The sequence below is a fragment of the Salmo salar genome, chromosome ssa18 (genome assembly GCF_905237065.1).
Source record: "Salmo salar chromosome ssa18, Ssal_v3.1, whole genome shotgun sequence".
Classification (NCBI taxonomy): Eukaryota; Metazoa; Chordata; class Actinopteri; order Salmoniformes; family Salmonidae; genus Salmo; species Salmo salar.
Window position 1 is genome coordinate 12,732,694 of NC_059459.1, and position 144,179 is coordinate 12,876,872.

At 42.9% G+C, this 144,179-nt stretch overlaps 3 protein-coding genes across 3 annotated transcripts in view; 2 read left to right on the plus strand and 1 right to left on the minus strand.

Moving 5' to 3' along the window:
• Positions 1 to 5,389: 5,389 nt before the first annotated feature.
• lrrc73 (leucine rich repeat containing 73) lies at positions 5,390 to 14,749 on the plus strand. Its single transcript, XM_014154090.2, has 6 exons — positions 5,390 to 6,484; positions 6,864 to 7,024; positions 7,517 to 7,639; positions 10,300 to 10,400; positions 13,731 to 13,929; positions 14,325 to 14,749. The coding sequence occupies exons 1-6, from the start codon at positions 6,213 to 6,215 to the stop codon at positions 14,393 to 14,395; spliced, it is 927 nt and encodes a 308-aa protein (XP_014009565.1). The 5' UTR covers positions 5,390 to 6,212; the 3' UTR covers positions 14,396 to 14,749.
• A 2,919-nt stretch (positions 14,750 to 17,668) lies between these two features.
• On the minus strand, positions 17,669 to 102,085 carry tjap1 (tight junction associated protein 1 (peripheral)). Its single transcript, XM_014154086.2, is given in 12 exon segments — positions 17,669 to 23,931; positions 23,934 to 24,249; positions 24,252 to 24,698; positions 32,091 to 32,174; positions 32,427 to 32,534; positions 37,375 to 37,441; positions 41,259 to 41,420; positions 46,227 to 46,255; positions 48,753 to 48,945; positions 62,264 to 62,322; positions 66,541 to 66,673; positions 101,722 to 102,085. Coding segments are annotated over 9 exon segments (2,094 nt in total). The 5' UTR covers positions 48,912 to 48,945; positions 62,264 to 62,322; positions 66,541 to 66,673; positions 101,722 to 102,085; the 3' UTR covers positions 17,669 to 23,209.
• A 40,734-nt stretch (positions 102,086 to 142,819) lies between these two features.
• Positions 142,820 to 144,179, plus strand: part of dlk2 (delta-like 2 homolog (Drosophila)) — a 21,337-nt gene continuing 19,977 nt past the window's right edge. Inside the window, exon 1 of the mRNA XM_014154083.2 lies at positions 142,820 to 143,648. The gene's annotated coding sequence lies outside the window, so the exon portion shown is untranslated. The remainder of the gene's footprint in view (positions 143,649 to 144,179) is intronic.

Sequence of the window (144,179 nt, forward strand, 5' to 3'; positions counted from 1 at the left end):
TTAGTTATCACTTTTACCTTATGGCAAGGTGCTCCATCATGCTGGAAAAGGCATTGTTCGTCACCAAACTGTTCCTGGATGGTTGGGAGAAGTTGCTCTCGGAGGATGTGTTGGTACCATTCTTTATTCATGGCTGTGTTCTTAGGCAAAATTGTGAGTGAGCCCACTCCCTTGGCTGAGAAGCAACCCCACACATGAATGGTCTCAGGATGCTTTACTGTTGGCATGACACAGGACTGATGGTAACGCTCACCTTGTCTTCTCCGGACAAGCTTTTTTCCGGATGCCCCAAACAATCGGAAAGGGGATTCATCAGAGAAAATGACTTTACCCCAGTCCTCAGCAGTCTAATCCCTGTACCTTTTGCAGAATATCAGTCTGTCCCTGATGTTTTTCCTGGAGAGAAGTGGCTTCTTTGCTGCCCTTCTTGACACCAGGCCATCCTCCAAAAGTCTTCGCCTCACTGTGCGTGCAGATGCACTCACACCTGCCTGCTGCCATTCCTGAGCAAGCTCTGTACTGGTGGTGCCCCGATCCCGCAGCCGAATCAACTTTAGGAGACGGTCCTGGCGCTTGCTGGACTTTCTTGGGCTCCCTGAAGCCTTCTTCACAACAATTGAACCGCTCTCCTTGAAGTTCTTGATGATCCGATAAATGGTTGATTTAGGTGTAATCTTACTGGCAGCAATATCCTTGCCTGTGAAGCCCTTTTTGTGCAAAGCAATGATGACGGCACGTGTTTCCTTGCAGGTAACCATGGTTGACAGAGGAAGAACAATGATTCCAAGCACCACCCTCCTTTTGAAGCTTCCAGTCTGTTTTTCGAACTCCATCAGCATGACAGAGTGATCTCCAGCCTTGTCCTCGTCAACACTCACACCTGTGTTAACGAGAGAATCACTGACATGATGTCAGCTGGTCCTTTTGTGGCCGGGCTGAAATGCAGTGGAAATGTTTTTTGGGGATTCAGTTCATTTGCATGGCAAAGAGGGACTTTGCAATTAATCTGATCACTCTTCTAACATTCTGGAGTATATGCAAATTGCCATCATACAAACTGAGGCAGCAGACTTTGTGAAAATGTATATTTGTGTCATTCTCAAAACTTTTGGCCACGACTGTATATAGGGCAGCAGCCTCTAAGGTGCAGGGTGACATAACCGGGTGGAAGCCGGCTAGTGATGGCTATTTAACAGTCTGATGGCCTTGAAATAGAAGCTGTTTTTCAGTCTCTCGGTCCCAGCTTTGATGCACCTGTACTGACCTCGCCTTCCTGATGATAGCGGGGTGTACAGGCTGTGGCTCGAGTGGTTGATGTCCTTGATGATCTTTTTGGCCTTCCTGTGACATCGGGTGCTGTAGGTGTCCTGGAGGGCAGGTAGTTTTCCCCCTCTGGAGAGCCCTATATGATTACATGAGAATCAAAATGTGACCATGGATGCGTTTCTCATTTTAAAGTTGATTGTTAAATTAGTCTGTAAGATAGCCTTAACTTTAGGCTATTTACGTTATTAAAAAAGTAATATTGAACTGTGTTTGGTTGTCAACGCAACCAAATATCAACATTTCAAGGAGATGCATCTTCTGTTTGGATAGTTCCATCTGTGCTGCTGGCTTTAATTCAAGTTTGTCTACAAATTAATTAAAACCAACCAGAAATCTAATTTAAAGAATAGAACTAAATAAAATCAAACTTTAAATGCACTTTAAATAAAGTTTGATTTGATTTAGTCCTATTCTTTAACTTAGATTTTTGGTTGATATGGAGACGTGAATCCAGCATATTAATTATTAATTTAAAAACAAACTGGTATTAAAGCCAGACTAATTCAGTGGCACAGATGGAACTATCCAAGCAGAATATAAATATCCTTAAAATGTTGATATTTGGTTGCGTTGACAACCAAACAATTCAATAAGACTAAATATAATTATATTTGAAATCAACCAGACCTTGAAACCCTAGGCCAGTGGTTCCCAATCTTTTTGTAGTCCCCTACCCCTTCAAACATTCAACCTCCAGCTGCGTACCCCCTCTAGCACCAGGGTCAGCGCACTCTCAAATGTTGTTTTTTTGCCATCATTGTAAGCCTGCCACACACACACTGTACAATACATTTATTAAACATAAGAATGAGGTTGAGTTATCACAACCCGGCTGGTGGGAAGTGACAGAGTTCTTATAGGTCCAGGGCACAAATAATAATAATCAATAATTTTGCTCTTTATTTAGCCATCTTACATATAAAACCTTATTTGTTCATCAAATTGTGAATAACTCACCACCGGTTAATGAGAAGGGTGTGCTTGAAAGGATGGACATAACTCTGCAATGTTGGGTTGTATTGGAGAGAGTCTCAGTCTTAAATCATTTTCCACACAGTCTGCCTGTATTTAGTTTTGATGCAAGTGAGAGCAGAAAATCCACTCTCACATAAGTATGTGGTTGCAAAGGGCATCAGTGTCTTAACAGCACCATTTGCCAAGGCAGGATACTCTGAGCGCAGCCCTATCCAGAAATCTGGAAGAGGCTTCTGATTTAATTACATTTTCACAGAACCGTTTGTTTCGATGAGGCTCTCTTGTTCAGATATCGGTAAGTGGACTGGAGGCAGTCTCTCAATTCATAAAAACATAAAATACTTTGCCCCTTGATAACCAGCGCACTTCTGTATGTTGTAAAAGCGTTACATGGTCGCTGCCCATATCATTGCATAATGCAGAAAATACATGAGAGTTCAGGGGCCTTGCTTTAACAAAGTTAACCATATTCACTGTAGTGTCCAAAACGTCTTTCAAGCTGTCAGGCATTCCCTTGGCAGCAAGAGCCTCTCGGTGGATGCTGCAGTGTACCCAAGTGGCGTCGGGCCATCAGTACAGATACCAACACATCTTGACCACCAAAGTCCATTTGATGTCACAAAGCTGTCCAGTACTTTAAAAATATCTTCTTCTGTTATCCTGGTTTCCAGAAGAGGATGTCTTCCTTAATTGACCCTCCATAAACGTAACGGGCATAGCTGGGCTAGCAACAAATGTAGAATTACTGATGCTAGCATTGGATGTGCTCGTGGAAGCAGAACAACTTGTGTCGTCGACAGGTGCAGGTGTAGTACTGCTGGTAGTAGCAGTGCAACCAGTAGAGCTGGTATGTGTCTCTATGGATGCGGGCCTTACTTTAAAAAAAACTATTTATCCATTTTCAAGCAAACGGAATGAGCAGCAGCTACGTTTGGCTACATACGGACCGTTAGTGGAATTCCGCCGAGAGAGTAACGGTTAATGTGATTGGATGTTAATCATTTGACTAGGCTACCTGTATTTGACATTGTGTTGTTGTTTCGCTGAACACTAGATGGTTTAATTTTATTTTTGGCAGTGAAATGTGGCTACTCAGGCAAGAAAAAAACATCACCCAAATGTATAGCCCCATGGAAAATCTAAATGGACTGTTTGAAAATGTGAATCACATTTTTATTTGGCATACCCCTGGGGATACCCTAGTCTGGGAATAGCCTATGTGTTCTCTATTTTTTTGTTGAATTGAAACAATAGCTATGGATGACTGCAAATGCTTTATACTATAGTCCTAAATAGCTTAATTTAGGATATGTGAATGATAAAGTATGGTCAGATTTCATTTGCTCTGTTAAACCTACACTTTGGAATGACTTTGATAGCAACAGTAAATCTATTTCGTTTTTTAAGTGGAGATCGCTCAACAATCATTCTCACGATAGCACATTGGTAATAGTCAGTGATAAATATAATCGCTAAGCAGGGCTGGGCCTGGCTATAACCTTGCTGCCCAGCCTATTGAATTTTATTCTGATAGTGGAGCTAATGTTGTGTTAAAGGTACAAATTCAACATATTTTATACAAGGTTTGTCTATGTTGAAATTTGGCTACCATGATCACAAAAACCTGTGGTTAAAATTATACCCGCAAAACATGTTGATTACTTTTTTTCAAATCCAATGTATTTTCCACATATTTCACATCACAATTACTGATGGTCAAAGAAGTGGGCAATACTGAGCTGCTTCACAGCAGTAGCCATCTAATTTTAATAAAGGACGTTCTTTAAAAAGAAACACTACCCAGTCCATGTGTTTTGCCGTGCTTTGTCAGTGGAGAAATACAATTCGGTGTTTGACTGTAGAATGTGAGTATAATCCATACTTATGGATCTAAATGTAACCTTGCTGGGTAATGGCAAGGTGAAGCATTTCCAATATTGAACTGAACAATGGAGACTTGGATGCAGCATAGCCATGCCCTCCACTAGTCCTCTCCTTTCACTCTTCGCTCACTAGGGGAACTATGGGATGTGACTGCAGTCTGCAACGAGACATGAGATAGGCACAGTGGAAGCATACTCAGCTGTCACACCCTCAACCTGGGTGACTACCAATGTGCTGGAGGCTATGGTTATTCAGTAATCCATATATATATATGAGTAACAGTCAAAGGGTTGGACACACCAACTCATTCACAGGTTTTTATTTTTACTATTTTCTACATTATAGAATAATAGTGAAGACATCAAAACTATGAAATAACACATATGGAATCATGTAGTAACCAAAAAAGTATATATTTTATATTTGAGATTCTTCAAAGTAGCCACTCTTTGCCTTGATGACAGCTTTGCACACTTTTGGCATTCTCTCAACCAGCTTCATGAAGTAGTCACCTGGCATGCATTTCAATTAACAGGTATGTCTTGTAAAAAGTTAATTAGTGGAATTTCTTTCCTTCTTAATGCTTTTGAGCCAACCAGTTGTGTTGTGACAAAGTTACATTCTTCAAGAATCAATGGCTATATATTAATACATTAAAAGTCCCTTTAATAGATTTAATTTAATTAATTAAATCTGATGTCAACCAGATGTCATCAAACAGGCACCAACTCACATCAACAAAACTCTCAAACATTAATATAGAACAATATCAACAAACTCTCTCCTTGCACGCACACACATACGTGATTCATGTGATACAGATAGCCTAAACATATCTCATAACAATGTCTTACTATCTAATAATTAACAATTTACTATCTCATAATAATGACTTACTATCTCATAACTCTTAGTCAGATTTTACTGTTTAGGTGGCGGGAACGAGCTTCCATAATAGTGTGTTTGACCCAGAGAACAGTGCAATGGAAAGGTTAAGGTTCTCATGCCAGTTTATTCTAGGCCTGTTGATTATGATGCTTTTTAAATCAAAACGTTTTTATAGGGAATAGTTATATAACAGGTCTATCTATTTGGTGATCATGTTACATTATGCACTTACATTAATTTGAGGGGAAAAAATGTAAAGGCCAAGGGCTATCTATCTATGGGTGTGGTATAGACAGGTCAGGTGATGTATTTGGGCAGGGCTAGACCAGCACAGCCCCGGTCAGACCAACGCCAGCACTGCATGTGATCAATAGCAATAACCTACTCTGTACTGAGACCACAGCTATATATATATTCGCCCTCGACTTGCATTTTTTTTTTTCTCAGACCAGCAATATTTCCCGAGGTCTGTAGCCATACATATTCTTTGAGGAGGCTGCACGCGCCCTTGACGACTGAGGAAAACGAGCATTAGTAAAATAATTAGAGAGCAACATGTGACAGTCAGAAAAGGACTGATTGCAAAGATGTTTCTGATGACATTGAGAAGAGGGTGTCCATAGTAACCGATACCTGCTGCAAAAGGGGCAAACAAACGATCGCCTTTGCTTCAGTGCCAAGCTCAAAACATGACTGGAATGCAACCCGTTTGTTCTGCATGAGGACCTGGGAAACTGCACGACATTCGATTGTATTGGAGCCTGGCTAATATGTATCGACGAATGTATCCATTCATGGCCTGTGTAAGAAGAATCGCTAAGGGTTTAGCGAGCTACGTTGTAGCAGGAGGTTATGTCAGCGCTTGAAACGGCGCATGGTGGTTTAGGAACGATTTAACTTCAGAACACCTACCTCGTGTACTCTTTTCCTATGCATAGCCTAATAACACATGCTCAATTAAACCAGCTACAATACAGACAGCCTTGCAAATATCGGATATCGTAAATAGCCTATTGACTTTGAAATGTAATTTAACAGCTTACCGACGTTGGATAATTGTATGCCTATTATGCATGTCCATCTCTGCTGGGCACAAACCTTGAATGTAATGTAGGCCTAGTAGACAAACATTTACCAAAATGCTACCAGGTTCTATTCAAATAACAGGAGAGGCACTGTCGGGAGCTGAGATCAAGGATATTTGTGAAAGCCTGAAAGAGAACAGTGTGAGGCTTTTGTCTATCAGGGGATGTCAGCTTTCAGACCGAGACTTCGGACGGGTGTGTCGCGGAGTGACGGAGTCCCACTCACTGGCGCAACTCAACCTGAACCTCGGTGTGGTCTCCACCATCAACCGAACCAAGCATCTCGCCGATGCACTCAAAACCAACAGATCGATCCAGACCCTTTTGTAAGTAGTAGGTCACAATTAATAAGTTGTCTGTCTGATTGAATGATTGATTGGTCTTAGTGGTTGATAATGATACGGCTGCTGTCTATTCACTCACTGTAATCAGCATGGGTCCCTCAATTTGGGATCCATTAAGAGCCGCTGCGTGTTTTCGCCATGGCATCACATGGGGGACTGGACCCTAATTACCACGAGAATGAGCATGAACTCAAGTCTATGTCAAGTTGATGCTTTATGTAGCTTGAAAGCGGTGCTCTGCATTAGGCTATATGTGTAAACAGGAGTGAATGAATTGGATGGTCTTCACTGGCACTTTTATACTGAATGATATTTTGCATTTTTTCCCTCTTTCTTTCCTCCCATTTCTCATATGCCACAGTCTCCATGGAAGCCCCCTCCTGGATGCAGGATTGGTCACACTTAACACTGCTCTTTCCACTCACCCTTTACTGGTGTCTCTGGACCTGGGGGACTGTATGCTGGGGGACGAGGCACTGCGGCTAATCTGTGGCATGCTGCCTCCAGACGGGGCCAAATCAGGTAGAGCCATGCAACACTGCCCTCACTTTTACTGGAGGTATCGGACTTTGAACCTGCTCGGCCGGCTGAGGGACTGGGCCCTGGAAACAGTAGGCTAGTGTAGAGGTCCTCTCTTGTTAATGTGTGTGTAGGGAAAATGGAAGCAGAGAGTTAAACACAGATTTTAGTATAGAAAATACAGGCCAGACAAATTGCAACTTCTATAGGCTTTATAGAGCATTCATAAAGTTGTTATTAACACTACATAGCTCTGTCACAATTATCTTTTTTCATCCTATATGTAGCATGATATTCGCTCATGAGTGATTTCTGAAGCATCTTTATAGGCCGTATAAAGGGCTTTATGAAGGCATCATGTTTACAATTAGACACATTTGCCATGATAATGGAGAAAACACACACTAGCTAGTCAGAGCCTTTAATATATGGCTATATTCGGCTCTGGCTATAGCTAGTTGGTCATTTGATGGTGATAGACTGCCTGTCCCACAGGTCTTAGGGAGCTGACTCTGAGTGCAAACCCCAGCATCACCACAAAGGGCTGGGCCCGCTTGGCCATCGCTGTAGCCCACAGCTCCCAGCTCCGAGTCCTCAACCTGGACTACAACCCCCTGGGTAAGAACCAATCACGAGGACACAAAACCAATTACTGTACTTTATATCAGTGAATTTCTTTATATGGAATCCGCTTCTATGGAATCAAGTTCTTAACATTTTAAAGGAATATTGCACCTAACCCAAAGTGTTGCCATAAAAATACTTAATCAATATTAACTATTGTGAACTTCAAGTGTTGGAACAACAATGTGTCATCATGCGTAATGGGCCCGTTTCAGAGGTGAAGCACTCTTGAGTTGCCGATGATGTCCATTTTATGGGCCAGTTGCCTCCTGCATTACCCAATAATATTTGTTATCTCCATGACAACCACCTGGCTGCACTAGAGAGAAAGATAAATAGGAAAGGAGGTCATCTGAAGAATATAATGTCCCAAGTTAACTTAAGGTTACATTTTAGAGGGCATAGGCCTACTTGATACACAATTATAGGGCTATGGTCATTTTGGGTTATACAGGGTATAACATTTGGGTTCCATTTCATCCATCTGAATTATGGAGATCAATGACACTCCTAATGACTGGCACATCAAAATCAATCAAGTTTATTTATAAAGCCCTTCTTGCATCAGCTGATGTCAAAGTGCTGTACAGAAACCCAGCTTGAAACCCCAAACAGCAAGCAATGCAGGTGTAGAAGCACGGTGGCTAGGAAATGCTGTAGCAAATTGTAGGGGTAGCCCAGACCAGGACTCAAACCTGGGTTCAGTGACTGTCAGCCCAACACCTTAGCTGTTACGCCAAGAGATCTGAATCCCTTGACGAGGTCACTAGGTGTTGGATTAAGGTGGTTACACTATAGCAAGTCCCTCGTGTGAACTGCCCCTCCAATGGCCTCACGGGCGCTATCCCACTTCTGACACCAATGTAGTGAACACTGTGGGTAGCCCCAACTGGGACTTGTTTGGGCTCCCGAGTGGCACAGCAGTCTAAGGCAGTGCATCTCAGTGCTAGAGGCGTCACTACAGACCCTGGTTTGGTCACGGGCTGTATCACAACCGGCCGTGATCGGGAGTCCCATAGGGCGGCGCACATTTGGCCCAGTGTCGTCCGGGTTAGGGGGGGTTTGGCCGGGGTAGTCTGTCATTGTAAAATAAGATTTATTTTAAGACTTGCCTAGTTAAATAAAGACAATAAATCTAAACCCCTTGAGGTCGCTAGGTGCTGGGTTAAGGTCACAATACTTATACTGTTGAAAAGATGTGCATACGCCTGATGAAGGTGAAAGCCGAAACATATTTATTAGGTACACCCATCTAGTACTAGTACTGGGTCGGACCCCCCTGTAGCCATGAAGGGATGCACCTGGTCAGCAACAATGTTCAGATACGCTTTGGCGTTCAAATGTTGCTCAGTTGGTATCAAGGGACCTAACGTGTGCCAGGAAAACATTCTCCACACCATTGGCCTGTACCGTTGACACCAGGCAGGATGGGTCCATGGACTCATGCTGCTTATGTCAAATCCTGACTCTGCCATCAGCATGACGCAACAGGAACTGGGATTCGTCGGACCAGGCAATGTTTTTCCACTCCTCAATTGTCCAGTGTTGGTGATTGCGTGCCCAGTGAATAGGAGTGGAACCCGGTGTGGTCGTCTGCTGTAATAGCCCATCCGTGACAAGGACCGATGAGTTGTGCGTTCTGAGATGCTGTCAATTTTCTTGACCCTCTTTTCTCCTCAATTTTGTGATATCCAATTGGTAGTTACAGTGTTGTCCCATCGCTGCAACGCCCGTACGTAAATCGGGAGAGGCGAAGGTCGAAAGCCATGCTTCTTCCAAAACACAAACCTCCCAAGCCGCACTGCTTCTTGACACACTGCTCGCTTAACCCGGATGCCAGCCGCACCAATGTGTCGGAGGAAACACCGTACACCTGGCAACTGAAGTCAGCGTGCGGGTGCCCGGCCCGCCACAAGGAGAGCGATGGGGCGAGGACATCCCGGCCGACCAAACCCTCCCCTAACCTGAACGACGCTGAGCCAATTGGGTCTCCCCCGGCTGCGACACAGCCTGGGATTGAACCCGGGTCTGTAGTGACGCCTCTAACACTGCGATGCAGTGCCTTAGACCGCTGCGCCACTCGGGAGGCCTGAGATGCCGTTCTGCACACCGCTGTGTGCCTATTTGTGGACTGCCTGTTAGCTTGCATGATTCTTACCATTCTCATTCGACCTCGCTCATCATTCGACCTCTCTCATCAACAAGCTGTTTTTGTTTGTCGCACCTTTCTCTAAACCCTAGACACGGTCGTGGGTCAAAAATCCAGGAGGCAGGCCATTTCTGAGATACTGGAACCGGCGCGTCTGGCACCCACGATCATACCACGCTAAAAGTTGCTTAGGTCACTCGTTTTGCCCATTCTAACGTTCAATCGTACAGTAACCGGATGCCTGTCTGCCTGCTTTATATAGCAAGCCACGGCCACATGACCTACTTTCTGTAGGAGCGAATCATTTTTATGAACGTGGTGTACCTAATTAACTGTATATCAGCTTTATGCTGTCGGAATAAATGAACTGTTTATGCAAATACTAATGTGTGTGTGGTCCTAATCTGTTGTTCTGAGTCAATGGCACCAATCATCTTTCTGTAATGCTGAAATGACAAACTCACCTTCTGAATTCACTGATGTTTTGGCTGTGTTGGGATTCCAGGGGACCAGATTGCTGGTATGCTAGCAGTGGCTGTGGCGTCCAGCAGAACTCTGGAGGTGTTAGATCTGGAGGGAACAGGACTCACAAACCAGTCAGCACAGGTCTGTAGTGTCACCAACATCATCACTAGAGCATAGTCATCTGCACCACTGAGTGTGTGGAAAAACATTACAAAGAAAGTGAGAAGAAATCTGATGACTACTGAACAAAAATATAAAAGCAACATGTAAAGTATAAGCTCATTTCTCTCAAATGTTGTGCACAAATGTGCTTAGGTCGCTGTTGGTGAGCGCTTCTCCTGCCAAGATAATCCATCCACCTGACAGGTGTGCCATATCAAGAAGCTGATTTAACAGCATGATCATTACATAGGTGCACCTTGTGCTGGGGGCAATAAAAGGCCACTCTAAAATGTGCAGTTTTGTCACACAACGCTACAGATGTCTCAAGTTTTGAGGTAGCGTGCAATTGGCATGCTGACTATAGGAATGTCCACCAGAGCTGTTGCCAGATAATTTAATATTCATTTCTCTACCATAAGCTGCCTCCAATGTCGTTTTAGAGAATTTGGCAGTACGTCCAACCTGCCTCACAACTGTAGACCAGGTGTAATCACGCCAGCCCAGGACCTCCACATCCGGCTTCTTCACCTTCACCTGATTGTCAGAGACCAGCCCCCCGAACAGTTGATGAAACTGATGAGTATTTCTGTCTGTAATAAAGGCCTTTTGTTTGGAAAATCTCATTCTGATTGGCTGGGCCTATGCCGTCCCAGGGCTGCACCCCTGTCCAGGTTGTAAAATCATTAGGGCCTAATGGATTTTTCAATTCATTGATTTCCATATGAACTGTAACTCAGTAAAATTGTTATTTTTGTTCAGCATAGTTTCATTATGATTTAAAGCCGCCACCCCTAAATCAAAACATTTTAGTAATTTAGCAGACACTCTTATCCAGAGTGACTTACAGGAGCAATTAGAGGTCAGTGGCATAATCAAGGGCACATTGACAGATTTTTCAGCTAGTCGGATAGGGGATTTGAACCAGGGACCTTTCGGTTACTGGCCTAACGCTCTCAACCGCTAGGCTACCTGTCGCCTTGTCGTGTGAAAATGTGTATTTCATATCATTGGAAAAGACACCGCATTCACATGGATTTGCACCAAGTGAGCAGTTCGGATTTGTCACTTCAAGCCCAAATATCATACTTTGACTAAAACGATGACTTGACCTAAATCGTTGTGCAACATCATGGGTAAGCTCTGGCCATCATCTTTCAGCTCGAAAAAGTGGATTTCTACTGGTGTGGCCGTTTAACTTCCATGCCTCTTCTCAAAATGTGGTGCCCATTTCCAGCATTACTAATGCCAATCATCAATTGAAAAATAACATTTTATGTTTATTAATGTTATGGAGGTAGCTTTTCACATCCCTTGTGGTTCCATTATATTTGATGACCTTTAATGTGAATGTAACATTGTTCTTTTTCAATCCCACCTATTCTGTAGATTTGTAAATTGATTTTATAGTTATATCCACTAGGTGGGGCTGCTGTATATCAAATCTCCCAATTTAACTGTAATCATAGCAAAGCCCTGTTCCTCTCATGGTCTAATTTCAAAGTCAGTCCGTTTTCTTAGGAGATGAAGGGGCTTTCATGTGCATGCATATGAGTGTGGAACAACAAAGGGTGGGAGTGCTGAACAGAGCCTTGGGCTAGCATACCAAAGTCACTGTCTGGTGGCAACGAGGCCTCCTCAGTCTTTGATCGAGGTAAACTTCATCTAGACAGGCAGCTCCTTCTTAGTCTCCCTCCCACACTCACTGGTATTGACCCATAACCCTGAGTCTAATTTGCTGTGAAGATGTGCTTACCACACTCCGATACTCTTTTCTCACAAAACACGTCGCCAGCTGTGGCCCGGCAAGTGCAAATGAAGTGCTCAAGGCTTATGGACAATTTATCAATTTCAGACTTTCAATTTGTTTTCTAGCTACTATGTCTCTCTCCAGTCTAAAGATGACTGATTTATAGAGACTAGCCTTCACATGCACTTCACACTAAGAAGAAATGTCACTGCTTTTGAGACGAATACTATAAATCTGAAATCTATCTGAGCAAACAAAAATACACGTTTTGACATTGAAGTGATTTGTTACGTGCTCAAGTAATTCAAGAAGAAAAAAAAAAACACAAAATAATCGCAACATGCAACAATTTCAAAGATTTTACTGAGTTAGAGTTCATTTAAGGACATGTAAATAAGTTAATTTGGCCCTAATCTATGGATTTTACATGGGAATGCAGATATTCATCTGTTGGTCACAGATACCTTTAAAGAAAAGGTAGGGAGTGGATCAGAAAACCAGTCAGTATCTGCTGTGACCACCATTTGCCTCATGCAGTGAAACACATCTCCTTCGCATAGTTGATCAGGCTGTGGAATGTTGTCCCACTCTTCTTCAATGGCTGTGTGAAGTTGCTGGATATTCGCGGGAACTGGAACACGCTGTCGTACACGTCGATCCAGAGCATCCCAAACATGCTCAATGGGTGATATGTCTGAGTATGCAGGCCATGGAAGAACTGGGACCTTTTCGACATGGAGCCGTGCATTATCATGCTGAAACATGAGATGGTGACGTCAGATGAATTGCACAACAATGGGCCTCAGGATCTTGTCATGGTATCTCTGTGCATTGAAATTGCCAACGATAAAATGCAATTGTGTTTGTCTGTAGCTTATGGCTGCCAATACCATAACCCCAAAGCCACCATTGGGCACTCTGTTCACAACGTTGACATCAGCAAACCGCTCACCCACACATTTTACATTTAGTCATTTAGCAGACGCTCTTACACGTGGTCTGAGGTTGCAAGCCGGGTTGGACGTACTGCGAAATTCTCTAAAACGACGTTGGAGGCTTATGGTAGAGAAATTAACATTTCAGTTCTCTGGCAACAGCTCTACATTTCTGCAGTCAGCATGCCAATTGCATGCTCCCTCAGCTTGAAACTTCTTTGGCATTGTGTTGTGTGACAACTGCACATTTTAGTGGCCTTTCGTCCCCAGCACAAGGTGCACCTGTGTAATGATCATGCTGTTTAATCCGCTTCTTGATATGCCACATCTGTCAGGTGGATGGATTAACGCTCACTAACAGTGACGTAAACAAATTTGTGCACAATATTTGAGAGAAACAAGCTTTTTGTACGTCCGGAACATTTCTGGGGTCTGTTTCAGCTAAAGAAAATTGTGACAAACACTTTACGTTGCGTTTTTTAAATTTTTGTTCAGTGTAAATGTAAGTTCACAGCCTAGAATAAAAATCCCCACTGGCATGCAGAACTCTACCTACAAAGTCCTCTTATCAACCCCTACTGTAACCTATCAGTGCTCCATGACAGTCTCCCTCCCCTGTGCCCTCAGGTATTCCTGGACATGGTGGAGAACTACCCCACCTGTCTGCGCGTGCTGGTCCTGGCTGAGAACGCCATCAACCCCGAGCTGCAGCAGCAGATCTCAGACCTGCTCTCCGAGGGAGAGGAGGACGACGACAAAGAGAGCGAGGCACGATGCAGCGCTGGCATCCCCACCAGGGAGAAAACCACCTGGGTCCCCCACAGTAGTAAGGGCTGACCTGGCCAACCAAAACACTCTCCTTCCCTGTCCCTTCTTAGTCATCGTCTAGACAGTTCCACTGAGGTGTTCTGTTCTGGAGTCTTGCAGATTCAAAATAAATCATTTTCTATAATAAGCTGCTATAAACCCGAAACGTCGGTATAAGTGATGACCTAAAAGAAATAACCCTACTAACTAACTAACCCATTTGCTGAAGAATGAGGCCTGTTCCTGTTTCCTGAGTGCTTTAGAGTAGACTGGTAGTCAGATCTGTTTGTGCTTTGGCCAACTTGTTCATTGTCTTTCCGTCTAAGGCTAAAGCACCCTACAGATGTGGCGACCAGGCTAGCTGTGGAGTTATAGAAGTCCTAAACCCGTTTCCATTGTCTCTGCCCCTTGCAGACTCCCACCCCCAGAGGGTCCTGCTGACGTCAGGTCTAGGCGAGAGCCTACTAGCTGAGACTGAGATGTGATTCCACAGCCTTCCTACCTTTTTTTTGTTTTTACCCCTTTTCCTTTTGCTAGTCTGCACATAATTGCGTTTAAGATCACCTAGTAGCCTGCAACCAATTACACTTTTTGCATGACCTGTAGCACTTTTACATAACAGAACACATTTTGGAGCAGGCACAAAATCCTTAACCCACACCAAGTGACTTATAGGCAATAGTGAATTATTTATTTTAAACATGCACAGTCTATTTATAGTTCCGATTTTGAAGGTTATGTAACCAATACAAGTCTGTATGCTCTGATATGATAGATCGACTATATATGATTGTTGTGATGGTCTGATGTCAGAATAAATCTGTTTACATCTTCTTAAAGACGTTTGGATTCTCGTGTTTCCTGATTGGAATAGCTTACTTATTAATGCAATTCCTGTATAATACTGTACAATAGCTCACTGAACACGGGTTTCCTTTGATCTTAATGTACTTTTCTCTCCACTAAATGGTATACCAATGCTTCATATGGACATTATTTTGAAATTGTAGTAATAGCCCTAATAACAGGATGTTCCTGGGGTCAGCACTTAAACGTCACATACAAAATGATCTGAATTGAATGTAACGAGCATGTGGTAATTCAGTGTCACACTATGACAATGCAGCAGTGTTGTTTCATCATCCCTGTATACAGTGAGCCCTACCCCCACCACCACCATCCCCCACAACCGCCAGTCAAAGCTGATTACTATGGAGGAAAGACATTATCCCCATCAAATCCCCTTGTTTGAGGCCTTTGTGCCTAAATGAATTTCTAACTGGCCTAGATCTTTTGCAAACCTCCACATCAATACATTTTAAACGCCTCTCTCCAGTGTGCTTAGGGATGTTATGGACAGAGTACTAACCTCAACGTTATCCATATTGTGACATTCTATAGGACATTCTTTCTAACCTCGTCTTAACGCCTCTTTCTTTGTGATGTTGTGGATTGAGGGTACAACAAGCCAACGTTAAAGGCACAAAGTCTTAGATACAAAATCTCTGCATGACATGTCACAGAACGAAAAATAGAGAGCGGGAATTACTTTCAATGCCCATTCCGGACCAGCACATTCTCATGTACTGTAAGCGTAAACCAATCACTCCTACAATTCACATTCAGTTTCGTTGGTAATCAGTTTCCAAGGAGACCATAATCTTATCTCTCACTGATCTGAGTAATCCAGTGAGGCAGGTTTCTGATGTTGGGGTGCATAAATGAAAACAGACATTTACTGTGTTACCCCCTTTCAGTGCTCCATTCCCATAGGACAGCTAAATAATGAGTGGAACCAGGGATGGATATGTGATCAATCTCCCGAGTTGCTAAGTGACAGGGACAACAGAGGCCTGTTTTTCAGTATCTACTCCTGTTACACTTGAACCCCTTGCTGGATATATGCTTTGAGAGCCCAACACCTAGTGGCATGATACAATAGTTTAGGGCATAGTCATTAGTTTCAATGTTGATTAAATGAATGTTAATTATATCCTTGTGATGGCAACTGTAAGTAGGCTACTTACACTTTTCATAAGCAGATTGCTGACCCTGTTGCAGTCATCATTGGATGCCACAGAGGAGAACGGAATGCCCACAGGGAGGCAGGCTGGTTCACTGCTGGACCATGCCAAACGAACGCTGCATTGCTGGCAATGATAACATCTCGTCTGCTATGCAATCCGATGACGTGGAGAATCTCTAATGCCGGCATCTAATTCAATTACCGGTAGGGTTCCTTTTTTTTGTTGAATCGCCGTCCCCTTTCTCAGGCAATGAAGGCATTTCAGCCATGAACATCTAATCTGAGCTGCAACTGGATCTTTCGCTGGAGCTCCAATTTCCTAGGTTTTACTATTGTGAGAACATTGGATGGTGTGATATTGAAAAGGAATTGTGCATACCTCATATACAAGTACTTTCGTTTAGTATTTTTAATGATTGTCAATTTTGTTAAGTGTCCACCAAATGAATACATTAAATCATTCACAAATGTATAACAGGAGGGTAAAGTATTTAGGCTTTTGTTTGTATTCATATCAGTTAATCATTGGAGGGGAAAACTCGAGCTGGACTAACATTTTAAAAGTGATCCTTAACTGCAAGTCCAGGATGAGTCATATCAGTAGGGGGAACCCTTAGGTAAGAGCTACTGTTCTAATCTTCCAAGGTAAATGTGGCTGAATGTTTAAAACGGAGCTGAACTTTCTGGTTTAGCCTCGTTTTTCGGCTCGTTCATTAAGAAATGCAGCTTGTTTGACATCAAATAGCCCATCTCTGGGGCTAGTTAGGGACCAAAAAATTACACAATGTAAATGGGACACTTAATGTTGCACATCTTTTAGTTGTCTCAATAAATACTTAATATTTGTATATGAATTTCTACAATTTATAGTTGGTTTGAGGTTAAGTCGAAGTTCGGGGGGCTATAGGTGGGTTGGTTGTTTAGCAACAAAACCAATGCGTGTGGAACTGTGGGGCAAAACAGACAGGGTTGGCTTGGATGGTTAACATGTAAACGATACTTAGTCTCCAATGTTTATTGAAAACAAAATACATTTGCACAATGAGGACTTGTCTCATGCAGTTGTTGGTTAGCTAGCTAGCAAATGTTAACCATATTAGCATTGACGTGACAAAACACCTCAACTACATGGTAATAAAAACTAGCTTAAACGAGCCACCTACGATTCCCCACATTGCAGCTTCTTTTCATTGTTGCTGGATATCTAGTCACAACACACAGACGTCTGCCCCATTGAAGCGTGAGCATCGTTGTCAGCTAACCAGTCTACGGACATTTTAAAGGATGGTCCCATGTACATTGTGTAATTTACTGATGGTCCCTAACTAGCCCCATAGGGATATCACATGTCAAACCAAATTGACCATGGTCATGACGATAGGGTCGCGAGCAGCTGCACTGCAGCTTGGGGCAGGAATGAAAATCAACCCAACCCAAGGAAAAGTGTTTCAGTACCCTTCATTCATTGAAATCCAATTTTTTCCCCCCTATCTCGCAAATCTCCGTTTTGTACGAGACCAACATCAATTATCGTATTTACACTTTGTAGTCAATTTTGTCACTAGAATGAATGTTTGACTCAGATGCCATATAGGCCGTTTTCAAAACAAGAAGTTACTTTTTAGGGGCAGTCGCTCTTTAACCTCTTAAGGAACAAACCAAGTAAAAATGTTGAGGTAACATTGCTTAACATAAAGATGGCTACATCCCTCGTACATAACCAGACCACAAATTAAGTTTAAAATATTTAATTTGTTTTAAAATATACATCAGTTAAATTCAGAAAAAATGAGTTCAGTTTTAACAGTCTTGTGTATAATTCTGTCCAAGTAATTTTTTTGAGAAAAAAAATAAAATTCACATGATACATAACCATGGAAACATACACTTACATACAAAATCAAAGGAAATCTACAAAGCTATGAATGAACAGACACCGCATCAGGAGTGCGATAATATGCAACCAAAGAACTCAACGAAGCACACTTTTCTTAGTATGAGAAAATAAATGTGATTGCCACTCTTAACTGGTAGACAGGGGTTGGGACCAACAGTTTCCTCGTAATGGAAAACATCAGGTACCAGACTGCAGTGTGTACCCTAGAATCATATTATAGGCATAACAGTATTAATCCCCAATAAGCACACCATATATTTTAAATGGCACCTGCAGCCAAATAAAAGTCCTGAATTAGGCATGTGTATCTGAGAGTATTTAACATGTATTTCATTCATGTCAAAGGGATCATTTGACAACTGAACTCCATAAAAGGAGACATGGTGAATAATAAACAGCAATGGATGCATACATTGATGTGACAAGACAGCATCTTTATTAGTATTCATGAACCATCTCATTGCAATAACACCGCCCTTGGGCAGGGACTGGCTTTGTCACCTGGCAGAAATGAATGCTGAGAGAGAGCACAAATGCAACTCCAAGCTCAGAATGTAGGATTACACTATAAAACCTGCTTCTGTATTCATATGTAGAGCCGGGGTTTTCTAATTGCATAATGTAATACTTTACGCTCCAGTTAGTCAAATATCAATATATCCAATAAACCCTTGGCACTGTGTAAATATTGTATTGGAGACAAGGCTCCTATGAACAACTGACTGGCTGTTTAAGTCATGCTCCGACTAAAACCTACACCTTAAAAAGAACTGTGAACTACCTGTTAACGGTCACCGTCACAGAGGGATTATTCCACCGCATCAGATAAAAAGAGGAGCGACGAAGCTGACATTTTTCAACATTTCAGACTAAATTTGAAAAAGAGCCACATGAGTGGAGCATCCTGGGGAAGGTGACCTTGGATCAAAGAAGCGATGTGTCGGACAGAGATGTGTTCAATTATATTCTTGAAAGAGGATTCATTAAAGTTGCAGGAGACCAGATGTAAAGGCCTATTTATAATGCTGGGTACATTAGAGCCCCGCACATTTTATCCTCCCCCCATTTCGATTTTTGTATTTGCACAAAACCTTGTCTACAGCACATCTGATGAGCCCATTAAATATTAAAAATGTACATTTCCAGTTTCAAGACCATGACAGACTACCATTCCTCCTTTCTCTTTTTGAAGTATTAGAGACCTATTTCTGAGTGTAATAAAACATGAATAATTTAGCCAAGGGTTGTTACAACTATTAATGACGGGCTATTAACAGCACATCTAGACATAATGGAAAGACCAATAAGCAGACTGTAAGCAAAAATAAAATAGCTAAAATTAAAAAAAATGTAAAAAAGTTTAAGGCTATAAATGGGTGGAGTGACGTGAACTGTGTGGATTTGTGAGCCCTCAGTCCCACGTCACACAACAAAATGGAGTTGAATTATTCAGGTTTCAGGAGTGCAACAGAAAGCTTCCAACATATTGGATACAGTATGTGGAGAGCCTTTTATACTGGGATATGGGGACTCATCTCACTCAGGAGGGAATACAGCTCTCAAATATGACCCCAGTACTGGCAGCGGCACAGTACTAAACAGAACAATGTTTCCATTTCCATGATATGTCTTGTACTTCTTGGTCTAAGAACAGAGATTTTAGGGGGGACTGAAACCCACATCTACAGGTACAGGGAGAGGGCAGGTTCAAGAGACATCAAGGAGGAATCTTTTTTTTCAGGTGGTTTCTGTGTTCCAGCATGCACTGCCTGCCAATGGACTTGAAATGATATTACACCGTCATCAGCCCATAGACGGTGGCATGAACATATAATACCAGACGGATTAGAGTCTGACTGACACCACGTGGACACAAAAGCATGTCTGAGGGTTGAGAACACTGCACCAGGCATGCAAATGTATCCTGGATTACTGCCTTATAACGAATGCAACTGCAGAGCTCCCACTGTGAGCGGTCAATCTAGGATCAATAAAACAGCAGGACTGTATCATAGACTTCATAACCACACAATCAAAGAGCTGTTAGAAAGGCCAACAAATATAAAACGTATTTTTTCCGTCAGTAAATCATCCTTATGTACTAAAGCTACATAGTTGAGTGTCTGATGCTGAACAAATGGAATTAAAATGAACACAAATTCAACATGGCTGAATGCAGAACGCTAAGTCAATCGAATATAATGGAACAAATCAAAAATCAAAAACACAAGAAAAAAGTACACACAAGGTCAATCCATAAAAATCACAAAAATAATAATCTCTTGATGAATGAATAAATATTCCCGATCCCTATAAAAGCATGTGGATGAAAAAGTAACTACAGTGAAAATAAACGTTACATACTTCATGCCATTTATCAAATCCAGTTACAAGTATGACATCCTCTGTGAACCCCCACAATGGAGACTGAGTAATACACCAATCAAAATACTTTCCTGGTTAGGATATTGTCAACGGTAGAATTACCCCAAAACTCATCATCAACCAGCTGTCACACCATACAGACCTTTCGCCTTCGATTATTCCTTGTCACTTAGATGTTCTGGACACGTACTGTAGCTGTATGAGATACAAATACGTTACCAACAGAAGTGGTACACAAAGAGAATTGAAGGCATCTTCAAGGAGAATTACTTTCACCCAGAGCCCAATGAATACTTGAAAAACACGTCAACAAAAATGCCTGGAGATGGATGTCTTGGTTCTTCCGAAAAAATGCTGACACCATTTTTCATGCCATATGGGTCTTCCTTTGTAATACCCCATGTACAGTAGAGTTACCAATAGTACTACCGGCCTGTTTGTTTCTTGAAATGAAAATACAGTGATGACAAAAATCCAATGACAGAACAAAAGTGAAATGATCTTCAATTATAGAGCAAATGTTATATCTCCATATCTAGTTATGGAAATAATATTTACACACAACAATGACATAAGTTGCACTCTGAACACAGAGCTTCAGGTTATAGGGGTGTAACGGTTCACCAAACCCAAGGTTTGGTACGTATTGCCGTTTTGGGGTCACGGTTCGGTTTTACAGAGGGGAAATGAAATCAATTGTTGCTTATTTAAGAAGACACAAAGTTTTGGTATTCCTGATTCCATATATGATCATGAGTCATAATACCTGATGAGAGCACAATCAGGAATAACACTTCTGTATTTTCTTAAATGAAAACACACGATTACTCATCAACACTAAAATAAAGTGCAATATGCGTGTGAAATCAACATGTAAACATGGCTCAGACATAGACAGGCCTATGCTATAAGGTTTTCTTACAAAGAGAAAAATATGAACACTTCTGTGACTCTCATAAAGGGGGCCTGTCTGTAGCACGGTACTTGTCATTTGCCACTCGGGGGGTAATGTGATGGGCTGTCACTTAATAAGTAGTGCTCTGTAGCCCTGGAGGTCCATCAATCTGTAGTAAGCGCAACACAGGGTGGATTGGCCAAATCATTGACAACTTCGGTTTTAGCTTGCTTATATAGAGCGGGTACTAACTACCTGTTTGCTGAAATGGGTTACGAAGATCGTAACGTTGCTCGAGCACTTTCACGAGGTGCTGAAACCCCTTAATTTTCTCAACCACCCGAAAATGGGCGCATATCCTCGGCTATAAACATGCCTATCGCTCTTGTAGTTTCTTTGGCCGGTCAGAATCAGCTGTGAAGGGTTTCTTGAATGTAGAGGGGAGACGAAGTTGTTATTTTTTGGGGCGTTTCCGTCTTGCTCCGGTGGTAGGAACACTGGGGTGATGTTGGCATGAATGTATCAACATGTTTGAGATGTTGGCAGCTGCATAGGCTCTTCTCGTTGAGCAGTGGCGACATACTCTCCCTGTCCATCGCTGTTGTAATCTACTAGGAAGCAAACATTTTCCAAAACTGGAGATTTAAACGATGGAGAACCCTCCTGGTTTATCGACCACACCACTCGCCATACAGAACTACTTCCCGGCTGCGCCTCACAAAAGAACGGTTTGAAATGCACAAATTAAGATAAGAATTTTGATTGCAATTTTGAGATATATATATATATATATCTTTTTTTTAATGTATGTATTCATTTGGGTACACAGTGCGGATCGAACCCAGGTCCCCGTACCAACCGGTTCAGTACAAATACGTGTACCGTTACACAACTAGTAGGTTACTATAGCTCAGAGAACACAAATACATTGACTGTTCTAGATTATCATTGTCATATCTCTATAAATAGTTAAGTTAACACCTGTGGCATAAAATGGTCACAAAAATAAAAAGGCCGAAATGTAAATTATTTGAATGAAGAAGTGATTGAAGAAATAATAAAAGTGAACACTTAGGATAATAGAAAGACAAAATAAAATCCCCCCCCCCCAAAAAAAATCTATGAAAACAAAAATACAGTTTTCTAGAAAATACATTTTGGAGTGAGACCTAGAATTTCTGGAATCAAGGGTGACCTTCCTAGTTGTTGTGTGGTGGACCAATTTCAGAGAAGAGAGCCCTTAAGATAGGGGTGCTCAACAGACCTGTGCACACTGCAGGAGCTTCAGAGGGGGATCAGAACAGATCATCTCTAGGCATTGGGGGATTACAAACCCCCTCAGACAGAGAGGGATAGGCACAGAGTCTGTGTGGGTGTCCGGTCCACCATCCACCCCAGACAACAGCATGTACTTGCAAGTGCTCATCCTCTCCCCCATTCATCGATGGAGGAAAAGTTCACATGTTATCAGATGCCTGCATGACATAACATTTCTTTAGGGGGGGGGGAGGAAACAAAAATTCAGGGCAAAAGAGAACAAAGGAGGGAGAAGGCAACGACTCCATCCATATTGTCTGTTTTCAAGTCCTGCATATCAACGATCATCTCAAATTATGAGCTGAATCGTAGCTCCATCTGGGCTGTTCCATGAAAACACACTGGCTGGATGTTTACACACAGGAAATGACACGGTATGGCTATATCCTGGAGTCGCCCTTCTCCTCCGGCAACAGTTTGGAGTGTTTGAGAGACAGAAAAAACTAACCCTCTGTAGGACCCTTTGTTCTGCTACTGGAGGGGTTTGCAGCTCACAGTGGCAAGAGAAGGAACACCATGAACTTTGCCGTTCAACTGGCAGGCAGGCATTGCACATATCTCCAAAAAAAATCAGCTCTTGAATGTGGTTATTAGAGAATGTGCATATTTCCTGACTAAACTCATGAGAGACAGCAGCACGGACAAAGGTAGGACCAACACGTAGGCATGTTGGTCGACTCGAATCATCCTTCCTTGCTGGTAAGATAAAGCGTCCACAGAGCAGAGAAGACTTAGTCTGTCAGACGACATATGAAGTGAGAGGAAAAAGTCCCCTAGTCTCAGTCCAGCAGGTTACCATGCTCCTGTGCCCGGGTCAGGCTGTCTTTGCGGTGCAAGTGGTGGACTCCCATCCTCTTTGGGCTCTTCAGGGGTCGGCCGGGGGTGGAAGTGGAGGAGTTGCCGGGGAGGGGAGGGGCGTTCTCTGTGTAGTCCTCGAGCCCTGCCAGGACCCTGGGTACTATGACAGGGAAGTCCTGGGGCAGGATGTCTCTCTCCTCTGCAGAGCTGCCTACAGACCCCGTCTCCTCCACAAACTCATTCATCTTGGCCTCCGCCAGGCTGGTCTCCACAGTGATGGTTGTTGACACGGTGTCGCCACTGGCGTCGTCTTGGTTGTCCAGGGCCATCAGCAGCTGCTCGCTCTCCTCTGTGGAGAAGTCTGCTCCGTAATGCCCCCTCCTGTTGCGGAGGTCAGCCATGCTGCTGGTGTCAGTGTCCAGGCTGGACTCTCGGCTAGCAGTCCAGCTGCGAGTGGAGGACCCCTCCTCCCCGTCAGAGTAGGCTCCCCGTAGTGCCCCCCTGTGGGATTCCCCGCCCCCTGGCTTGCTGGTCCGGGTCCTCTCCAGGTCCTTGACCGTCTCGCTGCTGAAGGAAGTGCGGTTGACCAGGGTGCCCTCAGAGGATGGTGCCATCTTCTCCACAAACATGCGCTGCCAGTTGGCCAGCAGGTCCTCCTCAGAGCTGCCTGAGCTGGCGAAGGTGCTGGGGGGCTGTGGGGGCTGCTGAAGGGGCTGGACTGACTGGAAATGGGGTCTGCTGTGTCCAGCTGAGTAGGTGTACGGCAGGGGTCACGCTGCCCCCTTCCCCCTGAGGAAGAGGAAGCCCCAGAGCGCCAGCCCCCGTCCGACACAGCGGGGCTGTTGGGCACAGTGCGCTGGCGCTCGTTCTCCTCGTCGTTTTGCACCAGGCTGAGGGAGATGGCCTGGCGCGTTGCGTAGGTGCAGTTGGGCAGGGGGCTGTTCTTGGGGATCTTCACCTTGTCGTCCGAGGAGAACTCGATCACCTTGCGGCCGGGGTAGAGGGGATGGGGCGGAGGGGGGGGGCTGGGTAGGGGTTGAGCTTCTCAAAGGCCCCACCACCCTCCTCTCCTGGCTGGCCATCTGCTGACAGGCTGCTCTGGCTCCGACACATACCGTTCTGCTGGAGGAGCTCTTGTGCCTGGCTGCTTTGGGGTGGGACTCTGCTGCTGTGGCGGGGACCCCCATTCTCTCGACCCCCTCTTCCTGCCTCGGCCTGGGGCCCCGTCATGTCCACATGCACAAACACGTCCTCTGCCTGGGGTCGGCCTGCACTGCTGCTGGACTGGGCAGAGTTGAGCACCAGCGGCTCAGGCTTCTCCAGTACACGGGCAATGACGGATGTGGGCACCACGTCGGCAGGCGTCAGGCTCATGGTGTCGGAGTCCTGGCCCTGGGCCCCCTGGGGACTCTTATCCGGCAGACTGGCCTTCATGTGCTTGTTCACCATGTCCTGCAGCTCATAGGGCAGCTGGAAGACAGAGGAGACACAAACATAAAACGTAACATGTTCCACAGACAGGCAAAAAAGACCAAATCAAAAAGTTGAAGGCTATTTTAAACTAAAGTCCCGTGGTACACTAAAGTACTACATATTACAGACGTAACTTGTATTAAAAAAACATGGTACCAAATAATGAGAACTCCCAACTGCAATATCTCCCAATTCCCTCCATTAAGTGGAACGACTTTAAAAACCTGCATCTCACAAGGGCTGACAAATCTCTCTCGACTTGCGATTTTAAAACTCCCACTAAGAGCTCGCAGTGGGAGTATTTACAACCTCATGTCAAATGCAATAAGCCTTAAAACTTTACCTAATAACCGAGTAGCAAAAACGTAGCACTCATATCGCTCCTATGCAGGGACTTTGTGCTCCGATCCAAATTAGAAAGCGGCACATCTCAGTGGGATACGAGCGGAGTCAGTATTGTCAACAGTTCCAGATTATTTCTAAAAGAGCTGCTATGATCCTGTAGTGGATCGGTCTCCCTGTGTAAAAGCAGTGAGTGACTAACACATGGCAGCCAGGTCAGACACGACACTGGGCTGTCTGATGCCAACATGTGAACGGAAGAGAACACAGGGATCTAGCTGGTGGGTTGCCTTCAGAGAGGACTACAGTGAGGGAAAAAGTATTTGATCCCCTGCTGATTTTGTACGTTTGCCCACTGACAAAGAAATGATCAGTCTATAATTTTAATGGTAGGTTTATTTGAACAGTGAGAGACAGAATAACAACAACAAAAAAATCCAGAAAAACGCATGTCAAAAATGTTATAAATTGATTTGCATTTTAATGAGGGAAATAAGTTTTTGACCCCCTCTCAATCAGAAAGATTTCTGGCTCCCAGGTGTCTTTTATACAGGTAACGAGCTGAGATTAGGAGCACACACTTAAAGGGAGTGCTCCTAATCTCAGTTTGTGACCTGTATAAAAGACACCTGCCCACAGAAGCAAGCAATCAATCAGATTCCAAACTCTCCACCATGGCCAAGACCAAAGAGCTCTCCAAGGATGTCAGGGACAAGATGTGTAGGTCTACACAAGGCTGGAATGGGCTACAAGACCATCGCCAAGCAGCTTGGTGAGAAGGTGACAACAGTTGGTGCGATTATTCGCAAATGGAAGAAACACAAAAGAACTGTCAATCTCCCTCGGCCTGGGGCTCCATGCAAGATCTCACCTCGTGGAGTTGCAATGATCATGAGAACGGTGAGGAATCAGCCCAGAACTACACGGGAGGATCTTGTCAATGATCTCATGGCAGCTGGGACCATAGTCACCAAGAAAACAATTGGTAACACACTACGCCGCGCAGGACTGAAATCCTGCAGCGCCCGCAAGGTCCCCTGGCTCAAGAAAGCACATATACATGCCCGTCTGAAGTTTGCCAATGAACATCTGAATGATTCAGAGGACAACTGGGTGAAAGTGTTGTGGTCAGATGAGACCAAAATGGAGCTCTTTGGCATCAACTCAACTCGCCGTGTTTGGAGGAGGAGGAATGCTGCCTATGACCCCAAGAACACCATCCCCACCGTCAAACATGGAGGTGGAAACATTATGCTTTGGGGGTGTTTTTCTGCTAAGGGGACAGAACAACTTCACCGCATCAAAGGGATGATGGACGGGGCCATGTACCGTCAAATCTTGGGTGAGAACCTCCTTCCCTCAGCCAGGGCATTGAAAATGGGTCGTGGATGGCTATTCCAGCATGACAATGACCCAAAACACACGGCCAAGGCAACAAAGGAGTGGCTCAAGAAGCACATTAAGGTCCTGGAGTGGCCTAGCCAGTCTCCAGACCTTAATCCCATAGAAAATCTGTGGAGGGAGCTGAAGGTTTGAGTTGACAAACGTCAGCCTCGAAATCTTAATGACTTGGAGAAGATCTGCAAAGAGGAGTGGGACAAAATCCCTCCTGAGATGTGTGCAAACCTGGTGGCCAACTACAAGAAACATCTGACCTCTGATTGCCAACAAGGGTTTTGCCACCAAGTACTAAGTCATGTTTTGCAGAGGGGTCAAATACTTATTTCCCTCATTAAAATGCAAATCAATTTATAACATGTGTTTTTCTGGATTTTTTGTTATTCTGTCTCTCACTGTTCAAATAAACCTACCATTAAAATTATAGACTGATCATTTCTTTGTCAGTGGGCAAACGTATAAAATCAGCAGGTGATCAAATATTTTTCCCCTCACTGTATCTCAACCTCAATCAGAGCTGTGAAGGAGACTGTCTCCTGCTGCCTTTCTTCCCTGGCCACCAAGTGTCTCTTTGTCCCCGACTCCCCATTCACAGGAAACGAATAGCAGAAAGAATGAGAAAAAAAATCTCTCACCTCTAATGAGATAACTGAAGGGTGGCAAGAAAGAAAGAGAAAGTGAGTAGAGAGAGTAAAGGAAAAAAAAGGCAGGCATCTAGGGCCCTTCTATCATGGTAATACTGGGTGTGAAGAGGCAGGGCAGAGATATTGATTTGTGGAAAATGGGCAGAGAGAAGAGGTGATTCCACAGCACCCACAGCCTGATGCCCTAACGATCCTGGTGAGCAACGATCGGACAGCCCGCCCTCCTCCCGTTCACTTCCTCTGGTCAGCCGGGCCGGATCAATAAAACAGCACAGGGCTGCCAGGATGACCCCTGAATTTTGTATGACATACCCCTGACCTCTGGACCAATTACGTATAGAGAGCTTACAGGCTGCCTAGAGTCACAGGTCATAACCAATGATGTATATATACACTAGATGACTGACAAGGAGCGCTGTGTTGAAGCCCCTGCGCCTCCATCTTGGCACTCACATTTGTAAAGAAAATATTTTGGAAGGTATAGAAATGCATTTATTAATGTCTACATTTGTTTTTTCCACGTTTATTCTAATTGACACATTAATGCATACTTTCAAATTTTATAGTTTGAGCTAGACATACAAAAAAAGACAGTGCATTTGGAAAGCATTCAGACCCCTCTACTTTTTACATATTTTGTTACGTTACAGCCTTATTCTAAAATGGATGACATTTTTTTTTCCCTCATCAATCCACACACAATTACCCAAAATGACAACGCTAAAAGTTTTGAAGTTGTGAAAAAGTATTTTTTTTAAATACAAAAAAACCCTTAAATGTCACATTTACTTAAGTTTCAGACCCTTTACTCAGTACTTTGTTGGAGATGGGGAGCGTCACTGTACAGGTATTTTCAGTTCTCTCCAGACATGTTCGATCAGGTTAAAGTCCGGGCTCTGGCTGGGCCACTCAAGGACATTCAGAGACTTGTCCCGAAGCCACTCCTGCATTGTCTTGGTTATGTGCTTAGTGTCGTTGTCCTGTTGGAAGGTGAACTTTCGCCCCATTCCGAGGTCCTGGGCGATCTGGTGCAGGTTTTCATTAAGGATCTCTGTACTTTGCTCGGTTTATATTATCCTCAATCCTGACTAGTCTCCCAGTCCCTGCCGCTGAAAAACATCCCCACAGCACGATGCTGGTTTTTGCTCTGACATGCCCTGTCAACTGTGGGACCTTATATAGACAGGTGTGTGCGCCTTTCCAAATCACGTCCAATCAATTGAATTTACCACCAGGTGGACTCCAATCAAGTTGTAGAAACATCAAGGATGATCAATGGAAACAGGATGATCAATGGAAACAGGATACACCTGAGCTCAATTTCAAGTCTAATAGAAAAGGGTCTGAATACTTATGTAAATAAGGTCTGATTTTTTAAATATTTGTAATAAATGTGCACAAAAATTAAAAACCTGTTCTCACTATGTCATTATTGGGTATAGTGTGTAGATTGATGAGGATTTATTTTTTTTAGTTAATCAATTTTCTAATAAGTCTAATATAACAAAATGTGGAAAAAGTCAAAGGGTCTGAATACTTTCCGAATGCACTGTATGTAAAAAAAGATTCTCCTAAAAGTATACTTTTTCGAAAGTTTCTAATGTTAATGTCCCCACTACAACAACAAATACTTAAATACATATACGTTTGTCCTTTAAACATTTAATTGAAATACTGTTGATTTACGTTAATTCTTATGCTGTTCCTTCTGGGGAGCGACAATATTGTCAACTGGTGGCTTCAAAGCCTCATTGGCCAATACATAGCATCAGCAATCCAAGGTTTATATACAGTACCAGTCAAACGTTAGGAAACACCTACTCATTCCAGGGTTTTTCTTTCTACATTGTAGAATAATAGTGAAGACATCAAAACTATGAAATAACACATATGGAATCATATAGTAACCAAAAAAAGTGTTAAACAAATCAAAATATATTTGAAATTCTTCAAAGTAGCCACCCTTTACCTTGATGACAGCTTTGATTTGTTTAACACTTTTTTGGTTACTACATGATTCCATAGTTGATGTCTTCACTATTACATTTACATTTAAGTCATTTAACAGACGCTCTTATCCAGAGCGACTTACAAATTGGTGCATTCACCTTATGATATCCAGTGGAACAACCACTTTACAATAGTACATCTAAATCTTTTAGGGGGGGGGGTTAGAAGGATTACTTTATCCTATCCTAGGTATTCCTTAAAGAGGTGGGGTTTCAGGTGTCTCCGGAAGGTGGTGATTGACTCCGCTGTCCTGGCGTCGTGAGGGAGCTTGTTCCCCCATAGGGGTGCCAGAGCAGCGAACAGTTTTGGCTGGGCTGAGCGGGAACAATGTAGAAAATAGTACAAATAAAGAAAAACCCTTGAATGAGTAGGTGTGTCTAAACTTTTGACTGGTACTGTACGTCATTGGTCATGACGAGCTAACAAGCAGCTACGTATCATGTAATAGCTGTAGCAAAAAGTGTTACATTATTCAGTGAGTTAGAGACCTTTTTAGCACCATTCTTTCCTATAGAACACTGGCTGTATTATTGTAGGCACTGCAGGCAATCACCGTGACGGAAATCTGCACGGGCCCCATTGATGGCCACAGTCATGGTCATTTTACATGCGGTTGTATTAACTGCTTGTGCGCTGAAAATGTTATCAATTAGCATAAACGCATCAATCGAGGGCCAGTTTGAGGCAAAGTGGGCATACTATATATGGCATAATGCCTGGGTAGACAAAGCTGAGCTTTCTCATAGAACAAGTCCATGTGCAGCAGTGTGAATGCCCGGGTAGACAAAAGCTGAGCTTTCTCATAGAACAATTACATGTGCAGCAGTGTGAATTGGTGCTCAGACAGCCAATCCACTCTAGCGAGTAGCCTCAGGACTGGGCTGCTGGGCAACTTCTGCAATGCTGTATAATTGACTTGTTTCCTTAGGCAATCTTCAGAATTCATTAAATCTCCCACAGATGGCTGCTGCCCGCCTGATAAGATGATTTGTATACACAGCTTCGTTTCAGACCACCTCCCAGGGAGCAGCGCATCTGGACACAGGATGACTCAACGCTGTCTGTCTGCCTCTTTCTGCCCTCCTGTCTGTCTGCTTGCCTGTCCATTCTGCAGCATCTTTCCCCAGGAGGAAGCCGTAACCATGGTTATCCATGTTGCCCTTTGGTGTGCTTTTATCTGCTGGTGTCATCCTTCCTCTCCCCCTTTTCTGATTCTCTGCTAATGGATGATGACTGTCAAGGGGATGTTTCCTAACGGTTCATGCTTTGATTTTTCGAAAATGTGTCCTCGTCTTCCAAGGCACTTTACTTGTTTTGTTTTGCGAAAAAAAGCGCTTGCTGCAACAATTAGACTTAGATCTCAGTCGGTGGACCCAGTACAAGAACTACCAAGTTCTGCCCACTAGTTTCTTATCTAAGTCCTAAGTAGCTTAGTTGGTCAGAGCCAAGATATTTGAAATTCCAAGATGCTTCAAATGTATGCACTCATTGTACCTTAAGTTGCATTGGGGGGGGCATCTGCTATGTGGCACCTAAATACACAAAATCAGTCTCGCAAGCTCAGACAAAACGTGGGGGGGAAATTGCTGGCTCACTTGTTGAATGTATAAGGGAAGTCCATACAAGTCCATAGAATCAACAAGTGTTTAAAACAGGCTGCACAATGTGGATGCCTCTGACTACTTGAGCAGTTTAAAGAAGATCATGTGAAATGTGTGTTTAAGTACTAAAGTTGCCTTTGGTATAGAACCACCAGGTAAAGCAAAACGCTCACTCTTTCAATTAACACATGACAAATATAGGAGAGCATAAAATAGTTCCCTCAAAGCACAAATAAGCTGATCATAAAATAAGGGAATAAAATGAGGCGTGCGAACAGATCTGCAGTTTGAGGCAGGTTGTTAGGTTCCCCAGCGGTAATACTGGCTGCCACACATCCTGTAATGAATTACGGCAGGACTGGGAGATATATTTCTGCTCAGATGAATTATACTTCTCCTAAAAATAGCCCTGGCTCCTGGCTGCCTGTCACGGCCCTGCGGCGACAACCTGGCTGGCACATCGGTAGTAATAGTCCTCCGGAGACCAGAGTCTCAGGAATTAAGACAGCACTGTAGATGAATAAACTAACTGAAGGTGTTCCAGCCGGCAGGTAGCCCTGTGTATCAATGGACTGGAGAAAAAACCCTAAAGTCACTAAGCCGCACCTCCAAACATCGTCTCTCATTTAATAAGGGATTGGATTGTTAGAGCACAGGTAGTGTTGGACTATGGCACGAAAAGGGAAGCTGCTCATACTAAATGTATTTATTCAAGAGTCTCAGGGAGTGAAATAGGAATCTAATGGATTGTACACCTGAGAAAAACATTTCATCTAAGAGAAATTCATAGCGCAACACTTTGATTGAGATGGACTTGTTTATGCATACTGACTTCAAGTCCTTTGTTAGCTGATGTGTTGATTACCCAGCAGTCTGTGGTTTAACAGCTCTGATGAAGCCAGTGTTGAACTCAGTGGCTCTTGATTTAGTGGAGAGACAGCACTGATCACATTATGGGCCAGAACCCAGAGGTGAGAACAGCGACTGAGGTGCTTCAAGTTTTCATTGAAGTCAGTGGCAGGTCGAAACTAAGAAATGATTTCTGGTACTGTATATCGTCCACCTCAGAGTTGATTGGTCAACACTCAAAACACACAAAGGCCAGGAGCTGTGATAAAGCGGCCAGGCAAACCTCTGCTTTTTTTTAACCTCTCCCTCTTTCTACTCTCTTTGCTTCTCTCTTTGCCTAGTCCTCTCTGACGCCAGGGTCAGACAAAAGTCACCCAGGCGACCGCTCTCTCCCCCTCTTTCTCTCTTTCGCTCTCCCATGTCCAAGATTGTCACTGCGGAGGGCAAAACACAAAGATCTAACAGTGCCACCATGACAAGCAGAAGGCGTTTTATATATGTATGAGACGTAATCATTCACATCATACGATCAGAGCTGTACTTACATCTGCAAACTTGTGGTTTCTGAAATGGGACTTATTGCACTTCAAAAGCTGCACGGCCAAATTGCAATCTTGCCGATAGCGCTCCTGTCAGGGAGAAGAATAGAACAAGGGGTGAAAGGGTAGGGGTATGGAGAGAGAAAAGGATAAAAAAGACTAAATGTTAGAGGTATACTGGAAACGTCCATTTCTCACAAAGCACTTGGACTTTGATTCTCAGAACGGTGGTTGATCTGTTTCAAGGTCTCAATCTTCCCCCCCCCCACACTGTGGTTCTATACATCTAACTTCATATCTGGTATGAGATAACTCAGAGAGGGACAGTGTGACAACACCCACGTTCAACTCCTCCAGCTTGTCAATGGTGTTCTTGGCGTCCAGGAGTTTGTTGGTGAGCTCCACTATCTCCTGGTCCATGGTCTTCTTGTCCCTCTCCACCTTACGGAGCTGTAGACGGATAATGGTGGTGGGATGCATAACATTAGAAAAGCAGCGTCATGCATCACTGGCGGAGGGATAACTATGTTTAAGTAAGCACACATAGGGATTTCCTCATTGATTACAGCTAATGCCTGTCTCCGCCTCCAAAGGCTGTTGCTATCCACTCAGCGGTGTGTTGAGAGAGAGAGAGAAACCAAAAAAAGTACAGCCGCATAAAATGTCATAAAAACAGATCGATGGCACATTATGAAGTGACAGTGTGAGCTCAAAAAGGTGTCCGAGTCTGTGCCGAGTCACCCTAATAATGCGGTTACTCCCTCTCACGCCATACGTTTGGGGAATACAATAACCTAGAACTGCCGTCTCAAACAGCTGGGCAGGTGACACGCTGTTGTGGCGTTAAGAGAGCCAGTGAATCGCTTCAGTTAACATCCAGCTATGTGAGTAACACTAAAAACAACAGGACCGATAGGTTAGGCAACAATTGATCAAATACTCTGTAGCTTCAGCACTAATATTATCTGATGCATCATTATAAAGCAGGATTTAAGGGATTCTCTAATATAACAAGATGTCTCGGATTTCAGAGGTACCACAGGAATAGCTTGTGGTCCTGATTGGCTATGGTGAGTGTTTTTTAAGTAACCATGACTTAGCCAACAAATTGGGATTGCTACAGTAGGGACTTCACACTATACGTGCAATATTTCTCAAGTGAACAGAAAAAAACAAAAACGCCTTTTCTCTGGGCTTCGGTACGTTCTCTCGCAGAAAGCAATCCCTAAACCCCTGAGCTGGAGAACTTCCAGACCAATTAATAGCGTGTGCGGATCCAGACTCCTCTCTGTGTGTGTGTGTGTGTGTGTGTGTGTGTGTGTTAGCTAGCACAGGCCCAGATCGTTGCATTAATATTTCACCACAGGCTCATTATTTGTTATTTTTTTCATTTAACCTTTATTTAACTAGGCAAGTCAGTTAAGAACAAATTCTTATTTACAATGACCGACAGATTTTTACCTTGTCAGCGCGGGGATTCGATCAAGCACACTTTTAGTTACTGGCCCAACGCTCTAACCACTAGGCTACCTGCCCCCCCCCCATTAGAGCTTCCAGTAAGCCCACTGTGTGAGGTTTGGACCTGCACCGACGCCCTGTGAACAGCTGAGAGGCCCGGACCACGGCTGCTGTTCTGACCATCTGCTAACGCAATATGAACATCATTATTGGTGAACACACCAAGCACAATGTCAGGGGGTCCTCCCTGCATCTTCTATCTGACATTGTCCATTTACTAGCTAGATGTTGACTGAAGCCTGCACGGAAGTGAGCACTGAGCAGCTCTGTCCAGTTGTTTTAGAGGTCGTGATCGATCGCGCAACATGATTGGACAATGAAAATAGCAAGATCCAATCCTCAGAGGGACAGGGTGTAGTCACCACCACTAAATCACACTTGGTAGCAAAGAGGAACCGTCATCCATCTGTCCAGAGAGAGTCAGTGAGAGACATATAGACAGAATGAGACCCAGACTCTCCTGCTCCACTGGCTGCCATGTCAATAATTAACCAATTAGCTTTATATATGCTAAACTGAAGAGGCTTAGGAGGAGAAATACAAAATGCACACAGAAATAAGCCAGCCAGCTCCTCATTGTGATGCAGAGAGACAGTTTGACTGGGCAATGCCACATCCATAAAACACCAGAGCGATCTCTTCTACAGCACTTGTGCTGCAGCGCATAACACGCCTATGGTAAAGGGGATATACAGTCTACGCCGTCCTAATATTGAGTTGCACCACCTTTTGCCCTCAGAACAGCCTCAATTCGTCAGGGCATGGACTCTACAATGTGTCGAAAGCTAATCCACAGGGATGCTGGCCCACGTTGACTCCAATGCTTCCCACAGCTGTGTCAAGTAGGCTGGATGTCCTTTGGGTAGTGGACCATTCTTGATACACTCGGGAAACTGTTGAGCGTGAAAAAAAACACCAGTGTTTCAGTTTGACACACCGGTGTGCCTGGAACCTACTACATTACCCCGTTGACAAGTCTTTCGTCTTGCCCTCTGCACGGCACACATACACAATCCATGTCTCAATTGTCTCAAGGCTTGAAAACCTTCTTTAACCTGTCTCCTCCCCTTCATCTACACTGATTGAAGTGGATTTAACAAGTGACATCGATAAGGGATCACTGACTGACCAGGTGAAAGCTATGTCATGGGAACAGTTCCTCATGAAAACTAAAAGTTTTAAATCACTGGGCACACCCAGAGATTCACATATCGCCCAGCCCCTCCTGCCCAACCCAACCCCCATGCATAGGGGCCATAGCAGAGCTACACAGACAGGATGATCGACTGCGGGACATCTAGAGCAGTTTGCCAGGACAAGACAAGAGGATGGAGCGACTTCCCTAGTTCAGAGGCGACAAGCAGAGCAGTAATGAACATGACAACTGCAATAAATGCTCAGGGGGAGGATGGGAGGGAGGGAGACGGGGAGAGAAATAGAATGATAACGCAACTGCGTAGACCCAGGTTTGACTGATAGCAGCCTGATGATGAGACAGCCCGTCACGATGCAGCAGCATGAGAGAGGGAGAGAATGAGAGAAACAGACAAGAGAGCGAGAGGGGGAAAAAAGAAAAGAAAAGAGAGAGACGGATGGTGAGAACAAAAAGACAACAACGGAACATTTCGGTCTCTTGTTTTGGACGCTTGGCGAGATCTCCCGCGCGTCATCGGCTAATCCGGTTTCTGATCGCGAACTCCTCTAACGCAGCACGTCAGAATAGGGTGAAACAGGCCTGTCATTTAAGCCTCGACTGTTAGACAGTGGTCCATAGGCCTATTCCCAAGTCACACAGTCAACAGAACCGGGACAATTGCGTCAATTTAGGCTTAACACAAAAATAATGGAATCCACAAGGATGAGGAAGGATTTGAGAGCCGTGTGCTAGGGATGGCGGCGAGTACGCGGTAATTCGATTCGAGGTTCGCAATTCGTTTAATAATTGAATAAAAAAATGTACAAAAATGCAACCATTGTGCAGGTTAAATAATAACAAAAATGTCTAACTGTCAAATGCTGTGAAAACGTGTTGTTTTCCGTGGTGCATCAGAACAACCAGTAATTGGAACAATGGATAGCGTACTGCAAACGTTTTGAGTTCAGCCAAGTTCCACGGTAACATGCAAGAAGTCAAAATGATGAGAGTACTCAAACGCAGACATTGTTTTAACTGCCTATCCCTACTGTGCATGTTTTTAAAGGCCACCGTTGACAAGGTGAATGTGGGGTCAGAGCATGTTTTGGGCAGAGTGATCCTCTGGCAACTGCAAAGAGATGACCTCACATCAGGGCCAGACTCACTGTCACACACACACACACAACCTACCTGTCCCAACCACAAAGCTCCAACCGGCCCATCAGTCCTCGATCGTCTGTTTTCCTAAAGCTACATCCTCTACAATGACAATTAATCAGGGCTGGACTGAAGTCAGAATCGGACAGTAGAATGTTTGTAGATAATTCCACAGAACATCTATGGCGTGAATCCAGTCTGGGGAGGGCAAGCCTGTGGGTAATGGGCAGTCAAGGGGGATGGCTTGTAGTTGTGCTCAGATCACTTGCCATGCGGAGAGCTGGCAGTTACACACTACACCAAGCGACATCATTTATTTCCCTGTCAGTGTAAAACAGAGCAGCTTGAACTTTGGTTTTGTCACACAGCTATCACAGAGGGCAGGGGATCATACCACAGCCACCAGCAAAGGATCACAGCAAACTATTTCGACATTAGTCAATCTACATATTTATGGGAAATTAATATTTGGCCAGTGGGAACGTTTGCTTTGACTAAACGTGATTGGATTAGAAAGAATAGAGGTACAGTATGCACACGCATACACATACCACCAACACACACACACACACACACACACACACACACACACACACACACACACACACACACACACACACACACACACACACACACACACGGGCTAATCAAACAATCATCACACATGTGTAAACAGCAGCATACATATAGACAACATAGATGCATACTTTATGTCCTGACACACAATATCTGATTGGTGGTTGTTAGACTGTATGGTTGATGAGTCGTATTATAATCATCCAATAAACGTACAGCATCATACATAGGTTACTATGTTTTAAAAGGGACAGTCTGGGATTTGACATTGTGGGAATATGTAAAAGAGTCTCTTTGCACATATTGGTTGTCATCTAGTGTGGTTCGGGAGCGTGTGTAAGCTCGCGCACACAGACACACGTTTGCCTGGCATGCTGCCCGGGGGAATAGCAGAGCTGTGGACCTTCCCATCTCCCGGAGGGGCTAGCAGAGACATGGGTGATAGAGAGAATTGACTTCAATGAAAGGCCAGATCATTCTGTGCTAATCCCTTGCAGCACTCTGCACCACAGAACCTTCCAAAAGAGACCCTGCGGCATAATTAGCTGGCAGGTGTGGGATAACGGCGTAATGAGAGTGCTCTTTAAAAAAAAAATACACACCGCTGTATGGGAAAGGTTCTTCCCCAATACAGAACAACTCCACTGACCTGGCATGCTGGGAAACTCCTCCGACATAGAAACCTTTGGACGTTGTAGTGTTTGCAAATCTACAATACTTTTGACCAGGGAAAGGTGAAAAGGAAAAGCAGTATTTTGGGAAATGGAGTGCAGGTTAAGTTGTGTGTAAATGTTTCCTTTAAAAAAAAGGTAGTCACCAGAAGTACATTGAATATTTATGTCCAATGAACACCTATAGATAAGTAAAGAGGGCAGGTGGGAGAGTTGAAAGGTGAAAGGTTACCAGGGAATGAAGCTTCTCCTCCAGGTCCTGGTTGGCCCTCTGGGAGGCGGTGTAGCTGTTCTGCAGTCTGTGGAGGACAGAACGTGTCTCAGTTAATAGAACCGTGTCTACAGAGCTGAGCCCCATCCAGATAGAACACGTATTGGAAACCCACAGATGCTATGCTGCAGAGACTGAGACAGAGCCCACTGGTACAGAACGTAGCACTGCAGTAAAAACAACAACTCAACCACTTCATATTTTTGGTCTTTTTTTCAGTGCAATCGCCTCCCATCATAGTTGAGATTACACGGTTGTCTTCTCTTATCTGGTTGTCAAATGAATAATTCAAAATTGCCATATAGACCAGAATTATTTCCACAATGAGGCACCAGAAAACAGACAAATCCTGCAGTAGAAGTATGCATGCAGTTCTCTTGGCAGTCACATCCATGCATATTTAGTTCACTTGATTTCCATTGCTACTCAACAGCAGCGCGGTATGAATCCTCTCAGACTTAATGAAGCCATCAGAGTTTTTGCTCGCTCCGGTTTTCAACAGGTTAGACATTCGGAACAAATTACGAGAGATGGGAGGAAAAGGGAGAGGGGACCGTATTAAACCCATTTCAATAGGACCAATAGCAATTACTTTCCCACTATCCACTGCCTCCTAAATTGGCTAGATAAATTCCTCTAAAAAAAATGAGAGGTTGTGTATTTCATGAAATGCAATTATGGAGAAAATTTTAAAAAGGGCTAAAATGGCAACATGCTGATTTTCTACATAGCTTTGCAGGACATGTTTGAGATGGGCCCTGCAGTCATGTACTGAATAGGTATTGATGTTCCTGTTGCATAGAAATAGCCTCCAACCCCTGATTGTGCACCACCTTCATCATCATCATCATCATCATCTGTCACGCTCACAATGTGTAATGGTGAGCAACAGTAAAGAGGTGTGGTAGTCCGGAAGTTCAGGGCACTAAAGAGCGCCACACCTTAAGCTTTCATTAAGCATGAATCATGATAAACTATGCTCAAGTCAACTCCCTTTGAGACTTTTTAACCAAGAAACAGATGTTAGGGGGAAAATAAATCAGTATTTACAAAAAAAGTCTCATCGCTTCTCGGTCCATAGTTATATTACAAATATTGCCTTTGTATGGTTCAAACCCCATCTCACAGAAAGCCCAGAGGGTATGAATGCAGGACTTGTCCTGAAATCCAATCGAAGTCTAAGCAGCACACAAATGATGCTCACAAAGCACTCTGCCCGTCAGCCTTTCCACTGAGAGCGGATTACAAGGCCAGAGTCCAGCAGCCTGTGATCCTCTCCGTGGTCGTGAGGTCTGCACCAGGGCCAGGCTCTAGCCTACTAGTTTCATTTCCTCTTTCTGCCATGAGCCATACTGGGTGCTCATTTGACCACGCAGACGTGAACGTGTCACAATAACTGTTGTCGCCGGGCCAACTGGCCACGCGATTGATTCATTGATCGAACAATATTGCACATGGACAGGCGCACCGGTGTAACCTCATCTATATTACAACCCTGACGCAATGACACTAAATAGCTATTTCAGTGTCCAGGGTGATACCAGTGTGTATCAATGGGATTCATAGTACAAAACCTCTGGCATTTTAAGACATATTTCCCAAAGGGCTTTCCTTCCCAATAACACCAGCATCTCTCATTGCCCTCTGGACACATCCGTCGCATTCCTCACTAATCAAAAAGGCTTCGCTGCAAATCACCGCCAATGACTTCCACTGTCTTTTTTCCCCCCCAATCAAAAGTGAATAAACACTTGAGCAAAGCTCACCGATTCCCACCGAGACCACAGCGGTACCCATTTACACTTGACATTCAAGTCATTCAGCAGACGCTCTTATCCGGACTTACAGTATTGAGTCCATACGTTTTGTTCACCCTCCCGCTGCATTCCAGGGTTTCAGAGGGTAGACATTGATCTGACTTGGTGCTGATGGACTTCCAAATTGGGGAGAGCAATTACAGTCACCTGATGGCGCCACTAAGAAGTCAGATTGAATAGTCTGGCAGCCGTAAACTAATCAAATGAAGTCCTCAGAAAGTCACATGTGAATGCTGCTAAATGGGTCTGGTAAACTAAATAAACAGCTAAATAAAAAAAATTGTAGACGTAATTACAACCATTGGCTTTTCATTCCCAGAGCCTTTTCGGAGATTGATCTCTGAAAACGTCTGTAACGGTGCTGCCCGGTGATAAATCAGACAGGACGTACGAGTGGAGCACACCAGTTAACTAATGGTAATCCAAATGAACCCTTAACTTTGCTGAGGCTGCATTTGAATGGTGTGATCATCTAGTACGGAAATGCAGATGGACCATCGCATCCCACATAGGCATGTGATTTATTGATGGAAACACTGCATGGATAATTGAAAGTGACTGGTTGCTCAGAGCGAAAAACAGGAAGATGCCTCTTGATTGGAGATAAACTGGGATGATTGCTTTTGAAATGTGACACACACACAACACACACAGGATTTGAACATGAGCAGCCATGTGGTTTCCCCTGGAATCTTGACTTAAACGTGCATTTTCACATTACCGCAACCCAGAACCAAAGCATTCGTAACAGTAAATGAGCAAATCTATGTCTCCACATACATGTGGACAGCGAGATAAAAATGAAAATGGCACATTTATATATAAAGCTATTGGAAATGTATTAGAAAATAATTCAAAAAGCAAGCAACATATTTAACAATTGAAATGCTTAAGAAACAAAATGGCAACCATTATCACCCGACAGCAGATATGGGAAAATGTGTTGCCGCCAAGTCCCATTTACCAGCGTCAGCCCTGTGTCCTCCCTCTGGAAGAGTTTGTTTCCTCGTGTGGTGGTGAGAACCTCATTGATCATTACCATGACACTCCATAATAACATAAGCTTTACAATCTCATTAAAGTGAGAGAGTTTGTCTCATTAAAAAGGTGGATTATGCATACCCCGACCATTACGCGAGTCATTTTTGCCTCTTTTTTTAACCTGCATTTAAACTCAGAAATTAGGAGCAAAAAAATATATTCTCAAATCTATTTTAAATGGGGTTTTTTTTAGGAATCAAAGCGCGCATTTTCCAGGCTTTTCAAGACCGACTTCCGTTAATAAGCTTTTAAAGTTATCGCTAAACTGAACATTTGAAATCTTTATTTAACAAGCTACAAAGTTGTACACAGATGGGACTGGGCCTGCCCTTTTCATCAGAAGTAACTTGATTGACAAGCAGATGTGTAGAGATTGATTTTTAACCAAAAACTGAGAGGCGGGTTTGCAGGTGTATTGCCAGGGAAAGCAGGAGACGCTTTCTCAACATTCAGGCTCTGAGTTCCAACTCAAAAAAGGACTGGTGGTCATGTATTGTAGAGGAAGGCCTGATGCCACTAACGAGGGCTGACAGAGGAAGTGTGATCGGGCGCTGAAGAATCCTATGTTAACATCCTCCCATTGAACAACGCTCTGAAATATAGATAGATACATCATAGATAAAACAGCATAGACTTCCTGGAATCTACATTCTTCTCCATGTGGCAGAAACTTAAAACTCCCCCCACCTCGCTCTCAAATAGACGATCCAACATGCCCAGAGGTTGAAGGAATTAAAGTAACAGCTAGCTGCATAAACAGATGCCTAAGCTCTCATTAATTCAACAGCTTTGATCAGATTCATTAAAAATGGATTGCCGGGGAAGGTATTCATTTCATCTTTCTGTTTCCGAAGAAAGTGAGGTTGGGAGAGGAAGTGAGTTGTGCGGTGTAACGGAATGAAATATTATCCGTGTCGCGAGGTGGCAAGAGTGCTTCCCATAACATTGATAATGGGCTCAGGAAATGAGGGACGTTAAACTCGTCACCTGCGGAACTTGTCTCTCATCTTCTCCAGGTCGTCGCGCGTGCGACCCATCTCCCCCTGCATGTAGTGGCGGCTGGTCTCAAACTCCGTCTCCATGGCCTCCATCTTGTGGGTGGTGTGGGAGAGCCGCCGGCGGAGGTCTTCATTCTGCTGCTGCAGGATCCTGGAGGGGAGAGGGAGTGGTAGAGAGGTGGAGGTGGAGGGGAGGGGGGGCAGTCAGCCCAGGTGCAGTGGAATGGTTCACAGACAGTATTGTATTCACACATAGTGACTAGACTGACAAGACAAACAGAGAGCCATGGGAACTTGCTTCAGCCACAGAACTCACCCAAAATTCAGGGACACAGTTTATTGAAAATAATGTCAATGGGAACAGAGAAAATTCATGATTAACAACTACGATTAACATGTGGGAAAATTGGCATATGTGAAAGAAAGGTCCATGCATATGAGTGAGTGCATATTTATGACAGAAAGTGTGTGTCTTTTCTCTGTGTGTATGAGAGAGAGCGAACACATGGTTGTCCACAGCACTGGTGTGTGTGTGTGTGTGTGTGTGTGTGTGTGTCGGGTGGCTGCCTGCCTTTGTCCTAGTGTGTCTGTGGAGTTTAATGGGAGCAGCTGTTAGGATGCTGGGGGGACGGAGCAGCTGCCATGGGACAGGACACATCTGCCACAACCCACTGTCCACAATCCTGTCACCACACCGTGTGTCACACTATGCAGCATCCAGCCACCCACTCACTGCTGCCTGCACACTGATTAAAACCACTGTTTTCAGGGTCTCTGTCCTACTGGCTCAGACAGGCCACAATACCTCTGGGACCGCTCTGCTGCATGACAGCAGTTAGCAGCAAAAAATATCTCCGAACTACAGTCCACCGACGTATGTTTAAGTAAGACTTCCGGCGGGCTCAGATTAGGTTGTGAGAGCCAGGCAACTGATTGGGCAGACGGGGGACCACAACAGGAGCGTCCAGGTGCGTTACCCTGTCACAGGGTATGATTGGGTGTGACAGGGTGGAATGAAATTAACCCTCGCATCGCTATCTGTTCCCCGTGCTGCGTCTGCAACAGTCAAAATGGGACATTTTCCCCACCTAACAGCTGGCAGACAAAATCTTGAAAAATCGACACGAGCGCCGTCCAAACTTCCAGAGCAACAGGGTAAGTCCTCTTCACTAAGTCGACAGCTCCAGAGGGGAAGGAAGGAAAATGCCCACGTGTATCCTACACACGCAGACACACTTGCCAACCAAAACCAGAGCGGCTCAAGAAAAGAGAACATCAATAATTCATGGTATGTTACGGTTGGTGGGGCGGCAGCCAATGTTTTATTCTATAATTACACACAGGATTTCACTGTTTCTGCATGGTTCTGTTTTGGCTCTTTCAGGGCACGGGTTTGAGTGAAAAAGGCAGAAAATTGGTTTTTGGCACAGTCTGTGGGTGCTACCCTGTAAAAGTTTACTTGAGCTAAGTGTGTGTGCGCATACACACAACACATATGTTTATGTGGATTGTGACATGAGGGACATGAGCTCAGATTCTATTCAGATCACGGAGAGTGGGTGTGTATAAGAAGTCAAGCTTACGCCTTACATTTAAAAAAAGAAAAAAACTGAAGTTAAAACAGCAAAAGGAGCATTATCCACTCTGCTATGCTGTAAATACACGGAAGCAGTGAGGGAAAAATGTACATGAATTATACGGTAGAATACACGCTTTCACAGAACTGCTGCTGCTAACCAACGCACAGTGTGTATAAAAGCAAGGCGTGGCTACCGTCAGATCTAACCTGGATGATTGAGCATTACGGTGCAACAGTAAAGCAAAATGAGCATGTCACAGGATAAAGGCATCTTGCAATTACAGACTAGCCAGAACCTGAGTGCACCGCGGTCAGGGTACTTTTTAGGCTGTTACAAACACCTCTAACAGCCTTGCACATGGAGATGCTCCCCGGGATCCAAACAGGAGGAGGAGGAGGAGGGGTAAATTAAGGTGCAATGGGGAAATAACTGTGAAATAACTGTGATAAGAGGAAATATATATTCCCAAGCTTTCAGAAAGTATTTTGAAAGACGGATTGGGAAACGGTCTTTCAATTCACTTGTAAAACACATCCTTAGAGGTTCAGGGGTTTTACATGTATTATACCAGGGTTTCCAAATTGGTGGCCTGTCCCAAGTTTTCTAACTACCTACATTTTTTTCTTTCTTGTTTTAAATTGTTGGACATAAAAAAAGACTGTAAAAACACCAAAAGTATTCCCACACATAAGAGATATACACCGAGTGTACAAAACATTAAGAACATCTTTCTAATACGGAGTTGCCCTTTTGACCTCGGTATCGAAAGCGATCCACAGGGATGCTGGCCCATGTTGACTCCAACGCTTCCCACAGCTGTGTCAAGTTGGCTGGATGTCCTTTGGGTGGTGAACCATTCTTGATACACATAGGAAACTGTTGAGCGTGAAGAACCCAGCAGCAGTGCAGTTCTTGACACAAACTGGTGCACCTGGCACGTACTACCATACCCTGTTCAAAGACACTTAAATCTTTTGTCTTACCCATTCACCCTCTGAATTGCACACACACACACACACACACACACAATCCATGTCTCAAGGCTTTAAAAAGAAAATCATTCTTTGACCTGTCTCCTCCCCTTCATCTACACTGATTGAAGTTGATTTAACAGGTGACATCAATAAGAGATCATAGCTTTCACCTGGATTCACCTGGTTAGTCAATGTAAAGGGAAAGAGCAGGTGTTCTTAATGTTCTGTACACTCAGTGTATCCAAATGTAAGCAAGGTTTGAAATGACTGTTTTAGTCAAATATTATATCCATTTGGGCTTCGAGCTCAATTTACAGTCTATGAATGATTTGTAATTATGTTCCAGGCCCCTTGACCATCCGTTCAATAAAATAAAAACATTTAAAATCGGCCCGTGGCTGAATCTAGCTTTTCATCCCATTAGACTTTGTCCTTGTGATCTTTGAGAGGTGAGAGAAGCAGGCGTGCGTATCATAGTGAGATGAAGAAGAGCAAAATGCAACTAAAAACGACCGCTTTCCCTAGGACTCCGATGTCTGATTTCCCTGACGGCTTCATTGGCAACAACACGGTCAGTCATCTTATCACTGTGGCCATGACGTCGTGTGACATCTCTGTCTTTCATAGGGGCCATCCCATGGTCGTCACAACCTGACACTGGGTGACGCCTGGAGATAAAGGCTGGAAGGATGCATCTGTGTGTTATGTCTAGTCAGCCATCCATACAGACAGACACGGCATAGGAAGAGAGGTAAACAAAAACAAAAAACATACTGCTAAAATACAACGAGCAAGGGTTGAGCATGTTTGGCTGAGGCCGTTAAACTCAGTGAGGCACGGCAAGGTATAGCGGAGAATGGGAAACCATTTCTGACAAAACAAAACTATTGTGACCTTAGTTCCGATTTTTCGGACCTTTTCCCATTCAGAAGAGTATGGTGGAAACAACGGGAGGAAGATCTGTCTGTCAATCGATGTATTGGTAATCCCATTCATCTGAGAAACAGTCCTCCGCAGCATACGCAGCAGACGAACAGCCAACATTCTATAGAACAGCATGACAAAACCCCTCTACCGCTGGGGAGACAGACTCAGCTCTGGCCTATGTGGAGACTTGGTGCCTTGAGGAACTCTAGGGCAAGAGTGGGTGGTAATGATTAACGGCGGCACTCAGCTCAGGTCCAGTTGTATTCAGTTAGTCAGACACAGAATCATTCAACATCCCACACCAGCACAGGGGCATCTAGGCCAATCAGTGACATTGCTTGTGTGCCACAAAGCAGCTTATCAGCATTTACCACCACAGGGAAGGGGGGGAGGGGGGGGACTCCAACAGCAGCTACGTCAGCGGCAATTCATTAAGCATTGCTGCCTGACGATGCCCATACATGTGGATAGTGGCCTGACTATATTTACCCTTTACATCTCGTTCACTGTAGTGTACCAGAGACGGCGCTGGGCTAGACTTTACTGCGAGAGGCTAAAATCACACATCAAACATGCACTGTCACACACACAGTTGATAGATTTGGTAGTAATTAGCTGACTATAGGGATTCTTTTGGAAGAGGAAGTGGAGCGGAGGAGGACAGCAGGACTGATGGAGGTGAAAGTTTGAGCTGTAATTACAACTAGTGTTCCGTCTCTGTGCTAGTGGTCAATCCTGCACGGCTGGTGGTGCAGAGCTGCTCTCTCATCATTAGCTGTGTGGAGTTTTCACAGCTTGTGTGTGTGTGTGTGTGTGTGTGTGTGTGTGTGTGTGTGGTTACAGCTGGGAGACACCACTGATTACATAGATTCACTTTGAGCCCAGGCTGGGGTGGGAGGAGGAGGTGTGGGTGACGGATGTTGGCGCTAACAGCAACCTGCTCCTCTTCCACTCTCGCCAACCTGCGCAGCACCCTTCCCACCACAGGGCCTTGTCATCCTAGCACCATCTGGGATCAGCCATGTCTCTATGAACCCTCCCTCCTCTCAGTGTTACTGGCGCAGAAGCTGGGCGTCTGAGTGCGGCCTGCCCGGCACCCTCTCCCCAGGAAGTGTCTAGACGGGAGCAGCTGGGGCTCCTGGGCAGGGCTGGCTGTGGCTTGGTGCCAACCTGGCCGTCTCCTATGAGCAGCCCATCTACCCAGTGCCAATCAGGTCGCGCCACCCGGGGCTACAGCTTCCCACACAGTAGACTGAGCTATACAGTACACACTGAGGAGGTGTCAAAACTGGGCTCAAAGTAAGGCAGGCAAATAGACACAGAGACCCATAGCCAAAAAAGTCATGCTGAGATTCACCGTTTTCTGTTTGTTTAAACTGTAAATCAAATTGAGTATTTTCAATCCTGTGGCTGAAGCATTTCTCACAGAAAATACAGCACATATTAGTCAAAGGAGATGATAAAATAATGACTTACTTGATCCTGTCTGCATCTGATAAGGAGTCCTGCAACAACATAAACATCCTATTAGTTTGGCCATTGTAGATATGTTTGCAACAAAACAGACATTTTGCTGGACCGGCAATCATTACTGGCTGTAATTCTTCATTTCTTTTAAAAAAGGCTCTCCATCTACAACCTTGAGGCATTCAGCTAGACAGACAATGAACAGAACTGGGAAACATCGGACATGCACTCCGTGACAACGACACACATCATTTCAAAAACACTCACCAGCGTTCAAGGACTGAACTAAGCAGAAAATTGTACAAAAAAAAGGTTCCGCATTTATATTATCCAATTTTGCACCGCACAGAATTCAGATTCCTTGGTCGTTTTCAGTGTTAGCCACATTTCTGTTGAAGCCAAAGGGTTACAGAGATAAGCAGCCAGGGCAGAATTTGACATGTCTCTCAGTGACACAGGCCGATACGTACACGTCTCATGGAGCTATGAAATCAACTTGACAGCCCCTGTCATTCTGCAAACTAAAAAGAAGCCTTCGGTTTACACAGAAGAGCAGCCTGCGCATCTACCGCACTTAAGTGGCTAGTTATCAGCACCACATTTATGAATATTGTATTCTCATCTCTGTAGAATAATTGCACTGTATTAAATCAAGAATATCTTCACGACATAATGGCCAGTCTCAACAACGGCTATACACCGAGTGCACAAAACACTCATGATCTTTCCACTGACCAGGTGAAAGCTATGATCCCTTATTGATGTCACTTGTTATTAATTCCACTTCTAATCAGTGTAGATGAAGGGGAGGAGACAGGTTAAAAATGGATTCTTTTAAGCCTGGAGAAAACGCAATATTAGGAAGGTGTTCTTAATGTTTTGTACACTCAGCGTAGCGCTATAACAGAATGCAGTGCATTAAAATAAAAATATCTAAAAGTAAAAAAGGATGAACTAACATGACAGCTGCACAACACTGACCTTTTCAGTTTGGATTGGACTCGAAAGCTGGCTAGTGAATACCACTTGATTGTTTGTACAGCACGTTTCTACTCTCGAGCCATCTAGGGAAATGACTTACCTTCAGTTATTGGCGAATGTAATTTCACTTTATAATATGACGAGAGTTGTAGCTAAACAACTCGCATGTTGAATCTGCTCGACACAATACACATATTTGTTGAGAAGGCTTCCAATTATTTTTCTGGAAGGCGTACAACAATGGAGGGGGGGAGGAAGAAAGAACTTCTCCTCACATACCTTGACCTGTGATAAAATAGAAAAAGAGAGGTGTTGTGATACTGTTTCAGAGTGAGGAGGCTGGGGCACGTATTTAGCTGTGGGTTTATCCATAGCGTCCTTGTGCTGTGTTCTGGTGTCCAGCTGAGAGGACTGGTGCCGTTTTTGCTGGTGATGGTCTCTCTGCCAACTCTTGTCCTTGCAATCAGTCTCACTGCAGCGTCGAGAGCTGGAGTCGCCGCCACCCCCCACACGGCTGTAGACGGGCCCCTCAGCTTTGGGCCTCGCTCCCTCCCTAAGGGGGCCTGCCCTACGCTTCTCTGCATTCTGGTTATGGATGTCCTTCGGGGTGGGGTGCCAGGTCTTTGGCCGACCTTTTTCCTTCCTGGAAGGCCTGTCACTGTCCAGCGCCGAGGACCACTCGTCCCACGGCCGGCTCATCGCAGACTTCCTCTCGATTCCTCGCTTCTTCTTCGCTTCAGGAGTCGGGGGAGAATTTTTTGCCTGGTGCTGAGGCTGTTTTCCCTTAACCGGTCTTGTGTCCTCTTGCTGTTTTCCACCCAGTATTTGCATTCTGGCAGGGCTGATGACCCTGGTGGTGACATCATCCAGGAAGTTGGAGAACTTCAATTTATTTTCTAGGAATTGGATCATTCTTTCTGAGGTTGCTGAGCTTTGCGAGGTGGAGGATGGGGTTATATGTCTGGTTGAGGTGGTCTTGGCCAGAGACCTCCTCTGGGGCTTCCGGCCACGGCCTCGGCTCTGGCCCAGCATCTCGGCAGACTTGGACTTCCTGAGGTCTGAGAAGTGGACGCCCAGCTGGTTGGGCTGCTTTAGGATCCCCTTAGGAGGGAGGGCTAGTCTCTGGAAGGAAGTCTGCTGGTGGTGCTGACCTCCTCTGGGAACCAGGATCTCTGCATTGTCCTTGAAGACCAGTGAGCGCTCCAGGCTGCGACTGGACTGGGCTGGAGAGGTAGAGTAGCCACCTCGCTGGGAGTCATCTGAGCAGAGGTCTTCGTCTCCAGAGAGAGCGAGTAGGCCCTCACTGCGGCTCAAGAAACGTCTCATCCCCTGCAAGTCCCTGGCTGCGACGCCTCTATGGCTGAAGATTTGGGGTGGGGGCAGGACGGTAAGATCCAGGCTGGACAGGCTGGAGACGTCCAGCTCACTGTCCGAGAGCAGAGACCAGGAGGAGGAAAATATATTGCGGCCCTCAGGACTAACTGGGCATTTCAGGTAGGGGTCTGTGAACTTTGTTCGCTGAAAATCTGGAGTATGGTTTGGAATGCGAATTACCTGGCAGGGGTCAGGAGGGTTGGGGCCAGCGGTGTTGGCAGGCGCAGACGGCGTGCTCCCACTAAGGTCCTCTAGGAACGAGGGCAAGCTGTTGCGCGACTCGCGGTGCTGAGGCGGAGCCTTGCGGTACGGCTTCCTGGCCGGGGTAGCGCTCGTCATCCTTGGTGCTCAGCGTCTGTCCGGTCGGTTATTCCTGCCAGGAGACAAGCATTAGATGTGGTAGAAGCACCAGCAGCCCTGAGCCGAGCCCTGCCCTGTGCAAAAAGCCAGCTGTAAAGGTCTGTGTCCAGTTCCCCTCCCTTTCTCTCCCTCCCTTCTGACCATGCATACTCTCTCCACTCTCCCTCTCTCCTAAAGCGGCTGCAACAAAAAAGTGGTTTGAATCAATAGGCTTTGATGAGAGCAGTAGCAGTGGGCAGTAAAAGAAACGGCTGCCTGGTGAAAACTGTCTGTAGTGGAGAGTGGAGGGAGGGGTATGGGATGCCACTTCAAATAAACATCAAACACAATTCATGTGTCGTGATGGAGTTTTTTTTATTTTTATATCTGCTCTCAGAATTTTGTCTGCAGAGTATGTGTGTGCATACGTGTATGTGGAATAGAATGAGAGAGGGGAAAATCTGAGCATGCCCTCAAGCCTACAATTGATTACAAGCAGAAGTGTGTTTCCAATAGAGAAACTCTTAAACTACAGTCCACTGACTGGAAGCATTGTGGGCTAAGTTTAGAATGTAAAAACTAGGCACATTCATTAGGAAAAGAAGCCAGACCCCCTACCAAAATCGAAACAATGCACCAAACACACTGATGCTCCGGAAGGCACTTTTAGGAACACAGGGACACCCACACACACTAGTGGCCGTAAATGAGTAAGAAGCTGAACAGGAGAAGAGCCTGTCACTATATCTATTCTGATTGATGACTTGGCTTTTGCTGAGTCACTCTGTAGCCCTGTGGATCCAATTGCCACAGAGAGTGGAGAAACACCAGAGAGCCGTCTATCCTTCCTGCAGCAGAGAGAAGGATACCGTAGTCCTCTCTATATCCATTATACATGTTACTTATGCCCCAGTCAGATACACTCGTTGCACTGTAAATGTGTCCGCATGCTTTCCAGCCGAAACAGTTCTGAAGAGTTTGTGCATATATCATGACATTTCGGTCTTTGGCAAGGTTTTTTTCCCCCGAGGTTATTTGTGCACACATTTTTTAGAGGCAAGCTGAAGTCGGTAGCCAAAGTCTACGCCTCTTCATAAGTGAACATTAGGGATTCTTCAATGAAGTGTTTGTCATTCAATGAGACAAATCATTTTTATACAATTTTTTTCACTTGAGAAACACTGCAGCAAACATCTTAGTTGGATGTAATATTGCGCGACAGATCTCCTTGGCAAAAAACGTGAAAAGTAATGACAGATGAGTTATCTTTGAGGAAGTGTATACTGGCTACGGCATTTTTTTTGACAAACAGTACTATTGCCGCGTTTTTCTAGCGATGGTCTTTTAAGGGAGTATGCGAGCACATACCTGCCAGCCGAACTGAAGTATGCCGACAACTTAAGCCACAGAAATCCTCTTAAGAGGTTCAGATACAATAAACCAGATTGAAGACCAGCACTCAAGATAACCTAAAAACATCCTAAAAACAACACTTCGATACAGCTAAGACCAGAAGTGGCTTCTTCATGGCAGGTTGGGAGAATTTACACAGAAGGTTAGGAAAATTAACATAGCAGGTTAGAAGAATTATGTTAAGGTTTGGAAAAGGGTTTGAAGCGGTGTGTTTTTAGGGAGTCCCATCAGCACTTTGTTATGTATCCCTGAGGAGAACATTCTGAGAAATCTGAATGATTAGGAAAACATTATGGAATAAAAGAAGGTCTAACCACCTCTGGCTTTGTTCAAAGATTCCCAAAACAGTGCATAATTGCACGACTGGATTATGCCCTGGGGGGACCAATGAAAATAAGCCATTGATCAGTCCACCGCTTCCTGGGTCACAGATGCCCCCACCACCACTGTTCTCTCTAATGTCCCACATGAGAAGCACAGGGGTGTTCATCATGTTGCTATTTTTACAGTGTGTGTACCCCGTTGACTGGTTCAATGGGGAAAATAAAGGGAGGGAAAGGCTGGTGCGTCACAGCGGAATTCCAACGAAAGATCGATGACCTTCCCTGTGACATGACAGAAGCTTGTGCAGTGCGGAGGGGTGGGGACACATGGTCAGAACTAGTGTATGCGATGTCAGAGCAGAGTGCCAATCAAATCAAACTATATATGTCACATGCGCCGAATACTGTGAAAAGCTTACTTACAAGCCCTTAACCAACAATGTTAAGAAAAATAAGAGTAAGAGTTTACTAAATAAGGGGGGGGTTCAGGTTAGTCGAGGTAATATGTACATGTTGGTAGGGGTAAAGTGTCTATGCATAGATAATAAACAGCGAGTAACATCAGCGTAATGCAAATAGTCCGGGTGGCCATTTGATTAGGTGTTCAGCAGTCTTATGGCTTGGGGGTAGAAGCTGTTAAGGAGCCTCTTGGACCTAGACTTGGCGCTCTGGTACCGCTTGCAGTGCGGTGACAGAGAGAACAGTCTATGACTAGGGTGTCTGGAGTCTGACCATTTTTAGGGCCTTCCTCTGACAGAGGTATAGATGTCCTTGATGGCAGGAAGCTTGGCCCCAGTGATATACTCGGCCGTACGCACTACCCTCTGTAGCACCTTGCTGTAGAACGTTTTGATGATCTGAGGACCCATGACAAATCTTTTCAGTCCCCTGAGGGGGAATAGGAGTTGTCATGCCCTCTTCACGACTGTCTTGGTGTGCTTGGACCATGATAGTTTGCTGGTGATGTGGACACCAAGGAACTTGAAACTCTCGACCTGCTCCACTACAGCCTCGAAAAGAACGGGGGCCTGTGCGGCCCGTCTTTCTGTAGTCCACAATCATCTCCTTTGTCTTGATCACGTTGAGGGACAGGTTGATGTCTTGGCACCACTCTGCCAGGTCTCAGACCTCCTCCCTATAGGCTGTCTCATCGATGTCGGTGATCAGGCCTGCCACTGTTGTGTCGTCTGCAAACTTAATGATGGTGTTGGAGTCGTGTTTGGCCACACAGTCATGGGTGAACAGTACAGGAGGGGAATACGCACGTACCCCCGAGGGGCCCCCGTGTTGAGGATCAGCGTGGCAGATGTGTTGTTGTCTACCCTTACAACCTGGGGGCGGTCAGTCCAGGATCTAGTTGCAGAGGGAGGTGTTTAGTCCCAGGGTCCTAAGCTTGTTGATGAGCTGAGGGAACTGCTGTGTTGAACGCGGAGCTGTAGTCAATGAAGAGCATTCTCAAGTAGGTATTCCATTTGTCCAGGTGGGAAAAGGCAGTGTGGAGTGCAAGAGAGATTGCGTCATCTGTGGATCTGTTGGGGCGTTATGCTAATTGGAGTGGCTCTAGGGTTTCTGGAATGATGGTGTTGATGTGATCCATGACCAGCCTTTCAAAGCACTTCATGACTACAGACGTGAGTGCTATGGGTCGATGGTCATTTATGCAGGTTACCTTGCTGTTCTTGGGCACAGGGACAATGGTGATCTGCTTGAAACATGTAGGTATTACAGACTTGGGTCAGGGACAGGTTGAAAATGTCAGTGAAGACACTTGCAAGCTAGTCAGTACATGCTCTGAGTACACGTCCTGGTAATCCGTCTTGCTCTGCAGCCTTGTGAATGTCGACCTGTTTTAAAAAAAAGTCTCGCTCGTCTGGAATAGCTGGTGTTCTCATGGATGCTTCAGTATTGCTTGCGTCAAAAAACAACAAAAAAAAGCATTTTATTGGCGGCAGGTAGCCGAGTGGTTAGAGCGTTGGACAAGTATCCGAAAGGTTGCAAGACTGACTTGCCTAGTTAAATAAAGGTAAAAAATAAAATAACAATTTTGCCCATCTGGTAGGCTCGCGTCACTGGCCAGCTCCCGCCTGGGTTTCCCTTTGTAGTCTGTAATAGTTTGCAAGCCCTGCCACATCCAACGAGCATCAGAGCCGGTCCGGTATCAGCAGTAAATCCTTTGTGTCCGACTCCATCCATTCACCCTGTCTTTCCCTATAACCAACTTTGTAAAACAAAATTTGCATATACTGTAGAAAACATTCTCTAGCATTCTATAGCATGTATCAAGTTCACCTAGACATTAAAATATGACCTTTGTCTTTGGAAACTGCAACACCCACTTAACTGATGCTTCTACTATTTACATTTCATAGAAAGAATGACTAGAACGTGCATCCCCATTAGAAGTTCCAAGCCTGTTCTAGTCATTCTATTTCTGTGGTTCATCTATCCTCTATCTAGATTGCGAAGGACTTCACAGTATGGTGGAAAGGGAGGAATTTGGACTTAACACGAGATGTTAAATCGCTGTACTACGTAACGGTTTGACTCATCCTCAAGAACTCTATTTCCTTGCCACACTGAATTTCTCATGCATGGTGTAGTCAGTGACCCAGACCTCCGTTAAACATTAATTCAGTTACAGCAAGAAAGGGAAGAGAAAATAATGTTTTGAGTCTGGAAATCATAAATGTTTTGTGTGTTTCTTCTTCACATTTGAGTGATGAAGCCTAGAGTGATGGCCTACGCTACAAGTCCCCATGTCACGCAAGGCATGGCAACCCCTGCACTGGAAAGGAAGGGTGCATCTACTCAAAACAGGTCTTTGCCACCGGACCTGCTTAACCAACTGCATAAGAATGTGCACCTATTGGCCTGGGGTCAAATAACGTTGGCAGATATAGAAAATGTCAGCCAATTTGTCCCTGGTCACTAAAATAACCAGATCAATGAAACACCACATGGATGTACCGCCTGTATGTATGCACTGCCTATGTTTTACCAATAGGAATCTCTGTCCCCACGTCTCTGTCTCTGCCTGCGTGTGGATTTGTGAAATCGACCTCTTAAGAAAGCCAATTAAGAGTGGATTTCTGTCACTTTACAGCACTGCGGCTCTTTACAGAAATACACTTTACAGCTGTGTGGCAGCTTTTCTCAATAACAGCGCAGTGGAAAATAGCATAGTGATTTTTCGGGACTTGATGTTTGCCTGGGATTTAAGTGGCAGCACGAGAGGGTGGCAAGTTGCGTTCCATCCGTCATGAAAGAATTGGTTTCTACTCTCAGTTCTCAGCCGCACTCACACACAGGGGGGGGGGTCTTTTCAAATGTTCCGGCAGTTAGAAGCATTAGTTTGTGGCATTTTTAAATGTGCAGGCAACAAGTCCCATTTAATGAACTTCCCTAATGGTATCCCTGCCTTGTCCTTTTCTTCATATGTCAGATGTGTCTTAAAGCTTTGCCTGAAAAACAGCATTATTATAACTGACTACGGCCCAGTTATCTTCTAAAAAGGAAGTCAAACGTATTTTATTTATTTCACGAGGTAGGCAAGTTGAGAACAAGTTCTCATTTACAATTGCGACCTGGCCAAGATAAAGCAAAGCAGTTCGACACATACAACACATGGAGTAAAACAAACATACAGTCAATAATACAGTAGAAAATAAGTCTAAATACAATGTGAGCAAATGAGGTGAAATAAGGGAGGTAAAGGCAAAAAAAGGTCATGGTGGCGAAGTAAATACAATATAGCAAATAAAACACTGGAATGGTAGATTTGCAGTGGAAGAAAGTGCAAAGTAGAAATAATGGGGTGCAAAGGAGCAAAATAAATAAATAAATACAGTAGGGGAAGAGGTACAGTGGGGCAAAAAAGTATTTAGTCAGCCACCAATTGTGCAAGTTCTCCCACTTAAAAAGATGAGAGAGGCCTGTAATTTTCATCATAGGTACACGTCAACTATGACAGACAAAATGAGAAAAAGAAATCCAGAAAATCACATTGTAGGATTTTTAATGAATTTATTTGCAAATGATGGTGGAAAATAAGTATTTGGTCACCTACAAACAAGCAAGATTTCTGGCTCTCACAGACCTGTAACTTCTTCTTTAAGAGGTTCCTCTGTCCTCCACTCGTTACCTGTATGAATGGCACCTGTTTGAACTTGTTATCAGTATAAAAGACACCTGTCCACAACCTCAAACAGTCACACTCCAAACTCCACTATGGCCAAGACCAAAGAGCTGTCAAAGGACACCAGAAACAAAATTGTAGACCTGCACCAGGCTGGGAAGACTGAATCTGCAATAGGTAAGCAGCTTGGTTTGAAGAAATCAACTGTGGGAGCAATTATTAGGAAATGGAAGACATACAAGACCACTGATAATCTCCCTCGATCTGGGGCTCCACGCAGGATCTCACCCCGTGGGGTCAAAATGATCACAAGAACGGTGAGCAAAAATCCCAGAACCACACGGGGGGACCTAGTGAATGACCTGCAGAGAGCTGGGACCAAAGTAACAAAGCCTACCATCAGTAACACACTACGCCGCCAGGGACTCAAATCCTGCAGTGCCAGACGTGTCCCCCTGCTTAAGCCAGTACATGTCCAGGCCCGTCTGAAGTTTGCTAGAGAGCATTTGGATGATCCAGAAGAGGATTGGGAGAATGTCATATGGTCAGATGAAACCAAAATATAACTTTTTGGTAAAAACTCAACTCGTCGTGTTTGGAGGACAAAGAATGCCGAGTTGCATCCAAAGAACACCATACCTACTGTGAAGCATGGGGGTGGAAACATCATGCTTTGGGGCTGTTTTTCTGCAAAGGGACGAGGACGACTGATCCGTGTAAAGGAAAGAATGAATGGGGCCATGTATCGTGAGATTTTGAGTGAAAACCTCCTTCCATCAGCAAGGGCATTGAAGATGAAACGTGGCTGGGTCTTTCAGCATGACAATGATCCCAAACACACCGCCCGGGCAACGAAGGAGTGGCTTCGTAAGAAGCATTTCAAGGTCCTGGAGTGGCCTAGCCAGTCTCCAGATCTCAACCCCATAGAAAATCTTTGGAGAGAGTTGAAAGTCCGTGTTGCCCAGCGACAGCCCCAAAACATCACTGCTCTAGAGGAGATCTGCATGGAGGAATGGGCCAAAATACCAGCAACAGTGTGTGAAAACCTTGTGAAGACTTACAGAAAACGTTTGACCTGTGTCATTGCCAACAAAGGGTATATAACAAAGTATTGAGAAACTTTTGTTATTGACCAAATACTTAATTTCCACCATAATTTGCAAATAAATTCATAAAAAAATCCTACAATGTGATTTTCTGGATATTTTTTTCTCATTTTATCTGTCATAGGTACACTTCAACTATGATGAAAATTACAGGCCTCTCTCATCTTTTTAAGTGGGAGAACTTGCACAATTGGTGGCTGACTAAATACTTTTTTGCCCCACTGTAGTTGTTTGGGCTAAATTATAGATGGGCTATGTACAGGTGCAGTAATCTGAGAGCTGCTCTGACAGCTGGTGCTTAAAGCTAGTGAGGGAGATAAGTGTTTCCAGTTTCAGAGATTTTTGTAGTTCGTTCCAGTCATTAGCAGCAGAGAACTGGAAGGAGAGGCGGTCGAAGGAGGAATTGGCTTTGGGGGTGACCAGAGAGATATACCTGCTGGAGCGCGTGCTACAGGTGGGTGCTGCTATGGTGACCAGCGAGCTGAGATAAGGGGGGACTTTACCTAGCAGGGTCTTGTCGCCAAACCCGCTGGCTCCAGGTCATCTACGAATATGAAGCGAGGGCCAGCCAACGAGAGCGTACAGGTCGCAGTGGTGGGTAGTATATGGGGCTTTGGTGACAAAACGGATGGCACTGTGATAGACTGCATCCAATTTATTGAGTAGGATATTGGAGGCTATTTTGTAAATGACATCGCCGAAGTCGAGGTTCGGTAGGATGGTCAGTTTAACAAGGGTATGTTTGGCAGCATGAGTGAAGGATGCTTTGTTGCGAAGTAGGAAGCCAATTCTAGATTTAACTTTGGATTGGAGATGCCCGATGTGAGTCTGGAAGGAGAGTTTACAGTCTAACCAGACACCTAGGTATTTGTAATTATCCACATATTCTAAGTCAGAACCGTCCAGAGTAGTGATGCTGGACAGGCAGGCAGGTGCAGGCAGCGATCAGTTGAAGAGCATGCATTTAGTTTTACTTGTATTTAGGAGCAGTTGGAGGCCACGGAAGGAGAGTTGTATGGCATTGAAGCTCATCTGGAGGGTTGTTAACACAGTGTCCAAAGAAGGGCCAGAAGTATACAGAATGGTGTCGTCTGCGTAGAGGTGGATCAGAGACTCACCAGCAGCAAGAGCGACATCATTGATGTATACAAAAAAAAAAGAGTTGGCCCAAGAATTGAACCATGTGGCACCCCCATAGAGACTGCCAGAGGTCCGGACAACAGGCCCTCCAATTTGACACACTGAACTCTATCAGAGAAGTAGTTGGTGAACCAGGCGAGGCAATCATTTGAGAAACCAAGGCTATTGAGTCTGCCGATGAGGATGTGGTGATTGTCAGAGTCGAAAGCTTTGGCCAGGTCAATGAATACGGCAGCACAGTATTGTTTCTTTCGATGGCGGTTACGATATTGTTTAGGACCTTGAGCGTGGCTGAGGTGCACCCATTACCAGCTCTGAAACCAGATTGCATAGCGGAGAAGGTGCGGTGGGATTCAAAATGGTCGGTAATCTGTTTGTTGACTTGGCTTTCGAAGACCTTGGAAAGGCAGGGTAGGATAGCTACAGGTCTAACAGTTTGGGTCTAGAGTGTCCCCTCCTTTGAAGAACGGGATGACAGCAGCTGCTTTCCAATCTTTGGGAATCTGACAACACGAAAGAGAGGTTGAACAGGCTAGTAATAGGGGTTGCAACAATTTCGGCAGATAATTTTAGAAAGAAAGGGTCCAGATTGTCTAGCCCGGCTGATTTGTAGGGGTCCAGATTTTGCAGCTCTTTCAGAACATCAGCTGACTGGATTTGGGAGAAGGAGAAATGGGGAAGGCTTGGGCGAGTTGCTGTGGGGGGTGCAGTGCTGTTGACCGGGTTAGCCAGGTCGAAAGCATGGCCGGCCGTAGAAAAATGCTTATAGAAATTCTCAATTATAGTGGATTTATCAGTGGTGACAGAGTTTCCTATCCTCAATGCAGTGGGCAGCTGGGAGGAGGTGCTCTTATTCTCCATGGACTTTACAATGTCCCAGAACCTTTTTGAGTTTGTGTTGCAGGAAGCAAATTTCTGCTTGAAAAAGCTAGCCTTCGCTTTTCTAACTGCCTGTGTATATTGGTTTCTAACTTCCCTGAAAAGTTGCATATCACGGGGGCTGTTCGATGCTAATGCAGAACGCCACAGGATGTTTTTGTGTTGGTTAAGGGCAGTCAGGTCTGGAGAGAACCAAGGGTTAGATCTGTTCCTGGTTTTACATTTCTTGAATGGGGCATGCTTATTTAAGATGGTGAGTAAGGCACTTAAAAAAAAATAACCAGGCATCCTCTACTGAAGGGATAGGTCAATATCATTCCAGGATACCCGGGCCAGGTCGATTAGAAAGGCCTGCTCGCTGAAGTGTTTCAGGGAGCGTTTGACAGTGATGAGTGGAGGTCGTTTGACTGCTGACCCATTACGGATGCAGGCAATGAGGCAGTGATCGCTGAGATCTTGGTTGAAAACAGCAGAGGTGTATTTAGAGGGCAAGTTGGTTAGGATGAGATCTATGACGGTGCCCATGTTTACGGCTTTGGGGTGGTACCTGGTAGGTTCATTGATAATTTGTGTGAGATTGAGGGCATCAAGCTTAGATTGTAGGATGGCTGGGGTGTTAAGCATGTCCCAGTTTAGGTCACCTAGCAGCACGATCTCTGAAGATAGATGGGGGGGCAATCAGTTCACATATGGTGTCCAGAGCACAACTGGGGGCAGAGGGTGGTCTATTGCAGGCGGCAACGGTGTAAGACTTGTTTTTAGAGAGGTGGGTTTTTAGAGAGGTGGATTTTTAAAAGTAGAAGTTCAAATTGTTTGGGTACAGACCTGGATAGTAGGACAGAACTCTGCAGGCTCTCTCTGCAGTAGATTGCAACACCGCCCCCTTTGGCCGTTCTATCTTGTCTGAAAATGTTGTAGTTAGGGATCAAAAGAGAGCGCCTGGGGAATAGGAGTGGAGCTAGGCACTGCAGGGCCTGGATTCACCTCTACATCGCCAGAGGAGGAGTAGGTTGAGGGTATGGCTAAAAGCTATGAGAATTGGTCGTCTAGGACGTCCGGAACAGAGAGTAAAAGGAGCAGGTTTCTGGGGGCGATAAAATAGCTTCAAGGTATAATGTACTGACAAAGGTATGGTAGGATGTGAATACAGTGGAGGTAAACCTAGACATTGAGTGATGATGAGAGAGATAGGCTCTAGAAACATCATTGAAACCAGGTGATGTCATCGCATGTGTGGGTGGTGGAACTGAAAGGTTGGATAAGGTATAACAAGCAGGGCTAGAGGCTCTACAGTGAAATAAGCCAATAAACACTAACCAGAACAGCAATGGACAAGGCATATTGACATTAAGGAGAGGCATGCTTAGCAGAGTGATCATAAGGGTCCAGAGAGTAGTGAAGTTGGATGGGGTCACGGCGATTCAGACAGCTAGCCGGGCCATGGGTAGTAAGCTGGCAGAAGATGGACTGTTTTTAGCCACCTTGTGCGTTTCTGTCGGTAGATTAGTGGGGTTCCGTGTGGTAGAGGGGACCAATCCAATTGGCAAAATAGTTAGTGGCCCGAGAAAACTTCAGTCAAGGGATTTTTCTGCCATTGAAATGCTTGGGTGAACCACCTACACTAAGTGTTTTTTCAGGTTGCCCAAGTCCTAAAAGTGTAAAATAAACAAAGCTTTCGGTGTAAACGACTAAAAACAGATAAATTATGTAGGAAAGATAATGGACCTAGATATGGGCGGCAGGTAGCCTAGGTAGAATCCCCGAACCGTCTAGGTGAAAAATCTAGTGATGTGCCCTTGACCAAAGCACTTAACCCTAGTTGCGCCTGTAAATCGCTCTGGATTAGAGCGTCTGTTAAATTTCTAAAATGTTATATATTTTCTTAGAATATAATCTTTGAGAACTAACAATGACCTAAATAAAAGCTAGAGACAGTCAGGGAGAATTTAAAATTCCAAAATCAATTAATTTAACAGTATATTTTTGGTTATTGTGTGTGAGCAAAAGAACACAGCATTAGCAAAACACATAGAATTGCAGGAAATTAGCTTTAAACTGATACATTGTCTCTCAGCTGCATGGCAAAAAGTGTAGAATTTCAGGAAATTAGCTTAACCTCAAATGTGAGAATTTCTGGGGAATTGCAGGAATTTTCTCTACACCACCTTTAAAAAGCAGCTGACCGCACCCCTTGCCACGCCCACCACCTAAGCCCCTTTTTGATTCAGAAAAAAACCCTTTCAGCTCATTAGAAAGATGGAATTACTTGTAGTGACAGCCCTTGCTTGGGACATGAGTGTTGGAATGCCATTTACCTAAAGACAGTGTATTTGAATGAGCCAGGGGGGGGGTCTTTGTAAATGAGGGTGTGAGTTAAATCAGCCTTGGAATGAATGATCAGATGCAATTACAGCACAAAGATCGTCAGGCAGAGGAACCGTGAGTGTATGAAATTACAGCACATCAAATGAAGGGATTCTGATTAGGCAATCTGAGGTTAAGGAGGAAGACATCTCAATATTATAAGGAACATAAATATAAAATGGAACATGCAACAATTTCAAAGATTTAACTGACTTGTTCATAGAAGGAGATCAGTATTAGGCCCTAATCTATGTATTTCACATTGGCGCAGCCAATTAGTTTTCCCCCCACAAAAGACGCCAAACTGCAGTCAGATTAAGACCCTGGTAAGGATGACGAGCACGCAGATAAGCTTCCCTGAGATGGTTTCTTACAGTTTGTGTAGAAATTCTTCAGTTGTGCAAACCCACAGTTTCACCAGCTGTCCAGGTGGCTGGTCTCAGACGATCCAGCAGGTGAAGAAGCCGGATATGAAGGTCCTGGGCTAGCGTGATTACAGGTGGCCTGCAGTTGTGAGGCCGGTTGGATGTACTGCCAAATTCTCTAAAACAACGGTGGAGGTGGCTTATGGTAAAGAAATGAACATTACATTCTCTGGCAACAGCTCTGTTGGACATTCCTGCAGTCAAAATGCCAATTGCACGCTCCCTCAAAACTTGAGACCTCTGTGGCATTGTGTTGTGTGACAAAAATACACATTTTAGAGTGGCCTTTTATTGTCCCCAACACAAGGTGCACCTGTGTAATGATGCTGTTTAATCAGCTTCTTGATATGCCACGCCTGTCAGGTGGATGGATTATCTTGGCAAAGGAGAAATACTCACTACCAGGGATGTAAACAAATTTGTGCACAACATTTTATAGAAATAAGCTTTTTGTGCATATGGAACATTTCTGGGATCTTTGATTTCAGCTCATGAAACATGGGACCAACACTTTACATGTGGCGTTTATATTTTTGCTCAGTATAGATTGCTAGTGGGTACAGCAGTACTTAGAACATAGAGCAAAATTGACTATAACATACTTTAGAATAGCAAAGCCTAGTCAGTGATTTAGCTTTACTTTGTGTACATGACATGAAATCTAACAAGCTATTCTGAGCTGACACTGACATGAAGAATGATATGCTGCAAGAAGGCCTGAAATATCTCTTAATGAAATGGCACAATCCAGTAGCATTACATTTGATACAATTATTACACCACACAATCCCAGTTCCTAAACCTACTTTAAAAAAACAAAACGGCATCATCATTATGGGAAACCGTACAGCTCTTCCACCGCAAAATAATCACACATGAGCAAACATATCCAACGCTTTCTGCAATCAGTAGCATGAAGAACACAGCATCTTCTAGAGCCTTCTGTATGTACTTCACAGGGGATCTGAGTGGAGCTCTGTGGTTCCCCAATGGCGAATGTGCATAAAGATGGCAGAATCTTGAGGGAAACCATTGTTTTAGCACTATCCACCAAGTTTTTAAACTACAGCACGCGATTTGGTTCAATGTGGCAATAAAATTTGCACAATCCAAAATTTGGATCATGTATACTCTGCTAATGACCATAGAAAAAAAAAGTGGAGAGCAATGTACAATACGGCAAACTTAGCAAAAAAAGGAATTTGTGGTAGGCCGCTATTACCAGGTTTTATTTTACCTTTATTTAACTAGGCAAGTCAGTTAAGAACAAATTCTTATTTTCAATGACGGCCTAGGAACATTGGGTTAACTGCCTTGTTCAGAGGCAGAACGACAGATTTTTTTTACCTTGTCAGCTCGGGGATTCGATCTTGCAACCTTTCGGTTTACTAGTCCAGCGCTCTAACCACTAGGCTACCTGCCGCCCCGTCTGGTGACTTATTATACCAGAAACATTTCCCCATGGTAAACCCACACACCTAAACATAGCAATATAACTGTACTGAAACAACCCTAGGTATATCATTATTATAAATAGAAATATGTTCTATGAAAATAACCACCATACCCAAATTCTGAGGTATTCCAGCGATGTCCTCATCCACAGGTTCTTAAGTCACAGGCATTCTGAGGAGATACAAAGGAGCAGGCTGAAATGTAATCAAAAGGGTTCCAGTAAAATAGCTATTAGCTAGTGACTTCATTTTACCCTCCGTGATAGAAAGGATTCAATGCACGTGGTGCTATGCTGGGTTCCCTCCTCCAGAATCGTGACACACCAAGGGGACTCGCTAACCTGAGACAACCCTAAAAACATTATGTGTGGAATCACTACTTTATCATACCCAGTTACCTAATGATGTCCACTGGGATTTGAGTGACATAGCTCACAATGATACCAGATTTCAAAAATAGGTCACTGAAAAAAATTAAAAATAACTTTTTACACACCCAAAACTGTTCCGAGGCACTCTACCTAAAACGTTAAATCAAATATTGAGAGAGAGTTTCATGTTTGAGTGGAAATTCACGTGAGGGTGATTGCACAGCAAGAACACTTCATACAACATTCAGCGCCCCACTTTCAGAATCTTCAATTACCTGGATTTGGTTTCGTAAAACTATTTTTACGAAACAAAGTAGGCATATGTTTAAGCAGAATACTGTAATTTAAACACAGTGGGTGTTTGGTATTCCTGTATCAAAGAACTCTTGAAGGATATGTATATTTTCTAAATAAATTCTCCTTAAATTGGCTAATACAGCTTTCTGGTTTCCAGCTATAACTTTACCACTCTCTCTCTCTCTCTCTCTCTCTCTCTCTCTCTCTGTGTGTTTATCTGCCTTGAGCTGATCACACACAATATTATTCAGTGTAAAAGCGGTCTTTTTTTGGGCTGCTCAGGGCCGTGGATAAGCAACCCTTGCAGGAAGATGTGGCAGAGAATAACAAATGTGAACGCCTGTGCTGTTGTCACCAGCAATGCGTGACAATCAGCTGGTGGTGCCCTGGATTACAAATGCACCAGGGTTTTTTCTGGATCAAAATGGGGCTTAATTGGTGGGTGTGGCATGGGCGTGGCCAATGGTGTGCTAGCCAACTCCTGTTGACAGCAGTGACAACATCTAGCTGTTTTAAAGCTCATATCCTGCAATTCTACACAGATAATCAGTTTTAATAGCAACGTGCATGCCTCGCCCACCAGAGGATCTGTCTTTCAGCCGTCTTCCTGTGTGTTTGAAATGGGCTCGACGGAATACAAAAATGTATTTTGGATCTATAAGAACGCTAAAGCGTCGCTGGGATTTAACGCATCGTCTCGACATCTTACATCACAAAAAAGATAACTACATTTTTTTTATGGGTGTTCATTTTTGTGTGGAATTGAAACAAGTTATAATTTAATAAAAAAGTTGCCATTTTGACAAATTAGACGTGTGGAAATAAAAGCAACTTCTGAAAATGAATACTCGGATTATGGTAATGTGTCTGATCTCGCCAACAATGTCAAGCATGTTTTGATGGGTGTAATCTAGAGTCAAGTGTGTTGATTTCTAATCCAAGGGTATCTTGCGATTGGCAAACATGTTGAATTATGCAAGACAATAACAGTAATTAATAAGGCAATCTAGACAGTGCAGGTGATTGAGTGCAGATAGGGTAGTGTTTAGGGAAGTGTTTAGTGCTTGAAGCCCTGTTCCACCCATTTATGCTAATGTATTTCATATATGCAAATACACTGTGTATTTATACAAATGAGGCACATAGTCTTTATTTTAACAAAAAATATTTTTACCAAACCTGATACAAGAAAATATTGTTACATTTCACAATAAGGTGAACACCTGAATTCCCACTAAAATCTAATTTGTAAAATGGTGTGTGTGCTATAACTCAGTCAATATCTGATGGTTTATAACATTTAAAAAAGTATTGTTATTCATTGTCCAAATGTTGCATTAAAAACATAATTTTGATGACTGTTGCTAATTGTAAAGCTAATTTCCTGATATTCTACAAATCTTGCCATGGCTTATCCTATCGGAGTGATTCACATTGTATAACAAAATCAAAAATGGGGGCCTCCTGTCATGACAAAAACACTCCTGAATGCATAATATTTAGATTCTCCCTGACTGTCTAACTTTTATTTTAATGATTGTTCGTTCTCAAAGATATAAAAAAAATACAAATACATACATTATCTTACACAGAATTTATCCAATCCAGAAAAACGGTCCAAAAAACAAACAAACAGTTACGTGGTCCGCCCAAGACTTTCCCATGCAGAAAAAACCTGCACACACAAGTCCACAAACACGTATGCACATGCACACACTTCAAAAACAGTCTCAGCACTGTTTGACATTTACAAATAATAAAAATCACGACGATTAAAGCCATGGAGAAAATAATGGAACATACTGTTTGCCTCACAGAGGTCACCCAGGGTTTTATAGGGCTCATTTACTATAGAACAAGCCGGTCAACAGTAAGGGAACCAAATCATTTAAAAAATATATATATATATATATATAAATTAGAAATATACCTTTTTAGCCTGTGGCTTACAGCATAAGGGCACAGCTATAGGAAGAGCTTGACCATAGAGCTTTATGGTCGTCATGAATCAATCGTAGAATTTCTATTTTAAGAGCCATCCTTAAGGTGACTCCTGAACAGTGGGTTGGTGTAAGAGTACCCCTTATTGTGATGCGTTTATCTTGCCACTGCCCTGGTAGCACTCTATGCCATAGTTAATAACGGCTGGGATGTTCATGTTGCTCCTAATCTGTGCTCCCCCTGCTGTCATTCTGTGCTAATGTGGCTATTTAGATGCCTCTCTACTCTATGTCCAGCATCCTGCTACCTGGGCTTTGTTTAACTTTCTGTAACAAATGAATTCGCAAAAATTGATTGATTGTACCGCCATTTTTGCCTCATCAACCCAATATAGCAACCAATTAGAGCAGCTGTTGGTGGCGGGCTGTAAACGGGTGGTTTTAGGGGGGAGATGGAGGCACACAGCTGGTGTACTCAAGGTCACCTGAACTGGTCCAATGAAAAAGGAGCTGCATATAAAGTGAACCTAGTGAGAGTTATTTGCAAAAAAAAAAAAAAAATGAACTAATGTTTCCACTGAGGTGATGTGCTCTGTTATTAACAAGCACCTGGACCAGGCGGCGGTGTGCTCTGTTATTAACAAGCACCTGGACCAGGCGGCGGTGTGCTCTGTTATTAACAAGCACCTGGACCAGGCGGCGGTGTGCTCTGTTATTAACAAGCACCTGGACCAGGCGGCGGTGTGCTCTGTTATTAACAAGCACCTGGACCAGGCGGCGGTGTGCTCTGTTATTAACAAGCACCTGGACCAGGCGGCGGTGTGCTCTGTTATTAACAAGCACCTGGACCAGGCGGCGGTGTGCTCTGTTATTAACAAGCACCTGGACCAGGCGGCGGTGTGCTCTGTTATTAACAAGCACCTGGACCAGGCGGCGGTGTGCTCTGTTATTAACAAGCACCTGCACCAGGCGGCGGTGTGCTCTGTTATTAACAAGCACCTGGACCAGGCGGCGGCGTGCTCTGTTATTAACAAGCACCTGTACCAGGCGGCGGTGTGCTCTACAGGGCCATGTTCAGTCTTGTTTGGGGCTAAGCTTGAATCATTTCAACGGCGGTAGAGAAAGCCACGGTTCATATAACTGAGCCCGTGGAAAATAGTCATTATTTTCCAGGGACATTGAGTATGGGCGAGAATAATAACCCGAGTCATTGTTACACTCAGGGCTTTTGATTTGGTGGAACCTAGGTGGCTGGCTCTCCTTCGCCCCGATTATGGACGCATGTATTATGTGTCTGGAGCTACTGTACTAACAACAACACACTAGACATTTACTACAAATATTGTGGCTCTTCTGCCTCATTTACATTTAGTCAACAGAAAACCCATTACATTACCTTCTTGTATCAATGAATAAATAAACATGTTTAAACAGGCTCTATTTCGAGCTTACGAGTGAAAAGCATTCTTCACTGAGGAAACCATTGGAGAATATCCCAAACAGCAGGTCCAGTGTGCCATGCAAAACTTACCTGACAAGCAATTCACAAAACAGTAAGGCCAATGTACAGAAGGGACATGAATGTGTATTTTCACACTATAATAGGAGTGATTTTGTGCATTTTCCATATACAAGAAAAAGGGAAACCAAGGACAGAGAGTAATGGATGAAAAGAATACTTTGTGTGTTGCGTGTCTGTGAGGGGGAAGAGTGAGCAAGCGAAAGAGAGAGAGAAGGCGGTAAAGCAGGATGATAGAGAATGGTGTATGAATAGCCACTCACCTTTAGGAGCATATGCTACGTGTTCCAGACTGATCGCCCTGGGTGTGTCCCCTCTGGCTCCTCTTCCTGCCCCTCCTCCTCCTTGTCCTCCTCCTCGCCTTCTTGGCATGTGAACCTATGGGCTACTGATAACCTGAAACAAAAGAAGGTGGATGGAAAAACACGTCGTGTCAGTACCTCCGAGGTGTCAATCTCCCGACTCCTCGGATATGTAACAAGCCAGACAGAGCTGGGGCTCAGGGGACAGTGTGCGAGGCAAGCCTCATACAGGAGGCTTTCATTCTCTGTCCTTGACATTCACTCCCACACCGTCTGACTGCCTGAATGACTGCTGCCACACATTAGCTCCCTCTAAGCACAGTGATGCTATTGAGGGAAAAATAAGGCCTTGATAATACATTTATGCTTCGATTGAACCGTCGGTCTGGAAGAGAGATCGTAGTCCTTTTCAAACAGAGATCCAGTGTTTCTAATGTGAGCATGATTAAGTGACAACTTAATTACTTTGTTTCCTTGGATGAGCCCTGGGGTTGAGTGCGTGAAGTCATTTGTTCAAAGTAAGGTCACAGGAGCCAAATCGCCCTGTCAAGAGCGTGACTAACACCCCGGGCCCAGCCAAATAGATACAGTAAACCTGACAATCTCTCACCTCCAATTTATTAAGGCTTACCTTAGGATATACTGGGATTTTGAATCCTTCATTTGAATAAAATAAATGAAAAAGAGAGTAGCCGAAGACCCGACACATTTGTTGCCTGGGGACGAGAGCCAGTCAGTCAGTTCACAGCTCGACCCTGGCAAAATCAGGGCTAACTTACTGACTCGTCTCTGCCAATCAGAAAGTCAATGAGACAAAGCTATGAAAGTATTTACAGGGTTAAAATGTGTGCTACTGCGGATTGGACAAGGTTCACAGTACCCCTTGGTTGCTGCGTAGATGAAATACTGTAACCCACAGGTTACCTCAATGACATATTTTACTTCATGCTCAAGTCATGAACAAAAAATGTTTAAGTTTGAAGTCTTAGAAAATAAATGTTCAGCACTGCAGTGGGCCATAGACTACAGCAGGGTTCTCTAACTCTAGGGCTGTGTTTTTAAATGCATTTCTCCATTTTCATTGTTGGACACAAAAGATGGTAAAAACACCAGGAAATCAGCTCAGAGTGATTTTAATTTAATAAATCTGTTCCCAAATATTCCCACACATAAGAGAGACACGTGATCTTATACAAACTGTAAGCAAGGTTTGAAATAATTTTTTGGTGGGGGGGGGTCAAATATTATATCCGTTTAGGCTTCTTGCGGTCAATCTGCAGTCTACAAGTTAATTGTAATTATTTTCTGACCCCCTGACCATCCACTCAAGAAAAAGATTTTCCCCTCATTCTTCCAGAATTATTTACAGACAATACAAAACACGGTTCATCATCGGCCTAAAACATCTTGATTACTGTCCAGTCATATGGTGTGTGCAAAACTGTCAAAGGCCGGCTACTTTGAAGAATCTCAAATATATTTTGATTTGTTCAACACTTTTTTGGTTACTACATGATTCAATGTGTGTTTTTTCATAGTTTTATGTCTTCACTATTATTCAGCAATGTAGAAATTAGTAAAAAATTATAGAAAAACCCTTGAATGAGTAGGTGTGTCTAAACTTTTGACTGGTACTGTAGTTAAGCTGCAGCTAGCCCAGAACAGAGCACATGTCTTGCTCTTCATTATAATCAGAGGGCTAATATTAATACTATGCATGCCAGTCTCTCTTGGATAAGAGTTGAGTAAAGACTGACTGTTATTCTTGTTTTTATAAGAAACAATGTGTTGGAAATTCCAAATTGTTTGCATAGTCAACTTACACACAGCACTGACACACACATGCTTACCCCACACCAGACATGCCACCAGGGGTCTTTTCACAGTCCCCAGTTCCAGAACAAATACAAGGAAACGTGCAGTATTATACAGAACCATGACTGCATGGAACTCTTCCATCTTATATAGCACAAGTGAACCGCAAACCTGGTTTCCAAAAACAAATAAAGCAACCTCAACGCCCCCCATGTGACCTACTTGTTGTGTGAATGGACTGACATGCATGTGGAATTGATAGGCGCGAACACGTTCTTTGTAACGCCTTTTCGTTTCGTGTCCGACCCCGGTAAGACTAGCTGTCACCACTGGCGTGGGGATCCTAATAAATCAAAAACACACCCGAAGCCGGGATATAATTAAAAGCATCAGGTGGAATGTCAGTTAAAATGTCAGCAGCTGTCTTCCGACTGGGAGACACCGCTCTGTTCACAGTAGGCCTACATGGATAAAAAAATCACAGATCATATCGCAAAAGATAGAGGGGAATGAACTGTACTGTGTTATGCATGTGGGGGAGTGACAAGAAAATATGCAAATCCCTTTAAGTATCATCAACAAGACAGCACAAAATGCATTTCAGTCATATTGGATGTGGGCCTAAGTACTGAGCAGGAGGACTGGATCTAGTTTATCCATGCTGCTTTATATGAGACATGAAGAAGAATTGTAAATATCATACATGTGATGGATCAATCTCCATCGAAACGGATCCATTTTGAGAGCTGCCATGGGCCTATTCCTCCTGAATGCACCATATTGCATCACCTAACCCCAGCCCTATAACACATCCCTACCTACAATCGCGCTCTGCCCCATCCTAAACCGTGTGACGTTTAATCCACCCATATTTCCACTCATACGCTTCGTAGAGCACAGGCTCACACAGATGGACAGACCGGCCTGGACGGAGACAGTGGACACACCCCTGAGAGGAGACTGACAGTCTTCCATACTATAGTGACATTAGTTCCTCGGCCAGGGCTCAGGACATGTTTGAGTTATGGGGGCCTGAGGGCTGTGGTGCAGAGGGAGCGTCCGGCTGGGTCTGGGAGCTGTCAGATCAATGTGTGGCAGCCTCCTCACTCTCAGGTCATGGCTTCCTGTCTCCCCAAGGAACATACAGTATGGCACCAGGCAGCAGGCTCCCCACAGGAACCACACAGTGGCAAAGAGCGGAGTCACTGGCTGACTGACTGAACAGCACATTTCTATAGAGCGGCATTCTTAGTACATGCTAGATGAATTGAAGTATTCTTTAATTGTATCTTACCACAATGGAATGTCTCTAAATGACCTTGGATTTCACATTCTGTTCAAAACTACCACGCAATCAACTGTGCGGATAGAAGTGTGATTTTCGAGATTCAAATCAACTTCGAAATCCTGTGTGTCATTTGTAGGAAATGGAAAATAACACGTATAAAAACACAAAACGAGAACAATGAATCAAAACACTGTTTACCGGGGAACAGTTACTAAGAGGCTGACAGGTGTGTTTAATTACTGCCGCGTTGATGCTGGTTGGAGGAAACTAATGCAGTTTGCAGCTTTGAACCATGGTAATTATTTTCCTTTGCCTATTACATTGAAGCTTAAAGGGGCAATCTGCAGTTGAAACGATAACAAAGCACTTCCCCCCCCGTCTCTGTTCTGGTAAAAAGCTGAGGGATGGGCCTGGAGAAATGTAACCACTCTCAGATTCATAGACAGAGCTACGGATGCAAGAATTGACCATCCGTGATATTAACATGATCGTTTTAACCATGTTTTCAGGCTATATAGTGTTTGTTTACATTTGCTTTGTTTACAAAACATTGGAGTAAAACAAGCTTATATTTTGGGTTCTCATGGAGCGTGACAGTTAAACTAAGCTCATGAGGCATTTATAAGTTCTATTCTTCAAGAATCAAATGGGTATTAGGGATGCAAACTTCGGTACATTTTGCTGCCAACTAACTGACCCTCATTAACCGGTCACATTTTTTCCAAACATTAAAATTATGTGAACAACAGAAAATACTTGTATGCATACAAGGAAAGGACATTTTTCATTGAGCTTAATGTAAACGTGCAACAATAGTCAGCCTATCGTATTACAGTCAAAATGCTATAGCCTATTATTGAACATTCAACTCATGTAATGAAGCAACTAAACTAATAAACACACCATTTTCATTTCTCAAAAGGCAATTTGCGGGACACAATTTGCGGGTTCTAAACAGGGCACCTAATGCAAGCGGTGAGAGATGAAAATCTTAGTTAGAAACTTAGAAAGATGGGGAATCTAATAGTAACAACTAGGATGGGTTGCTAATATGACTAGGATTGTGTCTTTGGCTTCTAGACAACAAAATAGAGTTAATATGAAAATCAGTAGAACAGGAGAGAAATGCTGGTTATTGGCATGAGGAAGTCTTGCATTCACGTTTCTATGAATGGATTTTGGCAAGGCTACTTTGAAACAAGGTAATGCCTCATTATTTGAAGTCAAGTAAAACTTTCAGGTTTCAAACAAGTACACTGCCTCAAGCTCCCATTGGAAAGTGGTGGGTGATGCGCCGATAGCCTGACTACTGTTGACTATAGCCTATGCCAGGGGTATCCAACCTTTCCTAGCATGAGAGCAACTTCAAAAGAAATAAAACATGTCGCTAGCTTTCAAATTAGGCTCATTCTCCTCTCTCCCTTGCAACTCTTCCCCGGATCTTTAGTGCACTACTTTCTCTTGTGCACTGTGTTTTCTGTCAATATACCTAGTAAAATAAATGGTTCATAAATAAATAAATAAAGTTTTTCAACAACTATTTATCTAGGCAAGTCAGTTAAGAACAAATTCTTAATTTACAATTACGGTCTACCAAAAGGCCTCCTGCGGGGACAGGGGCTGGATGTAATTAAAAAAATAAAATAAATATAGGACAAAACACACATCACGACAAGAGAGACAACATAACACTACATAAAGAGAGACACAGCATGGTAGCAACACAACAACATGGTAGCAAACATGGCATCAGCACAAAACATGGTACAAACATTACTGGGCACAGACAACAGCACATAGGGCAAGAAGGTAGAGACAACAATACATCACGCAAAGCAGCCACAACTGTCAGTAAGCGTGTCCATGATTGAGTCTTTGAATGAAGAGACGGAGATAAAACTGTCCAGTTTGAGTGTTTTTTTTTGCAGCTCGTTCCAGTCGCTAGCTGCAGCGAACTGAAAAGATGAGCAATCCAGGGATGTGTGTGCTTTGGGGACCTTTAACAGAATGTGACTGCTGTACGTGGAGGATGAGGGCTGCAGTAGATATCTCAGATAGGGGGGAGTGAGGCCTAAAAGGGTTTTATAAATAAGCATCAACCAGTGGGTCTTGAAACGGGTATACAGAGATGACCAGTTTACAGAGAAGTAGAGTGCAGTGATGTGTCCTATAAAGAGCATTGGTGGTGTAACAGTATAGCTTCTGTCCCTCTCCTCACCCCAACCTGGGCTCGAACCAGGGACCTTCTGCACACATCAACAACTGCCTCCCACGAAGCTTCGTTACCCATCGCTCCACAAAAGCAGCGGCCCTTGCAGAGAAAGGGGAACAACTACTTCAAGGTCTGAGAGCGAGTGACGTCTCCGATTGAAACGCTATTAGCGTGCACCCCGCTAACTAGCTAGCCATTTCACACCGGTTACGGTGGCAAATCTGATGGCCAAATGGTAAAGAACATCTAGCCGCTCGAAAGCACCCTTACCTTCCGATCTATAAAATACGCCTCCATAATCTAGCATGGGTAGGATGGTCATCTGAGTCAGGGTTAGTTTGGCAGCTGGGGTGAAAGAGGAGCGATTACGATAGAGGAAACCAAGCCTAAATTTAACCTTAGCCTGCAGCTTAGATATGTGCTGAGAAAAGGACAATCTACCGTCTAGCCATACGCCCAATTACTTGTATGAGGTGACTACCTCAAGCTCTAAACCCTCAGAGGTAGTAATAACACCTGTGGGAGGAGGGGCATTGTTACCAAACCACATTACTTTTGTTTTTGAGGTGTTCAGAACAAGATTAAGGGCAGAGAAAGCTTGTTGGACACTAAGAAATCTTTGTGGAAGAGTGTTTAACACAAAATCCGGGGAGGGGCCAGCTGAATATAAGACCATCTGCATATAAATGGATGAGAGAGATTCCTACTGCATGAGCTTTGTTGTTGATGTAAATTGAGAAGAGCGTGGGGCCTAGGATCGAGCATTGGGGTACTCCCTTGGTGAAAGAACATCTTCTGTCTCAGCTACTGTCTAACATTATACACTGCACTCTGAGGTAGTTAGCAAACCAGGCCAAAGACCCCTTAGAGACACCGATACTCCTTAGCCGGCCTACAAGAACGAAATGGTCTACCGTATCAAAAGTTTTGGCCAAGTCAATAAGAATAGCAGCACAGCATTGCTTAGAATCAAGGGCAAAGGTGACATCATTGAGGACCTTTAAGGTTGCAGTGACACCAGATTGCATACCAGAGAGAATACTATAGACATCAAGAAAGCCAGTCAGTTGATTATTGACAAGTTAACACTTTTGATAAACAGGGCAAAATATAAATAGGCCTATAACAGTTAGGATCAGCTTGATCTCTCCCTTAAAGGACGTACCGTGGCTGCCTTCCAAGCAATGGGAACCTCCCCAGAGAGGAGAGACATGTTAAAAAAGGTCAGAGATGGGCTTGGCGATGATAGGGGCTGCAACATTAAATAAGAAAGGCTCTAATCCATCTGACCCAGATGTTTTTTGGGGGGTAAAGTTTTAGGAGCTGCTTTAGCACCTCGGACTCAGTGACCGCCTGTAGGGAGAAACTTTGTAGCGGGGCAGGGGGAAAATAGGGAGGAGCATCGAGGCTAGTTGCATTAGCATGGGTGGGAGATGAGGAAATGTTGGACGGGCAAAGAGGCATGGCTGAGTCAAATAGGAATCCTGACTTAATGAAGTGGTGATTAAAGAGCTCAGCCATGTGCTTCTTGTCAGTAACAACCAGCTGTGAGGAGGAGGGTTTATTATCCAGATCTTTAACAGTTTTCCAGAACTTCTTGGGGTTAGACCCAGAGAGAGAACTGCTTCTGAAAGAAACTAACTTTGGCCTTCCGGTCTTTTTACTGTTGTTTTATTTCTTTACCTACCCATTGTTCACCTAATACCTTTTTTGCACTATTGGTTAGAGCCCGTAAGTAAGCATTTCACTGTAATACCTGTTGTATTCAGAGCACGTGACAAATAAACTGATTTGATCAAGCTGATTCTATACCAATTTACAGAGGCCAGGTCATGAAGAAGGCTTGCTCATGAACGTTTTTTAGCAAGCGTCTATGACAAATCAGGACAGGTCATTTCACTGAGCAGCCATTATGAACACAGGCTGTAAAACAGTGATCACTAAGGTCATTACAGAAAACACAACTGATCAGGATTATTTGTGAGGATAACATCAAGGAGAGTAGCCTTTTCTGGGTGTTTGGAGTCATACCTTGTGGGATTGGTAATAATCTGAGAAAGATTTAGGAGTCCCAGTTTAGGTCACCTAGCAGGACAAACTCAGACTTAGTGTAAAGAGCCAGGAGAGAGCTTAGGGCATGTAGGGTACAGGCCGGTGCTGATGGAGGACGATGGCACCCAGCAACAGTCAACAAAGAGCTACTTGAAAGTTTAATACTTAAAACCAGCAAATCAAATTGTTTTGGGGACAGACTTGGTGGAGACAACCAATCACTGAAGGTGATTGCTGGTAAAGATTGCCACTCCCCCACCTTTGGAAGATTTGTCTTGCCAAAAAAAGGTTATAACCAGGAAGGTTAACATCCGTATTCAGATCACTCCACCTTAACCACGTCTCAGTAATGAGCAACCCATCTGGATTGGAGCTGTGAACCCACACTTTCAATTGATCCATTTTAGGTAATAAGCTTCTAGTGTTAACGTGCAGAAAACCCAGGCTTTTATGACAGCAGAAATCAGTGAAGCAGATAGTCAGAATTGGGGCTAGCAACTGTAGATGGGCCAGGGTGTACATGGAATTTCCAGATATCATTTTCCCCAAATTATGTTCTCAGTTTTATTTTTCATGATTTTAGATTTATTTTATTAATAAAGAAACAATGAAATGGGATGTTCTGAGTCCATGTCAATGCTTAAATCACATCAACAACAACAAAAAAGTATGTGCCTGGAAGAAAACGTAAACATTTATTTGAGTGTAATTCCCCTTAAATAGCGCATCTAGCATGTGAGGAATGTGCCGGTCTAGCGATGGTTTTGTACTTGTCCTGCTCACTTCATGGCAAAGTTTGTAAATGACAAATAGATACAAATTATATACTTACTCATGATATACTTCTGCCAGGTAAGCCTACTTTGCAGTTGACATTTAATTGAGAAGGTTTTGGGGGAAGTATTTCTGTAAGCCCACAAGATGGTAATCACATCAACTGTCGCGCAACACAAAGACAGACAGGGGCCAATATTGCTGGAAATTAAATTGGCAGATATTGTGTAAGGTTTGGCTTTTTAAGCCAATAGTGGCTAACCAGGGGTGAGATCATGTCGATGTTGTGTTGATTAGATAGTAGCTGGGAGCTTACGGTGTCTGATACTTGTGAGATGTGTTTATGACAGTTTGTTATGACAGGATTTGCCCCAAACATAACACTTTGTATTCAGGACAAAAACGTTGTTTCTTTGCCACTTTTTTTTGCAGTATACATGCAAACGGGATGCATGTTTTGGAATATTTTTATTCTGTACAGCCTTCCTTCCTTTTCACTCTGCCAATTAGTTTCATATTGTGGAGTAACTACAATGTTGTTGATCCATCCTCAGTTTTCTCCCATCACAGCCATTATACTCTGTAACCGTTTTTAAATCACCATTGGCCTCATGGTGAAATCCCTGAGTGGCTCCCTTCCTCTGTGGCAACTGAGTTAGGAAGGGCGCCTGTATCTTTGTAATGACTGGGTACATTGATATACCATCCAAAGTGTAATTAATAACTGCACCCATTTACCAATAGGTGCCCTTCTTCGCGAACCATTTGAAAGCCTCCCTGGCCTTTGTGGTTGAAATTCATTGCTCGACTGACCTTAGGTAGTCATTCGAAAAGTATGTTAAACACCATTACTGCACACAGAGTGAATCCATACAGCTTATGTGACTTGTTCAGTACATTTTTACTCCTGAAAAAAATAAAATGTCCATTTAGGATTGCCGTAAGAAAAGAGTTGAATATTTATGGACTCAAGACATTTCAGCTTTTCATTTGTAAACATTTCTAAAAACATAATTCCACTTTGACATTATGGGGTAGTGTGTAGATCAGTGACACGAACTCTGAATTTATTCCAATTAAAAAAATGTGGTGTGATTACTTTCTGAAGGAGCTGTACATGCGCACCAGTTTAATACCACTAAATTATGAAAATGAACCTATAGACTGATAAGCATGACTGGACAAATATATTTTCGGCAGTTAACATCCCTAACTGGGGTCGCATTAGCTTTCAGAAATCAAAACACATCTGTGTTTTAAACCATTTCACCTGCGTTTTATATTTAAAGTCAACAGTTTCTTGCTTCAATAGAGTGATGAGGCGTGCAACTAAAGTTTTTAAATCACACAAAATACATTAGTACAACACATTCGGCAGAAACTCGTTTTAAATCAGATGACAACAGACAGAAATGCAACGCCATTTGGCTAGCAGCCACACGAGTAAATTAGCTTACAACGAAAAAGCAAGGTGTTGTTTGGCAAAAAGGATGCATGCCCATCATATTTCTAATGTTTATCATAGAAAGTAGCCAGCTTCATTTCCTAATGTTTTGCTTGAAGTTAATATTCGCTACTAATCGGAGAAAAACTACACCTGTGATCCAATGAGGAGCGCAAATATATTTAATCCGAGTGGAGAAGTGCAATTACTTATTACTGTTTATATACATGATTTGGAGCGAAGCCGGACTTAAACCGGGCAGAATTTACAATAAGAAATGTTTACAAAGCACAGCAAGACAATTTTTTCTGCGTTTTATCTTTCCTTCTGAGTAAAACAAAAAGCAGAATCCTGCATGAACGCGACCCCTGCCCTAAAGCGTATTGTATTCATTTATAAATCAACAAAACGGGATGTAGCAGCTGAAGATTGCCCCGTTAACTTTCTCACGTTAAGACTACCATCTATGCCTTAGAATTAAGCTTAGCAACATTTGCAATTATGAAACCTTCATGACCAGGGAACTTTGTATAATGTAGCCTACAAGTAGAAGTGTTTAAACTGTTCTGAAAAAAACAAACAAGGTTCATAGTCAAGTCAATGGCTTAGGCACTAAGTGCCTTAGCAGCTGAAACAATCATTCATCCTAAAAAGATTCAACACTAATGCAGGAAGAGTGTACAAAGAAAACATGTCTTATACAGAATAACAGATCTGTCAATGTACAGTATATTTCTAGCTAGATTTAAAATTAGGCCATTGTCCAAAATTGGATTGAGTTTGCTCAAATACAAACGCTTCACATTTCAATATTCCGCTCAAGAGCCCACTCACTACAGATTGAGCCATCTGATCACATTAATTTGTGAAAATCTTAGCATTTCTACTCCGTTACGGTTAAAGACCAGCAGAATCTTGAACGCTACCACACCAAATGGACAGTTGAACAAGTCTATCAACTCAATGCTTTGTCTGTGAAGCTCAGACACTTGCTCTTTCATCCTGTGAAAATATACTAGTGAATTAGGAAAGTATTCAGACCTTTACTTTTTCCACATTTTGTTACATTACAGCCTTATTCTAAAATCGAATAAATTGTCCCCTCCCTTCAATCTACACACAATACCCCATAATGATAAAGAAAAAACATTTTTAGAAACGTTTGCTAATATAAAAAAATATATATCTTTTTACTGAAATATCACATTTACATACAGTTGAAGTCGGAAATTTACATACACCTTAGCCAAATACATTTAAACTCAGCTTTTCACAATTCCTGACATTTAATCCTTGTAAAAATTCTGTCTTAGGTCAGTTAGGTTCACCACTTTAATAAGAATGTGAAATGGCAGAATAATATCAGCTTTTATTTCTTTCATCACATTCCCAGTGGGTCAGAAGTTTACATACACTCAATTAGTATTTGGTAGCATTGCCTTTAAATTATTTAACTTGGGTCAAACGTTTTGGGTAGCCTTCCACAAGCTTCCCACAATAAGTTGGGTGAATTTTGGCCCATTCCTCCTGACAGAGCTAGTGTAACTGAGTCAGGTTTGTAGGCCTCCTTGCTCGCACACGCTTTTTCAGTTCTGCCCACACATTTTCTGTAGGATTGAGGTCAGGGCTTTGTGATGGCCACTCCAATACCTTGACATTGTTGTCCTTAAGCCATTTTGCCACAACTTTGGAAGTATGCTTGGGGTCATTGTCCATTTGGAAGACCTATTTGTGACCAAGCTTTAACTTCCTGACTGATGTCTTGAGATGTTGCTTCAATATATCCACATAATTTTCCTCCCTCATCATGCCATCTATTTTGTTCATTATGCCATCTATTTTGTGAAGTGCACCAGACCCTCCTGCAGCAAAGCACCCCCACAACATGATGCTGCCACCCCTGTGCTTCAAGGTTGGGATGGTGTTCTTCGGCTTGCAAGCCTCCCCCTTTTTCCTCCAAACATAACGATGGTCATTATGGCCGAACAGTTCTATTTTTCTTTCATCAGACCAGAGGACATTTCTCCAAAAAGTATGATCTTTGTCCCCATGTGCAGTTGCAAACCGTAGTCTCTTTTTTATTGCGGATTTTGAGCAGTGGCTTCTTCTTTGCTGAGCGGCCTTTCAGGTTATGTCGATATAGGACTCGTTTTACTGTGGATATAGATACTTTTGTACCCGTTTCCTCCAGCATCTTCACAAGGTCATTTGCTGTTGTTCAGGAATTGATTTGCACTTTTTGCACCAAAGTACACTCATCTCTAGGAGACAGAACGCATCTCCTTCCTGAGCGGTATGACGCCTGCGTGGTCCCATGGTGTTTATACCTGCGTTCTATTGTTTGTACAGATGAACGTGGTACCTTCAGACGTTTGGAAATTGCTCCCAAGGATGAACCAGACTTGTGGAGGTCTACCATTTTTTTTCTGAGATCTTGTCTGATTTCTTTTGATTTTCCCATGATGTCAAGCAAAGAGGCACTGAGTTGGAAGGTAGGCCTTGAAATACATCCACAGGTACACTTCCAATTGACTCAAATGATGTCTTCTAAAGCCATGACATCATTTTCTGGAATTTTCCACGCTGTTTAAAGGCACAGTCAACTTAGTGTATGTAAACTTATGACCCACTGGAATTGTGATAGTGAATTATAAGTTAAATAATCTGTCTAAACAATTGTTGGAAAAATTACTTGTGTCATGCACAAAGTAGATGTCCTAACCGACTTGCCAAAACTATAGTTGGTTAACATTATGCTGCCAGGTTTACTCCAGACGTGACACTTTGCATTCAGGCCAAAGAATTCAATCTTGGTTTCATCAGATCAGAGAATCTTGTTTACCATGGTCTGAGTCCTTTAGATACCTATTGGCAAACTCCAAGCGGGCTGTCATGTGCCTTTTACTAAGGAACCATAAAGGCCTGATTGTTGGAGTGCTGCAGAGATTGCTTCCCTTCTGGAAGGTTCTCCCATCTCCACAGAGGAACTCTGGAGCTCTGTCAGAGTGACCATCGGGTTCTTGGTCACCTCCCTGACCAAGGCCCTTCTCCCCCGATTGCTCAGTTTGGCCGGGCGGCCAGCTCTAGGAAAAGTCTTGGTGTGTTCTTGGGGACCTTCAATGCTGCAGAAATCTATTGGTACCCTTCCCCAGGATCTGTGCCTCGACACAATCCTGCCTCGGAGCTCTACAGACAATTCCTTCGACCTCATGGTTTGGTTTTGCTCTGACATGCACTGTCAACTGTGGGACCTTATATAGACAGGTGTGTGCCTTTCCAAATCGGGTCCAATCAACTGAATTTACCACAGGTGGATTCCAATCAAGTTGTAGAAACATCTCAAGGATGATCAATGGAAACAGGATGCACCTGAGCTCAATTTCGAGTCTCATAGCAAAGGGTCTGAATACTTATGTTTGCACGGACAGAACTTATTTACATGTCTAAAAAGCAGTTTTAATTCTTAATCCATATTTAAAATCAATTTTAGAATAAGGCTGTAACTTAACAAAATGTGGAAAAAGGGAAGGAATCAATATTTTCCGAATGCATGCGTGTGTGTGTGTGTGTACACACACAAAAGTTGGGCACCCCTTCAAAATTAGTGGACTCGGCTATTTCAGCTACACCAGTTGTTGACCGGTGTGTAAAATCACGCACAGTCATGCAATCTGAAGAGCTCAGTGACCTTCAAGTCAGTTCATCAAATTTCTGCCCTGTTAGAACTACCCCGGTCAACTCTAAGCATGACAGTGCTGTTATTGTGAAGTGGAAATGTCTAGGACCAACAACGGCTCAGCCGCGAAGTGGTAGGCCACACAAGCTCACAGAACGGGACACAGTGCGTAAAAAAAAGGAATAATGGTCTGGGGCTGTTTTTAGTGGTTGGGGCTAGGCCCCTTAATTCCAGTGAAGGGAAATCTTAACGCTACAGCATACAAATTACATTCTAGACAATTCTGTGCTTTGTGGCAAAAGCGTCGGGAAGGCCCTTTCCTGTTGTTTCAGCATGACAATGCCCCCGTGCACAAAGCGAGATACATACAGAAATAGTTTGTCGAGATCGGTGTGGAAGAACTGATTGGCCTGCACAGAACCCTGACCTCAACCTTATCGAACACCTTTGGGATGAATTGGAACGCAGACAGAGTCAGGCTTAGTCGCCCAAAATCAGTGTACGACCTCACTAATGCTCGTGGCTGAATGGAAGCAAGTCCCTGAAGATTGGATGCTGTTATAGTAGCAAACGGGGGACCAACACCATATTAATGCCCATGGTTTAAAAAAATAAATAAAAAATGTATGAGATGCTCGACGAGCAGGTGTCCACATACTTTTAATCATGTACTGTGCCATCCTTTAATCATGGATAAAGATTCATACAAAGTTAGACACTCCATAATTGCTGTAGCCACAAAGCGTGAATCTGATTGTACCATTCCACGGATTCCGGCAGGGGTTCAAGGTATGGTTATCTAACTGGCTCAATGCAGGTTGGCCACAAAGGCCTTGTGATTCATCCCCTCTTGGACAACCTAACGCTTAGTACGTTTCATTCTTTCTGAAAGATAGATTTTTTTTTTTGAAAACGTCTGAAATCCAATCTCTTCAAAACGATCATGTTCTGAAAGAATACCGCTGTTAAACAAATGCTGGCTTTATTGATGTGTCCGGCATAGGTCTGGCTGCCTATGAATCCTGCGGCTCCCTCTACTTTGGTCGGCTGCCGCTGCTTCCATTCCTCATTATTTTTAATGAGAACGTGGAACACACCTGTAGAGCCCAGAAAGCTCTCACACAAATGATCAGCAGCACTTCACCTTGGGATTAACATTTATCACATAACTTCTGAATCAGAGACAGCTAAATTATTCACAATCCTTCCATTAAAGGTCAATGGAGAGTCTGAGACGGAACCCGAAGGCGGACGTCACTACTGACTAAATGTACTTTTTTCTCCTCCCAACCAGATCCAGGGTTTACCAGAGTGCCATTTCCATCCCAATATAGTGCTCAATCTCCAGTGCTCCACAAACGGACAGTCTAAAAAAGGGGTTATAAAGGCACAGCTTGGATTACCAAATAGCGCCCCTTGTGTGCACTTCTGGTGATACCCCGGTATGGTACAGAAACGGTATGACGGTATGAAAATATGGATACCGCCCAATCCGACTGCACTGCAGCCTCACAAACAAGTGACACTCGGTCACAGAGGGCAATTTCCACAAGCAGTGCTTAAGCGCATGAATGGTAATTCAGCTCTCAAGTTTGTGACAGCTAATAAAAGAAGAGAGCAGTCCTAATTAAAATCAGTAACACCCTCTGTTCATCTCTCCTCTGCACCCCTGTCTCCTTTGGGCAAAGACAGAACATTCTAATTGGTCATGGGCAGCACAGGCAAACAGAAAAAGGCTGATAAAACACATACACAAACATCTTGGCACACCAGTTGGTTACGGTCTACTATTCCGATTTAGTTATTCTCCATCTTTGACCTTCGAAATAAATTCTGTTAGTTTACTGAAAGGCTGCCAGTCTATGTCCTGTGTCAGTAGAGTGCTAACCACATGACCTAGGTTGAGAGAGGATAAGACTGCAGGAAGGAAAAAAAGAAATGTCTGGAGACGCCAGCCTGGTGTGCAATCCATCACCCGCCCCGAACGAAGTGCCCCGTCAACGAAATAAATAATATGAAGCACAAATGTCAGTCAATAATGAATAAAAACCTCCGTCCTTGTCATTACCTGTGAGTACTAACACAGTGACACCATGATGTAAAGGGATGGAGAATTTAAAAATAAATATACATGATAAAAAAAAGGGCATTTGAGTATAGCCTAATACCATGGCTGTCACTCCATCTCCTTCACTATGCCAGCCAAATATCCCTTCAGAGCTTGACGGGCACGCAGAGTGGCGTACATTTCCCTAACTTTGTCTGCCTGTCACCAGACACAAAAATATTAGAAATGTCAGGGAGAATCTGCCATTGGTCTTTTACTTGCACACATTTACGCAGACACACACACACATGCTATTATTTCACCACTGACCTAGGACTAATGAAAATACTGTTCACAATCACTTATAGCAGACAGTGTATTGTAATTCAGCTTTTTTTTTTATTAAAAGGAAATCAGCAATGTGCATTCATTTCCACACTGCGGATACAATCCCTGAGCAGAATAGGATGGAGTAAACACAGTATCAACATTACCACTATCCAGTACATGCTAAACAAAGCGCAGTAGCATATGAATTAGAACTAAACGCTTAGGTATCCTTTTCATATCTTTTAACACCTGATTTACTTAACAAAAAGGCACATCTCAATAGGTGGTCCAGGTAAGTCATGACATAGCACAAGTAAGGGGGTGGGCCTTTCCTCTTTTGCTCATCAAGCAAACGGGGAGCCCAATGACATCACAGATTCCCATCAGACCAACTCCTTGAATGCCCTACTCCTTGTAGTTTGCAGTTGTGTCAACAACAAAAACGTCTTTACCCTTTAGTGTGTGTGTACTTTACTGTATTGATACTTTTGATATCGCTTTTCAACAATAAAAGTTCCAAATTGGCTGGAGGATCTCTTTAAAACAATAAACAAAGGCTATCAGAGCCTGGTGAATGTAGTGGTCTGTGAAGAGGGGAAAAAATTAACTCATTATGGCATGGAAGAGTACACATTTATAGGGATATTACAGCAGCAGCAACCAGCCCAGAGGAACCCTGCTGCTGGAATGCTGTGGGGGAGAAGACGAGGCAGCTGTATTACCTCTCAGAAAGGCAGTGGAGGGAAGCCGATCCACCTGCTTAGCTGAGCAATGTTACCCAGAGCCCTCGGAGGACCGATTGTGGCTCTCATCCAGGTGTGACCTCGTGTTTCTCTCTCATTACCCAACACTGAATGAGCAAACACGTACGCACATGAACACACACACAGCCTACCTGCACCGGCTCATGCCAATTATCTGGAAATAGCGTGGAGGCGCGCACACACACACACACACACACACACACACACACACACACACACACACACACACACACACACACACACACACACACACACACACACACACACACACACACACACACAGTACCGTTTTAACTACACACCATACACTAAAAACAGCACACCCACACACTGCCTTCAGCCCAATTAGGCTAGGCCAACAGTATGTTGAGTTCTGTCGCCATTTCTCTCCCACCGTCTCATCTTCTCCTTGAATCATTAGTGGGAACAGGAGAAATGTCAGTGTCTGCTCTGAGCAAGGAGGGTATTTTTCCTCAAGACATTCAACAGATGTTACAACAGCTTGTGATGGAGTCTAAAAGAGACACTCATACTTTGGAAACGAGACATTTGGATTCAGATGAAAAGCGGCTAAAAAAAAAGATCAAGTTAGAGAACAAAGAAGAAGAATGAGAGAAAGTGAGACATGATAAGAGAAACCGATGAGCTGAAAGACTGGTTGAAAAGCTTTAAAAAAAAAAGGATAGAATCAAAAGGAGGAGAAACATAAGTCAGTCTAACGTTTAGGCTATGGCTCAGTGCATGAGAGAGCCAGATGAATCACCTCATTTCCTTAGAGGAAGAAATCAACGGCAGACCACACCCCTGCCATATTCAAATAGGCCTATCAACCAGGGCCAACAAAAAAACTATGCATACCAAATGGGACAAGTGAGAACATGATGGGGAATGGAAGCAGGTAGCCTAGCAGTTAAGAGCGCTGGGCCAGTAACCGAAAGCTCGCTGGTTCGAATTAGGGCTGGGCGATATATCGAAATAATGTTTTAGCGCAATGTTCCAAATGCCTGTATCGGTTTTAATGAGTGTTTGTCGTTTTGGTCTCGTGTGCACCTTCCAACTCGCAAAGACACCAAGCCCCTCCCCCTGCCCCTCACGTCAACAAAAAAAATCTTCTTCCTCTCTGACATGCCGTTCCAACTCACTATTTGCAGTTTGGTCCAACATCGGTCATATGGACACCGAAACATTATTTGACCGTAATAGAGGAGAACTTAACCTTTGTAACGATACCCTTTTTATGTCTCAACTCCCAAAACTTAGAGCAGAGCAGACCTTACTAAGACGGGGGTATCAATGAAAATTTGTGGAAAATCTGTATTTTAGCCATACTTACATGCTAGCCGTCTAGTCGGTGTTTTATAAATGTGCAATGATCATAAAAATACGCATCTATATACAGAATTGGCAACTCGTTCTCATTCGGAGAAATAAGCATCTTATCCAGGAAGGCCACTTGACTTCAACATCTAAACAAAGTGAACAGGCTGTTGTTGTTCAAACAGTTGGAGATGGACAGGAGGGTGTATTCATAACAGTTCAACTGTACTAACTTGTCAGCAAGCAAATAGATCTAAATTGGCTAGACTTTAAATACACTGAGCAAAAACATAAAAACGCAACATGTAAAGTGTTGGTCCCATGTTTCATGAGCTGAAATAAGACTCCAGAAATGTTCCATATGCACAAAAAGGTTATTTCTCTGAGATTTTGTCAACACATTTGTTTACATCCCTGTTAGTGAGCATTTCTCCTTTGCCAAGATAATCAATCCACCTGACAGCTGTGGCATATCAAGAAGCTGATTTAAAAGCATGATCATTACACAGGTGCACCTTGTGCTGGGGACAATAAAAGGCCACTCAGTTTTGCCACACTACACAATTCCACAGATGTCTCAAGTTGAGGGATCATGCAATTGGCATGCTGAATGTTAATTTCTTTACCATAAGCCGCCTCCAACGTCATTTCATAGAATTTGGCAGTACGTCCAACCAGCCTCACAACCGCAGACCACGTGTATGGCAGTTTGCTGATGTTAACGTTGTGAACAGAGTACCCCATGGCGGCAGTGGTATGGGCAGGCATTAGCTACGGACAACGAACGCAATTGTATTTTATTGATGACAATTTCAATGTATAGAGATACCGTGACGAGGTCCTGAGCCCCATTGTCGTGCCATTTATGCGTCGCCATCACGTGTACGACAGTGTGTTCCAGTTCCCGCCAATATCCAGCAACTTCGCACAGCCATTGAAGAGGAGCGGGACAACATTCCACAGCCAGATCAACTCTATGAGAAGGAGATGTGTCGCACTGCATGAGGCAAATAAAGGTCTGACTGGGTTTCTGATCCATGCCCCCATCTTTTTTTTAAGGTGTGTGTGACCAACAGATGCATATCTGTATTCCCAGTCAAGTGAAATCCATAGATTATGGTCTAATGAATTGATTTAAATATTTCTGATTTCCTTTTATGAACCGTAACTGAATAAAATCTTTGAAATGATTGCATCTTGCGTTTATATTTTTGTTCAGTATATAGAGATTAGCTACTCACTATGTGTAACCTTTATTTAACTAGGCAAATCAGTTCAGAACAAATTCTTATTTATGGCCTACCCCAGCCAAAACCGGACAACGCTGGGCCAATTGTGCGCCGCCCTATGGGACTCCCAATAACGGCCGGTTGTGATACTGCCTGGATTCGAACCAGGTACTGTAGTGACACCTCTTGCGCTGAGATGCGGTGCCTTAGACCGCTGCGCCACTTGGGAGCCCCATGTGCTTGAGAGACTGTTTAGTTGTGTGTTAATGTATTAGAATGCCTGCTATGAGAAGTTAGTCATTATCAGTGGATGTGCATGTTTCTGGTTACATTTGTAACAAAAATTACATTTTTCATAGACTTCAAAGCCAGTGATTATTGCAACAACAAAAAAAGCAGGTTAAACTATTTTGATAAAATAATACAATTATTAGTGGGTCTTATGGATGAAGGCTTATATTTAATCCAAAGTATAATTTTACAAGTCCTGAATTTATTCGATTTGTCCCAATGCAGTCTATTGACCTTTTAATAATGCTTAGGCAATTTGTTAATATATATAAAAAAAATTATAGATAACGTGATATGATTTTTAGGCCATAATCGCCAAGCCCTAGTTCGAATCCCAGCACCGACTAGGTGAAAAACCTGTCCATGTGCCCTTGAGCAAGGCACTTAACCCTAATTGCTCCTGTAAGTCGCTCTGGATAAGAGTGTCTGCTAGATGACTAAAATGTTAATGTAAAAATGGGGGAATAATCTGACAAAATGACTTAGGCGTAGACTGCCTTTTGGGGATGTGGAAAAATGGAATAGAACAGATTGAGGGAAAAACATTGAAGGGGCATGAATACTGGGGGCGGAGACCAGAATAAGCATTGTTTACTTTGACACACTGTAGAGTACAAAATACACACTAAAATATAACATTGTCAGACAGCTTGCTGTGCCTGCCAAACCCCTGCTGGTGCAAACCCACGTTTGTTTGGATATTTTAGGTATGTAGGCCTATAAACAGCTCTTTCATAAGGTTATTAATATTATCATCAGGCAATGGAATGTGCATGCAAATGTTTTTCCTCCATCGATCCTTTTTATCCACCTCTGAATCAAAATAAAAACACCCTGTACCATTCAACGCTGATTCAAAATGTGTTTTCATATGTTTTGACAAGACCTGGGATTTCTGGGATTCATCTGTGCCTCTGGTGCAGTTTAGGAGGAGACGAACCAAGAAAGTTAGTGGATGGACTCCAAACGGCATAGAGGCTCTGCTCTTCCAAATAAACTTCCAACATTATTCCACAATCCAAGAGACACTTCCACCCTCTGTCCTGGAATCAGTCAGGAGATGGGACTAATTCACAGCCACTGCAGGGGACAAAAGACTGGAAGAGCAGACAAAGACAGCTACTGGCAGTTTCTCTTACAATTGGCTCATTCATCCCCCCCTCCTCTCTCCTGTAACTATTCCCCAGGTCGTTGCTGTAAATGAGAATGTGTTCTCAGTCAACTTACCTGGTAAAATAACGGTAAAATAACTCAATTCTCTCTGACGCTCTCCCTCTAGCTGAAACTATCCCATGGTGCCATCGGACTGCGGCTCTGGTGAGACATGCCAGTCCAGACTTCCCATACAAAGCCGCCTGTGCAGTACAAGCCCGAGCTCCTTTTATTAGTAGTCCAATATCATAGGCAAACCCCCAGGAGGCATAATGGCTTTACCGCCACTTCATATAGGAAGTAGGGGTCTGAAAATCACTTGGAGGCCACCAAGAAAATTGGACATGGACACTTCTAATCCAGAGCAAAGCACTAAGGCTGTTGCTTTTATTGCTTTGCAGTTGATTTTCCTTTTTATTTTTCTAACCCGGAGTCAAACCCCATGCTTTGCCTGTCACAAGGCACCGTTTCAACAAAACAAGTCACACGCGTACGTAGCTAGGCGACAAAAAGCAAGGGAGTAAACAGTGAACAGTAGAACATTCTGGTTAAATCATAAAGGGTAATAGCTGCCAACTGGCCTAAAAAGGCTGATAAAAATAACATCCTCTAATTGCGGTATTCTTTTTCATTACGAGGCAGGCTCAACAAAAAAACAAACACATGCGGAGTCTTTCATTAAAAGTTCATGTTGGCCAGCTCTCCCTCTATACATAATAAAAGACCAGTTTGCACACACAAAGTGCTCCCACACACTCTAGGGAGCTGGAAATCGTTAAAACCACGTGTGTAGCAGGGAAAACAAAAAGGTGGACCTGGCCAATCATATTCATAAAATATTGAGCTATAAATGAGACAGCCATATTAGTGGTAGCAACTGTGAGGATGTATGTCCTGCTTGTCTGAATAGTACTACCAGAGAACACAGTGCCTGGCAGGATTCAGGGCTGTAGTAGAGGAAGAGATGGACTCAGGAAAAGACTGCACTGTCCCTAGGGAGTGTCAATTCTCATTCTCTCTCTCTGTAAGGCCAACAACTGCTGTAGGCGACTGAATGAAACAGGAGGGGAAGTATATTCACTATGGAAACAGGGACATTCCCTGAAGAGAGAGAGAGAGTGTGTGTCTGTGTGTCTGTACGTCAGTGTACCATTGCTATACACTAGTGAGAGAAAACAGTAATCACTTGAAGTTTCTTTTAGAAGGACTGACCTCTGCTTTAATGCAATGGATCCAGAGGTCAGTACAATGCTGATGTGACCGTTTCAGCCCTAGTGATTCACTGGGCATGCAGGGGTGCCGATAATGTGCAATCAGCGCAAATCACTGAAATCACTCGAGCCTGGCGCAACCTTGGGAGCACTCCTGAAATCTTCAAACAACAGAAGAGGCAAAACTGTGACATTAGAAATGCAGATATGCTGCATGCTTTGGCCATTGTTCAGTAACACCTCTTTGCAAAGCAAGCAACGTTTTTTTCTTTTTTAGATCGTTCAGCCAAAGCATGATTGGTTATATGGGTTTTGCTTCATCATTTATTTTATGAGTCGCTTATAGGTAGTAATAGAGCCAGGCTCAGACCAGGATTAAATTTTTCATCAGTATCTAACTCATTCGCAAGACACATTCCACAAAGGGATGTGTAATGAGTGTGTAAAGTGTATGAATGAATAAATGGCAGAAATAGACTCAACCTTCAGAGGAGAGCTTGAAAAAGGGAATGTTTTAAGAAGAAATACTGTGACCACTTGTTTGCCTGGATGTCAGAACACTACCAGCCCGTGATGCCAAAAGCACGGCACAATAGTAGGGCCCTGTTCACCATATCTGGAACAGTCTGTCCAAAGGTTTGCTGGGAAATCACAGGCAAGGACAGCCACTGGCGCTGACGCAAGAGCGACAGCGTGGGAGGTGGTGTTGAAAACGAGTGAAAAGAGGAAGAGACAGGGCGAGAGTGAGAGCGCCTGGGAAAGGAGTCAAGAATGTCCTGGCATGAGCTCGGAGGACCGTCATGACGAGTGTGACTGCAGATGATCCTCAGCTAAAAAGGACAACGCCAGATCCACTAGAAAATAAGCATCAGACCAAATTACACGAGAGAATCCCTAATGCAAAAAGTTTGTCAAAAACAAGAATGCCATTAAAATTAAGGAGTTAGACAGTATTTCTTCTTCCTGAAGAAAGATAGCAACTTTCCCTTCCACCACAGCCTATGGTAAGGGGTGAATGATAAGCAGTGGAGGAAGTAGGCAAAGAAGCAGCTCTCGTGGCAGCCAGAATGAGAGGCCTGTAGTGCAGGCCAGAGAGGCCTATAGCCTAATGAGCCAGGCCAGTCAGAAGCTCTAATGAGGCTACGCTCCTCATCCTGGTGTTGCCGCCACTACTCCAGTAGCAGCTGGCCACACAGGCAGTCACACCTGGAGAATCCCAGGATGCAGGGAGTTAAGCCCCAGCCAGCAGAGCTGGTAGCAGTGGGAGGCAGGCACAGAGAGGTAGGCTGTTAAGGCGTCTACACACTTGGTTCGGTTTGCTCCTAGCAGAGAAAAAAGGGGCAATAGTACCGTTTTGCCCCTCTTGAGACGCTGTAGCCAGTATACCCTTAGATCCATTCTAACTAAGACAAGAAATCTGTAATTAATTGACGTAATTCGCATGAAAACGAGTCCCCTCCCGTTGAACGACAAACACTCCCTACTGTTGACCAATCACTGTCGAAGGGGTTTGCCTCAAGAAAATAAAAAAATGTGTGTGCACGAACAGCCGAAAAACCCTTGGCGGAGACCAATATGAATAAAATATATGCACTAACTGTTCCGAACTCTTCGGATAGGATGCACACGACGTCTTTAGCCTAGCTAGCTAAGGCCTACGTCCCGTGTGGCTCAGTTGGTAGAGCATGGTGTTTGCAACGCCAGGGTTGTGGGTTCGATTCCCACAGGGGGTCAGTACGGAAGAAAAAAAAGTATGAAATGTATGCATTCACTACTGAAAGTCGCTCTGGATAAGAGCGTCTGCTAAATGACTAAAATGTAAAAAATGTTCAAGACTTTGTGCTGAGGAGTACGGTTTCCTAACCTCTGACTGACTTAGACACAGCCAGCCAGGTCTAACAAGGGAAGGTAAGCAACAGGAATAAGTGAGGGAAGGAAGGTTTGATGGAGTGGGTATGGAGGGAGGGGAGAGGCTTTTGAATGGCTGTGGTTGTATGCCATCGTAGAAATACCACAGCAGGCTGTCATGGGCGACAATTCATTTTAAATACTCACCAAATGTGCAAAACACCTAGATAAATCATTCAATTTGAAAACAAACTGGATATACCGGGATCCATCAGATTAAGAGAGAAAGTGTGTGTGTTGGAGGACACAAAGGGACTGTGCAACTTCTCCCAAGGTTACTTTTCAAACGGTTTAATGTCGTCTTGAGGGATGGGTGTATAGCCTAGATCAGTTATTCAACACTAGTGAGGAGAAATTGACTAAAAAACTATGGCCTCAATTGTTTTACTTTGAGTTAACGGAGTTATAAAACCCTTCAAATAAATAAATAAATAAATAAATAAATAAATATATGCATTAGAGATCGACCGATTATGATTTTTCACCGCCGATACCGATTATTGGAGGACCAGGGGAAAGCCGATACAGATTAAAAGCGGCCGATGTTTTTTTAATTTTTGTAATAATGACAATTACAACAATACTGAATGAACACTTATTTTAACTTAATATAATACATCAATAAAATCAATTTAGCCTCAAATAAATAATGAAACATGTTCAATTTGGTTTAAATAATGCAAAACAAAGTGTTGGAGAAGAAATTAAAAGTGCAATATGTGCCATGTTTAGAAAGCTAATGTTTAAGTTCCTTGCTCAGACCATGGGAACATATGAAAGCTGGAGGTTCCTTTTAACATGAGTCTTCAATATTCCCAGGTAAGAAGTTTTAGGTTGTAGTTATTATAGGACTCTCTCTCTATACGATTTGTATTTCATATACCTTTGACTATTGGATGTTCTTATAGGCACTTTAGTATTGCCAGTGTAACAGTATAGCTTCTGTCCCTCTCCTCGCTCCTACCTGGGCTCGAACCAGGAACACATCGACAACAGCCACCCTCGAAGCAGCGTTACCCATGTAGAGCAAGGGGAACAACTACTCCAAGTCTCAGAGCGAGTGACGTTTGAAACGCTATTAGCGCGCACCCGCTAACTAACTAGCCATTTCACATCAGTTACACCAGCCTAATCTTGGGAGTTGACAGGTTTGAAGGGGTGGGTATAATTTCTGGAACGTTCCAACAGGAATCTGTTCCAAAAAATGTAAAGTAAAAGGTTGCCAACCAACAACGCATACAAAGTAGCAACGCATACAAACCTAGCTAACTAGCTACTGAATAGGCATCAACTCACCACGTAGCTTATTCTTAATGTTTGTCCATAGGCAACCAGAGTGAGGACAGACATTTTTTGGAATAAACGTGATGAGTGAAAAACGCAATGAAATAGACCACTCCCTACCCGGTATCTTATTCGGCCGCTATACAACTTTGTATGCGTTGTTTTTTGGCAACCTTGTTATTTACGAAGTTTTTGGAATAGATTCCTGTTGGAACATTCCACAAATTATACCCACCCGGCTTGAAGTCATAAACAGCTTGAAGCACAGCGAAGAGCTGCTGACAAAACACACAAAGTGCTGTTTGAATGCTTACGAGCCTGCTGCTGCCTACCACCGCTCAGTCAGACTGCTCTATCAAATCATAGACTTAATTATAATAAACACACAGAAATACGAGCCTTAGGTCATTAATATGGTCGAATCCGGAAACTATCATCTCGAAAACATTTTTTTTTTTCCTTTCAGTGAAATACGAAACCGTTCCGTATTTTATCTAACGGGTGACATCCCTAAGTCTAAATATTCCTGTTACATTGCACAACCTTCAATGTTATGTCATAATTACGTAAAATTCTGGCAAATTAGTTTGCAACGAGCCAGGCGGCCCAAACTGTTGCATATACCCTGACTCTGCGTGCAATGAACGCTAGAGATGTGACACAATTTCATGTTAGCAGGCAATATTAACTAAATATACAGGTTTAAAAATATATACTTGTGTATTGATTTTAAAGAAAGGCATTAATGTTTATGGTTAGGTACATCGACAGTGCTTTTTTTGCAAACGCGCTTGTTAAATCAACACCCGTTTGTCGAAGTACGCTGTGATTCAATGAGAAAGTAACAGGCACCGCATCGATTATATGCAACGCAGGACACGTTAGATAAACTAGTAATATGAACCATGTGTAGTTAACTAGTGATTATGTTAAGATTGATAGTTTTTTTTACAAGGTAAGTTTAATGCTAGCTAGCAACTTACCTTGGCTGCTCGCTGCCCTTGGGTAACAGGTAGTCAGCCTGCCATGCAGGCTCCTCGTGGAGTGCAATGTAAGGCAGGTGGTTAGAGCGTTGGACTAGTAGCCGGAAGGTTGCAAAAACGAATCCCCCCTGAACAAGGCAGTTAACCCCCGTTCCTAGGCCGTCATTGAAAGTAAGAATGTGTTCTTAATCTGACTTGCATAGTTAAATAAAGGTGTAAAAAAAATAAAAAAAAATAAGTTGAATAAAAAAATATATATATTTTTGAAAATAAAAATAGGTGGCCAAAAATACCGATTATGGATTGTTATGAAAATGTTAAAAATCGGCCCTAATTAAATCGGCCATTCTGATTAATCGGTCGACCTCTAATAGGCATACGCTTATTAAAAGCTCAGTGGTAGCCAATGTTCAACTGAATTGTTTGGTGTGACCTACCAAGCATGCACCTGACATGTCATGATGATTGGTTTCAATAATGCCTCAAATGTACCCTAATCAATTCACTGTCACTCAGTGTCATTCATCCCCTTTTCAAAACATTTCATTAACACTCTGAGTGTACTTATGTTCAATGATACTAATTAGGTTAGATTACTTTCTAAGAGAGATGGAGTGTGCACGTAACAGTCCACCGCCTCTTCTCTGAAGCAATGACCTTTCACTTAGACATCTGAACAGGTTATAATGAGGAAACAAGTAACTTCATTAACTTCCAATAATCCCTGAGAAGCATTTAAGATGTGAATGAGGTAGGGAGGGAGCTAACAGATAAAATAATTAAGAGCATGGAGAAAACAAAATTGCTGGTTAAGTCAGAGATGGCCAAACATCTAGCGTACAGACTTCTAAAAGCAGTCGCTGTTGCTTTTCAAGTGTATAAAATAAGCTTTGGTGGAGTTCGGTTGCAGATTCAATCATTTAGAGAGACGATTTGTCTTGAACTGCCGGCAAACAAACACTATAGTGCAGGATGTTTATATCCACCTCTGTCTGAGACCAACCGGAAAGTATGTGGCGGGTCACAGATAATTGGATTCGGCCAACTAAACAAACAGAAAGAGTCCTGACAGGATGGCAATGGGAGCATGTGGCTGAAGGGTACATTTGCATAAGAAACGCATGGTGCTGCTTTCTGAAGTGCATTCCACCAAAATGGGGGCACTGAAGGACAGCTCGCGCCACACGGCTACGGGTTTCAGAGAGCAGCCTCCCTTTCACCAGCCCCCTGGTTCTTCCCCCTCCACACACACACACATACAACAGATCAACAATTGTCTGCTGAGCTCCCTGGTAAATGGTAGGGACTGTCCTGTGTTCACGTCACTTCCAAGCGCTAGCAGCAGCTTTCTGAATACTCAGCAGCAGGGATAATGAACAGTCACGCAGTAGCCGAGCTGGCTCGGATTCAGCTCAAATCCACTGCCCCAGACATGCCGCTTCCGCTGTGTCCGGAGGATGATTAATATCTCAGCTACAAATCAGTCAAGTTTTATTACCAGGTCCAACCCATGACGGTGAGTGTCAGGTTTATTGCAAACCCAGCCCCCACAGACTTGTTTTTTTTTTTGCAACAAATTTTCTTCAATAATAAAAAAAAAAAAAGGAGAGGTGGCATCATGGTGAAGAGCACAGGCTCCCGGCTTAGCTCTCCTTATTAACGCACAAGTGCAACAAAGATTTAATTTCCACATATTGGTGAACCATTTTATTTTACAAGCTCAAACATCATCTCTATTCAATCTCACTCTAAGATCCATCAGCAGCCAATACTCGAAAGAGTAATCTTGCCACAAATCCTAACATCTCTTTCCTAATTGACAAAACCCAAAGAGATCTCTATATTACCAAACCACACTCATCCTGATTCAATTTTTTTTTATAAACTCCTTTCTCTCGAAGCTGGATTTATCCCTCTAAACTACCACACCAAGCTCATCATTCCACCACTACACCCACAAACCTCATGGGTGTGGGCCTACCACATGGGCCCCAGAGTGAGGAGAACTTTCTGGGACTGGTGGCAGAGGCTCCCTCTCAGGGGAGACAACAAGTGGTGCTGATAGGCCTAGCTCTTTAGGCTGCTGAAACAGTGGTGTAGTAGAGGTGCCCCTCCTCCTCCTCTCTTCCCTGGAGCAGAAACATAGGACAACAGAAGAGTGCTGTCCACACTGCAGGCCATACAATTTTAACAAGGTCCACCTCTCTCTCTCTCTCTCTCTCTCTCTCTCTCTGCTCGCACTTCTCAAAAAATGAAATCCCGTTAAACATTTAAGGGGATATTTTACCCAAATTACAAAATGACTTTAGTTTAGTTTCCCTAGCACCGTCTCCAAATGCTTACGTTTGAGCATTTGCGGCACAAATCCCATTCAAGTCATGGTACCGATATTTGCATTTTTCGCGCATCATGTTCAAATCATCTATAAATGACATTCAGAATCAATTTGACATACTTTCGGATGATTTGGACAAGATGCACAAAAAATGCTAATATCAGTACCATGATGAATGGGATTTGTGCCACAAACACTAACACATTTGCATTTGGAAACAGTGCCAGGGACAGGGTAAGTAAACCAGTGAATTATTTTGTAATTTGTGTGAACTATCCCTTTAATAAAATGCGTATTGCCTTAGCCTAGTTATCCAGCTGAAATCCCACACTCTCAGCTACATCCGTCAGCACACCACATGGAGTGTGCATTATAGGTCTTCACGGGTCCCAAAAATTTGATCTGGGGCTTTCCCACCCAGACCCGATACACATACATTTATTTATTTTTTTTAAACGTAGAGACCTGTTCCGAACAGACCCGAGGACATATAGACCTGGTCAGATCCAGTGAGGGAAGCAGCAGAAAAGTAATTTAAGCTACATTATTAACCAGAACTGATAAAGCCCGAGAGGAGGGAGAGAAGTGGCGCTCTAGCAGGCGGGGAGGGGCCGTACTTTGAGCGAGTGACACAGGGAGGAGGCAGCAAGAGACAGCAACCAACCAAGACTCGCGCTACTGTAGATTAATAGCTGCCATAGCTAGGGTATTTATCATCAAATATGATTGTAGTACCAGTCTTGACTGCTAGTTAAGCTATCTAATTTTAGCTAACTAGACTGAGGCTGCAGTGCAAGCACTTTCTAATCCTACAAATAACTCTATTCATAATTTTAAGTGGCACCCTGTTGGTTCTTTTAGCTCCGTCATTTTAATTCAATTTTACATTGACTAAGTATCTATTTTTGACCACACACAGGGCAAGGCTCTGACTGTAGCCTATTGCCGCTTTGATGACTCACGATTGGCCAACAACAAGCTACACGCTCCACTCTCGTGAAAAGCAAAAGCAGCAGCATAAATTATGCATTTTCTCTCTCTCTCTCTCTTTATCTACAGCAGCAGTCGCGTTCGGGTCTGTACAGGCCCTTTCTGGACAAGTTAGTTAAAATGTACAGACAATCATATCAGATCCAACCCAGACCCGTGATATTATTTAGAATTCTGGATCCGGATCGGGTCTCGGGTACAAGTGGATCCGTGAAAACATCTAGTGTGCATCCCGTCCATGTTATAACAGCATCAGTAAAATGTTATCAGTGTAGTGGGGAGGCTGGGTTTGCCTTTTCCCAAGCGTCAATTCCAGGGAAATGTAACTCTCATTATGACCCGAGATGTTTCGCAATACAGACAATGGCATTCTGGTTAGACCATAATTCAAGTAACGTTTTCTACAAAAGCCACATTTGTACCACAAGTCAAGAAACACAAGGAGGACAAAAGACAGTGTGGCTACAAACCAGAAGCAGGGAACACATTTGACTGTGTGGAAGTTTCACTACACTATATTTCTGATGAATGATTGGCCAGCAAATACATTGACCACTGGTAGTCTTCTCATAAAAAAACTGGCAGCCCACTGGTGTGTGGGTAAGTATCAATGGAAAAGCACCACTAGACTGCTAGAGCTAGACTACTGCTCTCCCTACAGAGACAAGCATGATGGAATAAATGTACCACCCGAATATTTGAAGGAAAAATACAAAAAGCACTTAAATAGTTCATTTCATGTTCACATAAGAACACAGAGAAAGTGAAAAACTGGGACTAGAGTGAAGCCTAATTAATTACCAGGCTACTTTGGATATGGCTTTGAAACTCCAGGTGGCATTCTGCCTTCTCCCTACAGTTTTCAGCCATTGGCTTTGCCCACGACTACCTCGCGTGAACTACATCCCGAACGCTGTGATTTAACGTTCAGAAACAATAATCAGCGCTTGCGATACAGCTTTCGAAATATATACGGCCCTCATCTTTCATCGGCGAGATAGAATCCTTCAAATATAAAATAGACACTTACTGTAGCGGTTTTGCACAGATCCATACAGCCATGGGTGTCTCCATCCGATGAAACGATACTTCTGCTACCCTTCCCTTTTATTAGTCACGTGCGCCGAATACACTGTAGACCTTACAGTGAAATGCTAACTTACGAGCCCACGACCAACAATACAGTTTAAAAACAAATACGGACAAGAATAAGAGACAAAAGTAACAGGTAATTAAAGAGCAGCAGTAAAACAACAATAGCGAGACTATATACAGGGGGGTACCGGTACAGAGTAAATGTGCGGGGGTCACTGGGTTAGTTGAGGTAGTATGTACATGTAGGTAGAGTTACTGAAGTGGCTATTCATAGATGACAACAGAGAGCGTAGCAGCAGTGTAAAGTGGGGGAGGGGCAATGCAAATAGTCTGGGTAGACATTTGATTAGATGTTCAGGAGTCTTATGGCTTGGGGGTAGAAGCTGTTTAGAAGCCTCTTGGACCAAGACTTGGCGCTCCGGTACTGCTTGCCATGCAGTAGCAGAGAGAACAGTCTATGACTAGGGTGGCTGGAGTCTGACAATTTTTAGGGCCTTCCTCTGACACCACCTAGTATAGAGGTCCTGGATGACAGGAAGCTTGGCCCCAGTGATGTACTGGGCCGTTCGCACTACCCTCTGTAGTGCCTTGCGGTTGGAGGCCGAGCAGTTGCCATACCAGGTAGTGACGCAACCAGTCAGGATGCTCTCGATGGTGCAGCTGTAGAACATTTTGAGGATCTGAGGACCCATGCCAAATCTTTTCAGTCTCCTGAGGGCGACAGGTTTTGTTGTGCCCTCTTCACGACTGTCTTGGTGTGCTTGGACCATATTAGTTTGTTAGTGATGTGGACACCAAGGAACTTGAAGCTCTCAACCTGCTCCACTGCAGCCCCGTCAATGAGAATGGGGGCGTGCTTGCTCCTCTTTTTCCTGTAGTCCGCAATCATCTCCTTTGTCTTGAGCACGTTGAGGGAGAGGTTGTTGTCCTGGCACCACACGGCCAGGTCTCTGACCTCCCTAAAGGCTCTCGTCGTTGATCAGGCCTACCACCGTTGTGTCATCGGCAAATTTAATGATGGTGTTGGAGTCGTGCCTGGCCGTGCAGTCATGAGTGAACAGGGAGTACAGGAGGGGACAGAGCACGCACCCCTGAAGGGCCCCTGTGTTGAGGATCAGCGTGGCAGATGTGTTGTTACCTACCCTTACCACCTGGGAGCGGCCCGTCAGGAAGTCCAGGATCCAGTTGCAGAGGGAGGTGTTTAGTCCCAGGGTCCTTAGCTTATTGATGAGCTTTGAGGGCACTATGGTATTGAACGCTGAGCTGTAGTCAATGAATAGCACTCTCACATAGGTGTTCCTTTTGTCCAGGAGGGAAAAGGCAGTGTGGAGTGCAATAGAGATTGCATCATCTGTGGATCTGTTAGGGCAGTAAACAAATTGGAGTGGGTCTCGGGTTTCTGGGAAAATGGTGTTGATGTGAGCCATGACCAGCCTTTCAAAGCACTTCATGGCTCCAGACGTGAGTGCTACAGGTCGGTAGTCATTTAGGCAGGTTACCTTAGTGATCTTGGGCACAGGCACTATGGTGGTCTGCTTAAAACATGTTGGTATTACAGACTCGGACAAGGTGTTCGGAGCATGCTTGATAGCTAATTAGCACAGCTGGTCGCATCTTGTCTTCTGTAAACAGGCGCTGTAACATGGAGATATGGCCATGGGGGAACACTAATCCTAACAAGGTGTGTATCAATTTAAAACATGTTTTAAATTATTATTATTTCTCAGTGATGAAAGGTCCTTATGCTTCCAAAACCATATGAGTGTTAATGTTCAGACATAGCATCGAGGCTCATAACAAAACTTCACTGTACAGAAGATGTCTTTGTCCAATGACTCTTGTGTAATGTAATGGAACTGAGAGTCATGATCAAGGGCTGTTGGATACTGTCTCCACCACTGGCTAAAACAATGACAATTTCAGAAGTTACTGACCACTGTAAAATGCTTTTTAAACATCAGTTCTAAACATCAGTAATACGATTTGTAATGTACACATTCTAATTACAGGGACTCAAGAGTCCTGTATTGTAATTTTTCGTCATTACATCCCAGAGTCGGGAGTGGATCATTTGCATGCCTACTGCCTTCCTTGGATGTGGTAGCCGTTTCTCAGGCAGCCTCTCCGGAATCGAACCTTGATTCCCCGTTAGCCCTGGTCACCATGGTAGGCACAGAAACTACCATCAAAAGTTGATAGGGCAGACATTCGAATGAGACGCCAGTGCTGCAAAGGATTACCAAAAGCGGGTGGGGAACCCGATAGCAACCCATATGGGTTTTGGGTCTGATAATTGCACATGTCACCGAAGGTCAGCACTTGTTGGCATGTCTTAGCACTAGAACTGCCACAGTTACAAGTAACATTGGAGCGATCAATGGAACCATAACTGATTTAATGAGCCATTCACAGATTCCCTGTACCGACCATGTGTACTTAGATTTGCAGCGATTCATCTTTTTTTGTGAAAAGAATATGGCAGATCCAACCAGGTAGCGCATGAGGGAACAGTCTCTAAAAGAGGCATGGTTGATGAGGGCCCTCCCAGGATGGATCACGTATGCCAATTGGTCAGGAGTGAGACTGATAGACCATCCTCTCAGTGTGTCCTAATACAGAGAATGAGAACCAGGAATGGATGTACTACAGCCAGACCCCAATATCTGTCTGCACCATCACTACAGCCAGGTAAAATAACTAGACCCTCCCCAGATGGCAGAGACAGACCCAGAGGATGCTGAAACAATGTTCACCTGCTGAGAGTGAGAATCCAGGCGTGGGAGAATGAACACATAAAATTTCACTCAGAACCACTTAAAATGCTAAAAATTGCAACAGAATAGAAATAAGTGTCATTTGATGAACAATAAGTTTAAAAAGGTCATTATAGAAGTTTATTAACGGGCTAAGTCCCCTGGAGTGACACCATCTTCATGCAACACTAACAGGCTGACCACACCACTCACGTCGCGTGCGTGTTGCAAAATAAATGTAGAAATCTGTGTTATTCAATTATTGCACCCACACTGCTCACGCGCGTCAGCGAGCATCTGCATTGCCAAGGGCTAAAAAAAATCCTTTCTAAAGTCCTTTCTATTTCTCACACAGATTGCGCTGCAAGTCCTGCCTCTCCCATCTCCTCATTGGTTTATAGAAGCAGGTGCCATCTCCTCATTGGTTATACCCACGTGGGTGATTGAAAGACGAACTGTGTTGCTGATCAGTGTAGTAATACTATGAAAGTTTAGATGCCAATCACCATGTCATTTCAAAGATGAAAAAGGCTGGAAGGAGGAGAGATGACTAGAAATGATTCGGTTGACCGTTTTATGTGTGGATTAATTGTCGGAGTAGAGGACCTTGTGCATTTCAGGTAAAATAACAACTCAATGTTTATATCCCAGGTCAAATTAGCTAGCAACAGCAGCTAGCTAAATAGGCCAAATTAGCTAGCAAGTGCAAGCTAACTAGCTAAATTGCCATAAATGTTTAATGCTTTTCGACCTGTCCCCAAATTAATTTCATTGGTTCAGAGTTTGTTTTGATATTTTAACCTGCGTGTCGTGATTGCGTTTGGTGTAGGTGGACAAAATAAATGTATGGACGATGGCGCACGCGCACAGCCGGTTTGGGTTCCGTGTAAGGGGTAAAAAATCTCTCACTCCGTTGGAAATCTCAGACTGTTGGTCCATTTTGGGCCTTATTGTTAACAGTAAGCCTACCATTTCACCACAACATGTTTTCATTGCTTTTTATACTTTAATCGTACAAATTATTTCCATATATAAATTCAAAAGGCATCACATCACAGGACTAAGAAACAGGCCCCTTTTATGGCAATGGCAAAGAAGTGCAATATTTTGATAAATATTTCTGACATTTAATCAATCAGAAGTATCATGATTAGACTGGGGGTCTATTTTTTCTTGAAATACATTTCTGTTACAACTAAAAGAGTAGGTGAAGGGAATATTAGTTTAACGACCTTACCTGGGACAGTCACACCATTGAACAATTGTCACGGTTGGTTCATTGTAAGAAAAAAATTATACACTGCATGAATTGACTCATGATTAAAGTAAAAATAAAAAGCTTTTACTATTGTATAACAATTTTGCCATTATGGATTTTTTTTTAAAATGGGCATCTAGTCAACTACCCATATCAAGTTTTGATTTCAACTTTTAAAGAAGGAATTGTCTCCCGACCTCGCATTTCATGAGGTTTTCTTGAAAGTGAAAAGTGACAGGTGCTTAGATCAAACGATATGGACGAATCAGAGTTATCAGATCTGAGGCCATATTACTTAAGCAATCGAGATAGTGATGCATTGACAACATACTGGCATACTCATTATGCAGATTCGGTTGCAAAACGTTTCGTCAATCGTTTACATTACTAAGCAAACGAGAGTTTCTATTGGACAAATTCAAGTAGATCCCTCCCCATTTCGTTCCGTTTACTGTTTGCCTTCGTTTGGTTTCTTACACCGTAAACGTTTTCTGATGCAAGACGTAATGAATCTACCTCTAGCTCAGTGGCATCAATATCAGTCAACGGTGGATTTATCGGTCAGATCAAATCATAAAAACATTGAGTAGGCTTTAAATACAAACGGGCACCTCTGTCGATACTTACTCACACGACATAGCCTGCGGCAATGTCCGACTCAATGATTTACAGTCGATGCAAATAACTTAGCCAGTTAAAACAAATGCAAAATATCTGCGATATCGATGTTAACAATTTAGCTAACAAAAAATAAAAATAATCAATTTGTTGTCATGATTGACCGGTCAGGCGATAACGAAAGTACATCCCCATCGAATTCGGTTCTGTGGCCCACTTCAAAAGGTATTGTATCGAATTCTGTTCACAAATAACACATCTACAAACGTTTGCTTGTTTAGGTTATTATAAATATAGAGAGAAACTTAAACCTTACCTGTTTAATGTCTGCCGTTATAGTTACCCCAAATAATTTAAAAAAATAATTTTTAAATCAGTGTCAGAGGGCTGAGTCAGATCCGTAATAAACTTTATCCGCTCTTCTTAGGACGGACGCTGTCTGCAGTTTGGTTGCAAGGAAGGAAGCTCATGCGCTGTAATTATTCGATCACGTTGCGTAGACTCACGAATGACAATGATATAAGTGCCTAACCATTAAGCAATTACACAACCGATAACTAACGGTTTATTCTCTATAAAACCGAAATTCAGCTATGGTTGTTCCCGGCCAAAGTTGATATCCTACCCTCTTCATCTATCGCCATCTTTACCCGCGGGGTACGCTGGGTAATCCTAGGAATCCCCACGCACTGCGCGTCCTGACGTTCATGATATTCTGGAAATGGGATGGCAGGTGGGCTCTTCCAATTTTGCGCTAGCTGCAGCACTTCATAGGCCACTAGTTTCATGGTAGACATAATATGAGTGAAGGTGCTATTTTTTATATCAATTGAAGTACATTATTTTAATAATAGGCTAAAGGTTTAAATGTTAAACGTGTATAGCAAAGTGCCCAATAGTCTACTTCATGATGTCAATTAAATTAGGCCTACTGCCCAACATAGGCTATTTAAGCAATAAGGCCTGAGGGGGTGTGATATATGGCCAATATACATACCATGGCTAAGGGCTGTTCTTAAGCACGGCACAACACAGAGTGCTGCTGGAAACAGCCCTAGCCGTGGTGTATTGGCCATATACCACAAACCCCTGAGGTGCCTTATTGCTATTATAACCTGGTTACCAACTTAATCAGAGCAGTAAAAAATACATGTTTTGTCACACCCATGGTTACTCTTTTTTTGTATGGGCATTAGCACAGTATACCTGATCCCAATTCTAGTTCCAAGACAGCAGCAATTAGAAAAAACTAAAAAGTAGATTTTGCTGATTTATTGGTGCATTGAACCATGTCGCGCGCTGTAGTTTAAAAACTCTGTAGATAATGCTGAAATGATGGCATCATATCTGAATTTCTCCATCTTTATGCATTTTCACCATAGATCCCAAGTGGAAGACAAAACAATAATTCATAATTGTATTCACAGGATAGGCAATCCCCAAATATTTAAAGTAATATCTGAAATGTAGGCTACAGCAGGAATCTTTGTTTTTTGGACAAAATGAGCCAGAACAAAGCATTGGGAGAAAAGAGGCTGCCCAATACTGATATTTTTTCCACTGATTGGTCTTTTGACCAATCACATCAGACCTTTTCACATCAGATATTTTTCTGAGCTGATCTGATTGGTCAAAAGATCAATTAGTGAAAATAAGATCAGAATTGGGCTGCCTTTGTAAACGCAGTGAGGGTCCTCTGGGCTCCTGATGTGTTACAGACAGAGGCTGAGCAGCAGGTGGCAGTCTCAGATCCTAGTTGACACATTTGTGGCTCCATGAGCAAAGATGAGCACTCCTCAGAGCAGAAAACCAGTTCAGTTAACTTTATCAATGATTGCTCATTCCAGGCACCCTGCCATTTTAAACGGAATCAATTACTACACAGGGGTTGGCAATGGTATATGCTATATTTGGACAAATAAAAAGTGTTTTAAAAATGGTATTTTACTAGGCAAGTCAGTTAAAGAACAAATTCTTATTTTCAATGATGGCCTATGACAGTGGGTTAACTGCCTTGTTCAGGGGCAGAACAACAGATTTTTACCTTGTCAGCGCGGGGATTCGAACTTACAACCTTTCGTTTACTAGTCCAACACTCTAACCACTAAGCTACCTGCCGCAGAATGATTAACCACTTTAGGATTATATAAGATTAAAGGAGGTAAATGATATAAGGCACTTATGGTTGTCTCAGAAGTCATTGTTTAGAATCACTAGCTCAACAACATTTCAAACAATGTTGTCAACAGCACCTTGCCATACCCTCTAGTAAGACAATTAATTAACCTGCATTCATCTTTCAACAGCACAAAACAATGCTCCTGCAGTTGCATATCTCTCTATATTCTAATGTGCTGGTTGTTGTTTGGTTTCATCAGGTGAGGAGGCCCTTTCCTGTCAGGCCCAGCAGGAGGTTGCATACTAATGCTCTACCTGCCTGTTAGAAATGCAGACAGCTGACCTGAGAACAGAAGGTAGAGAACACGTGTCACGCCATAGGGGTCAGAGTCCACTGGCCCAGCACTTCAGCAAGCCTCACATCATGACGGGGAGCAGGCTGGTGAGTGAGTCATTTCCATTTTAGGTGGAGGAGCTAGAAAAAAATTGGAATGAATTAAAAACAATGAGCCATCATGAATAATTTCCCCCAACACATGAGAAAACCAGCAAACCAGAGCATTGTGATCACTGTCTCCTCATCAAACAAAATCCTCTCAAATGTGCACAGGTAGGTGGGTGGGGGGATGAGCAGCAGAGAAAAGCGGATTACAGTAGTTGAGATATTGTTTATTTAGGAATAATTAAGAGTCGCATGAAAAGGTAAGTGCTTTCAAAATACAACATGCAATTTCATGGTAGAAAATGCCCAAAAACCTTTCACAAAGCTCTGTAGGCATATTACTGAAAACATAAACTGCAAGGTCAAAGAAAACTTTTGGTAACACGGCGGCCTGTAATTAATGGCAGTTTGATAATTCCGTTTTTTAGTGTTAAAAACAGCAGAGGAAACCATTTTACCATCACCCAGGCTTTGTTTTTACCGGTGGTGGAAAAAGTTGTTGTCAAACTTGAGTAAAAGTAAAGATACCTTCATAAAAAATGACTTAAGTAAAAGTGAAAGTCACCCAGTAAAATAATACTTGAGTAAAAGTCTAAAAGTATTTGGTTTTAAATATACTTAAGTATTATAGCTAGCCAGGGGCACACTCAAACATAATTTACAAATGAAGCATTTGTGTTAAGTGAGTCCACCAGATCAGAGGCAGTAGGGATGACCAGGGATGTTCTCTTGATAAGTGCGTGAATTGGACCATTTTCCTGTCCTGCTAAGCATTCAAAATGTAACAAGTACTTTTGGGTGTCAGGGAAAATGTATCTTCAGGAATGTGGTGAAGTAAAAGTAGTACTTTAAAGTATTTTTACGTAAGTACTTTAAACCACAGATTTTTACTACAACAACCTTTTGAATACATTGAGGATGTTTTATGTTTAAATACACTAAGCTGCTAAAATGGGGATTCATCTGTTTTCTTTATATTTTTCTTTATGTTTAAAAGAGAATATAAATTATAATCAAACTAGACCAAACCTAAACTAGAATCCATTCCACAATAGGCAATTATGGTTGTTTGTTTTAACTAGATAGAAAGGGTTATATTTGTGTGCAACACATAAAAGTATAAACATGTTTTGATTCTAATATTCTCATGAAGAGGCAGCATGAACCTTGAGAGAGCCACTGTTTCCCCTTTTTCACACCAGCAGGTTCAGCCCCCGGCTATGTTTGTTTTCCTTGGTTGGAGAACGTTCTGGCTTGCTGGAAAACCCATTCGTGGCACAGCGGGAAAATCTGCTCCTCTTCCGCTGTAGTGTAGTGTCGCAGAGCTTCATGTCACTAATGTGGGTAAGGCAGAGTGACAGAGCCTGCCAGATCCTTTCCCCTGTTGTCTTCTGATGGAGTGTCATTATGGTTTACAAAACCGACATGCCTGTTCCGCTCAAGTGGTGGCAAGGCCACTAAACAACTATTTACAATTCTCAACATTTGAAGTGTTACAAATTGTTATTCACAGACATAAACAATGACTGATTGGCTATATGGCTTGTTGAATGGAGCTTTCAGAGCTCTCAGACATTACATTTCCCAGACGAGTGATTGAATGTAACCCCTGTGTAGCTCCTGGACATCTCTAATAGGATTAAATGAGACAACAGTTACATGCTGCCTTCAAATAAATGAGAGGAAATTCACTATATTATCTCTATATCTAGCATTACCAGACATAACCACAAGGGGAGGATTGGTAGCAGCAATTACTCTGCTAATTGTCGATGAGCATGGGGGGGGGGGCTCACTTAGGGTGACGTGATGATGTCTCATATGGATGTTTTTGAAGGTCTATGTCCCTAGAGGAAAATGTGGGATAGCAGTGCAGCAGCTGGAGCTTTCTCCGGTTATCACTCATTCTTTCATACCTCCATCCCATTCATTTTTCCCATAGGGATTTGACCCTATTATAAACACTGTGAGTATACAAGTTATTGCACATGTATACCCTTTAATCATGTGTCATTGGAAAGCTTAGATTCACACCTATCCATCAGACACATTTTCAGAATGTTCAGATGGACAGTACTTAATTTTTGACCTCTAGGGTACCTATCAGAATGACCTGTATAAATTGCGTTAAAAAGGCAATCCTGTTACATTTTAGACTTTGTTTGACATGTGATTCTGAAAGCTCATGAAATTACCTTTCAAATTATATATAATATACAGTAACCAACTTTGAAAGCATCAACTACAACTATTGTTTATAAATCCCCCATATTCTGCCATTGACATTAGGATGTTGGAAGCTTAGCCATATGTTTATGGATTGTAACTTTGGTGATAGAGGCACCAGATTTCAAACAAACAGATAAAACAGGTTAAAAAAAATATTTGTAGATACAGGGCCATCACAGGATTCAAACATTAACCACACAGAAGCCTTTTTCCAATACTGCCAACTTATTGGATGAATTTTGCATGACCATACCTGTATAAAATATAATTGTAGTATGCCCAATAATATAGTAAAATGTTCATAGTGATGTAGAATACACAACCAAATGAGCCAGGAGTGCCAGATATACAAAGATGTTAAGTTATTCACACAAATGTGGTAAGAATGTGCACAAAAAGCTGTCCGAATCACCGATTTCTGATTTCTGTTTTGATCCTTAATTGAAATATTTAATATTCAAACATTTACAATTTATTTATACATGTAAATAGTCATGAATTTAAGCTGATTAAAACGATATACAATGTTAACTGTTTTCATTATGAGAACTATAAACCTTCTACGTATATTCCGTTACCATGTAGTAAATCCGATGTTGGGCCTGTTAAGGCCAATTATATTACTTTTAGTATTCTATTAACAGACCAATCTGCTATGGCCTCATAGTAAGAATAGATCTTAATTTAGACAGGTTAAAACGTATTGGTATTCCTATTGAATTTTACATTGTAATGTATGCAGTTTATTTTTTATGAAAACAGTTAATAGGACAACATTGTATATCATTTGAATCAGATCACATGCATGACTTTTCACATGTACATAACCATTTTAAATGTTTGAAGATGAAATATTGCAATTAAAGATACAATAATAATCAGAAATTGGCAATTCAGACATCTTTTTGGGCACATTCTTCCCAAAATTCTGTGAATAATTTAACATCTTTAAATATCTGGCACTCCTGGCTCATTTGGTTGTGTATTCTACATCACTATGAAGATGTTAAGATATTAATGGGCATACTACAGTTATATTTCAATCAGGTATGGTCATGCGAAATTGATCCAATAAGACCCCATTGGGTTGTTTGGCGGCCATATTGGAAAAGGGCTTCTGTGTGGTTAATGCGTTAATCCTATGATGGCCCTGTATCTACAAATCATTAAAAAAAAACTGTTTTAGCTTTGTGTGTGACATGTGGTGCCTCGGTCGCCAAAGTAACAATTCAAAAACATACCATAATTGAATAAGCGGAACTCCTAGGATAAATATTGGATGATCAATTATCATGGTCAAATCATATTGACAAAGTTGTGGAAGTGGGGTCAGGTACAGTACCTTCAGAAAGTATTCACACCCCTTGAATTTTTCAACATTTTGTTGTGTTACAGCCTAAATTTAAAATGGATTCAATTTAGATTTGTCACTACACACAATAACCCATACTGTCAAAGTGGAATTATGTTTTTCGAAATTGTCACAAATTAATAAAAAAGTAAAAGCTATAATGTGACGTGACCCTTAAACGAGATGGCCGAATGAACTGAGCGCTCCGCAGCTCCGCACAAGTAATGTCCAATTTTTTATCTTACTTCCACTTCAAGTTAAACCCATTAGCTTTAGTCAAAATCCACTTAAAGTTAAACCCATTAGCTTTAGTCATAAAAGCCATGGCGGCTAGAAAAGGCGACATTACATGTGACATTTTCACCCGGACTCGAGCAATTGCCGCGGAAAAAGTCTCCAAGAAACAGCTAGCTTCAGAAAAAGCACAACCATCAACGCCGGGCGAATCTTATCCATGGAAAACTCACTGACAGACACCATGGAAACATTTGCATCTGCTAAAAACAAAATAGAGGACCTGGAAAATAGGGGGCGAAGGAATAACTTTGTTCTATTACACCTGACCGGAAAAGAAGAGGGAAACATACCACTGATCCGCTACCTGCAAGACTCCCGGAGTGGCTCCACCTGTCTGTCCACCGACAGGCCATAGAACTCGAGAGCTCACCGAGCACTGAGGCCCCCACCAACAGGCAGTCAACACCCGCGCCCAATCACCATACCATTCCTGAGATTAACCGACAAGAAACAAGTCCTACAGGCGGCGAAAATCAACACCATACAGTGGGAAACGCAAACTCACCTTACACAAGGACCTGTCAGCTGGATTACTTAATTGACCGAGGCATCTTCAGGGGATTCAAATACCCAAACGAGCTCAGGATTCTTCACCAAGGAGCCCTGCGACACTTTGAAATTCCAGAAGAGGCTAAATGTTTTTTGAAGGACATTCCTGGCCACTGACAAATGGACCAATGACTAAAAGCGATTACTGTTATTACTAATGGAGGTAAGACAACATATAGCCGCAGTCCAATGACCCACCCGCCCAACTAAATATCATTATAGTCGTCTATTTATTATTTATTTTAGCCGAGAGGGAAAGGCCCTATAGGTTAACCTCGGCCTACTAACGTTTTAGCCTACTTGTATTTCCTCTTTTACAGCTTTTCATCTTCTCTGTAGAACATAAGCTAATTGGCAGACAAAGTGATCAGACACTGTCAATTTATATTAGGCCTATAGCCTACTTTTTTATTTGTATTTATCACATAGGCCTTCACCATTGAGCCTGTCGATTACGACACATCTACATACCTAACGAGAGGCTCAGTGTGTCAATTTTATGCCAATGGTTATGACCGCCTTATCCTGTTGATATTTTGTTTTAATAATAACAAATAACTTATCCTATAGATCCCTCTTAGTGATTTGCTCCCTCATGTCTGTTTTATTTAGTCCAAACGATTAGGCTTATGTCCTTTGGGGGATGTATTTGTTGGCTGGTCTATTGATTTTATTTACGTCATTTCTCACTCTTTTTTACTGTGGTCTGGATGTGGGTGACGTTATCACTTACTTACTGTGGGGCAGAAAGGACGAGGCCTTTCGTTCTCTCTCGGGAGATGTTGGGCGTTGCGAAAAACGGGAACACAGAATTGTGACTGTGAGTGGGGTTAACAGATCCAACGGGATATGTCGAGTTGTTTGGGAACTCGGCTGGGGTGTTCAGAGATTGTTATTTTATGTACACCGTTTCTTTTTCTTTTATGTGATCGGAGCTGTAACTATTATCCACCTATACCCAGAGATGACTTGCACTAGAGTTCGATTACTGTTCGAAGACGTTGACTAGGACCTTAAATCTACTGACATGGAACGGCCATGGGCTAAGTCATGCAATAAAACGGAAAAAAAATACTATGTGCGCTCAAAAAGGAAAAAGCAGACAAGAGACACACCTCTGTGAGGCTGAACATGCTAAACTCCACAGAGCTTGGGTGGGACAGGTGTATTTCTCATCTTTCAAATCAAACAGTAGAGGCACAGTCATACTTATCCATGAGCATGTTCCATTCATAATTGACAAAAACATATCTGATCCAGAGGGGAGATTTATTCTGTTAACTGGGTCACTGTATGGGCAACCAATTTCTATCTTAAACATATACGCCCCTAACACAGATACTCCTGCTTTCATGTCAAAAATGATAACCCTGTTCAATGAGCATTGTGTTTCCTTTGGAGTGGTGGCCGGAGATTAATTGTACGCTCAAGTCAACTCTGGACAAATCATCTCAAGTCCCCCACCACAAACCCTAGATCGGCAAAGATGTTGAATTCTCTTGCTAAAGAGATGGGACTGATAAATATCTGGAGAGCGACTAATAGCTCATCTATGGACTATACATACTTCTCCAATATCCATTACACCTACTCTCGTATAGATGACATTTTTATTCCTAAGATTTTCCTAAATGTCCTACAATCGGACTCATAGCTCTTTCAGAGAACACCTTTGTCCACCTCTGCTTTGACCTCTGTAAACACATCCCAAGGTCAAAGTGCTGGAAATTCTACACCTCCATGTTATCAAACAAAGCATTCCATACATTGGTTACTACATGGATAGACAGCAAAGACTCTCCTGTTTCTCCGGCCACAATGTGGGACGATGCCAAAGCCACAATAAGAGGTCATCTAATTGCATATGCTTCCTTTAAGAAAAATATAAATGGAAGCACACAGGTTAGATCTTGAGAGGGAGCTGAAACGCTGTGAAAAAGTACATAAACAACCCCCAGACAGCGCCTCCTGGAGTCAACTTAAAGCAGCCAAACTAAACTAAACTTGGACTATACTCAGGACTATACTCTTTACTAAACAGAAATACCATAAGTATAGCAATAGGCCTAGCAGATTGCTTGCTTACCAATTAAAAAAAGAGCAGTCAGAGCGTACAGTCATGGCCATCCGAACAGCAGATGGCAAGGTCACATATGAGCCAAATGAGATAAATGTAACTTTTCATGATTTTTACTGCAAATTATATACATCTGAGAGAAAACATACGGAGGCAGAACTCCCTTCCTTTCTAGAGGGATTCTCGCTACCAAAACAATCAGAGACCGACCAAGAAGATCTCAACTCCCCTTTCACTCCCGAGGAGGTCCTGGAGGCAATTATCTCCATGCCACCTAACAAGAACCCAAGCCCAGATGGATTTCCCAGAGAGTTCTACAAAGCTTTTTGGCCCCAGCTTAGCACTATGTTCATGCCAATGCTGGCTGATTTTTAGCAAAAACTGAGCTCTCCCAGATTCTATGTACACAGCCCACATTAGTGTTGCTCAAAAAAGACAAGGACCCTCAAAAAAGACAGGTACTCTTCTGATAACATTTGCCGTCTTTCAAATCAAATTTTGTTGGTCACATACACATATTTAGCAGATGTTATTGTAGGTTTAGTGAAATGCTTGTGTTCCTAGTTCTGACAGTGCAGTAATATCTAACAAGTAATCTAACAATTCCCCAACAACCACCTAATACACACAAATCTAAAGGGGTGAATGAGAATATGTACATATAAATATACAGTGCCTTGCGAAAGTATTCGGCCCCCTTGAACTTTGACCTTTTGCCACATTTCAGGCTTCAAACATAAAGATATAAAACTGTAATTTTTTGTGAAGAATCAACAACAAGTGGGACACAATCATGAAGTGGAACAAAATTTATTGGATATTTCAAACTTTTTTAACAAATAAAAAACTGAAAAATTGTCCGTGCAAAATTATTCAGCCCCTTTACTTTCAGTGCAGCAAACTCTCTCCAGAAGTTCAGTGAGGATTTCTGAATGATCCAATGTTGACCTAAATGACTAATGATGATAAATAGAATCCACCTGTGTGTAATCAAGTCTCCGTATAAATGCACCTGCTCTGTGATAGTCTCAGAGGTCCATTTAAAGCGCAGAGAGCATCATGAAGAACAAGGAACACACCAGGCAGGTCCGAGATACTGTTGTGGAGAAGTTTAAAGCCGGATTTGGATACAAAAAGATTTCCCAAGCTTTAAACATCCCAAGGAGCACTGTGCAAGCGTTAATATTGAAATGGAGGAGTATCAGACCACTGCAAATCTACGAAGACCCGGCCGTCCCTCTAAACTTTCAGCTCATACAAGGAGAAGACTGATCAGAGATGCAGCCAAGAGGCCCATGATCACTCTGGATGAACTGCAGAGATCTACAGCTGAGGTGGGAGACTCTGTCCATAGGACAACAATCAGTCGTATACTGCACAAATCTGGCCTTTATGGAAGAGTGGCAAGAAGAAAGCCATTTCTTAAAGATCCATAAAAAGTGTTGTTTAAAGTTTGCCACTAGCCACCTGGGAGACACACCAAACATGTGGAAGAAGGTGCTCTGGTCAGATGAAACCAAAATCGAACTTTTTGGCAACAATGCAAAACGTTATGTTTGGCGTAAAAGCAACACAGCTCATCACCCTGAACACACCATCCCCACTGTCAAACATGGTGGTGGCAGCATCATGGTTTGGGCCAGCTGTTCTTCAGCAGGGGCAGGGAAGATGGTTAAAATTGATGGGAAGATGGATGGAGCCAAATACAGGACCATTCTGGAAGAAAACCTGATGGAGTCTGCAAAAGACCTGAGACTGGGACGGAGATTTGTCTTCCAACAAGACAATGTTCCAAAACATAAAGCAAAATCTACAATGGAATGGTTCACAAATAAACATATCCAGGTGTTAGAATGGCCAAGTCAAAGTCCAGACCTGAATCCAATCGAGAATCTGTGGAAAGAACTGAAAACTGCTGTTCACAAACGCTCTCCATCCAACCTCACTGAGCTCGAGCTGTTTTGCAAGGAGGAATGGGCAAAAATTTCAGTCTCTCGATGTGCAAAACTGATAGAGACATACCCCAAGCGACTTACAGCTGTAAGTATTAACTACAAAGTATTAACTTAAGGGGGCTGAATAATTTTGCACGGCCAATTTTTCAGTTTTTTATTTGTTAAAAAAGTTTGAAATATCCAATAAATTTCGTTCCACTTCATAATTGTGTCCCACTTGTTGTTGATTCTTCACAAAACATTACAGTTTTATATCTTTATGTTTGAAGCCTGAAATGTGGCAAAAGGGGGCCGAATACTTTCGCAAGGCACTGTATGAATGAGCGATGGCCGTGCGGCATAGGCAAGGTGCAATAGATGGTATAAAATACAGTATATACATATGATATGAGTAATGTAAGATATGTAAACATTATTAAAGTGGCATTGTTTAAAGTGACAAGTGATCCATTTATTAAAGTGGCCAGTGATTGGGTCTCAATGTAGGCAGCAGCCTCTCTGATTTAGTGATTGCTGTTTAGCAGTCTGATGGCCTTGAGATAGAAGCTGTTTTTCAGTCTCTCGGTCCCAGCTTTGATGCACCTGTACTGACCTCGCCTTCTGAATGGTAGCGGTGTGAACAGGCAGTGGCTCGGGTGGTTGATGTCCTTGATGATCTTTTTGGCCTTCCTGTGACATCGGGTGCTGTAGGTGTCCTGGAGGGCAGGCAGTGTGCCCCCGGTGATACATTGGGCAGACCGCACCACCCTCTGGAGAGCCCTGCGGTTCCGGGCGGTGCAGTTGCCATACCAGGTAGTGATACAGCCTGACAGGATGCTCTCAATTGGGCATCTGTAAAAGTTTGTGAGGGTCTTAGGGGCCAAGCCGAATTTATTCAGCCTCCTAAGGTTGAAGAGGCGCTGTTGCACCTTCTTCACAACACTGTCTGTGTGGGTGGACCATTTCAGATTGTCAGTGATGTGTACGCAGAGGAACTAGAAGATTTCCACCTTCTCCACTGCGGTCCGGTTGATGTGGATAGGGGCGGGCTCCCTCTGATGTTTCATGAAGTCCACGATCAGTTCTTTCGTTTTGCTGACATTGAGGGAGAGGTTCTTTTCCTGGCACCACTCCGCCAGGGCCCTCACCTCCTCCCTGTAGGCGGTCTCATCATTGTTGGTAATCAGGCCTACTACTGTTGTCATCTGCAAACTTGATGATTGAGTTGGATTTATGCGTGGCCACGCATTAATGGGTGAACAGGGAGTACAGGAGGGGGCTAAGCACGCACCCTTGTGGAGCCCCTGTGTTGAGGATCACTGAAGTGGAGATGTTGTTTCCTACCATTACCACCTGGGGTTGGCCTGTCAGGAAGTCCAGGACCCAGTTGCAGAGGGCGTGGTTCAGACCCAGGGCCCCGAGCTTAATGATGAGCTTGGAGGGTACTATGGTGTTGAAGGCTGAGCTATAGTCAATGAACAGCATTCTTAAGTAGGTATTCCTCTTGTCCAGATGGGATAGGGCGGTGCGATCTAGGGTGTCAGGTAAGCTAGAGGTGATATGATCCTTAACTAGCCTCTCAAAGCACTTCATGATGACGGAAGTGAGTGCTACGGGACGATAGTCATTTAGTTACCTTTGCTTTCTTCGGTACAGGAACAATGGTGGACATCTTTAAGCAAGTGGGGACAGCAGACTGGGATAGGGAGAGATGGAATATGTCCGTAAACACTCCAGCCAACTGGTCTGCGCATGCTTTGAGGACGCGGCTAGGGCCGGCAGCCTTGTGAGGGTTAACACGCTTAAATATCTTACTCACGTCGGCCACGGAAAACGAGAGCCCACAGTCCTTGGGAGTGGGCAGTGTCGGTGGCACTGTGTTATCCTCAAAGCGGGCGAAGATGGTGTTTAGCTTGTCCAGGAGCAAGACGTCAGTGTACGCAACGTGGCTGGTTTTCCCTTTGTAATCCGTGATTATCTGTAGACCCTGCCACATACGTCTCGTGTCTGAGCCGTTGAATTGCGACTCCACTTTGTCTCTGTTCTGACGTTTTGCCTGTTTGATTGCCTTACCTTGCCATGGTTAAATGCGGGGGTTCGCGCTTTCAGTTTTGCCGTATGCTGCCATCTATCCACAGTTTCTGGTTTGGGTAGGTTTTAATAGTCACAGTTGGAGCAACATCCCCTATACACTTCCTGATGAACTGATTCACTGTGTTTACGTCAATGTTATTCTCAGAGTCTCCCTGGAATATATGTGCATGTGATCAAACAATCTTGAAGCATGGATTCCTATTGGTCAGACCAGCATTTATTGGTCAGACCAGCATTCATGTCTGAGTTTCTGCCTATAGGAAGGGAGGAGCAAAATGGAGTCGTGATCTGACTTGCCGAAGGGAGGGCAGGGGAGGGCCTTGTAGGCATCTCGAAAGGAGGAATAGCAGGGGTCGAGTGTTTTTCCAGAGTGAGTACTACAGTCAATTTGCTGATAGAACTTCGGTAGCGTTTTCCTCAAATTTGCTTTGTTAAAATCCCCAGCTACAATAAATGCGGCCTCAGGATATGTAGTTTCCAGTTTGCATGAAGTCCAGTGTAGTCCCTTAAGGGGCGTCCTGGTACCGGCTTGAGGGGGAATATACACGGCTGTGACTATAAGCAAAGATAATTCTCTTGGGATGTAATACGGTTGGCATTTGATTGTGAGGTATTCTAGGTTGGGTGAACAAAAGAACTTGAGTTTCTGTAAATTATCACAATCACACCATGCGTAGATAATCATGAGACATACACCACCACCTTTCTTCTTCCCAGAGAGGTCTTTATTCCTGTCTGCGAGATGTACTGAGAACCCAGCTGGCTGTATGGACGGGGACAGTATATCACGAGAGAGCCATAATTCCATGAAACAGAGTATGTTACAGTCCCTGATGTCTCTCTGGAAGGAGATCCTTGCCCTGAGCTCGTCTACTTTATTGTCCAGAGACTGAACATTAGCGAGTAATGTACTCGGAAGCGGTGGATGGTGTGCATTCTTCCTGAGTCAGATTAGAAGTCCACTCTGAATACCTCTTCTCCGCCGGCGGCGTCTTGGAGCAGCCTCTGGGATAAGTTAAATTGCCCTGGGGGGTTACGAACAATGGATCCAATTCGGGAAAGTCGTATTCCTGCTCGTAATGCTAGTGAGTTACCGCTGCTCTGATATCAAAGTTATTTAGGGCTGTATGTAATAACGCAAAAAAAATGTTCTGGGCTAATAATGTAAGAAATAACACACAAAAAAAACAAAATACTGCAAAGTTGCTTAGGAGCTAGAAGCAGAGCTGTCATGTCTGTCGGTGCCATCTTGTCAATGATATTATGGATCAAGTAAACTAACAGAAGACCCCTGTCCTGCTGTCTTCACTGGATGCTGAGAAAGCGTTTGACAAAATGGAGTGGAGTTTTCTGTTCTCAGTCTTAGTAAAGTTCAATATAGGCCAAAAACGTTATTAAATGGATTAAGTCCCTATATTCTCATCCAAATGTCATGGTGACTACTAACGGTCTGAATTCTGACAGATCCCCTTTGGGACGTGTGTCACGTCCTGACCTTAGAAATCCCTTTTATTCTCTATTTGGTTAGGTCAGGGTGTGACTAGGGTGGGCAATCTATGTTTTCTATTTCTTTGTTGGCTGGGTATGGTTCCCAATCAGAGGCAGCTGTCTATCGTTGTCTCTGATTGGGGATCATACTTTGGCAGCCTTTTTCCCACCTTAGTTTGTGGGATCTTGTTTTTGTACTGTGCTTTCCAGCCCTACAGAACTGTTGTGTTTCGTTTTTTTTGTTGTATTCGTTGTTTTGTCGGTATTCATTATTAAATAAAAGTAAGATGGAAGCCTACCACGCTGCACCTTGGTCCGATCCTTCCATCAACGAACGTAACAACGTGGCACAAGACAAGGATGCTCGCTGTCCCCATGCTCTACTTATTGGGGGGGAGTCTTTGGCAGAGTTGATAAGGAGCAATCCAAGTATTATGGGTCTGCAGGCGGCCTTCAGCACAAGATTTCTCTCTACGCGGTTGATGTCTTGTTTTACATATCCAACCCTCAGATATCCCTCCCATTTTAGACACAATTGCTCAGTACGGCAAGTTTTCAGGATATATACAAACAAATCCATTGTTTGCCCTCTCAATCTTACACTCACCAGCTCTATGAATACACTCTGTCTGTTCCAATGGAAGACACAGGGGTTTCAATACCTTGGGATCTTTGTAACACCAGATTTGAATTGCCTTTTCAAGGAAAATTATCTCCCACTCCTGGATCGATCAAGAATGATCTCTGAGAGCTCCTGAGTGGTGCAGTGGTCTAAGACACTGCATCGCCGTGTTAGAGGCATCACTACAGACCCTGTTTCTTTCCCGGGCTGTATCACAACCGGCCATGATCGGGAGTCCCATAGGGCGGCGCACAATTGGCCCAACGTCGTCCGGGTTAGGGGAGACTTTGGCCAGAGGGGCTTTACTTGGCTCATCGCGCTCTAGCGACTCCTTGTGGCGGGCCGTGCGCCCGCAGGTTAACCCATGTTGTCAGGTGAACAGTGTTTTTTCCGACACATTGGTGCGGCTGGCTTCCGGGTTAAGTGGGCGGGTGTTAAGAAGCACGGTTTAGTGGGTCATGTTTTGGAGGACGCATGACTCAACCTTCGCCTCCCGAGCCCATTGGAGAGTTGCAGCGATGAGACAAGATCGAAATTGGGGAGAAAAAAGGGGGTAAAATACACAAATCTTTGAACCTGAATCTCCCTCCCAATTAGCTTAGTCGGAGGAATCAATGTTATCCGTATGAACATCTTCCCTAGATTGAACTATTTATTTCACATGCTCCCATGTTATCTCCCAGTTTCTTTTTTCATAACAACCAACCAAAGCATCACCAAATTGATATGGCGCAATAAAAACCAAGGATCAAGTTCTCCACTCTATCAAAACCTGAATCTAAGGGTGGTCTTGCCCTTTCCTGCCTTCAATTGTTCTACTGTTCTGCCCAAAGATGCTACATGCTAACATGGATCACAAAGAGACAAGACTCAATGTGTATTCAGATAGAGGCCCAATCCTGTGGTTCATTGCCCCTAAGCTCAATTATATTCATTAATAACTTTAGTGAAGTGGGCAACATATCCAAAACCTTTGTGATTTACAGAACCCTACTAACATGGAAGGACTGTAGGAAATAACTTGGCATTTCCTCCCAGATATGCTCCTACTTGCCTATAGTATGCAACCCAGACTTGCCAAAAGCCCTGAGTGATGCCAACTTTAGTCTTTGGCATACTCTAGGGATCAGGAACTTTTTAGACCTGTTTCAGCAGAACACAACTACACTGAAATTCTTTCAAGAGCTCTGCAGGGAATTCAATATATCGTCAAATTAGACACGTAATTTCCTCATTCACTTCCAAGGGGAGGTTTAGAGCTCAGCTGAATAGGTTGAGACCCTTCTTGCTACAGCACAATCCATCAAAGGCAAAATATCTATAGACTCCTTTCTGAGAATGTTGGCTTCTGCTTTACTCCTTTGAAAAGAATCTGGGAAAAGGACCTTTTCTGACTATCAGTGATGAGCTATGGGCGGATGTTTGCGACAGGGTATACTGCTCCTCTACTAATGAAAGAAACTAACTATACATTTTTGTACAAAAAGTGGAACCAAATGCATATGCATGTATTGGAGTTGTAGAGAGATTACCAGATTTTGGCAATCTATATGTACTGCTGCACAGAAAATACTAGATGTACAGTTTGATATGAACCTGTGTCTCTACCTTCTTAATGCCCAGCAGGACTTTTTTCTTGATCCCGACAGAGAAAATGTGTTTATGACTACCACGTACTTTGCTAAGAAATGTATTCTCCTACTGTGGGCTTCTAATTATTCTCCTACATTTAAAATGTGGATTGACCAGATTGTTAACTTTTTTCCTCTTGAAAAGCTCACTTATGACATCCACAAGAGACAGCCCAGGTTTGATCAACTCTGGTCTCCACTACTCAACTATATTTCAAATTGGACAGAGTGAACGGGGTGATTAGGGAAATTAGTGTATATACATGTTGTGTAATGTGCTGTAAAAACTAATTATTTGCTCGTTGTCTCAGCTAAAGCTGGAAATAGCTAACATGATCACAGCACTTAGCTAACATGATCACAGACAGTGCTGCTGCAAATGTTTTTGTTTTATATTTTATTCTATTATTTATGTATGCCACATCTGTGAATGTGGAATGTGTTTTGGGTGTTGATTGAAAAACAAAAAAACGTAATGTTTAATTGGGAAAAAAAAAGTAAAATGTCTTGAGTCAATAATTATTCAACCCCTTTGTTATGGCAAGCCTAAATAAGTTCAGGAATAAACATTTGCTTAACAAATCACATAATAAGTTGCATGCTCACTCTGCAATAATAGTGTTTAACATGCTTTTTGAATGACTACCCCACGGGGGACCAGTACGGAGAATTTATTTTATGAAATGTATGCATTCACTACTGTAAGTCGCTCTGGATAAGAGCGTCTGCTAAATGACTAAAATGTAATGTAAAATGTAATGGAAATTATATGATTAAAGGTGTGACTAAATGATTTCACGCTGAAAATGTATAACCGAGTGATTATAATGTTAATGTACTAATGTGTGTGCATGGGACAAGCTGAGACTTTAATATTTAGCAATGTAAGTGAGACGTTCAAGGAAAAGGGGAATTGTTAACAGACAACTTGGGACCACGGAGGAAGTGATAACAGGAAGAATGTCTCCCCACCCAGGGAGGGGAGAAACCTTGAGGCTTACAGTGGATTGGGTACCAGGTGCAAGATATGAGAAACCATGGATGTGTTGTAGCAAAGTTTGTAAACTGCATCGTCAGTGTTAGAGAAGAGGAGGGACATTTGTATGACGAAATGTGTAATATAAAAGGCTGTGTGGATTTTAGAGCGCTCGTAAATAAACATTCTGATCATTGTAGGCTGGGTCTCAGTTTTTTTTCTTTCAACCGGAACCTTACACCTTCTGGTATACAAACTGAGTAGTTCAATTGAAGTTCGGTTTAAGAACATTGATAACTTAATTCCCGTAACACTACCTCATCTCTGTACCCCACACATACAATTATATGTAAGGCCCCTCAGTCGAGCAGTGAATTTCAAACACAGATTCAACCCCATAGACCAGGGAGGCTTTACAATGGCTTGCAAAGAACGGCACCTATTGGTAGATGGGTAAAAAAAAAATGTAAAAGCAGACATTGAATACGGTGAAGTTATTAATTACACTTTGGATGGTGTAGCAATACACCCAGTCACTACAAAGATACAGGTATCCTTCCTAACACAGTTGCTGGAGAGAAAGGAAACCGCTCAGGGATTTCACCATGAGGCCAATGGTGACTTTAAAACAGTTACAGTTTAATGTCTGTGTTAGAAAACTGAAGATGGATCAACACCATTGTAGTTATATACATAAGTATTCAGACCCTTTGCTATGAGACTCGAAATTGAGCTCCGGTGCATCCTGTTTCCATTGATTATCCTTGATGTTTTACAACTTGATTGGAGTCCACCTTTGGTAAATTTAATTGATTGGATATGATTTGGAAAAGCTGTCTATATAAGGTCTCACAGTTGACAGTGCATGTCAGAGCAAAAACCAGGCCATGAGGTCGAAGGAATTGTCCGTAGGGCTCCGAGACAGGATTGTGTCAAGGCACAGATCTGGGGAAGGGTACCAAAACATTTCTGCAGCATTAAATGTCCCCAAGAACACAATGGCCTCCATCATTCTTAAATTGAAGAAGTTTGGAACCCTTCAAGACTCTTCCTAGACCTGGCCGCCTGGCCAAGCTGAGCAATCGGGGAGATGGACCTTGGTTAGAGAGGTGATCAAGAACCCGATGGTCACTGACAGAGCTCTAGAGTTCCTCCTTGGAGATGGAAAAACCTTCCAGAAGGACAACCATCTCTGCAACACTCTACAAATCAGGCCTTTATGGTAGAGTGGCCAGACGGATGCCACCCCTCAGTAAAAGGCACATAACAGCCCACTTGGAGTTTTGCCAAAAGGCACCTAAAGACTCAGACCATGAGAAACAAGATTCTCTGGGCTGATGAAACCAAGATGGAACTCTTTGGCCTGAATGCCAAGCTTCTCGTCTTAAGGAAACCTGGCACCATCCCTACAGTGAAGCATGGTGGTGGCAGCATTATGCTGTGTGTGTGGGGGGGGGGGGGTTCAGTGGCAGGGACTGGGAGACTAGTCAGGATCGAGGCAAAGATGAACGGAGCAAAGTACAGAGAGATCCTTGATGAAAACCTGCTCCACAGCGCTCAAGACCTCAGACTGGGGCGAAGGTTCACCCTCCAACAGGGAAGGTTCACCCTCCCTAAGCACACAGCCAAGACAACACAGGAGTGTCTGAATGTCCTTGAGTGGCCCAGCCAGAGCCCAGACTTGAACCCGATTGAACATCTCTGGAGAGACCTGAATATTGCTTTGCAGTAACGCTCCCCATCTAACCTGACAGAGCTTAAAAGGATCTGCAGAGAAGAATGGGAGAAACTCCCCAAACACAGGTGTACCAAGCTTGTAGAGTCATACCCAAGAAGACTCCGTTCTTGCTGTGAGATGTTACCCCACTCTTCCACCAAGGCACCTGCAAGTTCCCGGACATTTCTGTGGGGAATGGCCCTAGCCCTCACCCTCCGATCCAATAGGTCCCAGACGTGCTCAGTGGGATTTAGATCCGGGCTCTTCGCTGGCCATGGCAGAACACTGCCATTCCTGTCCTGCAGGAAATCACGCACAGAATGAGCAGTATGGCTGGTGGCATTGTCATGCTGGAGGGTCATGTCAGGATGAGCCTGCAGGAAGGGTACCACATGAGGGAGGAGGATGTCTTCCCTGTAACACACAGTGTTGAGATTGCCTGCAATGACAACAAGCTCAGTCCAATGATGCTGTGATACACCGCCCCAGACCATGACGGACCCTCCACCTCCAAATCGATCCCGCTCCAGAGTACAGGCCTCAGAGTAACGCTCATTCCTTCAATGATAAACGCAATCCGACCATCACCCCTGGTGAGCCAAAACCGCGACTCGTCAGTGAAGAGCACTTTTTGCCAGTCCTGTCTGGTCCAGCGACGGTGGGTTTGTGCCCATAGGTGACGTTGATGCCGGTGATGTCTGGTGAGGACCTGCCTTACAACAGGCTCACAAGCCCTCAGTCCAGCCTCTCTCAGCCTATTGCAGACAGTCTGAGCACTAGTGGAGGGATTGTTCGTTCCTGGTGTCACTTGGGAAGTTGTTGTTGCCATCCTTTACCTGTCCCGCAGGTGTGATGTTCGGATGTACCGATCCTGTGCAGGTGTTGTCACACGTGGTCTGCCACTGCGAGGGCGATCAGCTGTCCGTCCTGTCTCCCTGTAGCGCTGTCTTAGGCGTCTCACAGTACGGACATTGCAAATTATTGCCCTGGCCACATCTGCAGTCCTCATGCCTCCTTGCAGCATGGCTAAGGCACATTCACGCAGATGAGTGGGGACCCTGGGCATCTTTCTTTTGGTGTTTTTCAGAGTCAGAAAGGCCTCTTTAGTATCCTAAGTTTTCGTAACTGTGACCTTAATTGCCTACTGTCTGTAAGCTGTTAGTGTCTTAATGACCATTCCACAGGTGCATGTTCATTAATTGTTTATGGTTCATTGGGAAACTGTGTTTAAACCCTTTACAATGAAGATCTGAAAGACAGGGTCCTGAAAAAGGGGCGTTTCTTTTTTTTGCTTAGTTTATAAATGTGTTATTTCGTAACTTTTAATAAATTAGCAACCATTTTTAAAAACAGTTTTTGCGTCATTATGGGGTATTGTGTGTAGATGGACAATTTAATCAATTTTAGAATGAGGCTGTAACCTAACAAAATGTGGAAAAAGTCAAGGGGTCTGAATACTTTCTGTGGTTGACACTACACTCCAAAAAGCAAGTCTTGCAGGCTCTAGTTTTGTCTTATCTTGTCCATTCGAGTGCTGCAAGGAAAGACCTAGTTAAGAACAGAGCAGTGCACGTCTTGCTCTTCATTGTAATCAGAGGGCTGATATAAATACTATGCATGCCAGTCTCTCTTGGCTAAGAGTGGATGAGAGACTAACTGCATCACTTCTTATTTTTATAAGAAACATTATTGTTTTGAAAATCCCAAATTGTTTGCATAGTCAATTTATACACTGCTCTGACACACACACGTACCCTACCAGACATGCCACCAGGGTTCTTTTCACAGTCCCCAAATCCAGAACAAATACATTTCAAGATGGCTGCTACCTACATTCCGGTTAGCAATGTGAAGCATAAACGAAATAAACACGGAATACGTTGATACACACCGAAAGCCGGGACTCCACAGATCATGAGGATATCTTATTTGTCTGCCTGTAACCTACCGTTATTGATCACCAGCCTCGAGAGTCAATATTTTTATTTTACACGTTTTCACCAAACAGAAAACATCTTATAAGGTAAGCTTCGATTTGGTCTGTGTTTGAGCTATAGCTACATGGGGGAGGGGGGATCAAATTGATCACATCTGGCCTATTGCCATCCGATGATGTATGACTTAATGGCAACATCGAATGTCCACAGAGTGACTATGTCTTTGCGCATCAAAAATATGTTGCCTGCTTCCGCGCTGTCGGCGTCCATATCGCCTGTATGTCCCCCGACACCACCACAATGTTTGAGAGAGGTTGGTGTTGCACAAATTTTGTTTTTATAGTGAACAATAACTTTTAGGCACATCCAGTGTGCAAAAACAGTGCAATTACCACATTCGGACACTTTGGAATGGTTGAAAGGACTCTTGAATGTATCTTGGATTCCCCTTAACACCACCACAATGCTTGAATGAGGTTGATATGGAATAAATTGTGTTTTTATACTGAACAAATAGCATTTAGGGATTGCAAATATGTAATAGCACTGGAATTATCTCATTTACAGACATATGCCACTTTGGAGAGGCTTAGGGACACTTGGAAACGTCCCGTGACCACACCTGACACCATTTACTAAAACATATGCCCGTTTCTAGTTGTTAGGTCTATCAATCCCATTTTTTTGTTGATATTGTCACATGTTGTGGAAGCCATCTGATGTGTTTCCAGCTCTAGTCATCAATAATTCACTTATAGCTTGTTAGTGAAAGATGACATTCAAAATAAAAGAAATACGAAAATGGTTATTTTGTTTGTGCTTGATCTTGTGTATTCTGAACTATGTAACTCCTATCTTCTGATAATTTCCTCACAATCTCCCAGATGTCTTCTTTCCAAATATACCAAGTTTTTGCATATCAGAATCATGTAATTACCCCAAAATAACTGCTATTCATGTGTATGGTCTATTTAGGCGGAAATCTACATTTTGCCGTTACATTTACGAGTTAACACCATGCTCATGAGTGTGCCAAAGTGCCATTCCCTCAGAACCCTCCGCCCCACAGACAATTCAATCACATCTTTGACTGCCCTGAGGACACCATCGCCCTTAATAGGTCATTATCCTTGCCTCAATTACAAGGGAGTAATCAGCAATCTGCTCCTAATTTGCCCTTTATTGTCCTGTCTGATTAAGGTTTTACAGCTGTGAGGCAGCTGGTTTGTGAGGACCACCTGGTTGGGCTATAGATTATGTCCATTATTCTGATGTAGGAAGAGACAATGCCCAGTCCCAGCCTCACCCCAGCTGCTTCAGAAACAGGGCCAAAGCCCATCTCCGCTCTCTGGAGCGTTGGGAGCTATGGCAAGTATGTGCATTAGTTTAGTGAATGACTCCCAACTTTAGCAGCTACTCTTGTCATTATGGTTTCTACAACACTGTTATTTTAGATTGTCTGCAGTGCTGTTTTCTTTCTAATGCTCATGTTAATGATGGAACAGCGCACTAGGGAGTTAGCCTACATTGAGTATTGGTGTAGTTTAGGTCAGGGTGCTGCATGCTGCATGTGTCGCAGCGTGTGTAGTGGTAGAAGATGACAGCGCGGGTGAAAGTGTAATCTCAGGGAAGTTCAGACTTCCAAGTCTGACTTGAAATAGTGACAGATCTCATCGCCTGATTGAGCTGGTGCCTCCCCTGCTGCAGAATGCATCCGATTTCATGAGACAGTGTGAAGAGACAACCTCTATGTCATGTGAACACAGCACCAGTCCCACATCTAGGTGACAGAATATAGAGATATATAAAAATAGCTGTTTTATGATCGACTCATGTTTTGCATTTCGAGAATATTACTATCTACACACCCCATTATCCAGCTCTTTTTCATGTTTTTTCAACCTCATGTCTTCTGAGATAATTGGTGGTACATGTAGTCTTTGGGGATGTGTTGTTTTTCACACATCAGGTGTTTATAGGGGAGTGGAGACGGAACTCGTTTTCTCACTAGAGTATGAAGTGACAGTTAATGCTAAGTGTGTGATGAACACTGACTGAGTCACGCCTGCTTCATCGTTTATTGGAGGCAAGAATAGACACAAACGATCACCTAAACAATGATATCATCAGAGCATTCAAGAACTGCCTTCGTTTTGGACAGGGCACTGTTAAAGGGAATATTTCATATTTGTGTGGTTAAAAGCTCAATGTAGACATTTTTATCTCAATCTCAAATCATTTCTGGGTAACAATTAAGTACAGTTGAAGTTGGAAGTTTACATACACTTAGGTTGGAGTCATTAAAACTCGTTTTTCAACCACTCCACAAATTTCTAGTTAACAAACTATAGTTTTGTGCATGACACAAGTAATTTTTCCAACAATTGTTTACAGACAGATTATTTCACTTAATTCACTGTATCACAATTCCAGTGGGTCAGAAGTTTACATACACTAAGTTGACTGCGCTTTTAATAAACAGCTTGGAAAATTCCAGAAAAGGGTGTCATGGCTTTAGAACCTTCTGATAGGCTAATTGACATCATTTGAGTCAATTGGAGGTGTACTTGTGGATGTATTTCATGATGCCATCTATTTTGTGAAGTGCACCAGTCCCTCCTGCAACAAAGCACCCCCACAACATGATGCTGTCACCCCCGTGCTTCACGGTTGGGATGGTGTTCTTCGGCTTGCAAGCCTCCCCCTTTTTCCTCCAAACATAACGATGGTCATTATGCCCAAACAGATCTATTTTTGTTTCGTCAGACCAGAGGACATTTCTCCAAAAAGTACGATCTTTGTCCCCATGTGCAGTTGCAAACCATAGTGGGGCTTTTTTATGGCTATTTTGGAGCAGTGGCTTCTTCCTTGCTGAGCGGCCTTTCAGGTTATGTCGATATAGGACTCGTTTTACTGTGGATATAGATACTTTTGCACCTGTTTCCTCCAGCATCATCAAAAGGTCCTTTGCTGTTGTTCTGGGATTGATTTGCACTTTTCGCACCAAAGTGCGTTAATCTCTAGGAGACAGAACGCGTCTCTTTCCTGAGCGGTATGACGCCTGCATGGTCCCATGGTGTTTATACTTGCGTACTATTGTTTGTATAGATAAGCGTGGTACCTTCAGGCGTTTGGAAATTGCTCCCAAGGATGAACCAGACTTGTGGAGGTCTGCAGTTTCTTCTGAGGGCTTAGCTGATTTCTTTTGATTTTCCCATGATGTCAAGCAAAGAGGCACTGAGTTTGAAGGTAGGGCTTGAAATACGTCCACAGGTACACCTCCAATTGACTCAAATGATGTCAATTAGCCTATCAGAAGCTTCTAAATCCATGACATCCTTTTCTGGAATTTTCCAAGCTGTTTAAAGGCACAGTCAACCTAGTGTATGTAAACTTCTGACCCACTGGAATTGTAATACAGTGAATTATAAGTGAAATAATCTGTCTGTAAACAATTGTTGGAAAAATTACTTGTGTCATGCACAAAGTAGATGTCCTAACCGACATGCCAAAACTATAGTTTGTTAACAAGAAATTTGTGGAGTGGTTGAAAAACGAGTTTTAATGACTCCAACCTAAGTGTATGTAAACTTCCGACTTCAGCTGTACCTCTGCTGCAGAGCATAAGTTCATTAGAGTTACCAGCCTCAGAAATTGCAGCCCAAATAAATGCTTCACAGAGTTTAAGTAACAGACACAACATCAACTGTTCAGAGGAGACTGCGTGAATCAGGCCTTCATGGTCGAATTGCTGCAGAGAAACCACTGCTAAATGACACCAATAAGAAGAAGAGACTTGCTTTGGAAAAGAAACATGAGCAATGGACATTAGACCAGAAATCTGGCCTTTGATCTGATGAGTCCAAATTTGAGATTTTGGGTTCCAACCACTGTGTCTTTGTGAGATGCAGAGTAGGTGAACAGATGATCTCCGCGTGTGTGTATCCCACCATGAAGCATGGAGGAGGAGGTGTGATGGTGTGGGGGTGCTTTGCTGGTGACACTGTCTGTGATGTATTTAGAATTCAAGGCGCACTTAACCAGCATGGCTACTACAGCATTCTGCAGCGATACGCTATTCCATCTGGTTTGAGCTTAGTGGGACTATCATTTGTTTTTCTACAGGACAATGACCCAACACACTTCCAGGCTGTGCAAGGGCTATTTGACCAAGAAGGAGAGTGATGGAGTGCTGCATCAGATGACCTGGCCTCCACAATCACCCGACCTCAACCCAATTGAGATGGTTTGGGATGAGACCGCAGAGTGAAGGAAAAGCAGCCAACAAGTGCTCAGCATATGTGGGAACTCCTTCAAGACTGTTGGAAAAGCATTCCAGGTGAAGCTGGTTGAGAGAATGCCAAGAGTGTGCAAATCTGTCATCAAGGCAAAGGGTGGCTACTTTGAAGAATCTCAAATATAAAATATATTTTGATTTATTCAACACTTTTTTGGTTACCACATGATTCCATATGTGTTATTTCATAGTTTTGATGTCTTCACTATTATTCTACAATGTAGAAAATAGTAAAATTAAAGAAAAACCCTTGAATGAGTAGGTGTGTCTAAACTTTTGACTGGTACTGTATATACAACTCAGGAAAATAACCTTTTTGACTGCACTGGGTCTTTAAGCAGCTAGGCCATTCCACTAATTCGGTGTCTTTTGAGAAGTGTAACTTGGTTATTTCAACTATTTAAAAAAAGTATGTCATAAAGAGCAAATGTTCAACTTAATAAAAAACATGTGTTCCCATGCTATAGTAAATGCCTTTTAAGTGCCAAATAAAGTAACAGGGTTGACCATAAGGTTGACGAGTTCATGTTAAATCAGCCATAAATCCCCTTGTGGCAGGGTGAATGGAAGCTTGTGTGCAACAGGGAGTGGTAATTAAATGCAAGCTTCACCAAAAAAATTGAATTGTTAAAACAATTGTAGCCTGTCTACAGTAGGTTGGTTGAATGTATTAATTATGATTAAATATCCTCAATTCATAGTATTATCTGTGTGAGAGTGATGATCTAGCTGTCTACTGTATATGGTTTTGGGGGAACTGGAGAGTTCACCCGGTTGCTGTTCTGTGTATCAAGTGTCATCTTTAGTCATCCAAATTCCCTCTTTTCGACCCCCTGCCCTTGCTCCAAACCTTTACCATCCGCATGATTGATACCCAGTCTTACGAGGTATCTTTGCCCCCTCCTTCAGAAGTCGTGTATCAGGTGTCCAGATATTAAAGGAGCTCTTCTTCTGATGGTGACGCAGGCTCCTTGCTGGGTTGTCAAAGGAAAACACGCATGAGAAGCACAGCAGTACCTCTCACTGCTCCCTCCACCTTGAAATCTGGCACTTCTTTTAAATAGCTGGAGGGGTATTTATAAAGAGAAACATCAGAGGTCTGACATGTGAACTGGCTGACAAGTGCATCTCATTGAAAAATGGCCTTGGTCTAATGTCTGAGGTAATAGTGTCTGGGCAGATGGGTTATAGTGTTTCATCTTATATGCTGTACATACCGAATGTTACTTTCCAGTGACGGCTGAAGGAAAGTAATCATCAAGCAATATTGTATGTCACTTTAAACACACCCTGTTGGTGCCATGCAAAATCAATACCTCAATAACTATGATACCGTAGACCATCACTTAATATGTTGACACCAAATGAATATGAGGCTGATGCTACAGTATCTGTTCCAGGCCAGGGAGCATATGAAAATAAACCCAAGACTAAGAGGTGAGTTACAGTACACATGTTATATAGAAACAACATGCAATTACCCGTGGCATGGTTTTCATTTCACACACTCTTTCACAGACAGGTCCTGGATCCTCTTCCCAGTCACATTTTAAAGCCCTTCGCTCTCTCTTGTTTGAAGTGGCCATCACTCGGGAGTGTGTGAAACAAGACACTTGGCGTATCTCCTGTCGCTCTCCTGCTCCTATATGAAGCCTTACATTCTCCGGTCCAATCAGTGTAGTAGGCCATTGTTTCCTTCTATAAGGGTAACAGTGAGTTAAGGGTGTAAGATGAGATAGGTGTTACTCTCTTCTCATCGTCTTACTATTGTCATGTCCCAGTCATGGGATTGTACCGGTGCATCAAGTCTGACACCAACAGGAGTCTTGAACAGCTTCTATCCCCAAGCAACAAAATAGCTACATGGACTGATTTTACCTTGTATCTTTATTGACCTTTTTATTTCAGTATTTGCACTGTCTCTATGCACACTCACAGGGCCCTACACACTCACACACACTGTCACTCCAACACATAACACTCACTCCATCAATTGCTCACTCGCACATAATATGCACATACATTTATACTGACTCTACACACCCACACACCCACTCACATGTAAGCTGCTGCTACTCTGTTTATCTTACATCCTCCCTGTTGCCTAGTCACCTTACCCCTATACATACAGTTTCTACCTCCATCACTCCAGTATCCCTACACATATGGTATTGGAACTGACTTTTGAAATATTTCCTGTATATAGTATGCTTACTTACTTACTGTCACGCTCTGACCTATGAGAGCTGTTTTTTTCTCTGTGTAGTTAGGTCAGGGTGTGATATGGGTGGGCAGTCTATGTTTGTTGTTTCTATGTTTAGTTCTTGTTTTTCTATTTCTATGTTGAGTTTTAGGATGATCTCCAATTAGAGGCAGCTGGTTCGTGTTGTCTCTAATTGGACATCATATTTAAGTTGGGGTTTTTCTATGGTGTTTTGTGGGTAGTTGTTTTCCGTTTTGTGGTTGTTGCCTGACGGAACTGTTTGCTGTCGTTTTTTTGTTCCTTTGTAAAGTGTTTAATTTTTTCATTAAATAATATCATGAGCACTCAACAAGCCGCGCCTTGGTCCCCTCTATACGACTGCCGTTACACTTACTTTATTGTCTATTTCATATTTCTTACTCTTATTTTTTTGTTCTTTCTAGTAATACATTGTTGTTATTAATTATTGCATTGTTGGGTTTTGAGTTTGCATTTCAGGCATTTCGCTGTACTTGTGCATGTGACATAGAAACTTGGAAACTATTTTGAATTATTGACCACCAGTTGTCACAACCTTCCCCTCACAACCTTCCAAACCTAACTGACAGCACTAATCTCTGATCTCCTCTATCAATTACTAAGATTTGGAGGGCAAAGGCTGAGTAATGAAGGATCAGTCATTAGGCCCCAAGAGAACCTGTTTTCACTTCTAGGCAGAGGCCGTGCATTGAATAGTTTTATGGAAAGCGGTCAATACAGATGTAGGATCTTAATTTGATCAACGTGTAGTGCATTTGAGGTTTAAAAAGGCTTCTGAAGTTTTTCATTTCCACTTTCAAATGTCAGACTTGAATTTCCCTTATGAAAAATAGTTCAATCCCTATTCATTATAATCCACATAACAATTAACATTTCCTGTTGCTGCAGGATTATTTTCATGCTGTCGCAAACTGGCTCAAATTAAGATCCTACAAATTAAGATCTGTAACCAACACTTCAGAATTGGTTTTCAGTTACGTATATGGTCCCTCATGTAACATTGTCAATGTGCAATACATCTAATTCATTAAATATAATGGAGACCTCCCGTATGCACAATTGTACATGGCTGAAAGTAAATGCTGTACAAATTCCAGATCTTTATTTCATGGACACTGCTATTTCACATCCATATTCTTATTCACTGCACAGTTGTATATACAGTGAGAGTGATAGATTTTTTTGGTTTTGGCTTTGCACTCCAGAACTTTGGATTTGAAATGATACAATGAGGTTATAGTGCAGACTGTCAGCTTTAATTTGAGGGTATTTTCATCCATATCGGGTGAACCAGTTAGAAATATCAGCACTTTTTGTACATAGTCTCTCCATTTTTAGTGGACCAAAAGTATTGGGACAAATTCACATATGTGTATTAAAGTAGTCAAAAGTTTAGTCTTAGGTTCCATATTCCTAGCACGCAATGAATATATCGAGATTGTGACTCTACAAATGTGTTGGATGCATTTGCTGTTTGTTTTGGTTGTGTTTCAGATTATTTTGTGCACAATAGAAATTAATGGTAAATCATGTATTGTCATAGTGTCATTTTGGAGTCACTTTTATTGTAAATAAGAATATTTATTTATTTTATTTAACCTTTATTTAACTAGGCAAATCAGTTAAGAACAAATTCTTATTTACAATGACGGCCTAGGAACAGTGGGTTAACTGCCTTGTTCAGGGGCAGAACGACAGATTTTTACCTTGTCAGCTTGGGGATTTGATCTAGCAATCTTTCAGTTACTGGCCCAACGCTCTAACCGCTAGGCTACCCAATAGAATATGTTAGAATATGAATATGAATAAAATATGAATAGAATATGTTTCTAAACACTTCTACATTAATGTGGATGCTACCAGGATTACAGGATAATCCTGAATGAATTGTGAATAATGATGAGTGAGAAAGATATTTACAGATGTGCAAATATCATACCCCCAAGGAGCAGCCTGAGTGGAAAGGAGGTTTGGAACTCTCTTTCTTATTGGTCTATTAAGTAATTTACCACCTGGTGATGTCCCCAGGCAGTCTAAACTCCATTCCACCAAAACAGGCTGAAATTTCAGGTGGTCTTTTCAAACAGCTCTTACACTAAAAGGGCATTATCATCATTTTCACAGTATTATTCCAACCTCATACTGTGGAAATATAAAACACATCTTTTTTTTTTTTTTTTTTTTTTTACTGCACTGGGCCTTTAAGCAGCTGGGTCATTACACCAATTCTGTGCCTTTTGAGAAGTGTAATTTGGTTATTTCACCTATTTTTTACATTATGTCCTAAAGAGCACATGTTAAACTTAATAGAAACTTGTTTTCCCATCTCAATAGGTTAAATAAATAACAATACTATAGTAAGTGCCAAATAAAGCAACAGGGTTGACCGTAACAGGATTGACTGTAACAGGGTTGTCTATTTCATGTTAAATCAGCCATAAATCCCCTTCTGACAGGGGGATGGAAGCTTGTGTGCATGCCATGCCAAGGGCCATTTTATTAAAGTTTATTGCGTGTTATTTGTATAACGTCTACTGTAAGTCACCTCTTAGTCTTGGGTTTATCTTTCATATGCTCCCTGGCCTGGAACAGATAGCATCAGCCTCATATTCATTTACGATCAATGTATTAAGTGATGGTCTACAGTATCATAGTTATTGAAGTATTGATTTTGCATGGCACCAACAGAGTGTATTAAAAGTGAAATAATATTGCTTGATTATGTCACGTCCTGACCAGTATAAGGGGTTATTTGTTATTGTAGTTTGGTCAGGACGTGGCAGGGGTGTGTTTGTTTTGTGTTGTCGGGGTTTTTGGGTTGCGTTCTATGTTTTGTATTTCTATGTTCTATTTTCTCTATTTCTATGTCTAGTTTATTGTTTTGACCTTCAATTGGAGGCAGCTGTTCCTCGTTGCCTCTAATTGAAGGTCCTATTTAGTAGGGGTGTTTTTCTATGGGTTTTGTGGGTAGTTGTTTCCTGTTTAGTGTTTGTTGCACCTGACAAGACTGTTTTCGTCGTTCTTTTTGTTCAGTGTTCATTTTTGTTTAATAAAAGAGAAAATGAGCAATCACGTACACGCTGCATTTTGGTCCAATCCTTACGACGCCCGTGACAGATTATTTTACCTTCCTTCAGCAGTCACTGGAAAGAAACATTTAGTATGTACAGTTTTTAAGATGAGACACTACAGTATAACAATTCTGCCCAGGCACTATTACCTCAGACATTAGACCAAGGCCAAAATGTGTCGTTTTGTAGTCACTTTCATTGTAAATAAGAATAGAATATGTTTCTAAAAACGTCAACATTAATATGGATGCGACCATGACTACAGGATAATCCTGAATGAATCGTGAAAAAGTTAGACGCACAAGTATCATACCCAAAGACATGCTAACCAGTGGCGGTTCTAGACCATTTCAACTGGGGGGGGGGCAAGCTGTGGCCAGTTGTACTGTTAGAGGGGGCCAGTTACATTAGACTTTATTGTTGTCATATCGTTTTCTTCACTGCATTGCAGGCATTAGCAGGCAAAAGACTATGTTCATAATCATCATCGTTGCCACTGTCTAATAACGGATGTAAAAAAAGAACGATAGCAAAAATGTGTTATGTAAAAATGATTTCATACTCCACATTTAGGGGGGCCACAAGGGGGTCCAAAATTATTGTCACAGGGGCACTCTATCACTCTCCCAATACTTTTGGAGCTCACTGTATATACTGTATAGCCCATCTATATAGAGAAAAAAAAACAGCTGATTTAATTAACAAAAAGTAAATTGACCTTAATTTCAACTCCTGACGCAATCAATCAGGGTCCATAATTCTTTGTACAAACCACAGGCTCCTGCTAAGAGTCCGGCAGCACTGCTATATCTCCCTCAGAATTAATAAAAGAGAGTGGCCGGATTAGGCCTGGAGATAATTAGAGAAAGGGTCTTCCATCAACCACAGGGATTAGACTTCACACTTTATTGAAGTCAAGCCGCTAACTGAAATTCCCAAGACACTGCAGATAACATTCAGTCTTGTGGGGTTAAATGGGACATTTTCCTTCAAGATGGAGAGAACAAAAGGAGGAAAATCCTTTGATGAAGAGAAACCAAACTGACCGTGTATGTTCTGCATTTCGGATATCTAATGTGGACTTTGATAGCCAACCCAGGACATCTGCTTAGACCAGCAATCAGATGAGGAGAATGGCTGCGTTTCCAAGAAGCTCAACAATGCACTCTCAGCATCATGCTCAAGGCCAGTAATTGTCAATTAATTATACTGTTTGTCCTTCCTGGAATCAATTAACCTCTCTGTAAGGAGGACAATTAATATGTGGAAATGCTAAAACTCTGTTCATAATAGGGTCCCTAACCTGCAATGTTCTCTCTGAGCCTCTCAGGTCTCTGTGGTGCCTGGATGGGAAGGAAGGAACTGTGTGCATCTTTTGCGGGGAAAAAAAATCTCATTAAATGCACACCATTGCAGTTATGTTAATAACTGCGTAAAGTTGGAGAAAAAAAAACTGTTGCCCTGGGTGATAAGTCTGGTGGCAGCAGCATAGGCAGCAGAACAGACATTTCCACTCTAATAAGCGCGTTAGAAAAATGATCTGAAGTGCATGTGCTGTGTGAAATCTTTTAACAATATAATAATATCTGCGATCATTTTTAAATGTCAAAGAAATGTAGACCGACATGCAACTTTGGACGAACGATCATTTCATTGATCTAATGTTTATTACCCTCGAATCAATTTGCAAACCACTATATATCATCGCCATTTGAATACAGTTGATATTGGCATGATACAATCCTGTCTCTGTTGTCTCAGCACCCATCTCACTTCCTTTGAATTATGGGTAGTAGTGGAGTGAGACACACGAAGCCTGTTGAAAGACCTCTGCCCCGCCAGGGAACGACGGGGTCCCCCTGCACCTCCTGTTTGCACCCCACGAGCAACACATCATGGCATATTATAATCCAGATGAAAGGCAGAGTTCTCTCCCACAGCCTCAGGGCAGAGGAAAACAGGGCGCTTAATTGGTGCTCTCAGGCTTATTGGTTTTATTCGATGAAGCACTTTTGTTATCACCTCTCGGCAGGTATTAATAATGCTGCTTGGAGTGTGCTCATTGTGGCGCTGGGGGTGGATCGGGTGTCGACGCGAGACCCCTATCGTAGCGGCCAACAGGTGTGAAGGATGTTCCTCTGTGTGTGTATACATTACTCCCGCTGCGCACTGCCTAGTGTCTATCTGTCCAATGTACACGAGTCATCTATATTTAGTCATGGCTGAAGACGGCATTGAAGTTGATGTTATTCACTCTTTCGTCACCATACAGCCCCAGGGGAGAAACAGCAGGCAGGGTCGGTTCCCCCCCACACACACCAAAAAAAAGTATTTTTTAAGGAACTCATTCGGGGTCTCAACTTACTATTGCGAGGAAGAATAGTAGAATACACCAGGTGAAATTTCGAAATCTGGTTGTGCATCAGCAGTTTTTCTCTTATGTCAGTCACTGACAGTCACTCAATTAGCCCATGTCAGCTAACAATTTTTAGATTGGTAGTTAGTCTAGCCAGCTATCTAAACTTGTAGTAATGATGGCCGAATACCAACAAGGCATGCATGGCAAACTACAAAAAATAAATATCTCTGCCCCATTGCTAAATGTGTAGAATTGCAGAAAATGTACTTTACAACTTACATTTTTCCCTCTAATTGGATGGATTTTGAAAAGTGTGCATGTCTTTGTGTGTGTTTGGATGCCAGGATGCGGGGTGGGGGGGGTCCCCGTAACCAAATCTCCCTTAGGGCCCCCAAAAGGCTAGAACCGGTGTTGTGCCGAAAAGCTCCCCCCTGCCAGAATTCTCCCCCCCCCTTCACGTGAACACGCACCCACTCAATTCTTCATTGCTGGGACTTGCTTGCTAGTTGAGATTTCTGATCACGTTAGGCTGCGTTTCATTTCATTTTTTATGTCGGTTTGATCGTGGGGGAGGCACTAATAATGTCTGCAGTTTTCGGTTTGGCTATTTGTTTCAAGTATATTAGTCCATAAATAAATCTTTTATGGACTAATATATTTGACTCTAGCCACAAAATTAAGGAAATTAGAGGGGGGGGGCAAGGCTATTTACTTGCCTGCCGAAACCCCCCCCTATTTTTGGACTGTAAGGCCTGGCACACTTCATAATCATTTTAGTAGTTCATGTTGACCAGTAGTGTGTGACTCTAGCCACAAATGAAGGAAATTAGTAATAATAAAATAATAATAACAATGATAAGTCAAAAATGTGTACTCTGGGCGAAAAATGAAGTTCAAATATATAAGTCAACATGTGTGCATATTCATAATCACAGTAAACTGTTATAATAATAGAAAAAAAATAAGAGAAAAATAAATAAATGTATAATAGTATAATAAACAAAACTAGGACTGAATGCGCCTCCATGAAGAATCTCCTCCCCAATAGGTCCCTTCACTCTCAGTAGGACACCCCCAGCACCTCCACCATCCCAATCAACCTCCCCCCACCATCTCCATCAACCTCCCCACCCTTCATCCACAAAACACAATAATGATTATAATAATAGAAATTAAAATACAACAAATATATAACAAGATATATATATATACACACATACACACACATGAACTGTACATATACATAAACATACTCACAGGACACTCAACTTATCTGTTATCTCTGTTCCTACATCAGATATGCAGGTGACATTTCCACCTGGATGACAGCACATAAATCAGCAAGACGGAGATGCTCTTTATCCGAGGGAATGCCTGCCCATTCTCAGATGTTAGATCATCCCAGATGATCACATGTCATTTACATTCCAGCCCTTGTCAGCTCCACATTTGACTACTTCAACTCACACCCTGCTGGAATCCCTGCCTTCTCAGATTCCCCTCTGTTATTAATCTCTATATTGTAATCAATAAAGTGTTTCAAAATGCTGTACTTTTATGAACATATATGTTCAGATCCTTCCTGAGAGAGAAGGGGTGTAATATCTCCAGATGGGCGTGTGGTACCCTTCCTCACCCATGCCAACAAGGTGTTACTTCTTGTGGGGTCTTTGCCTTGAAAGTAAGTATGAGAGTATAAGTAATGTACAATTAACCTACTGAAAGTATACTGACTAAAAGGAAAAACAGAACTGTCAAATTATATTAAAGCTGTGTCGTTGTATACTTGCGAATTATAATCTTAAGTGTAACATAATTTTGTTGGAGAAAACTGTAATGCCCATCACGTTTTTTTCCCAGTTTGCTGAATGTGTTCTGAAGGAGGAGTCGATTGTCTTTTCAAATTCGGACAAAGATGTTAACATCATGAGAGAAGAAATAGCAGTCACTCTCCTCCAAAACACTGGTATGTTCAATTTCTAATTCAATATAATTGTAGATAAAAAATAAAAATAAACATTTATATGGATCTTTCAAAGTTATCTTTGATCCAACTTCTGACTAGATGGCCACTAAAACACATGTATTTAAATAATTTTGTTACAAGAAACCTGTACTATTCCCTTGTTCCCTGTTCCCTGTTTGCTCAGAAAAATACATGTAAAGGAGTACAGACTACTTGACATTATGTTTTGCTAGATGATCTGAGCCAACTGTGCAACTTCTGTGGGGAGGTGGACAATAATGAGGAAGACACTAACTGGGGAATTGCTTGTTCACTTCTAAAGCCACATTTTTACGAGTATGAATTTGTATAAGTAGTAATATTTCTAGAGGTAGTATTATCCGCTTTGTCTTAAGAAGTAATTGTATTTCAAGAAAATGTATTTAATGTTTTAAATATATTAACATTTTTCACCATAAATTTCAGATTGGTTGTGACCGCTGCCCACGATGGTTCCACCAGTTCTGTATGAAAACCATCCCATCATTTGAGGATTATGTCTGCGCTGCCTGTCAGGACTAGGTTAGGCTAGTCCTGAAAAAAGTGGACTAAATGTTCAGTCGAGCTGTTGCAGCTTTCCAATTTGTTTATGTTATTTATTGTCTTATTATATTTGATTTATTGTCATTTTATATCTTATTATGCCAAGATTTAAATTTGTATTTCCTATTTAATGTTTGTTAACCTCTCTATTAACAAACGTAACTTTCTGTGATGTTTTTGTGTTATTGTGTGATAATATTTGTGTATTGTCTTTATTGTCTTAAAGATTACAAAATGTTTCCTTAATAAATGTTTATGTTTCTTTATACTCTAATTTAGCTTTCTGTGGCACACACTACTGGTCAACATGATTATGAAGTGTGCCAGGCCTTGCAGTCCCAAAATAGAAGGGGGGATTTCGGTAGGCAAGAAAATAGCCTTGCCGAAATCCTCCCCCTCTTCTAATTTCCTTAATTTTGTGACTAGAGTCAAATACTTTCTATAGAACAAACTTCACATCAGGATAGGCAACCGAAATTAATCATTCATGTATGTGTGTTGTATTAAACATAGAGGAGGGAGTAAAATGTAGGCAAGCAATAAACATTTTAGAACAACTACGAGTCAAATAAGACATGGGCGAGATGACGAATTTTGGCAAAGAGATTTATTTATGGACTAATACACTTGAAACAAATAGCCAAACCGAAAACTGCAGACATTATTAGTGCCTCCCCCACGATCAAACCGACATAAAAAATGAAATGAAACGCAGCCTAACGTGATCAGAAAGCTCAACTAGCAAGCAAGGCAGCAATGAAAAATTGAGTGCGTGCGCATTCACGTGAAGGGGGGGAGAATTCTGGAAGGGGGGAGCAATTCAGCAGCAGGTATTAGAGAGCAATGAAAGTGAAGCATTTTCCAATGAAAGGCTCACAGTCAGTTTTACATTCTGTAGTTTCTTGTGGTTTGAGGTATTTCTCAGACAGGTCTTACACTGCCTTCCCGGTCATTAGGCAGGATTAGGCGGTTGTCTATGGCGGCAGATTGACGGGCTGGCATTTTCTGACCTAAACTGACCAACAACACATAAAACCTCACATAATTCTGCCAAAAAACAATGACAATTTCTCTCAACCAGTGGCATATGGGCTTTTTAAGTGAGTGCTGATGCCACCCTTTGATAAGCAATGCTCACTTTGTCAAAGGCAGGGGAGCAAAGTATTTTGCTTGTCCATTCCCAGCATGCCTCTCCAGGGTGCTGTTGGAGAGACGCATCTCTGCAGCGCTCCACCAACGTTCTGTCAAAAAAACATAAATCATATAGCAAATATAGGATATGGTAGAAAGAGTATGTATCATTTTCTGTAGCCTGCAGGCTGGAGATAAAATGTATGACAATGTAATGAGAATGACACGTTTTACATCATGCAGGTTTCTCCGATCAAATATCCTAACCTAAATGGCGCTCAATCGAATTTAAAAATGACCTGTCATATTAACAAGCAACATATTCTAATAACAGGACAGGTCAAAGTAAAATGGACAATATGGAATGGACAATCACAACTGTTGTCCAGGAGTTTCATCCCATTGTCATTATCAGTGGTTTCAAGTTTGTATTCTTAAATCTTTGACAAGCTGATCATAGCGAAAAATAAAATACTGCGGCATTTCCCGCTGTGTAAACACATTGCAAATAGACTTGCGATAACTCCTGATAAAGTTGGGTAGCTGATATTAAGAGCTTAAATAACCAAATGAATTATTCACAGGAATCAGGACTATTAAAGCCAATGCAATTGCCTATTTTACAAACGGTGGGCCTACCACATGGATGGGCATTCATAAAATTCCATTGCGGGGGACATGTAAGGCACGAGTAAGCACGAGCCGGTGTCTTTTGGACATCTTTTTTTGGTCCTGTCCGGACTTCATTTTTTGGTGTTTTACAAACGGTAGGCTTGCCACATAGATGGGCATTCATAAAATGCAATTTCAGGCAACACTGGAGGTTACACTTCAGTAAGCATGGACTGACGCCGACGCCTTTTGGACTTCTTTTTTTGGTGCAGTTCTGGACCGGCCTTGATTTCCACATCTACTGACATCGGTTTTTAGTCCAGTCCGGACCAAATCTGAACCAATCATAGACGTCTATGTTTGGTTCAGATTTTGTCCAGTCTGGACCAGCCTTGATTTGGCCCAAACATAGACATCTATAAATGACTTATTTTCAACTGTCATTCAGAACAGAAAATGAACCTGATTTCAACAAAATATGTATTTTAAACATACGGAAAATACCTTTTCATCTTTCATTCAGAACCTAAACTGAACTTAACTTCAACGTCTGGAAAATGTACCTTACTGGGACTATTCTAGTTTTGCAGGGGGCATCATTTTTTGTTCAAGGGCCGGCCTTGAGTTCTTAAGCTACACTAAGTATGTAAAATACTGTATATGGCATGTAAATGTTGAAATACAAAGAGGGAAGATTACGATTTGAAACACAGTAACAGTATGAGTGGTTCTTGAATGTCAAGACTAGTTTGTTCCAATGATTCAGTTACATTGGTGTGGAATGGCGCATGTCAAGGTGAAGAGGTCAAACACACAATGTTCGTCCATCAGACCGTTTGTCTCCGTGTTTTGGGAGTGGGGTCTCTAGTTACCACGCCGACTGCTCTCTGGCCCCGTCACTCAGTGCCCCAACTCGCCCTTCTTCATTTCTACACACATAATGTGTACACGCACGCACACACTGAACAGAAGCAAAGCTTTTAATCCTCATCTTCGATTCCAGTAATTACTCAACAGCATAGCAACATGACTGTGTTTACCTCAGGCAGGTCCTGAGTTACAGTTCATATAAGAAATCAGTCAATTGAAATAAATAAATTGGGCCCTAATATGTGGATTTCACTTGACTGGGAATATAGATATGCATCTGTTGGTCACAGATACCTTTCAAAAAAGGTAGGGGTGTGGATCAGAAAACCAGTCAGTATCTGGTGTGACCACCATTTGCCTCATGCAGCTTGACACATCTCCTTCGCATAGAGTTGATCAGGCTGTTGATTGTGGCCTGTGGAATGTTGTCCCACTCCTCTTCATTGGCTGTGTGAAGTTGCTAGATATTGGCGGGAACTGGAACATGCTATCATACACATTGATCCAGAGCCTCCCAAACATGCTCAATGGGTGATATGTCTGGTGATTATGCAGACCATGGAAGAACCGGGACATTTTCAGTTTCCAGGAATTGTGTACAGATCCTTGCGACATGGAGCCGTGCATTATCATGCTGAAACATGAGATGATGGCGACGGATGAATGGCATGACAACGGGCCTCAGGATCTCTTTACGGTATCTCTGTCCATTCAAATTGCCATAGCTAAAATGCAATTGTGTTCGTTGTCTGTAGCTTATGCCTACCCATACCATAATCCCACTGCCACCATGGGGCACTCTGTTCACAACGTCGAAATCAGCAAACCGCTCACCCACACAATGCCATACACGTGGTCTGCTTTTGTGAGGCTGGTTGGACATACTGCCAAATTCTCTAAAATGACGTTGGAGGCGGCTTATGGTAGAGAAATTAATATTCAATTCTCTGGCAACAGCCCTGGTGGACATTCCTGCAGTCAGCATGCCAATTGCATGCTCACTAACAGGGATGTACTCACATTTGTGCACAACATTTTAGAAAAGTAAACTTTTTGTGCATATGAAACATTTCTGGGATCTTTTATTTCAGCTCATGAAAGATGGGACACTTTACATGTTGCGTTTATATTTTTGTTCAAATGGCATTCCCACAGCCCCGGACCTCACAACACATAACCTTGCCCTTAACCCCCACATACTACACAGAGAGGCATGCACGCAAGCATCCTGGAACCCAAACATAGACAAACACATGCACACTTTTCAAAACCCATGCAATTGGTCATGATGAAAACTGTACAAATGTAGGATCTTAGTTTGAGCCGGTTCGCTACAGCAAGAAATGTGGATTATAATGAATGAACATATTTTTAGGGGGTTGATACATTGATACAAGGGAAAATCAAGTTTGACATTTCAAATAGGAAATTACAAACTTCAGAAGTCTTTTTAAACCTCAAATACACTACGAGTTTTACATTTACTGCATTGCAGGAAAGTTATCCTGCAACAGGGGGATTAAATGATGATCCTACATCTGTACAGACATAATGCACGAGGCACATGGGACAAGCTTATGAGGACTTATGTGCTTATAGGATCTCTGTATTGAATCCATACAGTCAAGAGATCCTGGGTTCGTACAGCCATTGCACGTAACATGCTGTCTGTCTGTGTCAACCATCCGGAGACATCGGCCGTTTGGATGCCTATTGGCCCTGCAGTCTTCTTCACAACCCTCAGCTGCTCCCAGGTCAAGGCTGCTGCTTGTGTGGAATGTTTGTTGTTCGCTCCTCCCACCATATCTGTCCCTTCACATTTGAGAGTCATTCAATACCTCCGCCATCAAGGTCTCTCCATGCTGACAGATAGCCCCCGCGCCCCGCATTGTGTGCAGATTACTAGCAGTTAGGGAAGAACGCATCTCACAGCTGCACCGTCCAGTTGAATGTGCTACCTATCAACCCCCCCCCCCCAAACGAGTGGCTATTTCAAAGTCACCATTGGGCATAGTCAAATTTAGCGCCCCTCAACAAACGTAACAATGAGCCCCGGGAATTAGGTTACACCAACCTGGCCATGTCCCCTGGGACACCATCCCCGCACCTGCCTCAGCCAGGGGACGGGGAACATATTTGCCAGAATGCAGCAGGGGGACTCTGGAAAATATGAATTAACACCATTCGTAACCGCCCACCTCAAAGTGACAGGAGCGGAGCATCCCAGCAATGGAACGTTAATTCTCTCTCCCTGCTTGTAACACACAGGGGGACGAAGGGTGTTAATGACTAGATTGATATCACAGATAGAACAATGAGCTAGTTATACAAATCTTTGGCGATATCTCCTTACAAAGCAAATATCTGTAAAGAGCAAAGAAGACCGAAAACTGTCTGCTTGGACTTGGCCACTGTGTCTCAGCGTCTTTTCAGAAAGTCAGGGGACTACTTCAGGCTGTGCGTCTCTCTGAAGAGGACCTTACCTGAGCTCTGTGGGCGGCTCAGTGTGAGTTCAGCTGCTCTCTCTCTGTCTATTGAGTTTCAGCTAACAGTGTCGTGGTTACACCTATCAAGGAGGGCTTACAGAGGGATCGGGAAAAAGAGGTTTAGTCAGATTAACGGCGGATTAAGAGGGCTTCCGGACCTTGGCTTTTTTTCTTTGAGTTACCGATGTAATAAAAAGAGATTCCCAACAGGCCAGTAAGACAAGCTTGAGCCTCTCTGGTGAAGTGATACTAAGCACTCCTTTCCTTGCCTGAACACTGGACCTGGCTTTGGACAATGTTAGAGGTTTATACAGAGGTTTTTCTGTGGTTTGATGCTGACAGAAAAGCACTTGCCGGGTGTTGATTTATGGACAATAAAATATTCACACGACAAGCTTAGCTACCTGATATGCCATACAGCAGCCACAGCAGTCTGACACAGAATCAATCAGAGAACACGTGGATGGCTTGAGGACTCTCTGTACACTGGAAAGGAAGAGCGAGTAAGTGAGCTAGGGAGTGAATAGTGGAGTCAGCGAGCGAGCACTCGTTGTCCCTCCTCGGGGACAGCAAATTTCCACCAGCACAACCCAACAACTTCTGTTCAAAGACCCCGAGAGCCAGTGGCTGCTGTCTATTTTCTCTCTTTCCTTCTCATCGCGATCTATCCCACTGCACTTGGAGGGGCAATAAATAGCCACAGGTTCGCTGAGTGTGGAGCTGCTATCTAATCAAAGCTTAATTCAACACTGCCGCAAAACAATTTATCCGACAAAGTACTTGGCGATAGAATACAACCTCAGGCACTCCCTCAATCTCTCTCTCTCAAGCTCAACGAGGACGTGAATAAGAGTGTGTGGCCTGGAGGGTCAGGTCTGCACCCAGAGGAGAGGGCGAGGCGTGGAGCAGCCAGAGAGGGTGTGAAGTGGGGTGGACGAGAGTGTCTCCTTGTCGTCCATCTAGGGGGGAGCAGAGGCTTCTCCAGCCTGTCTGCAGCTCACCACACTAAAATAACCCAACACCCACAAGAGGGAGGCTGTTGCCCAGCGGGTGTGAGGATTGGACACACTTCAAGGGCAGAGGAGCCCACCGCCAGACTGATAGATTGGAGTGTAAGAGCACACTACAGGAGAGTGGACTGAGGGGAGTTTACTTGCCAAGCAAGGTAAGAACTGAAATTATTTCACATAGAATACATGAACACATTTAATGTAGATGATTATGTGTGTTTGCTTGCAAAAGTGTTTTTGGACGAAAAGGTTAAGAGCAACCTACTAAGTACATAAAGGGATAGATACCTAATGACAAAATGACATGTTGGTTTCCTTGCCCTGTAAGCAGTCTATGGACAAGGTATGACAGCAATCCATGCTTTGGTTTTGTTTACCTGGCCACTGTATCAAGTGTATACCTATATTATATTAGCTATATTAGCATTGTTTGGCTTTATGTCCAAGTCATCCTAAATGATAAAAAAATCTATTGTGTAACTCAATGACGTTACTTATAGATGATTTGGACATGAAGCGTGAAAATGCTAATATTTCAAGTCTTTTACCCTGATTAGACATGTGCTTTTCGTTTCTGGGGGTTGAGTTATATTCTAAGCCCATTGACTTGCTCTGCTCTCTTGAGATTCATTTTCCAGATCAAAAGCTACAGGCAAACAAATGTGGTCTCCATAATAAGGGGACCA

Coding starts and splice junctions, on each gene's coding strand:
- lrrc73 (XM_014154090.2), top strand. CDS start 6,213: ATGCTACCAGGTTCTATTCAAATAACAGGAGAGGCACTGTCGGGAGCT. Junction 6,485..6,863: donor AGATCGATCCAGACCCTTTT/GTAAGTAGTAGG, acceptor CATATGCCACAG/TCTCCATGGAAGCCCCCTCC. Junction 10,401..13,730: donor TCACAAACCAGTCAGCACAG/GTCTGTAGTGTC, acceptor CTGTGCCCTCAG/GTATTCCTGGACATGGTGGA.